At 35.4% G+C, this 138,865-nt stretch overlaps 18 protein-coding genes and 1 pseudogene across 21 annotated transcripts; 5 read left to right on the top strand and 14 right to left on the bottom strand.

The window, feature by feature from the left end:
- Positions 1-9,529: 9,529 nt before the first annotated feature.
- UPP (uracil phosphoribosyltransferase) lies at positions 9,530-14,612 on the bottom strand. The gene is made up of 12 exons (XM_059606333.2): positions 14,409-14,612; positions 14,217-14,309; positions 13,906-13,984; positions 12,898-12,956; positions 12,174-12,251; positions 11,776-11,857; positions 11,473-11,521; positions 11,131-11,192; positions 10,665-10,732; positions 10,201-10,256; positions 10,070-10,117; positions 9,530-9,960 (listed from the first exon to the last, which is right to left on the bottom strand). Exons 1-12 carry the CDS (start codon positions 14,550-14,552, stop codon positions 9,909-9,911), a joined length of 870 nt encoding a protein of 289 aa, XP_059462316.2. The 5' UTR covers positions 14,553-14,612; the 3' UTR covers positions 9,530-9,908.
- Positions 14,613-22,431: 7,819 nt separating this feature from the next.
- On the top strand, positions 22,432-28,139 carry LOC132191363 (delta-1-pyrroline-5-carboxylate synthase-like). The gene is made up of 17 exons (XM_059606330.2): positions 22,432-22,508; positions 22,674-22,835; positions 23,071-23,348; positions 23,989-24,139; positions 24,637-24,801; positions 24,949-25,026; positions 25,126-25,215; positions 25,985-26,071; positions 26,175-26,261; positions 26,335-26,431; positions 26,505-26,608; positions 26,769-26,844; positions 27,057-27,207; positions 27,329-27,397; positions 27,519-27,585; positions 27,680-27,750; positions 28,049-28,139. The coding sequence occupies exons 1-17, from the start codon at positions 22,479-22,481 to the stop codon at positions 28,122-28,124; spliced, it is 1,839 nt and encodes a 612-aa protein (XP_059462313.2). The 5' UTR covers positions 22,432-22,478; the 3' UTR covers positions 28,125-28,139.
- Positions 28,140-28,490: 351 nt separating this feature from the next.
- LOC132191364 (NADPH-dependent aldo-keto reductase, chloroplastic) lies at positions 28,491-30,580 on the bottom strand. The gene is made up of 8 exons (XM_059606331.2): positions 30,502-30,580; positions 30,158-30,308; positions 29,987-30,037; positions 29,808-29,884; positions 29,613-29,700; positions 29,255-29,530; positions 28,678-28,923; positions 28,491-28,577 (listed from the first exon to the last, which is right to left on the bottom strand). The coding sequence occupies exons 2-8, from the start codon at positions 30,287-30,289 to the stop codon at positions 28,491-28,493; spliced, it is 957 nt and encodes a 318-aa protein (XP_059462314.2). The 5' UTR covers positions 30,290-30,308; positions 30,502-30,580.
- A 4,774-nt stretch (positions 30,581-35,354) lies between these two features.
- Positions 35,355-37,774, bottom strand: LOC132192333 (uncharacterized protein At2g39795, mitochondrial). Its single transcript, XM_059607634.2, has 3 exons — positions 37,472-37,774; positions 36,013-36,350; positions 35,355-35,920 (listed from the first exon to the last, which is right to left on the bottom strand). Exons 1-3 carry the CDS (start codon positions 37,748-37,750, stop codon positions 35,761-35,763), a joined length of 777 nt encoding a protein of 258 aa, XP_059463617.2. The 5' UTR covers positions 37,751-37,774; the 3' UTR covers positions 35,355-35,760.
- A 3,756-nt stretch (positions 37,775-41,530) lies between these two features.
- On the bottom strand, positions 41,531-43,838 carry LOC132192350 (uncharacterized protein At2g39795, mitochondrial). Its single transcript, XM_059607662.2, has 3 exons — positions 43,524-43,838; positions 42,144-42,481; positions 41,531-42,053 (listed from the first exon to the last, which is right to left on the bottom strand). Exons 1-3 carry the CDS (start codon positions 43,779-43,781, stop codon positions 41,894-41,896), a joined length of 756 nt encoding a protein of 251 aa, XP_059463645.2. The 5' UTR covers positions 43,782-43,838; the 3' UTR covers positions 41,531-41,893.
- Positions 43,839-46,422: 2,584 nt separating this feature from the next.
- LOC132161838 (NADPH-dependent aldo-keto reductase, chloroplastic) lies at positions 46,423-49,245 on the bottom strand. Its single transcript, XM_059572037.2, has 7 exons — positions 49,009-49,245; positions 48,834-48,884; positions 48,404-48,480; positions 48,179-48,266; positions 47,538-47,813; positions 47,126-47,404; positions 46,423-46,708 (listed from the first exon to the last, which is right to left on the bottom strand). Exons 1-7 carry the CDS (start codon positions 49,126-49,128, stop codon positions 46,622-46,624), a joined length of 978 nt encoding a protein of 325 aa, XP_059428020.2. The 5' UTR covers positions 49,129-49,245; the 3' UTR covers positions 46,423-46,621.
- A 1,885-nt stretch (positions 49,246-51,130) lies between these two features.
- LOC148583479 (uncharacterized) lies at positions 51,131-51,835 on the top strand. The gene has a single exon (XM_088511432.1). It carries the CDS (start codon positions 51,131-51,133, stop codon positions 51,833-51,835), a length of 705 nt encoding a protein of 234 aa, XP_088367558.1.
- A 959-nt stretch (positions 51,836-52,794) lies between these two features.
- LOC132161836 (NADPH-dependent aldo-keto reductase, chloroplastic) lies at positions 52,795-56,544 on the bottom strand. Its single transcript, XM_059572036.2, has 7 exons — positions 56,252-56,544; positions 55,073-55,123; positions 54,137-54,213; positions 53,927-54,014; positions 53,484-53,759; positions 53,039-53,284; positions 52,795-52,959 (listed from the first exon to the last, which is right to left on the bottom strand). Exons 1-7 carry the CDS (start codon positions 56,369-56,371, stop codon positions 52,873-52,875), a joined length of 945 nt encoding a protein of 314 aa, XP_059428019.2. The 5' UTR covers positions 56,372-56,544; the 3' UTR covers positions 52,795-52,872.
- Positions 56,545-59,620: 3,076 nt separating this feature from the next.
- Positions 59,621-63,622, bottom strand: LOC132161835 (NADPH-dependent aldo-keto reductase, chloroplastic). Its single transcript, XM_059572034.2, has 7 exons — positions 63,273-63,622; positions 62,308-62,358; positions 61,295-61,371; positions 61,083-61,170; positions 60,601-60,876; positions 60,166-60,414; positions 59,621-59,911 (listed from the first exon to the last, which is right to left on the bottom strand). Exons 1-7 carry the CDS (start codon positions 63,390-63,392, stop codon positions 59,822-59,824), a joined length of 951 nt encoding a protein of 316 aa, XP_059428017.2. The 5' UTR covers positions 63,393-63,622; the 3' UTR covers positions 59,621-59,821.
- Positions 63,623-64,121: 499 nt separating this feature from the next.
- On the bottom strand, positions 64,122-69,885 carry LOC132161680 (NADPH-dependent aldo-keto reductase, chloroplastic-like). The gene is made up of 7 exons (XM_059571852.2): positions 69,732-69,885; positions 67,883-67,933; positions 65,708-65,784; positions 65,496-65,583; positions 64,966-65,241; positions 64,530-64,778; positions 64,122-64,237 (listed from the first exon to the last, which is right to left on the bottom strand). Exons 1-7 carry the CDS (start codon positions 69,849-69,851, stop codon positions 64,148-64,150), a joined length of 951 nt encoding a protein of 316 aa, XP_059427835.2. The 5' UTR covers positions 69,852-69,885; the 3' UTR covers positions 64,122-64,147.
- Positions 69,886-71,420: 1,535 nt separating this feature from the next.
- Positions 71,421-74,210, bottom strand: LOC148583478 (NADPH-dependent aldo-keto reductase, chloroplastic-like). Of its 2 annotated transcripts, none has more exons than XM_088510902.1 (7): positions 74,024-74,210; positions 73,862-73,912; positions 72,541-72,613; positions 72,335-72,423; positions 71,985-72,260; positions 71,622-71,880; positions 71,421-71,557 (listed from the first exon to the last, which is right to left on the bottom strand). In XM_088510902.1, exons 1-7 carry the CDS (start codon positions 74,144-74,146, stop codon positions 71,445-71,447), a joined length of 984 nt encoding a protein of 327 aa, XP_088367028.1. In that variant the 5' UTR covers positions 74,147-74,210; the 3' UTR covers positions 71,421-71,444. The 2 variants fall into 2 exon arrangements, with proteins under 2 accessions (XP_088367028.1, XP_088367029.1); XM_088510903.1 differs by having other exon boundaries at positions 71,625-71,880; positions 72,335-72,419; positions 72,570-72,613.
- A 1,690-nt stretch (positions 74,211-75,900) lies between these two features.
- On the top strand, positions 75,901-76,889 carry LOC132162440 (amino acid transporter AVT3B pseudogene; annotated as a pseudogene).
- A 2,061-nt stretch (positions 76,890-78,950) lies between these two features.
- LOC132192000 (NADPH-dependent aldo-keto reductase, chloroplastic) lies at positions 78,951-81,523 on the bottom strand. The gene is made up of 7 exons (XM_059607170.2): positions 81,315-81,523; positions 81,153-81,203; positions 80,252-80,328; positions 80,036-80,123; positions 79,686-79,961; positions 79,327-79,578; positions 78,951-79,229 (listed from the first exon to the last, which is right to left on the bottom strand). Exons 1-7 carry the CDS (start codon positions 81,435-81,437, stop codon positions 79,143-79,145), a joined length of 954 nt encoding a protein of 317 aa, XP_059463153.2. The 5' UTR covers positions 81,438-81,523; the 3' UTR covers positions 78,951-79,142.
- Positions 81,524-84,326: 2,803 nt separating this feature from the next.
- LOC132191782 (CASP-like protein 5B1) lies at positions 84,327-87,912 on the top strand. Its single transcript, XM_059606879.2, has 3 exons — positions 84,327-84,855; positions 86,527-86,659; positions 87,515-87,912. Exons 1-3 carry the CDS (start codon positions 84,725-84,727, stop codon positions 87,719-87,721), a joined length of 471 nt encoding a protein of 156 aa, XP_059462862.2. The 5' UTR covers positions 84,327-84,724; the 3' UTR covers positions 87,722-87,912.
- A 1,596-nt stretch (positions 87,913-89,508) lies between these two features.
- On the bottom strand, positions 89,509-92,825 carry LOC132191783 (mannose-1-phosphate guanylyltransferase 1). Its single transcript, XM_059606880.2, has 5 exons — positions 92,647-92,825; positions 91,459-91,593; positions 90,842-90,904; positions 90,487-90,726; positions 89,509-90,403 (listed from the first exon to the last, which is right to left on the bottom strand). Exons 2-5 carry the CDS (start codon positions 91,567-91,569, stop codon positions 89,732-89,734), a joined length of 1,086 nt encoding a protein of 361 aa, XP_059462863.1. The 5' UTR covers positions 91,570-91,593; positions 92,647-92,825; the 3' UTR covers positions 89,509-89,731.
- A 1,446-nt stretch (positions 92,826-94,271) lies between these two features.
- LOC148583477 (uncharacterized) lies at positions 94,272-95,060 on the bottom strand. The gene has a single exon (XM_088511304.1). It carries the CDS (start codon positions 95,009-95,011, stop codon positions 94,709-94,711), a length of 303 nt encoding a protein of 100 aa, XP_088367430.1. The 5' UTR covers positions 95,012-95,060; the 3' UTR covers positions 94,272-94,708.
- A 22,010-nt stretch (positions 95,061-117,070) lies between these two features.
- On the top strand, positions 117,071-125,755 carry LOC132162101 (transcription factor EMB1444). Of its 3 annotated transcripts, XM_059572351.2 has the most exons (11): positions 117,074-117,247; positions 117,446-118,263; positions 119,396-119,602; positions 120,034-120,127; positions 120,229-120,270; positions 120,438-120,497; positions 120,996-122,228; positions 122,345-122,446; positions 125,053-125,211; positions 125,322-125,447; positions 125,534-125,755. In XM_059572351.2, exons 2-11 carry the CDS (start codon positions 118,166-118,168, stop codon positions 125,621-125,623), a joined length of 2,211 nt encoding a protein of 736 aa, XP_059428334.2. In that variant the 5' UTR covers positions 117,074-117,247; positions 117,446-118,165; the 3' UTR covers positions 125,624-125,755. The 3 variants fall into 3 exon arrangements, with proteins under 3 accessions (XP_059428336.2, XP_059428334.2, XP_059428335.2); XM_059572352.2 differs by lacking the exon at positions 117,074-117,247 and having other exon boundaries at positions 117,270-118,263; XM_059572353.2 differs by lacking the exons at positions 125,053-125,211; positions 125,322-125,447; positions 125,534-125,755 and adding an exon at positions 124,566-124,738 and having other exon boundaries at positions 117,071-117,247.
- On the bottom strand, positions 125,632-130,975 carry LOC132162102 (ultraviolet-B receptor UVR8). Its single transcript, XM_059572355.2, has 11 exons — positions 130,663-130,975; positions 129,423-129,496; positions 129,244-129,328; positions 128,618-128,749; positions 128,281-128,517; positions 127,887-128,102; positions 127,489-127,532; positions 126,948-127,130; positions 126,665-126,755; positions 126,523-126,566; positions 125,632-126,379 (listed from the first exon to the last, which is right to left on the bottom strand). The coding sequence occupies exons 1-11, from the start codon at positions 130,871-130,873 to the stop codon at positions 126,257-126,259; spliced, it is 1,440 nt and encodes a 479-aa protein (XP_059428338.2). The 5' UTR covers positions 130,874-130,975; the 3' UTR covers positions 125,632-126,256.
- Positions 130,976-136,776: 5,801 nt separating this feature from the next.
- LOC132161791 (tropinone reductase homolog) lies at positions 136,777-138,665 on the bottom strand. The gene is made up of 5 exons (XM_059571982.2): positions 138,577-138,665; positions 138,262-138,469; positions 137,374-137,590; positions 137,156-137,262; positions 136,777-136,950 (listed from the first exon to the last, which is right to left on the bottom strand). Exons 1-5 carry the CDS (start codon positions 138,663-138,665, stop codon positions 136,777-136,779), a joined length of 795 nt encoding a protein of 264 aa, XP_059427965.2.
- Positions 138,666-138,865: the final 200 nt, after the last annotated feature.

Genomic DNA, 138,865 nt, shown 5'->3' with positions numbered 1-138,865 from the left:
AAAACTGCTTGAAATTATTTTAAGTTAATGAGACAATTATATCTAACACCACAAAAAATTACGAATTTAATTACAACCGAGCAAAGGAAGTCAATTTTCCAAACAAGAATACACGCAATTCAAAGCTCCATTGGTGGGTACACGCAACCAGAGACAACGACATCTCCCACCAGCCTCTGTCCCTAGTTTAAAGCACACAGCAGTGAACCCAGTGAACCCTCACGCACATGTCTTTCTTTCCATTTTAAGAAAGTTCTTCAAGCCAAATGTCTTTTCACGTATTAAAAACTGAGAAATGAGTTGGTAGGCGAAAAAGAAAACAAACAGCAACAACAAAGGTCTGTTTCATGTATTTTGAAACCAATTTCATATCAAATAAGCCGGTGAAACACATGCGCTTCAACTTCATCTCAAATAATTTAACGTGTGGTTTTATAAATTAGGTAAGAAAGTGTGAAAAAAATAAACATGTTTCCAAAATATAGGCTATGGGCTGATGACCAAGGAGGATGATCGCCTGATTAGATACCCCAGGCTCAACCCAATAGCGATCAAAGGGCTGAATGGATTAGGTAATATTATATATACATTTTAACGTCTTGTTTCTTTGCCCGAAATTATGATTTTTGTTCAAAAATATCCACTTATTCTTATTTTTATTATTTTATTATTTCAAAGGAATCTTATTTATGTTTTTTTTTTTTTTTTTAATGAAAATTGTCACAAAAATTAAATTTATTTTCGGAAAATTTTTAATTCTTTTGGGTCTGTCTAGAAATGCCAAATTGGACCAATATAATCCCTACTAATCTCCTATGACTTGGCCCCAAAAATAATACTAGACTGGCTATTTGACTATTCTCTTCTTAATTTAAAAAGCTCATTAACTTTAGCGTTAATTTGGACCATTTGACTAATGAGAATTGGATCAAAATACATTTTTGAAATGTTCTTAACATGTTCTTACAACCATATTTCCAGAAACTAATTTTTTTTTTCTCTAATTTACTAAATTTTGAACTATTTTCATAGAAATTAAGAAATAACCTAACTAATAACGTGCTATTAATCGGTTAATTAGGTTTCTGTGTGATATAGGGGGCCCAATTTGACCATTTGAAGTACCGTCCTAGCTAATTACTTAATGTCTAAGGATATACAATATAATTAGTTTTTAAGTACTCTTTGTATGGCTTTAAAAAGATGAACATCACCACGTACAGTTGGACACTTACGAGTAGTAGTGTAAGATCTGGTAAATTCCCAGGCTGGCCCCATGTTGTTTTGGCCTCTTTCAAGCTCATCCCATGTGCACCATCAGGTCCAGCACAGCTTTATTTCTCTCAAAGCTCTCTCCAGCCAGCTGATGCCATGATCAATATTCTCTTTCTCTCTAAAGAAAAGATACCATTTGTTCCTTGGTCTCTTAGCCTTGTGATCATGACCATAAATAAACTTGTTTCCGAATTAATTAATTAAGACGAAAAAGGGTTCACAAGTGGGAAGATATGGAGCATTACTTGAAGTGGGCACAAGCCTTAGCCTCAGCATGGGGCTTCATGTTGTTTCTGGGTCTCATTTGCTGCTGCCTCAGCACCAAACCTCGCCACCAACAAGGCAGTATAGGTAGCGCCACCGCCAGTTGCCGCTGTGATGTTGACCTTCCTGGAGTTTGATGATCTCAATGCTTCGACACAAATTTTTGATTCATATATTCTTTTCTTCCTTTATTTGGCTTAATTCTTGCATGCATGATGTTTATATATATACACACTTATCCATCATCTGCTGTTGATAGCGATATATATATAGGCATGCTTTAGTATCAATAATGATACATTATACTCTTAGTTTCAATTTTATTCTATCTGTATGAAAAATATATGTGATAGAGCATTAATTAGAGAGTTCTTTAATTTTTCTAATCAATTCCTCCTTGAGAAAAAGGATTTTCAACTCCTATAAAATCATGCTCCTTAATTGGATATAGTGTTTTTTTTTTATTTTCATGAAAAGCTATTCTACTAAAAGTAAAAGAAAACAAAAATGGCGAAGAAAAAATGTTATCAAAACAAAGTTGAAGGTGGCTAATATTGGGGAGTCATGAATAAAAAGCATGTATTTGGGCTTTAATCCAATTGGAATATCGCATGGGCCTTCGTTACATGAGATGAACCGTTCTTGTATTTATTTTATTTTTTTCAATTGCCAAATATAATATTGCAACCGGAAAAGCTAAGAAAGATTTAAGAAAGCCAACGAACTACATAATTGCAAGACAGGCATATATTATTTCCGGATTATTAATATGGTGTCGGTAGGTCTGATCTTATTTATTTGGACAGGTTCAATAGTCGTATTGCACGTATCATACATATCGTGTTGACCAAAGAAACATAAATTCGGAAATCTGAAAAGTCAATTGATATGATCAATCACTGTTCTTACGTGTCAAGCATACTCTAGTTTGACCAAATAAGAAGAATAAATACTCAAGGCATTTTATCGGTTTATCCAGTAAGAACCTCGTAGGATTCATTATTTAAAATTAATTCCCCCGGATATTGATGCATCTTTTCATGTGGATCTTACCTTGTATCACGGAAATTACACGAATTTGAAGCACAAACAGTATTATATAAGGAGAGGCATAGAGAGAATTGTGCCTGTTTGGTCGATCTACTCTTTCAAGTAATGGGCTGTCTTTGCAACCGAGGGCGTAAGAAGAAAGGAAAACCTCCAATGGCTGCTATCCATAGAAGAGGTAATCGTTCAAGCACCCAAGCATCTCAAGGTGGGGCTGCTGATGGTATGGCAGCCGGCTCAAGAGACGGTGACATGGTTGTTATGACCAATTATGGTGCTGCTGTGCTAGCAGCTTCAGCTATTTCAGCCACAGCTGATTCGGCAACATTTGTTAGTGACGGTGGTGGTGGTGGTGGTGGTGGAGGTTGTGGTGGTGCTGGGGGAGGGGGAGGAGGAGGTTGTGGCGGCGGCGGTGGCGGAGGTTGAGGTGGTGGTGACTCTGGTGGTTGCAGACAAGCATCAAGCATATCAATTCATGTTACACCAATTACTTTGTAAAGCAGAAACTTACAACAACTTATGCATTCCATGGATTTTTTTGTTTTTTTTTAGTCATGACTCATGATGTATATATCTGCGTTAATCTTCAATCAAATGATAGTCTTATTACGTTCTCAATTTGAATTTTATTTGATTTCAATGACCATTTATGTGAGAGATCGAGAAATAGAGGTGCATGCTTCATAAATTAATAAGGGGCACGCAGAATTAATTTGGATGATGATCAATTGATCATATAGGGTTTTAACTATATATATGGATGAATCAATCTATATTTTATTGTTAAGATATTAGTACTGTTAGAACAAACACTACACTTTCAATTGATAAGTATCGTGTAGAGAGTAAGAAGCAAAATGTGACAATTTCAATTGTTGTTCATTGTTTCGTTTGTAAGCGGATGCGGTTTTGACATCATCCATATGTTTATGTGTGGAGTCCGTAAGATTAATTATTTTTCCCTCTTTTCTTTTATTTTTTTGTTGAATAAGCAAAACTCAAACCGATAAATATATATATATATTAAAAAAAAAAAACCAATTAATATTATTGCCTGATCGATTCTAAATAATACTCTACCACTGGCACCGCATAACTCTTTATTTTTTGTTTTAAATACTATTTTATTATATTACGTTACTGTCTATAACAAGGGGGAGGGAACGTACGTACAAGCAAGAAATTTTTTCTGTTCCCAACCATGTTAATTAGGCTTAAGTTTCTGTAGAAATATATGGTGGAATAATATGAAAGAGAGAAGAGAAAATGGACGCGAAAAGAAAATGATGGGCTAGCTACATGAGGTGGCCTTGACTTTGGTGGTTGACTGGTTGTAGACAAGAAATAAGAATGGCTTCATATTACACCGAGTACTTCTGATATTTTTTTTAAAGCATTAATGATGAGCATTCTGTTAAGGAAGAGCAGCAGCATATCGCGCGTATTTGTAATTTCGTCCGGATGGGAATTGCATACCCTCAATTTTTTTTATTAATATTAATGGTGAGTATTTCCAAAACAGACCGTGTACGACTTCAACCCTCAATTTTTATATTTTCTCACATGTCAACAAAGAAAAACCTGTTGGCCTCTTGAAATGAACTCTGAAAAATTCGACGGAAACAAGGTTTTTCCATGCTTCAAGCAACCCTAAGCTTCTGAGCAGCATCCTGATCTGTTGCATGCACCGTTGGTCAAATATTTCAACGCGGAGAATGTTTGAAGTTTTCAATAAAATTTCGTTTAAAAGTCAGACAATTCCTTACTATAAAAGGAAAGCTGTGAAGAACTTATTTCATTGTCTTGTATAAAACATACGGAGAGGAAGATGAATAACACCATTATAATTGTTCCCTTTGTTGTTTTTGCATCAATAGTCGTTGTAATTGTTCTTTTGAATCTCTTCTGTGGAGGACGTAGCAGGGTCGGAGTTGCTGGTGGAAAGAATGGTGCTGGCGGTTTCGGAGGAGGCGGAGAAGGCATAGGCGGTGGTGATGATGGTGGAGAAGGCATAGGCGGTGGTGATGATGGTTGTGGGGGCGATATTGAAACTGGAGGAGATTTTGGAGGAGGTGGAGGTTGGGATGGTGGTGGAGGAGGAGGTATTAGTGGTGGTGGCGGAGGAGATTTTGGTGGTGGTGGTGGTGGTGGAGGTTGGGACGGTGGTGGAGGAGGAGGTATTAGTGGTGGTGGCGGAGGAGATTTTGGTGGTGGTGGTGGTGGCGGCGGCGGCGGCTGCGGTTGAGGTGGTGGAGGGGGAGGAGGGGGAGGAGACTAGGTGGTGGCTGTCGACATGAAGATGTTTTGGGTATAGGTAGCTTTTCCTCTGTTTGTTTTGGGCTTGAGTGAGATAATTAAGTAATTAACCACCATTACGGGCAGATTATAAAAATATATGTACTGTGAGTCTTTCCTATTGTTGTATTTACTGTTTAGAAAGGACTAAATAGTACCCTTTTTTCCCTGTAAAATTCTCTTGATTCTTTTATTGTATAATTGTATTTACCATTACTTTATAAATGAATTGATTATAAAACTACTTTCGTTTAATTTAAAGGTGCTGTTATTTCACGATTTATGCTGAAGCTTTCGCCTTAATTACTTCCTGTCAACTGGATATGGATGATTTTTTTTTTTTTTCTTTTTCTGAGCAGTTTAAAAAAAAAAAGAAAGAAAGATAATCGATGCAGCATAAATTAACTTCCATTCACAATAGTAAAATTAAAATAATAATAATAATAATAATAATAATAATAAATGGATACAAGATAGAGAAGAAAATTCTTGTAGAGATCAAGTTTTTTTCTTTTTGCTAGTGAAAGGATATTTGGATTAAAATCTTCTCTAATTTCGTTATTTGAATTTCACAAAAAATTTGGTAGCTTAGTAGAGAGGAGTTATGAGACCCACCAGCAAGTACTGAACCACATAGCTTTTTCTCTTGAATTATCCAAATTAATTCTTATGAAATTGGTACCGTTTAATTGTAGTGGATCTTGATCGGAAAGGATTCCCTTTTTTTATTTTTTTTTTCTTTCATGAACCTTCTCATAAAATTTGTTAGAAATACATTTTCACCACCACAGCTATCTAAATGTTTTCTTATCTCTTGATTGGTCTTGCTTTTTTGTTTTCCTTCGTACACCTCCCAATCCATTTTTAATTCTCATAAGCTAGCGGACATATTCTTTCAATTGCGAGTAGAACTTCCCCATACAAGCCTGAGATCGGTGACCAATCTTGGAACACTAGTTTTTTTTTTTTTTTTTTAATGGTAAATTTGTTAATTTTTAATAATTATGTCCTGAGTTTGGTCCATAGATAATACTTAACTTTTCCCATTGATTAAGAAATTTACCCAAAGATCTCAAATAACATGTAGAGGTAGAATTGTACAAACGAGTGGTTATTAACCATTACTAGCTGTTAACCTCTAACCGCGTTATCTATGTAACCGATTTCGTTTTAGTATAGGGTTTCATCTTTAATTTAGGGTTTTTTTTTTTTTTTCTTTCTTTCTCTTCTCAAACGAGTAATTTTTTTCATATGCATATTGATTTCACCTAAAACACTAAACCTTGAAAAAAGAATTAAAGCAGACTAAAAACAGTTTTAAAATCATTTAAAATAGGCCTAAAAAGAAGCTTAAAGAAGGTTCAAAACACTAAAATAAGTCCAAAAGGCCCCATTGGTTGATATGTAGTTATTAGTGTGATTTTGCCTTCGATCAATAACGGTAATAAAGGCCCCGTTAGCATTTTAGTAACTACCTGGTGGATACAGTTACTTAAAAGTAATAACTAGCTAATGAGATTGCGGATGCAGTTATAACCTATAACCGCATCCACCACCGTTTGTATAGTCCTACCTAGAGGGAGTGAACTGGACCCAAGGGGCCTTCTTTCAGTAATTGGGTATTATGCATATTCTAATTAATTTTACCTTCTTAATATTTATTATCTTTAGAAAATCTTAATTTTTCTTTCTTAATTTATAGAATCTCATAAAGATAAATATCAAGATAATAAAATATAAACCACTAATTTTAAAATAATAGTAATTTTTTTTTTTTTTAAAAAAAAGGATAAATTAACTTTAAAAGTTCTAACAATCTTGATCCATCGTGTGATCATATAGTATTTCTTTGTCTGTTTTACGTGGAGGCTGTGGTGGTACCGGTACGTAGCTTGTTGGGACAACCAAAAACCATAAAAACAAAAAACAACGTTTTGTTTCAAATCAACTGGCTATATATATAGAAGAAAAAAAAAGGATAAAATCATACTGTGACAACTAAAGATGAAGATAAAATCAAATCAAAAGATGCGGCAGTTACGGATAAAACAAATTAAAAGGATAATATATAACCATGTTGACCAAGTATTCATATGTCGTTAGGGATGTTGTTAATCTTTCGCTAGAATTTAAACTTCTCTTATTTACTTTCAAATCAAATGTAAAGCTTAGATCCTTTAAAATCACAATCGAGAACCTAAGAAATTACTTGTCTTGACAACCAAGTCATTAGCTCCATCGCAAGGTCACATTGCTAGACGCTCTCCCCTGCTGGACAATAAAATGTTGTTGAGCTTCAACTTGTCTGAAATCTCGTTTAAAAAGAAGATGATTTCAATTTTCGTTTAATCTATACTATAAAAGGAAAGCGAGGGACACCTATATATATATATAGAAAGATGACAGAACCGGCCTGGACGTTAGCTGCCATAGCGTTTCCTGCGATGTTTGCTTTAGTTTTTTTGGGTTTGCTCTGTGCAGGACATATACAACTCGACTGTAACTTTAACGTTGACCGCGATGGCGATGGCCGATACATAGATATGGAACATGGTAGCGGTTGTGGGGTAATTGACGGTGGAGCTGGTGGAAGAGGAGGACGGGAGGATGTGGCGGTGGTGGTGAAGTTTGACAATAAGATATAGTTATCTCTAGTGCTTTTGTGCTTTTTTTTTTTCTTTTTTTTTGGAGCTATTGAGGCCTCTATTTGGCTTGTTTTAAAGTTATTCAATGCCAAAAAACTTTATTAGTGGTATAATCACTAATATTGCGGCATGTTACAAGTTCCTCTTACTTTTTATACAAAAAATTAAATTGGAATGTCCACAAAAGATGGTTGCGCTACGCGTGAAGGCTGAGTCATAAGGTTTATAGTCTCCGGTGATGCGGTATAAGACATATACACCCTCCAGTACTAATGACTCCTAGAGGTGCATTGATTATTGTTTGGTCCTTCTTTGAAAGTTAGACGAGCCAGGAAATGATTTAGATTTTATTTTACAAATGAATATGACATTATTTAAAAATTTTAAAAGATGTGTAGCATCTTGTAACAAAATAAAATTGTTGAAATAAAATATTTGATACTTGCCTTGACATAATCAGATGAAATTGTTATGCAATGCCTTCATTTTTAGTCTCCAAAATTTTCCTTTTTCCATGGTGAGATACACTACTAAAATAATATCTACAAAATCTAGAATCTAAATTTGGTTCTTTGAGGCCACGTTAGGACAAGTTGAGTGGCCTATATCTACGGCGTAAGGGAGTGAGAGTTAGATGTACTGGTGGGCATGGCACAAATGGTGCCAATATTGACACCGTGAATGAGTTATTATTTTGTAGTGTTTAATTAAACTCATTTAAAGTCAACACGTTTTAATTATATTCGATCGATCCAACAGAGAAAAGTTTTAATCATATTCAATTGATCCAACATAACTTTGGTGTTAACGTCGGCGGAGGCAACGACGGCAGCGGTGACGGCACTAGTGATGGTGGCGGCTTAGATGCGGAACATGGCAGTGGTTGTAGGATTGATGGTGGAGCTGGCTGTGGTGATAGTGGTGGAGGAGGAGGGTAGCGGCGGTGGAGGAGGAGGGGGATGTGGTGGCGGTGGAGGAGGAGGGGGATGTGGTGGTGGTGGTGGTGGAGGTGGTGGTGCATTTTGACGTTATGATGAAGTTATCTCGGGTGTTTCTGCCTTTTTTTTTTTTTATATTAATATTATTATTATTTATTGGAGCTTTTGTGCTCTCAATTAAAATTATTATTATTATTATTATTTTCTAATTAAAGTCATTCAATGACAGGAAACTTGGTGCCCCCTTATTTTTCATTTTTATCAAGGTAAACACGAAATATAATCTAATGAAATTGTTCCAAGTACCTTAATTTTTTAGTCTCCAACATTTTCCTTTTTTCTGGCGGTGGAGCACACAACAAAAAAGATATCTACAAAATCTACGTATAAATTTGGTTCTTCGCAAGCAGGGCTGCCACATACTTCGGTAGAAATGGTGTCCATAGCGTTTCAGATCCAGCGTTCGTTTGGAGATGCGAATTATGTGGATGAGATCCTCACCATTTGATTTTAGTATTTATTTTATGACACAAATTAAATTTTACTGATTTTTTAAATGTATACTCTACGTAGTATATAATTTTTAATGACATGACACCACGAAACCTGCAACTTAAACAAAAATTTTACAAATCCTCTGAAATGAAGGATATCCTATCCCGCAAAATCAACTAATTAGGTAAGCTGTTAGGATATTTGCTTAAAACCTCTTAGTAAATAAGATTTTAATCCAACAATTAAGATATTTTTCTAAGATGTCTTATCTCATCTCTTAATAAATAGGATTTTAATTCGACTCCCCGAAGACAAATTTATAGCTCCATTGTTGAGGCCGAAGAACCAATTATAAGACCATGCATCACTGCCACTGGCCATTTGGGCCAAACGGAATTAAGATCGTCTTCATTTCAAGTGGAATTGAGAGAATTGTTTTTTGATGGCTGAGAATTGAGAGAAATTAGTCATGGGTATAAATTAAATTTCACAGAATTAATGTTTTATATATTGTCAAACAGTAAAATATGTTACTACCAAATACAACAAAACAAGATTTAAACCATGAAATGGTAAATCAGGTGATGCTTTTAATTTCTTGCCTTTTATTGCAATAGTCGGAAACCCAGAATAAATGAGTACCGAGAAACGACCAGCTAGGGTCAGTTCTGAAATAAATTGGCATATACAAAGCATTTTTCCCAAACACACATGCTTGTAGCATTAGAACCCCAAAGCTAATAATAATATTCTTATTCTTATACAGTCTTCTTATACAAAATGAAGAGAGATTACCATATTTTTTTCTTCTTAGGGGTTCAGTAATTTGCATAAGAATTAAGTTTGTAATACAAAAACTCGGCACGCTTTAGTGATTGATGAAAAACCTGAATATGTCAAAATTGCAGGAGGTGACAACTGAGAATTGGGTGGATGAACTTTGGTGACTTCATGTACCAAAGCTGCGGTCTCCAGCATCTCCAAGTCCAGGAATTATGAACCTGGAAAAACTCAATCGAATACAAGAGCAAAACAAATATATTACTCAAAAATCTATATCCATATGCCTAAGCTAACTACTGAGAGTTAATAAAAAAGGAAGGTTCGTACCCTTTTTCATTTACTGTGGGATCAATTATTCCAGTGTAGACATGAAGCCTGGAAAACCACAAAGCCAGAAAACTTAAAAAGGGATGTTGATTTCATTTCTAGTTTGAAATCTGATTTGATCATATTATTACCCAGGGAACTTCTCACTGAGCTTTTGAAGAGCTGGAGGGGCGGCCACAGCAGATATCTGCAATGCATCGGTATCTTTAGTAATGTACTAACCAATGAGGGCAACAAAAACAACCGTGTGTGGATGGATGGGTGGGTAAGTGGCTGTATTTTGAGCCTTTTCTATTATGAAAATTCATACAAAGCAAATAACAAGTCCATAAGAAAGGAGGCAAGACCGCCAGCACAGCTCTGTCTACAAGATTCTTTTTTCCTTTTCCAAAAACATTGGAATAAGCTACTGCCTGTACTACATAATTGCGTCATTAATGAATTCACCCCATTTAGAACAGAGATCTTTGCTAATTAGATATGCATAAACTTCAACAGTAACATGTGAGGAAACTCAACTAAGCTTTAATCTCAATTAGATTGGGTTGACTTTATGGCAACATAAACATGGAGAATGTCTAACTAAATTAGTTACCACTAAAATTTGATTGTTATCAATTCCACGCTCCTTTATGAGGTTGACAGCTGCCACAATTGTGCCACCTGATATTGATTATTGAGAAAACAAAGAAAAGAAAAATCAAGCTCACTTTCAGCCCAAATAGAATTTTAAGTAGTATAAAGAACAAAATGCCGCACAAATGTAACAATTTGAGTCAGTGATGCCATAGGCCCATAACCATGAGAGCAAGAGTCGGTAGTAACAAACATCGTAGAGAATTCGAAAAGGTTAATCAATAAAGTTTGATTGGAAACAACACAAGCCAGAACCTATGTTTAAGCCTCCAACAGATTGCAAAATAATGGAAGAACTAGATAATACCATTGGATCAAACAACATCGAGAATCATTTTATGAGATGAGGGAAAAATAAACTCCAAAATGTTCAAAATAAAATATGCTGAACATGATACCAGTAGCTCCAGACATTACTACTATACCTGTTGCCAGCATTGGATCAACAACAAATACTCGAGACCCTTCAGGAAATTTGTCCGGTAACCTAGATTACAAGAAGTGTAAGAAAAGTTGCTTCAACACCAGCATAGATTCTAATATAACTCGAATATGAAATGAGGTGGAAAAGTATGCCAAAGCGGAAATGACTAAGAAAGAAATAAAGAAAAATATGAAACAAATGCAAACTAATAAACAAGAATGGAAATTCAAAAGAGTGATTCATAGCACTCAAATAGAAGCAAATGAAAAGTTCCTCTTGACTCTTGTTTCAGCATTCAAAGGCATAAAACAAAAAATATATTTCCATGACAGGGAATTCTTACTTGTTCAGATATATTGTTGGCTGAAGTGTCTCTTCGTCTCTACTTATCCCTTTATTTGCAAAACAGAAAGAAAACCACCAAAGTAGTCAATCACATTGAAAACCTAGAGAGACATGAACTCTAGTCTTAAAGAACACTTGATAGATAAAAGTTAACATCAGGTAGTTAAACCAAGCGAGTAAAAGAGCCAGCTATCATCGGTATAAGGGGACAACTTGAAAAGCAGTAAGCTTAACAAAATTTCTAAACACCCTCATCCCCAAATTCCCACTACTTTGACACCATGCATGAACCTTTACTGACCCAGATGGTATGTTTTTGTTGCTGGCAAGATTGAGGATGCGTGTTCTGCAAGAGCTAGACCAGCTCTTAGGATTGGAACTACCTGCAGTAAGTAAAGGAATAATATATAAGTTAATGCTCAGCATAAATCTCAGCTTAGTTCAGACCGTCACTTGACCATAAAAAGACCTCCATAAGCTTGTACAACAGTAAACAGCGACAATTTTATAAAAATATTTACAGCCAAGTTTGAAGCCACTCCTAGGAACCATGTCTTTGAAAAAATTTGTGAACAAATATAATAACTGTCAGACCTAGAATCGATTCCATTGTACAACTTACAATCACTCCAAGAGAGTAACAATATCAGGGTAATACACAGAACAAATACATATGTGAAATTTCTATCATAAACTCACCGACATAGGCTCCCTTGGATCTATGAACTCAACTGAGGCGACACCCATTGGTGACTGAATCTCCCCCGTAACAGTAGGCTGATAACGACAAAACCATAGAAATGTAAAATAAAAATATCAGGGCAAACACTCAAACGAAAAACAAAAATACAAACATAAAGAATTTCACTAGTGCTAAACAAATATTGCTATATGTTTCATATTCAACTCTTAAAAGCAAATAACGGGAAACTCAAACAAACAATGGTTTTAGCTAAAAACGAATAAAGAATCCAAGTTGACATCTAGTAATAATCCAGGTGCAAGAGTAGAGGCATATGAATTTGCATGAGCTAGTATAGAAAAGCATCATAGTTTTATCCCCCCCCAAAAAAAAATCAACTTTCAAGTTGTTCCTGCACTGCAGATAGCTTAGTCTAATTGACTACTCGGTGACGAAATCTAAAATGAGAGAGAGAGAGAGAGAGCGATGCTAAACTGAAAAAGCATAGTGGACAACCCTGTTAGCAGGAAAGCATTGTGTTATATTTTCCTGGGGTTTCATCATTCACCAAAAAAATAGCCATCACTTAAATTTGTTTACATTACAAAACGGAGCCAAAATAGCAGCATTGCATATTACAATTTAAATTGGTATCACAAAAACATTTAGAAATGAAAAGGAAAAGATAAAACATTCGAATTATCATTATTGACAATTTGGATGTGCAATCCAACTACTAACCAACCAATCCCTCGAAGCTTCATATATAAGTAGCCTCCCCAACTCAGCCATTGCATTCCCTACAATATTTGAAGTTTAAATGCCAAAACTCAGAATTATATGCAGAGAAAAGAGGACAAAAAATTATGATAATAAAAAAAAATATTGAAAATATAGGAATGTTATTTTATGTGCTGTTCAGGGTAATAATATCTATGACCAACAATTAGACTTCGTCCTAATGATGAAACTCCAAGTCCTTGGTCTCGTGCCAATTATATTAGCGTCTATCATTAGCTGCTAGGTGGCCTATAGGTATAATTGGACAAGGATTCCTATTAGATTCATCGTGCAAGACCGGAACCTTTGTGCGTATCAATGGCTAAATGATTAAAACAGTTTGGCAGTTCCGAAGGCACTAATGGACATTAAAAACAATGTAACTTTTAAATACAACCTATACGTATCAGTAATTTTGCAGTAAAGGGTTATACAATTGGGCCTAAGCATGTGAAGAATGTAAAACCTTGGACTTTTTAGGATCTACAAAGTAAATAGCCGTTAACTAAAGATCCTTCACTCCCTAATTGGGTGTCCCTCTTGTATTCTCCATGCATATTTGGGTTGTGCCCTTTTGCGCTTTCTAAAAGGACCGAATAATTTATATATATAAATCCTTCACTAATTTATTGAATTGCAGCCGTCATACTACTAGGATCTACAAAATGGTAAATTTATACATAAGGTCCTATATTATTTAAGAAAACAAAAGGCATGATTACAACGAATCTGAACTACATTCGCAACAACTACTTCATAGTCAGATAAAAATCACTTTGGTTCAACTGAAGAATTAATTATTATGTGCAACCACAATCAAATAAAGCAATATAATACATACATAGCCTCCCAAAAGTAGCTGTAAAAACGTAAACTTACTATGGACGTCAAAATCAACATCCTAATTTTGCAGCAGAAAAATCATCAATCAGTCTTAACAAACACAAACACACAAAAATTTGAACTTACTGAATATGGGAGAAGGCGTTTGTTCATTCCTTAGAACTGAAACCCAATGCTTGATCAATGGATGCGGAGGCACAAAGACCTGAAAATCCATACAAAAATTGGTTTGCTTATTAGCTACTAATACTAATTCAACCGAAGTCAAATAATGTTGCGTCATTTTCCAAATAAATAATAACTAATTTTGGAAGCTAGCACATTGTCCGGCAGCATTTATCCAAAGATACCATTCAGTACTTCCAAATTTATCCTTTCTAATTCTAACATATTTTCCAAGCAACCAAACAGAACAAGTAAGTAACGCGCGAACTGACCAGCATTCTGTCCTGTGAGGTCGATTTCTTCTCGGTGGCCATATGAGCCCTCACAGCAACAGAGCTACGGCGCGGAGCACTGGAGCACGAGATCTGCGACAACAAGAAGCGTGTGTTTTGTTACGGCTAGTAACGACTAGGGGTTCGAGAGTATATTACCCTTTCGAGATTGGGAGAATGAGAATATATTACCCTTTCGAGGTTGGGCGGCGAAGTGGACAGAGTCGTGTTAATAAATAGGAGAGGAGCACGCAGGTTGTGAGGGCGACATGTGGACGAGAAACGCGGCGCACCGGACGGGCACCGGAGCGTAGAGTTAATACGGCACGAGGCCATGGATAATTGGATTCGATCGAAAGCAAAGGATTTTGGCGTCAGATCTGATTGGGAAGTGTCGATAATTCGGTAGGATGGAACCGGTGTGGGCTTGGACTATGGGCTTTTCATCATTGGGCGATTTGGGCCAAACTGATCGCAGGAGATGGAGCAGTCTGGGCCTTCATGGCAGTGGACCTAAAAATGAAAATGATGTCTGTGATGATAATCAGTGTAAAATATAATATTTTTACACCAAAACTCTGATCTATTTTTCACTATTCACATTTATAAATAAAAATAAAGGATTAATATATTTTTTTAATAATTTATAAGATTTCTTAAAAATTAAGAATTATTTTTAATTAAATAGTTTGTATTTGTATTTCAATGTATAATTTAATTACATACAATGAATTAAATAAAAAATATTTAACATTCTCTGGAGATGGTAGATATTGAGATTAAATTAAAACTAGGGTTTAATATTTTAAGAACTATATCACAAAATTATCAAGAATCTTTGGGTAATATAATTTTTATTATATTCTTCTTACAAAATGACTTAACAATTCATAACTAATAAAATGATTATGGGTTTGTTCGGTTTAGTAGTTTCAAAACATTTTCTTTAACGATTTCAAAATATGCGATTTGAAAAAATAGTGATTTCAAAGTACCGTGATTTTTTTAAAAAAATGCAGTTAGCATTTGATAAAAGCCTTTAAAATTGCAATATGACCTTTAAAATCGTGAGTTTTCAATTCAATCGCACTCTCAAAAGATATTTTCTACAATTTTGCTTTAAAATGCGCTTTTGGCTTGTGTGATCGCAAGGTCAAAAGGACTCTAGGAGTGTACAACAGACATATTTGTCACTAACTAATTCAATTGACAAGTCAAAATATTTACTTAATTATTTTGCTAATTATACATAAATTGTCACATTAGTTTGTAATAAAAGTAGTACTAGTCTTATAGCATTTTAAGATTATACTAAAAAAAATGTAGAAGATTTTGAACCAAATAGTTATATATAATTCACCCTTCAACACATTCTATGTACAGAAATTTAATCTCAAATTTAATGATAATTTTAAAAATTATATTATATTTGAGAGATAAAAAGATAATATGAGTCTTGCATATCATTACTTCTTTCTTAATTTTTTTTTTTTTCCATATTAGTTATGAGCAATAAATTGTGAAAATTAAGAAACCAAGAATCTTTCGCAAGTCACAACAGTGAAGCCAAAGGTAGTTCCAAATCTCTCGTGAGAAGACACTGCTGGCACCGCTAGTGAGAAGACACGTAGCATATTGTTGCGGTCGACTCGTCTGTGCGCACTTTTTTAGCTTGAGGATCATGTGCTTCATTGCTTGTGAACTTCAAGTTGTCATTTTTTTTTTTTTTTTAATAAACAGAAATGAAATTGTGCATTCAAGCATACACATTAAAATCAATCTTAATTAAAAATAAGGGAAAACTTCAGTTTGTCTCCCTGAACTTTTATCCGATTTTATAAATTTTCCTTCAACTTTTAAATCTCTCACTTTTTACCCACAAACTTTGGATTACTCTCACGTATGACCCTTATGTTAGTTTTCAACGTTAAATTCCAACGGTTTGACTTTTTATGCCCATTATACCCTCACCTAGTCCACTTGAAATTCTGAAAATATTCAAAACTACAGCACCCACCCCAGCCCAAAACAACATCGTTTTGGGCATCTATTTTTCAAAAAAAAGAAAAGAAAAGACAAAATATGAAATTAAAAAATTAATTAAAAAAAAATCGGATCGGGCCACCCCCTTGCCCAAAAGGGGGTGGCCGGGCGACCCCCTTTTGGCCAAGGGGGTGGTTGGAGCCACCCCTATGGCCGGTCTGGGGGTGGTCGAACCACCCCCATGGCCAAGGGGGTAGTTCGGCCACCCCCAAAAGCCCAAGCCCCCCCCCCAAAAAAAAAAAAAAGGGAATGGCTTTTAGGCTTTTGGGGGTGGCCGGACCACCCCATGTGTTTTTGGAGCTTGACTGTCAAGGTTCACATTTGTTAACGGTTGGTAGCTACTAGGAACAAGATTGTTTGTTATTGGAATCTCATTGAGTAGCTCAGGCCAATTGAGCTTAGTAATCATCTCCAACATGTTTGAGGTCTTCTACTTTGTTTAGTCTATATGCTTCTATTGGTTTCAACATTCTGATTTAGAATTTATGTAAATAGTGCTTGTGGTGGAAAAAGAGGGTGATTGGGTATGACCTCATTGATTGATTAATTAGTTAGAAAGTTTCTAAATTTATTAGTAAAATATAACACCATATGTGAGTGTACTCCACTAAATGAAGCCTTGTATTCCAATCACTTAGAGTTGCCTACATCAATACATATCTACAGTTAGCCAATCAGTTTTTTCTAGGCATATGGACTCTGGATTATTGGCCATTGTATACTTTCTTACCCACTAGACTCATGTTGCTTTTCATCTTCCTCTTGTCCTTGTGGCCTCAAATTTTGAATTAAGAAAGCATCATTAGTTTTGCATTTTGGTTTTTTTTTTTTCTTTGAAATGCATACTAATGTATTCTAGTTTGACCCCACTTTGGCCACTGGACAAATAGTTGGCCTTGACCATACTTTCACTCCTTTTTCTTCGTTAATTCTCCAATGTTAGCTCAAATTAGATTGACATGACATGCATGCAGGTTTGATGAGGGTCCAATTAGATAGCACCTTCATAAATTTCAAGCACAATATTTGAGATAATGCTATCGTGTTCGTAGTAAGACCCATTAGAGAACAAACTTGTACTCCGAGTAAGCAAATTGACTTCCTCTAAAGCAACCTGCAGTAATATTGAGACGGTGTACATATGTACTGAACTCAGAGGAAAAGAGAGGATGTTAGAGTTGCGACTGTTTTGGTCCTTGGCATTTTTGAAACTGAACCAATCATCAGTTTTAAGAACCAAATTCAGAACCAAACTGACTTTTTATCAGATAAACTCAACCAACCTAAATCAAATTCGGTTGGTTTAGGTTTTGGGTTATGGCCAATGAAATTCTAGATTTTGATTTTGGTTTACTAATTTTTTATCTTTCTAACCAACTAAATGAGGTGTACTCTGGAAAAAAAAAAAAAATCTGTTCAATTATTAAATATTTACAATGATTAGATAAATTATCACTAATAAGAACGCAAAAAATGTTGAGGGGCCGGTAGATGAAGTATATTTTATAAGGTTATAGGCTTCGAGATTGAGTGAAAAATTAGAAGAAACTGAACCAAACTAAAATGAAGTGGTTGAGTTGGTTTGGTTCTTTGGTTAACATAGTTGCAAGTATTTCTGCAATGACTTTGAAATTGAAACGCATTGAAGATGGGATGTATGCTTTGTGTGACAGGAGATTGGATCTAGCCAATTGGATCTAGCCATAAGAAGAATGCTTGGCTGATAAACAACTTGACAACAAAAGTAAAAATTATTTCTATTATAGTGGAGAACAGTGATGCACCTTCTCTATTGTTATGCACCATGTCTGTATAGGCGTCTGCGCGCACACACAGATACATATATATATATAGAGAGAGAGTTTGACAGAGAGAGAGAGTTTGACCTAATGAAGAATTTCTGGAGGGAAATGTACAATGGCTCAATTGATTACAATATATGGTTGCATGATTAACTTTAAAGAAGAAAGAAGTGACTCAGCTTGATTCTTAGATAGTTTGCACTTAATATATTGAATACTGCTCATGGTGAAAACATGGAAAAGATCAGTGCTTGATTCGGAATGGTTGCTTTTGTGTATTGACTGCTTGTTGTGATAAGCATATTCAATTGGGGATAAGTAGGAAATGAATAATCGGCATGTTGACTGCGCGCTCCTAGATTGTCTAGATGGTTTGCACTTCTTATTTTGCTGGACTGAACCTTCTGAGTTGTCCCTAGATCCTTCTCATAATCCACATGTTTTGTTTTAACTCCTGGATGCAAAATTGTTCATAAGGTTGGCATTAAGAATCAGTAGAGAAAGGATTGCATGAGAAAATTAATTATGGTTTTCAACATGACCCTACCCCTTGGTGGACAGGAACAAGCTAGAGAGTCCAGTATGAGAGAAGATTTTGAACTGCAGTAGTCTAAGCATGCTTCGACTTTTAAAAACTTAAATTTAATTTCTTTCTGTTTTGAGCGTTTGAAATACGTGGCATGTAACTTTCAACAGAAGAGGAAACTAGAGCTTTGCTTTACTGCTGGCACAGTCTGATGGCATTGATGCTCGAACCTCATTCAAGTAACCGGGTTTGGTTTTACCTTGACCCGTTCAACCAGATGACAATAAAAAAAAAAAAACACCTGACTGATGTGCTAGAAAAAAGTGTTGCACTCTTTGTCAACTATTTGATTAAATGTTTTGTCAAATTTCCTGGGTTTGATTAGCACTTCTTGAAATTTTGTTCACTCTAAGCATGGTTATTTATTTGACTTAAACTTAGAATGTTAATATCCAAATTGTATTTTTTTTCTTTGGGAGGTGTGCCAATATTGTCTCATCTGTGCAGGAAGTGAGATATCTTTCTTCAAAAACGGGGTTTGCCAAGGGGTTGCTTTCAAGGATCTATATGGTGGTCGCTACTACCCGGCTGCTTCAAATCAGCCAAATTGTGTTGTCAAGTTCAACTTTGGCCCTGATTTTGAATTCTTTCCCTTGCCTAAGCCCATGGTTGAAGTTCCTTATCACGGGTTTGATAACCGAGTTGAAAATGGAGTGTCAAATGAGAAGAAACATTAGCAAGCAAATGGTACCTTTCAACGTTAACACTCACGAAGCTGGGAGATGGATCTGAGTTTAACATTCTGGTGTAATTTTAGTTGTTACTGACAAATTATTTGGTGACATTGTAAACTTGACTTTTTCTATGGAAGAGAAAAAATCTGCATGTTGAATATAGCAATGTTGCTTGAGCCCAATGATATGTTGATAGTTCTCTTCTAGGCTTTGATGTGATATTCTTGTTTTCATTATTGTGAGGTCTATCTCATAGAAGTTTGTTATAATTACTGTTATCTCTAGACCCTGTTCGGATTTTTACTAAATTCCCTTTCTAGAAAATTGTTAAGATATTTCATAATAAGATTCTTATTTGATTATAACTATAGTTATTTGATTGCATACTACAACATTTTTTTTTGCAATTTTATTTGATAATTATGTGTAGAGTAGTTTCTAGTTCATGAAAAACAACCAAAATAATTAATTTAGTTGCATTTGGTTTGTTAAAATATTATTTTCGATCTATATATGTATGTTTTCTCATCTTTATAAAGATTTATGAAACTTAAATAATCGCAAGTTAATTTCCTCCATCGATCACTAGCTCTCAAGCCGGTAGCACTCTATCCCCATGCAATCTAGTATAATCTAGCAAAAATAGGAATAATTAGTTACAAAGATATATAATAGAAACAAAGAATATAATTTGTTGTGATTTTTTATTAATCTTTTTTTTAAAAAAAAAAAAAAAATTATGGTAATGAGCTTCTTGTAATTATTTACCATTCACAAATTTTAGTAGTCATTCAAAATGTGTATGAGATGATCTAAAAAAAACAATAAACGCATTCGCTTAGAAAAATAATAAATGTGTTCTCCTTGATCACAATAAAATGATTGCTACACAAATCATTGCTAATAATAGTTGGTTCATTTATGTATAAATATATTGTAGTTTTATAGATATGTATTGCGAAAGTTTTACAATGCAATTTATTTACTTTTACATGTTTTTACAATGCAAAATTTTTACTTACAAATTTGATTTATTGGAGGAAATCAAATGTTTGAACCATTCCTATAAAAGTTGGCTACGTTTTTTGGTTATATATAATATATCACATTTTATTGTCGTAAACAAATAATAATAATAATAATAATTAAGATGTAAAATATATAACGTGAAAGCTGTGAAAACCTTGTAATATCGTCAAAAAATCAAAAAGAGATCCTATTCACTTTTTAAATATTTTGTATTTGTTAGCAATTTAAAAAAACAAATCATGTCAAAAAAAAAATTAATAATAATAATTGAATTTTATATTTATTTTATTAAGATAATTAGAAATTGACGAAACCATCTAATTAATATTCGAATAAAGTTTAATTTTAACAAATTTTGGATAATTAAAGATATAAAATTTAAGTTATTATCTTCTATTTAAATTTAAATTTTAAAATAAAAGATTTAAACAACTTTTAGATATTGTAATCTAGATGGTATCTGCTATGATCACGTAGAAGTTCGGCTCAAGCGAACTTCTTCTCTATGCATAATATCACTATCATCGTTTCCCAGAAAAAGAAGCCAAACCCGTTATGGTAGTCTCTTCCTCGCCTCCATCGCATTCTCCATCTCCGAAGTACTCCATGGATCCTACTCGAGCTTTTATCAAGGATGCGAAGCGTTTGATCGTTAAGGTTTCGTATAACAATCTTCATTTGTCAGCTATTTCTGTTTCTCAATATATTTTGTGATCATGATGTTTTTTTAGTGCTGTTATTTTATTTAAATATGATCTTTGTATTGGCATGGCCCAGAGAATGACAACTTGCGTTCAGTTTTTTAATGTTTTTTTTTTTTGTTGTTATTGACGTTAGAAATTTAGTCAAACAAACAAAATAGAAAAACAAACAAAAGATTACATCGGAGGATCCTTTACCCTTACTTTGTCAAGAACAACATCGGAAAATACAAGCCTTGAACAGTACAAAAAGGGTTAAGAAGGAAAAAAACATTAAGTGAGAAGCAAATATTGCTGAAATTGGCTTATGCTGAAAAAGAAAAAAGAAAAAAAAAAAAAAAAAAACTCAACAGTACAAATTTAATTCATGAAAGAGTAAAATCAAATCTGGACAATGTGTAGTTTTTTTAATAGTCTAGATTTAATTCTAAGGTTGCTTTTTGTAACATAGCTTTGTGTTTGTGGTACCGTATATGGTAAGGATCTAACACTTACACATTTTTTTATTTTCAATAAAAATTATTTATTTTCTTAATTGAATAGTAATTCAATGTATGTAACGTAAGTTTTTTATGAAAAAAAAAATGTTGTTGTGATAATTAATTTGGACCGTAACTCTAGAGTTTTATGTTGTGATAATTAATTATGGTTTAAGATTTCATTATGTTTGCTAATTGTTGTTGTTGTATTGGTCTGTATCATTGAAGGTTGGAACAGCTGTGGTTACTCGAGGTGATGGAAGATTGGCACTTGGCAGACTAGGAGCTCTCTGTGAGCAGGTATGTTTGGCTTGGCACAAGTGCTTTTTTAGATTTTGAGAACAGATTTTTCAAACTCTTGGGTATTTTTTGAAACTAATTTTATACAATGATGATTGACAAAGGATAAAACAGAGTTGAAAGGAAAAAAGAAAAACGACAAAACATCATAGGAAGCTGTTCTAGGACCTCTGTAAAGCAAAATTATTCTAGAACAACCCCTTTGTGGTTAATGATGTTTTCCACTCCCTTTCTAATGAAATGAAATCCCTGCAGCTTAAAGAATTGAACTCCGGAGGCTATGAGGTTATTTTGGTGACTTCAGGTGCAGTTGGTCTTGGACGCCAAAGGCTTAGATACAGAAGAGTGGCCAACAGCAGGTCCTTACTTTTTTCCTAAAGTATTAGCTTTTTCTACGGTAAATCAAGTTTTGATGCATGGCGACAGAGTTATACTTGAATGAGATGTGACCAGAAATTTGAGCGCAGCATGCATGCAAGCATTGATCTTGATGCCCTTTTTATAGGGACATTTATTCAGATGATATGGATCATTAATTAATTCTGCTATTTTCTTAGATCTAAAATTGTTTGCAGCTTTGCTGATCTCCAAAATCCACAATATGAATTTGATGGAAAGGCTTGTGCAGCTGTTGGGCAGAGCAGTCTCATGGCTATTTATGATACCATGTTCAGCCAGGTATCTATTTTACATTAGAAATGTGTTTTGTTTTGTGCTTTACTTAACACATGCATTAGCAGATTACAAAATATATTGCATTGCCTGCACTTTCTTTTTCCTCCTCTCCCTATGTTTCAGCCACGCACTTCTTGTAAGTGCTAATATGGGATCTTCCATATGCAGCTTGATGTGACCTCTTCTCAACTTCTCGTGACTGATAATGTTTTTAAGAATGAAGCTTTCAGAAAGCAACTTTCTGATACAGTGAACTCATTATTGAATTTGAGGGTTATTCCTGTTTTCAACGAGAATGATGCAGTTAGCACTAGGAAAGCACCATACCAGGTATGCAACTCCTTTGCATTTGCCTCTATTTTTGCATTTGAAATTTCACCGGTATTACTAGGGAATATCTGGTTGGTAGTAAAATTCATCATCTTATTTTTTGATTGCTTCTACTGATTCATAACATAATTTGCTTCTGTTAAATTTTTGCCATTTTTTTTAGGGTTACATAACATCAATCATGTATATTCCCTGCATAACATGTCTTTTATTCTGATTATAAGTATCATTGCAGGATTCTTCTGGTATATTTTGGGACAATGACAGTTTGGCAGGTATATTGGCTTCAGAACTGAAAGCTGACCTTCTTGTTATGTTGAGTGATGTCGAGGGCCTTTATAGTGGTCCCCCGAGTGACCCAAAATCAAAGCTAATCCATACATATATAAAGAAGAAACATCAAGGGGAGATAACATTTGGAGACAAGTCCAGGTTGGGAAGAGGAGGTATGACTGCTAAAGTTGAAGCTGCTGTCTGTGCAGCTGAGGCTGGCATCCCTGTTGTTATTACAAGGTATTATTCTATCATTTGCTTATATACTTAAAAAGTGTGGGCTAAAAATGGTTTTCCTGAAAAATAAAAATCTTCAACATTTATTGTTTTTAGAGCTGAAATGTTATCCAAAAAGCTTAAGTTCATAGGAATAGCTGAATTTAATAATTTAATTTTTATTCTAACACTCTCCCTCACGTGTGACCTCAAATTCCTCCTTAATTAGTGAGGCTCAATACGTGATATATTTAACTGAAATGAAAGATGAATGACAGAGCGAGGATTCGAACTCAGGACGTTTGCTCTAATAGCAAGTTAAATCACCACTTATTTCAAAAGTTTAAACTCATAGGAACGGTTGAAGTAAATCATTTAATTTATATTCTAACAACCGGCAATGAATTATTGGTCCGGTTGTTTATTGTAGGGATCACTAACTGCAACTATTTGTCATGGGGAAATATTTTATTTTCTTCGCTCAGTTACCTACGTACAGGACTTGGCACACTAATAATAGAAGCAGAAAGATAGCATCAATTAATTGAACTGCAGCTAATGTGCAAGAATATATATATACCATCAACTAATCAAGCTTCTGGTTTCTTCAAGATGTTATGTGCTGTTCTTGGTTAATCTAAATGGATATCAAACTTTTTTGAAGTGGTTATGCCACAGACAACATCATAAAAGTACTTCAAGGAGAGCATCTTGGTACTCTTTTTCATAAAGATGCACATTTATGGACTCAAGTTAGAGAGATTGGCGCGCGTGAGATGGCGGTTGCATCACGGGAAAGTTCTAGACGGCTTCAGGTAAGTAACATCTTGTTTACCTCAATGTCGCAAAGCCTGGATAATTTCCACCCCCTTATGAACTGTCTGGATAATTCAATCTGTAGTATATCATGAAAGTAATGCCCGCCTACTTGTTGGGAAGATGTGGTTTCTTTTGGGTTGGAGAAGTGGAGGGGCAAAACTATGAAGGCTTATTTGTGTCGGCTAGTTTTTGCTTCTACAATATATAATATTTGGAAGAATCGTAATGCTTTGAGACATAACAATAAAGAATATCAAGGAAATGATATTCTTTGCAGTGCTGGGGGTATAGATGGGATATTGGTTTAATCTTGTGGGGGCTTTTGTTTTTTGCTTGTATAAGTGTTTTCAGCTTTAGCTAAGTGCTTTAGCTTTTCTTTGTAAAGTGTTTAGTTGTTGGTAAATGAAAGTTACTCATTCATCAAAAAAAATATCATGAAAGTAATTATGTTGACAGCTGAAGTATATTATATTGTATGATTCCTTCACTGCAGGCCTTACAAACTCAAGAAAGGAAGAAAATATTGCTGGACATAGCTGATGCATTGGAGGCAAATGAAAGTTTGATTATGGTTGAGAATGAAGCTGATGTTGCAGCTGCACAGGAGGGAGGATATGAGAAGTCACTAATATCTCGTTTAGCGCTGAAACCTGGGAAGGCAAGCACATATTGCGCTTCAGAGTTTTATTTTGATAATGAACTTGAGTATCAATTTATAATTTTCTTTTATATAATTGTCCACTTGAGTGATGTTCCCTTTTTTTTTTTTAATGTTATCTAATTGTTGAGTCCTTTTATTGTTCAGGTCTCTAGTCTTGCAAAATCAGTTCGCAAAATCGCAGAGATGGAAGAACCCATTGCGCGTGTTTTAAGTAGAGTAGAGGTCAGCTTGCTAGAAATGAGAATCATGCTTTATCTTTTTACCAATATAAGAGCTGGACTCACATTAATTAGCATTTCTGATGCCTGCTTTTGCATACAGATTTCAGACGGGCTTGTCTTAGAGAAAACATCTAGTCCTATGGGTGTTCTCCTGGTTGTTTTTGAGTCTCGACCTGATGCTCTAGTACAGGTGAATATCAAAATCCCTTCATATAAAACTCTGTGGCATCTATTTATTGATAAAGATGTTGAAGATGACCTATATATAAAACACAATATTTTTTATCTGAATGGTTCATTTTGTTTTAAGATGTTTATGGGCCAGAACTTTCACATCGCTTCCCTGAACCTTGAATGATTGGCATGGATGTTCTTGGTAAGGAAGGAATTGCCCTGGATAGGGCGTTTTAGGGTGTGGTGTGTGCCGAGCAAAATTTCTTGTGTCACCCCTTCACTTGGGTAGTTGAATGAATAAAAATGATTTCTCATTTATAAAAGAGGACAAGGGGAAGAGTATTAGAAGAAGAGAGAAGACATGATTGTGCAATAACACTCACCTAAAAAAAGTTTCAAGCTAAAACCTAAAGAGCATGAATTGTTTCCAATACACCAGGAGGAGGAGGATACGGGGTTGTATCCATTCCCTACAATAGTCTTAAAGGGAGGAAATTAATAAAGGTCATTGCTGGGCTTCTATATACCATATGCAGAATTCTCATGTAAGCATGGACTTATAGCAACCCTCTAGAAAATTTTTAAAATTTTTATTCATTATCATCATCACTGTTCATTGTATTATTATTATTATTATTCGTTTGAGCCGGTAAGTGGGGAAGACAAATCTAACACGTGTTATATAGACAAGCTTCAAACTTATCTTATGGCTATAAAGGTTTAATTGTGTGTTTGTGGCATTTCCTTGATGAGTTGACCATTTTCTTTTCTCTAATTATTAATAGATAGCTTCATTAGCCATTAAAAGTGGGAATGGTCTACTGCTTAAAGGAGGAAAAGAAGCCAAGCTCTCAAATGTGACACTGCACAAGGTTTGATTCTTGATTATTTAGGACCTTGGTATTATCCTATTCTCTGTTTCTTTATTTTAGTTATAATTTCACTATTCATTTTCCCTATTCTTCACTTTTATAGGTCATTACTTCAGCAATTCCGGATAGTGTTGGTGAGAAACTTATTGGGCTTGTGACATCAAGAGAGGAGATTCCTGATCTTCTCAAGGTGGATAGTACATTGAATAATGTTGATGGCTCTTTAAAATATATAGGTTTTTACTTATCTTATTTTGTCACAGCTGGACGATGTGATAGATCTTGTAATCCCAAGAGGCAGCAATAAGCTTGTTTCTGAAATTAAGAGTTTGACAAAAATTCCTGTTCTTGGTCATGCTGGTAAGAGGAATAAAATGACTAATTTATTTAAAAGAAGAGAGCTTCGAGTAAAGTTGCTATTTTTACTATGCAGATGGCGTTTGTCATATTTATGTTGACAAGTTGGCTAATATGGATATGGCAAAACGCATTATTCATGATGCAAAGATAGATTATCCCGCAGCCTGTAATGCAATGGTATTTTCAAATTTTCAATTTACTTTCCATGTGATTCAATGTCTTTGTTTGTTGATCTGTTTCTAAATGTTTGTAATGGTTCCGGTTCTTATTATAGAATAATCTTCGGTAAAATTTTGATCTATCAGTCTCTTGGATTTGTGTGCTGTTCTATTCTCAGGAAACACTTCTTGTACACAAAGATGTAGTACAGAACGGTGGGCTCAATGAACTTATTATGGAACTCCAATCTGAAGGTATGGCCTTGTCTCTTTGAAAACTGCGTTTAAGTTAGACACAATATCTCTTTGATAGCTTCTCATGGTGGTTGAACAATTTCCATAGAATGGTTTCATTAATTAAATTTATTGAATCAATGGATATTTTCGTTTGCATAAGGAAGTTGGATGTAAAAGTTCCAAAAGATATTGCAGGGGGACCTCTACTAATGTAAGTTCATCTGTTGCAGATGTTAGTCTAATTGGTGGACCAAGAGCTAGCACTTTCTTAAATATTTCTGAGGCAAGTTCGTTGCATCATGAGTACAGCTCAATGGCTTGCACAATTGAAATAGTAGATGATGTGTATGCTGCCATTGAACACATACATCAACACGGAAGGCATGCTACAATCACTTGGATTTTTTTCATTTTCTTTTGTTTCTGTTTGTTCATATTTTTTAGGTGAAAGTTTTACTGAGTGATTCTCTAATTATCTTCTCTACCCTTCCATATGTTGTAGTGCTCATACTGAGTGCATCGTCACAGAAGATACTGAAGCTGCTGAAACTTTCCTAAATCAAGTTGACAGGTAGTCTTGCTTCTTGCCAGCATATCAGCTTATGGTATAAAGAGAAATTTTCTGGTGGATGATATGATAACCATACAATAATTTTGACTTTAATTGTTGCACTCACTGTCTGTGTTAACAGCGCTGCAGTATTCCATAATGCAAGTACACGATTCTGTGATGGAGCACGCTTTGGACTTGGCGCAGAGGTATGGGATATTCCAACTGTCATGTTGTCAGTACCAATGTTCTTGATATTGTTCCCTTTTAATCTGTTTTTGGTTCTGTTTCATTGCTGAGCAGGTTGGTGTAAGTACGAGCAGGATTCATGCTCGAGGTCCCGTGGGGCTAGAAGGACTGTTAACGACACGATGGTATGCGAATTCTGCCTGAATTTTCTTACTACTTCAATTGACTGACATGAGTTACTATTTTCATGATATGATCGGACATCAAAGAGTAATTCTAGAAGTCGCTTTTGTATTCTTCTTGTGTCGCTCCAAAAATGTAGTGGCTTTTAAAATCACAGTTTGATGAAAATTCAATAATGATCTATCAAAAACTCAATAATAATTTGTTTAAAGCCACGTCATTTCGGGAGAGACACAAGAGACACTCATTTGTCACACCCATGTCACACCAATGATTAATCCTTTTTTACTATAAATCCAGGCTTTTGAGAGGACATGGGCAGGTGGTTGACGGCGATAAAGGGGTTAATTACACACACAAGATTCTCCCTCTATAATTCTGTTTTGCAGTAACAGATCAATCAGAGACTAATTTGTTGCTGTTTACCTTCTCATGCCTAGTATTAGCCTCCTGAGATCCTACGTATTATACTATGATGCAAGATTTTGTTTTCCCCATGTCTAGATTCTATTCACGTTGATTACTTTTGGCACAAACCTCTTATAACTCTCCCTTTTTAGTTGAATGATTCTTCATAGTGGTTGAAATTTTGCTTGAAGCCATTTGAATAAATGGGATTTAAATTGAAGTTCTGATACATGATAAATAAACCGGCCTTGTAGCCTTGTTTTGCCTGGACTTGCAGCAACAAGACTGCCACATTTTGATTGCCCAAGTGAAAATGAGAGATGGTTTTATCATCTCATATTTCACCATCCCACAGTTCTTGGAGGCTTTTGTAAGGACTGAGGGTCTCGTGGATTGCCATATCCCCTCGGAGGAGCCTTTGCTGCATCACAAACCAGTAAGATATGCCTTAATATATTGTATATATGATTGTAAGCACGAATGCCCGCGAACACATGCACTGCTTTTTGAAGCAAATATACCTGGAAGATTGCTGATAATTTTGAGAAGAGCTCTGGAGGAATGAGCCAGTCGAATAACATCAAATTGTCCTTGATCCTAGATTCATTTACACTCTTTGGTAGGACACTGTGACCGCTCTGGATGCCCCAGCGCAGGGCCACTTGTGCTGGTGACTTGTTAAGCTTTTCACCAATTTCAATCAGTGTTGGTTCCTTCAAGACTTCCCCTTTTATCCATGACCCTGGAGATCCCAGTGGAGAATAGGCCTGAAAAAGAGCAATTGGTTTAACATGAGTCTCAGCCTGCACATTTTGTTGAAACAATTTTCAAAACTAGCATATATATATATATATATATATATATATATATATATATATATATATATATATTTATATATATAGTTTGTGGTTTGAAAATGTCTTAAATGGAAGGTTTTTTAAGAGCCTCGACAAAAGAGAGCGGCCTATTTCCTTTTTTTCCCATGTGGGACTTCTTCCAAGGCTCTTCACATTCACAAACCACAAATTTTGAAAACTATTTGAATACATTTTGCTAAAATACCAAAGTGGGTGGTGAATATGGTTATGGAAAGTATACTGAGAGATGAACGCCGGTTGATTTGCACAAATTGTGAAGTGCAGGCTGCTGCCAGACAGGGTGGCATTCCACCTGATTAACTGCAGGTGGAACTTTTGCATATTTGAGCAAGTCCTGCAGCTTCTTCGTTGAGAAGTTGCTGACTCCAATGGCACGTGCCAGGCCGGAAGCGTAAAGACCCTCCATTGCATTCCATGTCTCTGGAAGACACAGGGGAGCCATGATTTCAGGAGAGATCCCACGTGAGCCTGGCTTTGTCCTAATTGGCCAATGCATCTGTTGCAAAACATCATACATTCCAAAATCATTTCAGATGCTCTTATTTTTGCACTTCTAGCTTTCAATTTAGGAAACATACAAGATACAGATCAATGTATTCAAGTTGTAGATCTTCCAAACTCTTGCTCAAAGCCTTCGAGACGTCTTCTGGAGAATGATTACTACACCTGCATGTGTTAAAGTAATTTAGACTCAGCAGAGCCGAGGCAATAGTCTTTTGACAGACCAATCAAAATTCACCCCAGCTGAACTAATCATGAGATGAAATGGATACCAAAGCTTAGATGTGATAAATATCTCACTACGCTGCACTACCCCGGAGGAAAATAGTTCCTTCAGTGCCACGCCTACCTGCATCACACCATTGATGCGTTAAAACCCCATGGCAATCAAAGAAAGCTGATGAAATTGACAGCCAAAACGATCTATTCAAAATTAGAAAGGAAAGAGTACCTCTTTCTCATTGTCGTAGACACTAGCACAGTCGATATGCCTGTAACCAGCCTACACAAAATTGGAGCATATTCTCTGAGCAAATAAATTTAGAAAAAAAAAAAAAATATATATATATATATATATATATATATATATATATATATGAAATTGTGTAATTGCAATGACAACCTTGACTGCGGCAACGACAGCTTCACCGACAACACCTGAAGGAGCTTTCCATGTTCCGAGACCAACAGATGGAATCTTGGCTCCGTTATTGAGTTCAAAATACAAAGGCCCATGTCTAGCTTTTAGGTCCATATTCTTCTACAGAAATAGCCTAGTAAACCATGATAAACAGCAATGCTAACTTCAAAAAGAAACAAGAAAAAAAAAACAAAAACAAACAAACAAATTTCTCACAACAATACGGGTAACCTGTACTTGCAAATGCAGTTAATTCAAGAATAAGAGGCGCATGATGAATTGAATAAAGAAATAATGGCTAAAGAAAAGAATGATATCGACCATACCTCTTGCAAACAGAGGATTGAGAGAGACAGACAGATTTTAGATGGTGAATAAGTAGGATGTTTTTGTGGCCAACTCACGCCCCACGTTATTCTTGGAAATGCTTGAGTAACGTTTAATCTAGAGGTTTCACGGCAAAAGAATAGGATCCATCTACGAGGAAACGTTTTCTTTTATTGGAAACTTACCAAAATGCGTTGAATTTGTCATAATTAATGTTTACTTTTCGTGAAAAAAGTAGTTGATAAGTTCGAAAATGGAAAAAAAATCTTCCTCAGCTTTTAAAAAGTTCACGTGATTAAATACATATAAATTTAATAAACTGTCTTGAAAATCCCTTTACGGTGGATAGACCACCTTAACATCAGCTCCATCTTCACGCAGGATGTCTTGGCATTACTAGATTCCCAAGCACGCTTTTATTTTGTAAAAGACAGTTTATCAACTGGTGAGAAGTTGCTGAAATGGGGCTTCAAGAGAGATGTGTGTGTTCCACATAAGCACCATTGTGTAGACCGAGTTGGGGCGCGGCAGTATATGCAGAGGAATGACATCAAACATAGTAATTCAATTACATTAGAAGAAAAAGTCTTGCAGAGTATTTTATGGAAGAGAAATGCAATATGCACTCCAAATTCCACACTTTCAAGTGTACACTTCATGACATAATTGTGAAAATCACCATTGGATCTAAATTCCAATAATAATTCATCCAAAATTCAATAATAATTCACTGTCACATTAAAGAGCGTGCACTAACATTTTTCTTGTATGGAAAGTTACAACTCAGGTTATGACAAAAAGGGGTTTAAGAAGACAAAGGAAAATTTGGAGTTATGCTGCAGTTGAGGGATTCTTGACTTAGTGGAAGACTGAGGTAACTAATCAAAGAACAGCGTCTTTGATTTTGCAAGCATAAGCGTTTTTGGCTTCTACCCAAAAAATAAAACAAGTCCGCAGGCTAAAAGAAAGATAAAACTCCGCAAAATATTTGAGAGAAACTTCTCTGATTTGATAATAATTCAATTGATTGAGTTTTACATAATAAGCTAGCCTATTTATAAAAGATAAATACTTGTGGAAAAAGTAAACTTAATCTTAGTAATAATAGTAAACGTAATCCTAGTAACAATAGTAAACCTAATCTTATAAGGAAAAGAAAATAATTAAAGCAAACCTAACCCTATTAAAGAAAGGAAGTAAAGTCCTAATAAAATAAAATAAAATTGACAATCAGCGGGAATCGTGATAATCTTTCCTTTTGTACTTCCATTGTCTGAAAGCGGGTAAAATTCTGATCAAGCGGCACTCCTCCAATATTATTTTTGATATTTTCTTTATTTTCATTTTACTGAAAATAATATCGTCCTACATTAGACACCTCCACTTGAAAAAAACTCGTCATCGAGTTTTCTTTGGGACATGGCACGTGCAGCTCGTCCGAAAAAAGGTATTTGGAGAAATCTACATAGATAGCACCAAGACACGATTTTTCCTTTTCGTTTACTTCCAGAAAAACTCCTTCAACGATTTATTCATGAATGTCATCTTCAACTTCACCGTTTTCTTCAAAAGAATCGTGGTGATCATGATGAATTGTACCTGTGGTGGAGGAGGCAATAGCTGTTCTTCCATTGATGTAGTCATTGGAACCAATGATTGTGGATGCAAATATTTTTTCTCTGATAGCAACTCCACTTTTTTAACCAAATTAACAGCTTCCACATCTCTTTCACCATAATTAATATTCTCTTCACAGGCGGAGTGAATATTTGAAGATTTATGAATATGGTTACGGACAGTTTGAATGTGAATTACATCATCGTCAAAGAACCTATCAACATATGAAAACTAAACAGGTTTCACTCAAATCCCATAGTCATCTTTGGCATCATTGTCCCTGTGATTCCAATGGGAACCCATATGCATGCATTCCAACGTCTCCCGCATCTCCTGTTACCTAGCGTGCATAGTCTGCTTGAACTCTTGGAATTCAGTTCTCTGATCGCTTGATGTATTGTTGGTAGTTGGATCTCGAAACAACATCTCTCTCACGACTCGAGTTATGACAAAAAAGGGGGTTTAAGAAGACAAAGGAAAACTTGGAGTTGTGCTGCATTTGGGGGATTCTAGATTCTAGGGGTGCAAAGGCGGGCGGTTAAAAACCGCCCGCTAACCGTTAACCGCTATAACCGCCAACCGCCTAACCGTCTAACCGCATTAACCGCTAACCGCCTAACCGCCATAACCGCCTAGCGGTTAACGGTTAGCGGTTATTGGGTCTACTAACCGTAACCGCTAACCGCTAACCGCCTTTTTATATAATATATTTTTATAATTATAATTATAAAAATATTTATACATATAACATAATCACTTGATCATTAAATCACAATTTTTTTAAAAAATAATTAAATCACAATTTGAGTATTAATATATTATCACTATAATTTATATAATTATATCATATAATCACTTGATCATTAAATCACAATTTTTTTAAAAAAATAATTAAATCACAATTTGAGTATTAATATATTATCACTATAATTTATATGATTATATCACATGAGATTGATTATTAAATCATTTGATTATATAATAACAAATTATACATATATAATATGACTTAACTCATAAATATACTAATTCATACTAATACAACAATTAAATATCTAGAGACTTATTTCCAATGTATGTTATAAACCTATAAGTTTATATAAGTCTACATATGTATATGAATAATATAAATGTATAATATCAATAGTTAATCATATGATTCAATGACAATTTAAATACTTTATTCAAGACTTCAAGTGAATCATATTATTAATGTACAATGATGATATGATTCGTATAATATCAAATTAAGTAATTGACATTGGATTAAACAATGACCAATGTGTTACTTATAAACATAATTTAAGTATTAATGTATTATCATTATAATTTTAGTAATTTATATATTATCACTATAATTGATATGATTATATCACATGATGACTTGATCATTAAATCATATGATTATATAATAATAAATAATACATATATAATATGACATAACTCATAAGTCATAAGTCTACAAGTTAATCATATGATTCATGTACAATGATAATCACAATTGATTCAATTGAATTAAACAATATGTTACTTATAACTACAAGTCTACAATTTAATTAAAGCATTATTAGATACTTTAGGAATTTAGGATTTAGGAGTTTGAACATTACCATTTATCATTAGATATTAAGTTCAATTCAAAGAAAAAAGATTATAAGTAAATATGATTAGAATTTAAATAATTAATCATATGAATCATATGATATAATTTAATGAGACTATATGATTATATAATATCAAATTAAGTAATTAACACTAGATTCAAGAATGTGTTACTTATAATCACAATTGAAGTATTAATGTATTTTTTGAACATTTTTTAGAAAAAGAAATTTAACCATTTTTTGAAAGAAAAAAAAAAAAGAAAATTAACAATTTTGAACAATTTTGAATCATATATATATATATATATAATTGCTTATAGTTATATTATATGCATATTGAATAATATAAATGTATAAGATAAATATTTAACTATATGATCCAATTACAATTCCAATACTTAATCAATTATTCATGTACAATGACAATGACAATGTGATTCATATAATATCAAATTAAGTAATTGACATTGGATTAAACAATGTGTTACTTATAACTACAATTGAAGTATTTTTGTTTGTTTGTAAGTTTATAAGATTAACACTTAATCATATGATCCAATGACAATTCAAATATTTATAGCAATTGGGCCCAAGAAGATATTAAAAATACAAGAAAAAAAATGAGGGTAAAAAAAAGCCCAAAAAGCCCAAAAAAAAAGCCCAATTTTAAAAAAGCGGTTAGCGGGCGGTTATCTATTTCACTAACCGCTAACCGGCCACTAACCGCTAACCGCTAACCGCTAGGCGGTTAGCGGTTGCGGTTAGTGAAATTTACTAACCGCTAGGGCGGTTACGGTTAGCGGTTATTGCCACTAACCGCTAACCGTAACCGCCTTTGCACCCCTACTAGATTCTTTCAAAATAGGCAAAGGCTTTTTTTTTTGTATTAAAAATAGGCAGAGTTGAGTTGGAGTTTTTGTTGCATGTGTTCTTAGATGATTTGTGCAGGAGGTTTTTAGTGGGAATTAACACCATTGAAAAAAATATTTTTCCAGCTTTGCCTTTCTTTTGCTTGTATTCTGTTTGCTAGTTTGGCTATTTGTTGGGTACTGTTTGAGCATTTATAATTGGCTCTTTATATTTAGTTTTTGTCTAAAAATCTAATAAAACTCATAAAAACACCCATTTAACAGCTCCTTCTTTACTTTATATTTAACTCTTGTCATAGTCTCATAGATACTCCCTACATTCCAAGAGTCAAAAAGCTAGCATTACATGATTTTTTAAGCTTATTTTTACCCTCTCCTCTCTTGATTGGTTTAAAACTAATAAAATAATAATAATGAACTAAAATATGGAGTTTAGTACTTTAGTTCAATATTGATTGGTATAGAGAGTTTAATGTTTTGCTCATTTTAAAAGTGGCTCTCTAAATTTAATAAAGTGAATTTTTCTTTTCAAATTTAATTTTTATTTGAAGAGTCCATTATGAATGCTCTTATGTAGCTAGTGTTCGAGTGGGAGCTGGAGAGATTTGTAAAGTGTTTTTTCATTAGTAAAAAGCTTATCGTTCATCCAAAAAAACAAATTAAAAAGAAAACCCCTTTAAAGGCAAGAAAAGCCCACTACCGTAAATATACACAAATAAAGAGTGGGCAGCGGGAATAGCAAATTTCGCACCAAAAAGTGAATGGCCTGCCAATATAAAGAGTACATACCATTAATTTTCACGATACATTTGGATTTATCTAAAACAATTGCTGTCTTTCAAATCCCAAAACAGGAAGAATGCTGCAACAGCCGATCTTTTAGTCACTAGAACAGCTGCTTCATGCAGCCATGAACATTTCACTACGAAATAAACTTTAGGTCACTGTGTTTTGGCCTGTTATTGTCCCACAGGGACTCAAAATTATCAAGAAAGCCATGTTTTGGAGGGTTCAATTCACTCGACCTAGCATCGTTTCTCATAATTTATAGGTATAATCCTCCTCCCTTAACATGATACAAGTACAGCAGTCAGCAGATGAAATCTCAAAGAAGCAAAAGCCTTCAGCCCTCCCAAGACCATAAGATTGAAAGGAATTGTAAATGAAGTCACTTCTCAACGAAACTCTTGATGTTCTTCAACCACAAAAGATACTCCTTACTGTCCTTTTTGCGCATGTACTCACCCAAGAAACTGGCCGTTCTGGAATTGATTCCTCGATATTCAAGATATTTGTGGAAAGCCTTCTGCAAGTTTTCATCCAAATCACTGGCGCCAAAAAAAAGTTCAGATAACGAATAAAAATGATTACCAAGAAGTTGACGAGAGATCAAAAATGTGATAGGTTAGGACAAGCTTACTTAAATTCAGGACCTTCATATGCAAGCTGATCTTCAGAAACTTCTGGCTGCTTAATTGCCAAGCTATCAATGCAAATCTCACATTTCGAAGCTGTGACACCGAACTGCAAAGACATTCCACTTTCTTTGGTGATAGTCACCAACAAAGGAGTCGTCTCAATATCACCTTTTTCATCATCCTCATCACCATCCTCTTCCTCTTCCTCATCCTCAGTTCCAATTTGAGGGATGTCAGCTTCAACCTTGATGATTTCGTCTTCGAAACTTCTAGTAAGTAATACAGTTCTTTCTCCAGGTCTGTCTTCAATTTGAAAAGGGAATCCTACGGGCTGTCCATCCTGAAAATAAAAAGGCATGGACATCAACAGATCATCAATACAAGAACATATATTCAACCTGAACAACCCCAACCCCACAGGGGCGGAAAAACCAAACTTTTTTCTCTGCTTCTTGCGTGCAACTTTTAAAGCTAGATAATAGGCATAAGAATATAAGAGAATGAGACTACAAAATTTGAAAACTTGATTTGATTGACTTAAATCAAAGAACAAAAAGGAAAAATTTATCCTTCATGTGATTTTGGAGTGGCATGTCAAACATGATTAACAAAAAGGTGCCCGATACATGCATTACTAATAGATAATTGGCACTAAAGTCAACAAGTAAATCAAGCAAAAACTGCAGCCGTGCTATATCCCAAAACCAATTCAAAATGGTAAACTTAAAGAGCAAAAGGAATGACATAAACAGAATTAGCAGAACTACAGAGTACAAAACTCTCAAGTATGCTGGGTAGGCCAAATAGCAGAAAAGCATGCAATAGGATAGGTAGAATTTGACAAATCCAAAAAATAAACAGGGTTTCATTTTGGGCCTAGTTCATACACCAAGAAGAAAAAAACACAATTCCAAAGTAATTCTTGATTCAAGATAGAACCGAAAACTCACAGAATTAAACATTTCCTGTTGGCTTAGAATAAAAATACTAATTTACAGTCAAAATTCCTCCAGCATGGGTCCTAATGGCCTCCGTTTGATCGGTCGCAATTTGAAAATAAAGTAATAGAAATCCAGTTTTTTTCATTACCTTGGCAACTATATAGCATACAAAAAAGTAACCTGCATACCCAACTGAACTGCGAAAATGAGCAAATTTTTGCTCAGGCCCTAAAATATCTAGTGCCTGTTTTGTTCCTAAAACAAGTTACTGCGTTCGCAAATGGAAGTTTGGAGCTTTAAATAGGCAAAAAAAAAAAAAAAGATCTTTGAAGCTTTTAAAATAAACAATCTTCAGAGAAATATTAACCACAGCCAAACACGCCCTTCAACTTTTATGAAATACCAGCAATAAACAATAAGTGACTAGTATATTTACCCAATGCTCAGATGATTAAAGAGAGAAAGGAATGACATAAACAGAATTAGCGAAAAGCAGAGAAGAAACGCAAAGAAAACTCACGGCTGACCAAATGAAACCCAAGGTTGATTCTGTCATTTTATTAGGAGTATCCTCGGCGCATTTGATCTCGGACTCAAGGACCCGAATAAGGCTCTTATCGGTGCTCGCCGAGCAGAAGCGCAGAGTCGGGACGAAGCTTCTCCGGCTCAGCGCGCGGGCCTTCTCGGCGGTGTGAACGCCAGTGACCACGCAGCGGAAGGCTCTCGGAGACCCGACGGCTCGGGTCGCGAGAGGAAGTACAGATGAGGAGACCCTGCGGAGCATGGAATACGACGCCATTTGCGCTTCGGCTTCTCGTCAGGGTTTTGGAAGAGGGTTTTGGTGCTGTAGCGTAATACAATTGTTACTTATATTCGTTTTAGTGCTATTGGGCCTTTATGCGGGCCTCGTGGAGTCACAATTAATTATCTTTCTTATTATAAGCGACTCAGGAAAACCCCCCCTTTAATCTGACTAAGAAGTAAGGCCCATTGTATAAAAAGAGAAAAAAAGGCCCAGAAACGGCTCCAATTAGGCATTCCGCATTCATCAATCAAATAGGTAAAAATTGATTACAATGTCAAAGATATAATTTGAAATCTTAACAACTCAAAATATTATCTATGAGATATACAATAACCTCTCGAGCTATTATAAGATAATAAATATGAAATGTCACAATCTCAAATAATTTCAAATCGACGCTATTTTACCTGATCATCAAGCAATACTAGCTCAGCTGGAAATGAAATTTTCTCGGAAAATGCTAATGTTCTGTTTGGCTGCAGAGAAAATGAAAGAAAAGAAACTGCAAACACATCACATTGTTAACAATCAATTATTTTCTTCTTAATTAAAAGCTCCAGGTTTAGTTTATTCTAATTTTAGTAGGAATTAAAATCTAATCATAAAAGGTAATAAGCAATCAAATGTTCACAAAAGTGTCGGTAAAATTAATCTCTTTGGGTCTATTTGGCTTCTGAGCAAATGATGGAAAGCAAAGAATTGAAATTTTGAAATATCGGCTCCGGTAAGGTGAAGTTCCATATTTCAGAAAGCACCGCGACATAAATGATAAAACATACAATTCAAAAATCCACCTTCTCTCACTTTTCCTTCGTTTCCTCACCAACCAAACAGATTTCATTCTAAAGAATCGGGTTGGGGGCATTTGGGAGAAGGAATCACCATAAGTGATCACGTGCAGGTCACGTGATCCCAATTCCGTCAAATAAGACGGCATTGACTAACGGAGAGGCGGAATTGAAAAAATTTTAAACTTTTAGGAGTGCATTGCAAACATTGAAACATTGGGAATCAAATTGAAAATCAGCTCAAACTTTGGGGGAGTAAAGTGTACTTTTCCCAACAATCAAATTGAGCAAAATGCTCCGTACAATGCCAAAGATATAATTTAAAATCTTCACTACTAAAACATTATCTATGACATACACAATAGCCTCTCGAGCTATTATAAGACAATATATATATATAAAAAGTCACAATCTCAAACAATTTTCAAATCTACAGCAAATTCCGACGAATCAAGTCTTTATCCGTTACTAGGTCTTTGATCCTCTGACTTTTAAAAAAAAAAACAAAAAAAAAAATCTCCGCTACTAGTGCTTTATCAATCGCAATTCTCTTCGCTGCCTTTACCATAGTAACATTTCTTTTTTATGCTTGGATAACTCCTTTGTCATTGGTCTATGGTTTGCTCTCAGAAAATGAACCACAAAAAAATAAAAGACCGACCAAAAACCAATTCCATTATTCTTAAGAATTCATGAAAACAAAACTTAAGAAAACGAATAAAACTCCACCCTATAGATCGCTACTAAAAGCAGATCTAGTGCGAATATATTCTTATTTAAAAACAATGAAAATAGAATAACAAAACCCAATACACCCTCACACGTTCCACACGCCGCCGACCAGTCACGTGCCGCTAGAAAGCACCCCGAGAACCATTGACACATGCGCCCTAGTCGATCTATGGTGGAGGCGGGAAAAATGAGGGGCAAGGGAGAAGGAGAAAAGGGGCAGGGAGAAGGGAGTCGTAACTCTCTCCCCCCACTCTGCTATTATCTCTCTATGTGGTTTTCTTTATAGGGTTTGACGATAGTTTTAAAAAAGTGATATGTGTTTTTGAAGCAAGTATATGAGAAACACATACTATAAATAACATAAATTTTCTCCAAACCAGTTAAAAGAAATATCCTCCACCCATTTAAAATAGTGTCAACTGGAGTAATTCTAGAAGGCCTATTTGTGTCCTACTTGTGTCTTACTAAGAATGATGTGGCTATTAAAATCACTCTTTGATCAAAATTCAATAATGATCAATCACAAGTCCAATAGTGATTTTAATAGCCACATCATTCTTAGTAGGACACAAGTAGGCCATATAGAATTACTCGTGTCAACTGCCAAGTGTCTATAAAAATTTAAAAGGCATATTAAATTTGGAAAATGATAAATGAAATTGAGAATATTCGTTAAGTGCATTTAGGAGTACAAACTTGTCCAACAAATTTACCCCCCAAAAGAAAAGGACAATATTACCCTCCTAAATGCACTAAATAGATACTCTCCATTTCATTTGAAATAGAGATGATCCATTTCCATTAAATTTAGTTTAAGTTAGTAAACTGCTATTAATGAAGTTAATAATTTAATGTGCAATTTTTATGGTACTATATGATACAAATTTTCTTCTTCAAATCAAAGCTTTTAAAAAAGAAAGATTCCATTTGTTAATATGTTTTGGGTAATATTTTTAATTTTTTTTTATTTTAAAAAAAATGTTTTGATGTGGCAAAATTAAAAGGGAAAATGGTAGTCGATAATCCCAACTAAATGGTCAATGAGTCCAACCAAAGCCCAATGAAAGAAAGTGCTACTATTCGGGCACATGGCTCAAAATAAGGAGCACCTCAATGTCCTCTCCAGTCCAAATGAACCGGAGGGGAATTGGTTCTCTTTAGCATTTTTTGGACAATTTTGCCCATACTTTAACAAGAACTAACTCCCTTTCAGTCCATTTGAACCGTTGAAGATCTAAATGCCCCAATTTTCTTACTACAATTGACTGACATGAGTTATCAAAGAGTAATTCACGCCGCTCCATCTTCACGCAGGATGTCTTGGCATTACTAGATTCCCAAGCATGCTTTTATTTTGTAAAATAAAGTTCATCAATACGTGAGAAGTTGCTGAAATAGGGATTCAAGGGAGATGTGTGTGTTCCACATAAGCACCATTGTATAGACTGAGTTGGGGTGCTGCAGTAATGACATCAAACATAGTAATTCAATTAGATCAGAAGAAAAAGTCTTGCAGAGTATTTTATGGAAGAGAAATGCAACATGCACTCCAAATTCCACACTTTTAAGTGTACACTCCATGACATAATTGTGAAAATCACTATTGGATCTAAATTTCAATAATAATTCATCCAAAATTCAATAATAACTCACTGCCGCATTACAAGAGTGTGCATTAACATTTTTCTTCTATGGAAAGTTACAACTCGGGTTATGACAAAAGGGGGGTTTAAGAAGACAAAGGAAAATTTGGAGTTATGTGCAGTTGGGGGATTCTAGATCAGATTCTTTCAAAATAGGCTAAAGTTTTTTTTTTGGGTATTAAAAATAGGCAAAGTTGAGTTGGTGTTTTTTTTTTTTGGGTGGCATGTGTTATTATATGTTTTGTGCAGGAGGTTTTTAGTGGGAATTTGCACCACTGAAAAAAATATTTTTCCAGCTTTGGCTTTCTTTTGTACTCTATTTGTTGGTTTGGGGTATTTGTTAGGTACTAATAGAACATTTACAATTGACTCTTTATAATTAGCTTTTATCTAAAAATCTAACAAAATTCATGTAAACATCATTTAACAACCTCTCTTCTCTACTTTATATTTAACTCTTGTCATACATACTCTCTACATTCCAAGAGCTAAAAAACTAAAGTTACATAATTTTTTAAGCTTATTTTTTATCCACATACGGTAAGTAATCAAATAAAGAGTAATTTCGAACCAAAAAGTGAATTGCCTGCCAATATGAAGAGTACATACCATTAATTTTCACAATACATCTGGATTTATCTAAAATAATTACTTTCTTTCAAATCCCGAAAAAGGAAGAATGCTGCAACAGCCGATCTTTTAGTCACTAGAACAGCTGCTTCATGCAGCCATGAACATTCTACTACGAAATAAACTTTAGGTCACTGTTTTTGGCCTGTTAATGTCTAACAGGGACTCAAAATTATCAAGAGAGCCATGTTTTGGAGGGTTCAATTCACTTGACCTATTTCTCATGATTTATAGGTATAATCCTCCTCCCTTAACGTGATACAAGTACAGCAGATGAAATCTCGAATAAACAAAGGTCTACAACCCTCCCAAGACCATAAGATTGCAAGGAATTGTAAATGAAGTCACTTCTCAACGAAACTCTTGATGTTGTTCAACCACAAAAGATACTCCTTACTGTCCTTGTTGCGCATGTACTCACCCAAGAACTTGGCCGTACCGAGATTGATTCCTCGATATTCAAGATATTTGTGGAAAGCCTTCTTCAAGTTTTTATCCAAATCACTGGCACCAAAAAAAGTTCAGATAACGAATAAAAATGATTACCAAGAAGTTAACGAGAGATCAAAAATGTGATAGGTTAGGACAACTTACTTAAATTCAGGACCTTCATATGCAAGCTGATCTTCAGAATCGTCTGGCTGCTTAATTGCCAAGCTATCAATGCAAATCTCACCGTACGAAGCTGTGACACCGAACTGCAAAGACATTCCACTTTCTTTCGTGATAGTCACAAACAAAGGAATCGTCTCAATATCACCTTTTTCATCATCCTCATCACCATCCTCTTCCTCTTCCTCATCCTCAGTTCCAATTTGAGGGATGTCAGCTTCAACCTTGATGATTTCGTCTTCGAAGCTTCTAGTAAGTAATACAGTTCTTTCTCCAGGTCTGTCTTCAATTTGAAAAGGGAATCCTACGGGCTGCCCATCCTGAAAATAAAAAGGCATGGACATCAACAGATCATCAATACAAGAACATATATTCAACCTGAACAACCCCAACCCCAACCCCACAGGGGCGGAAAAACCAAACTTTTTTCTCTGCTTCTTGCGTGCAACTTTTAAAGCTAGAAAATAGGCATAAGAATATAAGAGAATGAGACTAAAAAATTTGAAAACTTGATTGACTTAAATCAAAGAACAAAAAGGACAAATTTATCCTTCATATGATTTGGGAGGGGCACGTCAAGCATGATTAACAAAGAGGTGCCCGATACATGCATTACTAATAGATAATTGGCACTAAAGTCAACAAGTAAATCAAGCAAAAACTGAAGCCGTGCTATATCCCAAAACCAATTCAAAATGGTAAACTTAAAGAGCAAAAGGAATGACATAAACAGAATTAGCAGAACCACAGAGTACAAAACTCTCAAGTATGCTGCTGGGTAGGCCAAATGGCAGAAAAGCATGCAATAGGATAGGTAGAATTTGACAAATCCAAAAAATAAACAGAGTTTCATTTTGGGCCTAGTTCATACACTAAGAAGAAAAAAACACAATTCCAAAGTAATTCTTGATTCAAGATAGAACCGAAAACTCACAGAATTAAACATTTCCTGTCGGCTTAGAATAAAAATACTAATTTACAGTCAAAATTCCTCCAGCATGGGTCCTAATGGGCTCTGTTTGATCGGTCGCTATTTGAAAATAAAGTAATAGAAATCCAGTTTTTTCCATTACCATACATTGGTAACTATATAGCATACAAAAAAGTAACCTGAATACAGAACTGAACTGCGAAAATGAGCAAATTTTTGCTCAGGCCCTAAAATCTCTAGTGCCTGTTTTGTTCACAAGTTACTGCTTTCGCAAATGGAAGTTTGGAGCTTTGAATAGGAAAAATAAAAAATAAAAGATCTTTGAAGCTTTTAAAATAAACAATCTTCAGAGAAATATTAACCACAGCCAAACACGCCCTTCAACTTTTATGAAATACCAGCAATAAACCATAAGTGACTCGTATATTTACCGAATATTCTGTCGTTTTCTTAGGAGTAGTCTCGGCGCATTGGATCTCGGACTCGAGTACCCGAATAAGGCTCTTATCGATGCTCGCCGAGAAGAAGCGCAGTGTCGGGACGAAGCTTCTCCGGCTCAGCGCGTGGGCCCTCTCGGCGGTGGGAGCACCAGAGACCACGCCGCGGAAGGCTCTCGGAGACCCGACGGCTCGGGTCGCGAGAGGAAGTACAGACGAAGAGACCCTGCGGAGCATGGAATACGACAACATTTGGTTGAGCTTTGGCTTCTCGTCAGGGTTTTGGAAGAGGGTTTTGCCGTTTTGGTGCTATTAGCGTAATGCAATTGTTACTTATATTTGTTTGACAATGCCCTTCTAGGGTTTTAGTTCTATTGGGCCTTTATGCGGGCCTTGTGGAGTCACAATTAATTATCTTTCTTATTATAAGCGACTCAGGAAAACCCCACTTTTAATCTGACTAAGAAATAAGGCCCATTGTTCAAATAAAAAAAAGGCCCAGAAACGGCTCCAATAGGGCATTCCGCATTCGTCAATCAAATAGCCGAAAAAGGAATAGAATATAAACTTCATACAAATTGTGTAGTAGGACTTTTTAATTAATTATCTCTTCATTGATCTAACAATTAAATTAGGCAAAATACTCGGTACAATGCCAAAGATATAATTTAAAATCTTCACAAGTCAAACATTATTTATAACATACACAATAGCCTCTCGAGCTATTATAAGACAATATATATGAAAAGTCACAATCCAAACAATTTCAAAGCTACAGGAAATTCTCTATCCACTGCCAATTCCTTGATCCTCTGACTTTTTTTTTTTTAATCTTCACTAATGCTTTATCAATCGCAATCCTCTTCGCTGGCTTTACAATAGTGACAATTCTTCTTTATGCTTGGATAATTCCTTCGTCATCGGTCTATGGTTTGCTCTCAAAAAATGAACCACAAGAAAAATAAAAGATTAACCAAAAATCAATTCCTTTATTCTTAAGGATTCGTGAGAACAAAACCTAAGAAAACAAATAAAACTTCACCCCATAAATCACTACTAAAAGCATATCTAATGTGAGTATATTTTTATTTAAAAACAATGAAAATACAATAACAACACCCTCACGCATTCCACACGCCACCACTGACCAGCCACGTGCCGCTAAAAAGCACCCTGAGGACCATTAACATACATACCCTGTTCGATTTACGATGAAGGCGGGAAAAAGGAGGTGCAAGGGAAAGGAGAACGGGGGCGGGAAGGAGGGAGACGTAACTCCCTCCCCCCACTCTGCTATGATCTCTCTGTGCGGCTATCTTTTTAGGGTTTGACAGCAGTTTTAAAAAGTTTTAAAAAAAGTGATATGCATTTTTTAAGAATTTGAAAAGCACATGCTTATTAATCGCAATTTTCTTTGCTGCCTTTACCATAGTGATAATTATTCTATATGTTTGAATAACTCCTTCGCCATCGGCCTATAGTTTGCTCTCAGAAAATGAACTATAAGAAAATAAAAGACTGAACAAAAACTCTGTCTATTAGATTTAAAATGGAGGGTTTAGAGCTAAAAAGTTATGTAATTTTTATATAGTTAAAAGCAATAAATAATTGGTTGAACAGTGTTCATAATTTATTTTATGTTTTGACTATACATAATTGTTTCCTTTAATGTGTAATGTTATAATATAATTACGTTAACATCATAATGGAACTATTATATTTTCATTAATGACTTGATTTTTTTTTTTTTTTTGTCCTTGGATAATAGAAATTGTATCAGGACAAGTATCCATTGAGGTCGTTACGAAGACTTGCTTTGATGTTCCTCAATGTGACCTTAAGAGTTAAGAGTTGCCTCGATCTGAATAAATTGAGATGAATAAAACAATGCTTTGGTAGTATCAATAACCCATAAGCAGATTGTTCACATATAATGCAGAATAATATATCAAATTGGCACCAAAAGGCTCGAATCCCTCTTTCTTTCTTTTCTTTTTTTTCCGGAAAAGAAAAAAAATGCATTCAAAAGGTGCTTTAATAAACGTTCTTAGCAAAAAGAAAAAGTTTGCTTGTCCAATGACAAATGGACATGCAAACAAAGTTCGTATTTAGTTTAGGTTATATTGTAACCTCTCAACTACAAGTCATGAAATCAATAAACAAGAATTGTTCAAATCATACACTATGATAAAATTCAAATCACTAAATTAAAATAATAATTATAATTATAATAATAATTTTAAAGTTTATATAAAACACGATTCTTCAAATTCGGTGGCGCAAATCAACCTTAAGAGCATGACCCAACCGGAATCTATAGTGCTCTGGAGGTAGATCAGAACCGTCATATGTTGGATAAAAACAAGAAAAGATAAGAGTGGACTAGTCGTCCAAACTCACAATGGACTTCACACTCTCTGTGGATCTAACTTGACTAACAATGTCACCCTAGACTGGGCATACATACATATATATATATATATATATATATATATATATATATATATGAAAACTAAAAACTTACGTCCTTTTGTATTTGTTATAAATTTGACGTGAATAAGTTATTCACAAAATTCAATCAAAATTTTTCATTTTATGTACGATGATAATCAGTGTTGTTTTTATTAGTTTTTTTTTTTTTTTTTTTTTTTTTTTAAAAAAAAAAAAAAGAAAAAATTCAGAAAAAATCAAAACCACGTTGTACCTTAAACGGTTAGCAGTTAAAGAGCGGTTTTTATCTACCTTAATATAAAGCATGGTTCATAGGCTCGTTGAGAAATTAAGCATAATTAAAGACTACAAATATACTACAACTTTTTCTTGTGCAAAATATATTACTATTTGGAGGCCTTATTTTTATCGGGAACTCAGGCACCCGCTTAAAGAACCGCCGTGAACACAACCATGATCACATTTCAAAAACTTAAAATTCACTGAACTGTCAAGCAGAAACGAAGCCAATCTAGCGGCGTCTATGGTCACTGAAAGATGCAACTAAAAACTTACATGGCCATGGCCCCTCCACAAAACAGAAAATGATAGAACATAACTTTGCCGCCCTATCTCCAATAAACCAGTACTTGCTTCACTGGTCAGATTTCACCATCCCAGAATTCCTCAATAGTCCTGTATGCGCCAAAAGTTTCATGGACAAATGAGGTCCCCTTCACCAGTCTTCCCTGCACAATTTAAGGAGAAGAGTTTTATGATAATTATGAGTCCCCATCATGAACATTTCATTATAATATGGCATTTTGACCTTATCACAATCCTCCAATGAAACCCGTTGAAATCATGGTAAAGGGAATTAGCAAATGATAAGCTATAGCAACAAAATTTCAAGGGCTATTTCATCTATAACATATTTGTAGGACGTGTTTACTGTGTTTGAGCTGGCAATATATATATATATATATATATATTAATTACCCATGGAAAAAATGGTCCATTAGTTAAAACAAGAAGACATTTTTGTCCAAAACTTGTCCAAAATATTTATTTTGGACAAAAATGCCCTCTTGTTTTAACTAAATGGATTTGAAATGGAGAGGATCCAGGTCCGGAAAAAATAGTGTATTAATTCGAGAAGTATAAACCATAATGATGGCATTCAACCGAGTACTTGCCTGCTCAATTTCAGAGAACTTGGCAAACAAGTCTTCAGGTATTGACCAGTCGAAGACATCAAAGTTCTCCTTGATCCTTGGCTCATTTGTACTCTTTGGAAGCACACTATGACCCATTTGCAGGCCCCAACGAATGGCAACTTGTGCAGGAGTCTTGCCTAGTTTCTCCGCAACCTTAACTAGGATTGGATTCTTGAGGACATCACTCTTCAGCCAAGTGGTGCCAGGAGAACCTAAAGGTGAATATCCCTGTATAAAAAGTATCAAAGTTTTAACAGAACTTCTGCATAACACAAGATTACAAGGGAAACAAAGATTTGCCTAATCAAAGATAGATGAACTATCTTCAAACCTAAAAGCAATTCAAAATTTGCATACTCACAGATAGGTGAACTCCCTTGGATTTACAAAATTCACGTAGCTTGGTCTGCCGCCAGGAAGGATGGCATTCAACCTGGCAAACAGAGGGAGGAATACGAGCTACCTCGAGTAAATCAGCCAATTTCTTTGAAGAGAAATTGCTTACTCCAAGAGCTCGAGCCTTGCCAGAATCATAGAGTGCTTCCATTGCCTTCCATGTGCTAGGTATATCTGGTTGAACAAGGTTTTCAGGCTTAAAGCCTATTGAACCCTTCTTCATCGCAACTGGCCAATGCATCTTAAAAAACCAACCAGCCTTATTTAGTTACAGTTGAATAATGTCCTCAATAAAATATTCTCAAGTTGAAAAATAATGATGTGCAAAACTATTATCCCAAAACTGTAATTTTCCAGGAAAATTAGAAGCACGGAAACTAGAGTCGGGGGATTTCATGATTTGGGCATAATTTGTTTTGTATACCATATGCGAAGGCATCCACAAAACCCTCTTCCATTTCACCTTCAATTAGGTAGGTCTAGGCAATTTTTCCATCAATTACACCCCAAAGAATACAGGGTGCATTAATGCAAAAACTCTTATATCAAGTTTCAACAGACGTTACAGACCCAAAATTGAACAAAGCTTTGACCAGTAATACATACAAGGTACAAGTCAATATAATCAAGCTGCAAGTCTCGCAAAGTTCTATCCAATGCCTGCGGAACATCTTCGGGTGCATGATCAGTACACCTGTTGGATCACCTCAATTTTAGAATGCACAAAATCAAACTAGATAAGATCAAAGACTCGCTCATTAAGGCAACAAACACGCAGCAGTATCAGTTTAGCATTAACGGAATACTAGAAATTGAAGAAAAAAAAAACACCAGAGTTTGGAGGTAATCCACAAATCCTCACGCTTCACCACCTCATCTTCAAACAACTTCTTCAGGACCAAACCAATCTACAACAAATGAGGAGTAGGCAATGGGTTACCAATTATTTCATATGCATCAGAAAACAATTAATTTCACATCAATTCTTTTCTAATCAACAAGCTTAGATCAACCACAGAGAGAAACTAGTCATAGTTATGTGGTACTGCGAACTGGAGAACCATGGATATGATTAATATGTTTTTTGAATTGTTAAAATATAATATAAATGATTAGGTTTACTAATTTTAATTGCACTTCTGAAATAAATAATAATTTAATATGAATCAGAACAGACGTCTATTTAGAAGACGTTCGAACGCGTGAATGGGAATTATAGAACATAATTGAAATGATTAAGTTGTGATAATTTAACATTTACCTCCTTCTCATTGCCGTAGATCTGAGCACAATCGATATGGCGGTACCCAACCTGCAGCACAAGTAAACATGTTTGGATGAGAGAGAAATCAAATGATTCATCATCATGACCATGATCGTCATCGTCATCGCCATCATCAAACGGTGAGAAATAAGAAGGTGAACAAGAAGAAGACCTTGATGGCGGTGGCGACGGCTTCGCCGACGAGGCCAGGGTCGGACTGCCACGTGCCGAGCCCTACCGAGGGGATCTTAGCTCCGGTGTTCAGTTCAAAGAATCGAATTCCGTCCGCCATTTTAACGCTTTCCTCCAAAGGCGAGTGCTACGCTGCTGATATGGACACGCAACTAACGCAAGGACGAACAGAGAGAGACAGAGAGTGGGGCAATGAGAGTGTGAAGGAAGACGAATAGGCATCTCCGTCTTTTATAAACGGCCTGCGCGGGCGAGAGGCCCCAGTCATCTTCTTTTTCTATACCGCCACGTGTAGGTAAGATTCGGCGTTGAGATTGAATCGTCGCTGTTTGTCTGAAGGAGCGGTCAGATTTATGTTATAACGTAAATATTTTTCCGAATTTTAATTATTAAAACAAGTAATTTAAGTTATTTAACAATTAATTGTCAGTATTTATTATATTTAGCTATATTTTAAAAATAACAATGATTGATAAGGCAAATTTTAATAATAATTAAGATTTAAGAAAACAACGAACCATAGGAGAACTTGTTCCTGCTGATTTGCTTAATTAACTTAATTCGATAACCTGGGTGGGGTCCATGAAAATGTTTATGCCTTTTTTGTATAAAAAATGCAAATTAAAGTGAGAGTTTTTGTCTGTTTTTGGGTGGAATTGGCTGAATGGATCTTGTGGAGTGTAAGGTGGGATGACGTGTCACGTGTGTTCTTGGCCACATTCGAAATGCCTGGTTCTGGTTGAAACCATTGGCCCTGTTTGCCATTGGCCCTGGAAGGTACTGTTTTAGGGCCGGTACTGTAGTATTTTTTAAAGAATATATATTTGATTGGTTTTAGTGAAAAAGTTTTTGAGGAAAAATGAAAAAATATATTTTATATAAAAAAATGTAAAAAATTTGTTTTGTAGTGATTTTTTTATTTGAATAATAAAAAAAAAATGATTGATGTGATATAAAAAGTAGAAATGTTTGAGATTAATTTTGAGGTAAAAAGAATTTTTTTTGGGGATTGAGGGGCAAACAGGGCCATTCATTCCCAAGCAATGATCATTCTCTCACCTCCGCCCACACGAGAAACCTCGACCGTCTTTTCTTTACGCGCGTCTCATGCACGCACCGTACATGTTGGACAGACACGTGGCTCTCAAGCCCAATCTGGTGCTCTTCGTCAACTTTCTCCATCCACGGAGACGGAGCTCCTTCCCGCTCTCTCCAGCGGCCAGCATCCTCTTCGTCCCCACCCAAACCCCTTCTCCACCACACGCGCACATGTTCCACGCCATGTGCCAATAATACCCTTTAGTCTTTACGCAAAACCCACCGGTGACCGGAGGTGACACAGTACCAAATATGTCAACCTTTGGACTGTTTTAAAAATTGTCGTTTCTTATGGCAATTAATTAACTAATTTTTATGTTAATTTATATATATATATATATATATATATATATATATATAATTTAAAATCGTGATTCAAAATTACTAGTTAATTTTTTATATTTAAGTTTTTCTAACATCACTTTTTTCATTGATAATATGGTCAATTCACTCGTGACATTGTTAAGGTTTTATCAATTTTAATTTTAAAAAACTTATTTATATGAAATTGCTAAATCAAGGACCTGAACTATATTCAAGGCAAAAGAAAATCATATCATGAAGCTGGAAATTCATTCAATTTTTGAATGAGACTTCAGAGGGAGAAATAGAAAAGAAAGTGGAAAGTTACAAAGACATTTTTAATTGAATAAGATACTGCCCTCTTTAACACTTTTCAGACTTTCCATCTTCACTCAGCATTTAATTCGTTCCATCACTGCCTTTGGGGCTTGAAATACTGCCTTTGGGGCTTGAAATTACAGCATCGATTAAAACATCTTCTTTGGAAGATTACTTGGGATATGCTCCCTGTTAGAGCTAAAATATGCAGAATTATTCCCTCTCAGGATCCTGATGCTTGGATTTGTCCTTTTTGCAATGGTCCTGAGGAGACTTTGCAACATATTTTCCTTGGTTGTTCTTTTGCTAGGATTCTTTGGAGGAACATATAATGGCCTATTGATAATTCTTCTTTCAGCACCTTGCCTATTTCTCACTGGATTATGGCTGTTGTCAAGCCTCATCAATTTCTATTCATTCCTAAGGAAGATGTTTGGAGATTTCAAATCTGTGCAGCAGTGGTTTTGGACCACATTTGGTTTTCTAGGAATCAAATCATTCATAAAGCTCAACATCCGGAGATCAAAACTTCAATCAAGCAGATTTTCACCTCGTTCAGAACTCACCTCTCAGCTTGGCATTCATCTGTATCCAACTCTGTTTGGTCTCCTCCGCCTGCTGGGATTTTCAAGGCCAACTTTGATGTGGCTATTAGAAATGATTTTTCTGTGGCAGCAGCTGTGCTTTCAGATTCTTATGGCTGTATTCTTGCTGCTGCTTCAAAACGTTTATCTTCTGTTGATGTTACCTTAGGGGAATCTCATGTTGCCTTGTTAGCCTCTCAACTTGCTGCTTCTCATGGTTGTTCAGACTTACTTCTTGAAGGGGACGCTCTCACGGTGATAACTGCCATTAATAACCCCTTGGTGTTTAGAGATTGGAACTTTTCTAGTGTAGTGAAGGATATCTCTCTTATTTTTTCTTCTTTTCAAAGTTGTAAGGCTTTGAAAGTGTCACGTTGTGCTAATTTTAGGGCACATTGGTTTGCTAAGTGGGCCGCTTCTAACCTTGTGTTTGGAAGCATTCCTATAGTATCTCCCATTCTCTCTTCTATTAGGATCAAGAGTGGGAATGATCCTCCCTTGTAACCTTTTCCCGCATTTGATTAAAAAAAAAAAAAAAAATTCGTTCCATCTTTCAACCTTAATTAGAAAGCATTAAATCACTTTGTTAGCAATGCATCCATTCAAAAAGTAAGGCTAGAAACTAGATTTTATCTCATAATATTAATATGACAGTTTTAGAAAAAGAATCATTTCTATTTCAATTATTCTCAATTTCTTCAATAATTTAGTGAATTTTGAAGGGTAGTGCATTTAATGTACTACCATCATTAAAACTTTTAAACAACACTACCCTTAGTGCATTGTGAAGGGTAGTGTTGTCCAAAAGTTTTAATAAGGGTAGTGCATTAAATGCAATACCCTTCAAAATGCACTAAATGGAGGAAATGGAGGGATTTTGAAATGGAGAGGATCCTATTCCTCAAAATGCACTAAATAAAAGAAATAGAGAGGATCATTTTCTGCAGTTTCCAACCAACTCTTGAATTATATATATATATTTTCTGCAGTTTCCAACCAACTCTTGAATTATATATATATATATATATATATATATATATATATATATATATAAGGATTCGTTAAAACTACCACATCAATATTATGAGATAATTAGAGAATAAAAATGTTATATATAACATTTATCATTTAGTAATTAGTATATACGTTGTACATTAAATGTTAATGTAGAGAGAGATTTTTAATTTTATGAGACATCCCCACGGAAAAGGATCTTCTATATATATTTATTTTTGGTAAATAAATTGGCATTTCATTGATTTAAATGACTTTTTCACCAGTACATTTGCTATATTACCGGGCAGTGGGCACGTACAAATCTCTCATAAACCTAACGTGCTATAACAAGCAAGCGCTCCTTTATTTACTTCAATTTTCTAAAGGAGAAAAAATGCATGCAATCCCTGACAACTACGGGTAAATGCAAACAGCACGCGGCGTGCAAGGCACGCCCGTACAAAGTGAAAAAGCATAGAAAATCAAGTAATTTGTTATCAAACAGGACAAGAAATACCACAATGTTTCAAATATCTGATGTCTGCTCACAGTTCACCATCCCAGAGTTCTTCAATGGTCTTGTAGGCACCCAACGTCTCATGAACAAAAGCTGTGCCCTTACCCAGCCTCTCCTGCGTGAATATATATATACCAAAATTTTACTAATGTATATTGTAGTGCACTTTATAAGAATAGGACTAGGCTACTTGCCTGCTCAATTTCAGATAACCTGGCAAACAAATCTTCAGGTATAGACCAGTCAAAAACATCAAAATTTTCCTTGATCCTTGCTTCATTTGTGCTTTTAGGCAGTACACTGTGACCCATTTGTAGCCCCCAACGAAGAGCTGCTTGTGCAGGAGTCTTCCCCAATTTCTCTGCAACCATTTTGAGAATTGGATTCTTAAGTACCTCCATCTCATACCCCGTGCTAGGTGCACCCAATGGTCTATACCCCTGAAATAAGAAAAAGTTCTTCATTGAGTCACTGGAAAATGGAGGGTTGTTCAAAAATCACAAATAAATGAAAGCAGATCCATTTTGTTTCTCAAGCTCTTCCCATTAGTCTGTTCTGCAAGATTTACTTGCATAAATTCTGTTTCTTTCACTCTTTAGAACATAGAAATTATAGACCACTTTATATCTGCATACTCACAGATAAGTGAACACCTTTCGATTTACAAAATGCATGTAATCCTGGCTGCTGCCATGAAGGGTGAGACTCCACTTGGTTAACAGCAGGAGGCACTCGTGCTACCTCCAACAGGTCCCCAAGCTTCTTTGAAGAGAAATTGCTTACTCCAATAGCTCGAGCTTTTCCAGAATCATAGAGCGCTTCCATTGCTTTCCATGTACTTAGTATGTCAGGTTGGGTAAGATTTTCAGGCTTAAAACCAACTGACCCCTTCTTCATGCTAACTGGCCAGTGGATCTACAAAATAAATTAGCCCACTCAGTAATTGAGTGATGGATGGATACTAAGTCAGAACAAAAGGACATGCTGGTGATATAACTTTATCCTATTTTGACTGGGAAGGAAATTCATGTATATATCAAAAAACTAGCGACATTCAAGGAAAGTTCAAGCTTAGTACATACTAGATACAGATCCAGATAGTCAAGTAGCAAGTCCTGCAATGTTTTGTCTAATGCCTCTGGTACATCTTCTGGCGCGTGATCAGTACACCTGCAAATAAATCTAGTTCAAGTTAGACAGTGAAAAATGGTCCCGAACACATGCTATGCAACTATAATTGATTTTATATTAGAGAAAGCTTGGTAGCATTTCAAGTCAAAAAGGGAACAAACCAGAGTTTGGAGGTGATCCATAAGTCCTCACGCTTCACTACACTATCATTAAAAAGCTTCCTCAAAGCAGACCCAATCTACACAAAGTCAAACCAGAAATTAGGTCACGACATGACTACACTCTTAACTGTCATAGCAAATGAGGGTGAAGCCACTTAGCAACTTAACATAACAAATGTCTATGGTATATGCTACCGTTTTAACAATAGTATAATATGAAACTACAGCTTCCTATCAAAGAAAAAAAGAAAGAAAAATAATAAAGAAAAAAAAAAAAAAAGTTGTTTCATTACTTGAGAAAGTATCTTGTGCACAAATAAACATGGGTCAACCACAGTAAATGAATTTTAATATTCACCAGAAGCGCATAGAGAAGATAAATAAAAGAGAGGAAAAACAAATCAGCTTTTCTGAAAAGAAATAAAAAGAAAAAGAAAAAAAGAAGCAGCTAAGGAGGCAAGTGTCTTGTACAAAGTAACACTCTTGCACATAGTAAGATGTATTCAGATATCTTCAGGAAATTTTTAGAGCAACTTCCTGGATCATCTTGTCTCTTATTCTTCATCTCATTAGGAAACTTACGAGAAAAAGACTAGAGTTTTCGGCGCCTATCTAAGAGCTCCAGCAGTTCAAGAAAACTCCGCAGACAGTCTTAAGTCAAAGAAACATATTAAACGTGACTATTAACTGGGTCAACTAAATCTCTTACATTGCCCTGTTTCAGGGGATGACTAGGAGGAACATTTAAAGAGTGATCTACGCCAAAAAGGTGAAAGAGAATTCTAATAACAATTCCAAATTACACAAAGGAAATTGCTGGTCAAAGGAATTGCTAGTCTTCAGCAATGACTGAGCAAATCAAGCGTTAACTTTCACATACCATACAGTAACATTAAAGACAAAAAGATGATATACAATGTTTGATGCTAGAATTACCTCCTTCTCATTGCCATAAAGTTTAGCACAATCAATATGCCGATATCCAACCTGCCACAGACACAAAAGAAAAAAGAGGTTCATGCTGTGCAGTGCTTCGACAGATGTTATAAACAGAAATACAAAAGAAAATATATCATAATTGATTATTAAGAAAAGACACTAACCACCTAACCGAACCCTGCTGAATCCTATTTCCTAAATCTATACAATCATATAACTTTCTAACATTACCAACATTTTTGTTACGAAAGAAAACCATCCAAAAGTGCATTACCCTTCTAAACAATCATGCTCCATTATTTATCTTGTAGTTAAGCATTATAGGAAAAATATGCAACAACCCCCATGTGCTTTAGTGAATTTTAACTTTAAGACCCTAATTTCCTTTTATACTTGTGCTTCAAACATTTGTAAATTGAGACCTTTGTTATGTTCTTCTTCAGCGAACATTTAGAAGCATCTCAAAGCTTTAATTGTAAGATGTATCTAACCATTAGGAGCATCTCCAAGTTTCAATTGTAAGGCTGCTACATACACTTACTTAATTTAGTTTGAGATTATGTTAAGAGAGGATTGGCTAATATGAAAAGACCATTTTCCTCCTTTCTGGCTTTGTTGATCTTTCAACCAACATGGGTTCAATACGATCAGAGAGTCATTAATTCATAGCCATTTCTTTCTTTTTCCTTGGTATCCATTCGAGTGTTGAAATTGTCATATGTCCTCCGTGATGTAGCGAGTTTGGAGTTAAAGCAACTTAATTCAATGTGAAGATCAGATGAAATATTGATAGTCAAAGCCGTAGCTGAAACTGCCTCACCATTTATGATTTATTCGAAAGCAACCCATTGGATTCACATTTTATGTGATTTTTAGTTTATAATCCGAAGCTAATAATAGAAAGAACCCTTATACCATAAATTTTTTTTATTTTTTATTTTTAATTGAATGGTATATTATCTCGACAAGAAACAATAAAAGAAAAAAGAATGATGGACTCGAACTTAATAACTCAAAGGGAAAAGGGGAGAAAACAGAGAATTTGAGATGTTGCATAAGCAAATATACGATCACCCTAGTTCTTAAGGCACTAAATTAATCAACCGGAAACTCTTTCATTTCTTGTAAATTATATAACAAGGGATCAATTACTCTAAAGAAGGTGAAGAAGAATACCTTGATCGCGAAGGCGACAGCTTCACCGGCGATGCCAGGGTCAGCCTGATACGTGCCGAGCCCTACCGAAGGGATCTTAGCTCCTGTGTTCAACTGGAAGAATCGAATTCCATCCGCCATTTTCTCACTTTCCTCGAAGCGCGTTTACTGCACACTGGTTACTGGTATAGCGGGATGAACTGGTATGGACGCAGAGACGAACAGAGATGGCGGGCGTTTTGAATGTATCATCACCGTTATCTGAAGGACCAATCAGATCAGATGGGGGCCACGAAATTGATGGACCTTTTGGTTCTCGCGCTTGGCCGTTGATCAAAATTATGATTCCGTAACAGCTAACGGCCATGTTTTTCCTTTTTGGAAAATTAAAATGCATACCTTATAAAATGGAAATCATTTCACCTCTCCTTCCAACTTTGATTTTTTTTTTATTATTATTCTTTTGTATTTGGGATAGGTGTTGTAAAAAAGAATTAGTATAGTTTTTTCAATGGTACAGAATTAATTTTAAGTTTTATAGGAGAAATAGAAAAAGTGAAATTAAATCTGAATAGTTGAAAAAATTATAAGAAAACTCCTCTATTTTTCTTTTTTTTTTTATATAACACCTGAGCCAAATCTTTTTTTTTTTTTTTTTATGCGATGAATTGATTTGAAGTATTACTTCTTGACGGACAATGATCTTAAGTGAAATAAAGATCAGTCATTTCACAGTTAAGATTTAATGTTGTCATATCTAACAATGTAAATGATGTCAATATATTTTAAATTTTTTGAATGGCATGTTAATATATTTATTACTTGACATCATTTATACCGTCAGATATAATAACAATAAATTCTAACAATGAAGTGACTCATGCATTTCACTTTTTTTTTTCCTATTCATTTCATTTGAAATTGAGAGAATCATATTCTCTCATGGGTATAGTTTCACATTTATTAATCACAACAATCATACAATTGCCCATCCAGCATTACTTAATTAATTGGCGGGTCAAATACTTCAGGCAAAATATTTTCTTAAGGAGTTCCTACTGTCGGTAAAATTGGGAAGTCGACCCTCTTTTGCATGGCAAAACTTAATTTCAGCCTGAGAGCTCTTTATGGATGGCTTGTGTTGTTACCGTGCACAATAATTGATGAACAATATAGAATGGAAAAGAGAGAAATTAAGAGAGAGAGAGTCGACACACAGATATATGTGATTCGACAATTTGTCTACGTCCACAGAGAGGCGGCAAGGGGGCAATATTTTTACTCTTAATGATTCAGGGTTACATCATACATATATATAGAAAAGAAATCATAAACTCTACTTGTACGGACTTATTAAGGAAATCCTCAAAATAATCAGTACTGTGCCATGGGGGTGTTGCCCCCACACCCCCAAAACCTAATCGTTCCCCCCCCCCCCCCCCCCAAACTTAATTACGCCCATAAGCCAATAGACTTCTGCTCCGTGAACGTCGCTATCACGACGTTCACTCCGCTCCCTTGCCCAACGTCCTATGCAGTCCAGTCATTGTGCTCTAACCTCTAGGTTACCAAGGGATGCAAAGGTGGAGGCACTCATTGATCGGCATATGGGGGGCTGGAATACAAAATCGATTCAGGAAATATTCACGAACGATGAAGCCACACTGATTTGCAGCTTACTGATGAGTAGATATCGAAGAGCTGACACATTGATTTGGAGACCTACTACCATGGGTAAGTTCACGGTTCGAAGTACATACCATCTTGAGAAGGATAGGCAAGTAGCAAGAATGGGGGAAGGCTCTCGCCGGTCGGGGTACAATCACCTTTGGAAGATAGTTTGGAACCTTTAGGTGCCAAATGCTTCAAAGGTTTTTATGTGGAGGGGCATGTTCAAACATACTTCCCACCAAAGACAACCTTCTCAAGAAGGGTGTCGTCAAAGAAGATTTATGTATTTTTTGCACCAGAGAGAAAGAGACTGTGATGCATATCTTATGGGAGTGTCCATCTTCGGTGGACGTGTGGGGGGCCTGTGCCAGAAGCATCCAAAAGAGTGTTGGCTCTTATAAGTCTTTTCTGGAGGTTGTCAGGTTGTGGACGCTATGATCACAAGATGCAGCAAAGAGGAGTTGAACATATTTTCCCTAACAACTAAAAAGATTTGGGCAAAGAGAAATGATGTAATTCATGGAGGTGATTTCCAGCACCCAAACCAGATTGTAATAGAGGCACGGGAGTTGTTCCAACAGTTTTCTGGGGGGGCTAGGAGGGAACTCGGCAATTGTGGCGCCTCAAATGGCAGTAAACCCATTGTTGAGATGGCACCCTCCCCCCTTTGGGAGGTATAAACTTAATTGGGACGTGGCTTAGACTCAAGGAAAAAACAAATGGGCATTGGGATTGTTGTGAGAGGCTACAGTGGCTTTGTGATTGCAGCCCAGTGGAAGAGAACAACGGGGCTTCCAGAACCAGTGCATGCAGAGGCTATGGGAGCCTTGGTTGCGGCGGAACTGAGTTGGGATTTGGGGTTGCCGGATGTCATCATGGAAGGGGACTCACTCCAAGTGGTCCAATCCTTGCGGAATATGGGAATATGAGCCCAAATTGGAGTCTCTATGGGAAATTTATCGAGGATGCGAGAGGCATTTTGTACATGAGGCAGAGTTGGATGGTTAATCATGTTAAGAGAGAAGCTAATTCGGTGGCCCATCACTTAGTGAACAATGCATTCACATTGTCTCTAGATAGGGTATGGATGGAGGAATGCCCTCAATGTATTGTTTCCATTGTTTCTTTAGAGCATATTGCTCTTGATGTGTAGAGTTTCTCAAACTCTGTTTTAATGAAACGAGATGATTTTCTACCCAAAAAAAAACTTTTTGATTTACATAAGTGATGTTCTAAACATCACTTGAATGATGAGTGTTATATATATAATATTATTTTGTAAATTTTCAACTAATCTAATTCATTCAAATATGATACATAAGGTTAAATTTAAACAAAACACCATAATGTAAAACATTTTAAGACAAATATTCTGATTTAAATTCACATTTTAAGAGTAGCGACAAGGGTGTTTAAGGAACCATACTATCTGGTATTACAAATTTAACAGACTCGAGTTATGGGACAAGAAACGAACAAAAGTCTTCATTCTAACATTATTCTTTGTTGCTAGTGAGTTCACATTAAGTTTTGTTTACAGCACTTAAGCCAAATCCAAAAGGGGATCAAACTATGGACTACAACATCTTTTTTTATAGATGTTGTGGTGCCCTTTCCCAACATATACAATCTTTGAAAAGATTGTCTATCTATTATTAAAAGACACTTTCCATAAAAACCTATTACCATGGGAGATTATAGTGTGATTACCCCCAAACTTTCACAACAAAGGTACAACTTGTTAGTTCACTCCTCTGCAGTATGGCCAGGCACATATCATTTATTTACTATAAATTTCAAAGGCAGAAACAACTCAATCCATGACTACTGTCACTACAAGGTGAGAAGCATTGAATATAAAGTAATTTGTGATCAAACAGGACAAGAGAAACCACAATGTTTCATAAATCCGATGTCTGCTCACAGCTCTCCATCCCACAGTTCTTCAATGGTTTTGTAGGCACCAAAGGTCTCATGAAGAAAAAGTCCAGTACCCTTAATTAGCCTCTCCTGCATGTACAAATACCAAAACTAACTCCAATCATTTAAATTGTAGTGAAGCCCTCTTTAGTCGTAGGAAACTATTGAATGGTAGTCAATGACCCAGAAATCCATTTTAAAACGTCATATTTTAAAAATAGCATATTTAACAAGAAGATTGCAATATCAATGGCAGGATGTTGTGGCCGTTCTTGAAACAAGATTCAAAGAATACAATGTTCCGAGCAGTGCATAAATAAAAGAAAAAGGGCTAAGCTACTTGCCTGCTCAATTTCAGAGAACTTGGCAAACAAATCTTCAGGAATAGACCAGTCAAAAACATCAAAATTTTCCTTGATTCTTGCCTCCTTGGAGCTCTTAGGCAGTGCACTGTGACCCATTTGCAGCCCCCAACGAAGAGCCACTTGTGCAGGAGTCTTCCCCAATTGCTCTGCAACCATATTGACAATTGGATTCTTAAGGACCTCGCACTTGATCTCCCATGTACCCGGGGAACCAAATGGTGAATGCCCCTGAAATAAGAAAAATTATATTAACCAAAAAAGAGGGTTGCTCAGAAATCACAGATAAATAGAAACATCCATTTCGTTTCTGAAGCTCATCCCATTATTCTATTCTGTAGGATTTATTTCCATAGATTCTCTTTCTTTTCCTATTCAGCAAACGGAAATTATAAACCACTTTATATGCACACTTACAGATAAGTGGACCCCTTTAGATTTACAAAATGCATGTAATTTCGGCTGCTGCCAGGAAGGGTGGCACTCCACTTGGTTAACAGCAGGAGGCACACGTGCTACCTCCAGCAGATCCCCAAGCTTCTTTGAAGAGAAATTGCTTACTCCAATAGCTCGAGCCTTTCCAGAATCGTAGAGTGCCTCCATTGCTTTCCATGTGCCTGGTATGTCAGGTTGGGTAAGATTTTCAGGCTTAACGCCAACTGATCCCTTCTTCATGCTAACTGGCCAGTGGATCTACAAAAGAAATCAGCATACTTGGTAAGTTGGTAACCAAGTGATGTTTAACAAATCAAAACAAAAGAAAAATTCTGGTGAAACTTCCAAAGTTGCTGTCTTTGAATTTATCTTGATCTATGTCATGGCATCATTGGCATGAAGCATGTCATGATATAACTTCATCCCAGCTAGCAAAGCCAAGAGCTTAATTGTGATATACATACTAGATACAGATCCAAATAGTCAAGTTGCAAGTCCTGCAATGTTTTGTCTAATGCCTTTGGTACATCTTCTGGCTCGTAATCAGCACACCTACAAGTAAATATGGTTCCAGTTGGACAGTAAAAAACAGTCATGAAACCATTCTAGGTAACTATATCTGCATTTACATTAGAGAATGTTTAGTACAATTTCAAGTCAAATATAAGCATTAAACCAGAGTTTGGAGGTGATCCATAAGTCTTCACGCTTCACTACACCATCACTAAACAGCTTCTTCAAAGTGGATCCAATCTAAACAACCCAAAAATTAGGTCACAACATGGCATAATATAAAACATTGACACAACTAATGCCTACAGTAGTGCGATTCCCCTTTAGCATAGCATGATATAAAATCTAAAGCTTCCTATAAAATGCAAAAAATGGAATGTTTAACTGATTGAGAAAGTATCTTAATAAGACCTCACGGTATATGAACATTAATATTCACCGGAAGCATGTAAATTAGAAGAAAATAAAAGAGAGGATAAAAATATTTTTTTCTGCAAAAACCATGCTTAAGAGGCAGGAGTCTTGTACAGTAATACGTTTTCTGATCATATTTTAAGCCTGTTTTTATACCGAAAACTGTGACATATTCAATATGACAAATGAATTGAGAACTTTTTTTGGAGTGAGCTATGCCAAAAAGGTGAAAGAGATGCCTAATAACAATTCTAAGTCTAAGGAATTGCTAGTCTTTGGCAATGGCTTAGCAAATCAAGCGGTAAGCTTCACATGCCATACAGTAACATGAAAGGTCAAAATGCAATTTATAGTAACCAGAAACTTGTGATAACTGGTAAGGTAGAATAACTATTGCCACAATTATATTATTATACTGAAACCTTAACCTATTGCCACAATTAAAAAGGACCAAGTAAGGTAGAACTCAAGAGTTGGATGACTTAACAAAATGGCAACTAAGATGATCTATATACACCACAGCAAACCAAAAAATAATAATAATAAAAATAAAGATAATATATGGGCTTGTTTGGTAATGCTTTTTAGGGTAGTCTTTTGTTTTTTAACAAAAAAAACAAAAGCATTAACAAACAACTCAAAACACAAAATGTTCAAAACTACTTTTATCTTTATATTATATCACAACCAAAAAGCAAAAAATACCCTCTATAATGTTTTGTCAAACGACCCAATAAAATGTTTGGTACTATGCAAAATTACCTCCTTTTCATTGTCATAAAGTTTAGCACAGTCAATATGCCGATATCCAACCTGGGATTGACACATAAAGAACAGTAAGCTATCTGCTGCTTAATTATAACATCATTAACAGGAAAGCTACAAAAGTATATATTTTTCTTCTTGTAGAAATATGATAGAGAAAAGGAGGTTCGTGTTATAAACTGCTTCAACAAAGTAAAGAAAAGATATAGATTAAGAAAAGAAACTAACCACCTAAATCAACCTTGTCATTTCCGATTTCCTAAGTCTTAGTTAATCAGGTAATATTCTTCTAATGATCACCAACATTTTGTTACGCATTATAAGAAAACTATCCCTATGCATATACTACCAATCATCAATAGAATCCAGTTTTATTTATTTATCTTACAAACTCAACATTACAACACAACAATATTGCTAGAATATGTCCTTAATTGGGTTTCAATTGATCATAGGTTTTAGTTTGTTTAAATGGGTTGGACTTGTGACTTATAATGATTATTGTACATGAAAGAGTGAGAGTGATAATCAAGTCCATTCAGTTTTGTATACCTTCCCCCTCTGAAGATGGGTTTTGTACACCTTTGTCGTATAGGACTACAAGTCCTATTTGATGTGGTATTTTTGTGTAGGCCAATAATCCTAATCAGATCAGGAGCTTGTAATACTATTACATTTTTCTATATAAATTTTAAGAAATACTATATACCACATTAATATCTCACAAATATTCCATTACTGTGTCAGATTTAGCAGCCCTTTACATTAATATATATATATCAAATACCTACTGGACATTGCCGCATAGTAAAATATTTGTAGAATAGAGTAATACTATTCGTATCTCATGTTCAGTAACGATTTTAAAAGTTACAGAATTAAAAAAATAATAATAATAATTAAATTAAATTAAAATTTTTTTTAAAAAAAAAAATGTGAAGAAAGTCTAGCAGATGCCATACCTTGATGGCGCGGGAGACAGCGTTGCCAACGACACCAGGGTCCGACTGCCACGTCCCCAGCCCAACCGAAGGCATCTTGGCTCCGGTGTTCAACTTGAAAAAGTGAATTGCCTTCGCCATTTATCAACAAAACACTCTGAGCTTGCACGCTGTTTTTCAGTGATGAGCTGCCAACCAAATCCAAACAATAACGATCATTTTTATAGCATTTGAACGAGAAAATGATTAATGATAAAAGAATATATAAAACAAAATGTAGTCAAACGAGGAACATAACCGTCTGAAAATTTGACCAAGTCGGGGTTACTGGTCCGGTTCACCTTCAACGCTGACGGAGACGCATACGTATCCGCCCGCCCACCTCCCCAGACCAATTCTCTCACAAAATATTTTTTTAGAAAAATATAGATAACGAATTGCGAGAGATATTCCAAATTCGTCCTCGCACGTGCTTCACTAATCCTGATAATAATCAACTTATAAAAGGGCGGCCACCAATAAACTAAGATCAACAAAGTCGGAAATGGGTTTGTCGTAGCCAAATCTTAAACTAAACGAATGTTGTGTTTGCTGACGTAGTTCGTTTTGGAGTATAATTAGTCATAATTTTTCCACGGTACTGTTTAATCAACAACTCAAACTATTGACATGGATTGCAAATTGGCAAAGTTAATCTTAAGCCATATTCGATATTGGGTAAGTTATCTCAATTTTGTATTGGGATGGGGTAAAAAAAAAAAAAAAAAAATCTAAGAAATGATATAATTCATTCATTTTTTTTTAAAAGAGAAATGATATTATTCATTCATTTTTAAAGTAATTTGTGATCAAACAGGACAAGAGAAACCACAATGTTTCATAAATTCGATGTCGGCTCATAGATCGTCATCCCAGAGTTCTTCTAAGGTTTTGTAGGCACCAAGGGTCTCATGAACAAAATATCCAGTACCCTTAATTAGCCTCTCCTGCATGAACAAATACAAAAACTCCAATCATTTAAATTGTAGTGAGGCCCTCTTTAATCGTTGGAAACTATTGAGTACCTGATATTCTTAAACAAATTGAATTAGCAATAAGTGATTATAATTTGAATGGCAGTCAATGACCCAAAAATCCATCTTAAACCATCATATTTTATTTAACAACAAGATTGCAATATCAATGGCAGGATGTTGTGGCCGTTCTTGAAACAAGATTCAAAAGAATACAATGTACCCAGCAATGCACAAATAAAAGAAATAGGGCTAAGCTACTTGCCTGCTCAATTTCAGAGAACTTGGCAAACAAATCTTCAGGTATAGACCAGTCAAAAATATGAAAATTTTCCTTGATTCTTGCCTCATTTGTGCTCTTAGGCAGGACACTGTGACCCATTTGCAGCCCCCAACGAAGAGCCACTTGTGCAGGAGTCTTTCCCAATTGCTCTGCAACCATATTGATAATTGGATTCTTAAGGACCTCGCACTTGATCTCCCATGTACCCGGGGAACCAAATGGTGAATGCCCCTGAAATAAGAAAAATTATATTAACCAAAAAATAGGGTTGCTCAGAAATCACAGATAAATGGAAACATCAATTTCGTTTATGAAGCTCTCCCCATTATTCTATTCTGCATGATTTACTTCCAAACATTCTCTCTCTTTTCCTATTCAGCAAATGGAAATTATAAAACCACTTTATATGCATACTTACAGATAGGTGGACCCCTTTAGATTTACAAAATGCGTGTAGTTTCGTCTGCTGCCAAGAAGGGTGGCACTCCACTTGGTTAACAGCAGGAGGCACACGTGCTATCTCCAACAGATCCCCAAGCTTCTTTGAAGAGAAATTGCTTACTCCAATAGCTCGGGCCTTTCCAGAATCATAGAATGCCTCCATTGCTTTCCATGTACTTGGTATGTCAGGTTGGGTAAAATTTTCAGGCTTAAACCCAACTGATCCCTTCTTCATGCTAACGGGCCAGTGGATCTACAAAAGAAATTAGCATACATGGTAACCGAGTGATGTTTAATAAATCCAAAAAAAAAAAAAAAATGCTGGTAAGACTCCCAAAGTTGTAGTCTTCCAATTTATCTTGATCTATGTCATGGCTTGAAACATGTCATAAAATAACTTTATCCCAGTTTGGCTCCCGGCAGCTCATGTATATGAAGGAACTAGTGACAGAGTCATAGAAATCATTGTAATCCATGGAAAGCTAAAAACTTTTGTGATATACATACTAGATACAGATCCAAATAGTCAAGTTGCAAGTCCTGCAAAGTTTTGTCTAATGCCTTTGCTACATCTTCTGGTTCGTAATCAGTACACCTGCAAGTAAATATGGTTGCAGTTGGACAGTAAAACACAGTCATGAAACCATGCTAGGTACCTATATCTGCATTTACATTAGAGAATGTTCAGTACAATTTCAAGTCAAATATAAGTATTAAACCAGAGTTTGGAGGTGATCCATAAGTCCTCACGCTTCACTACACCATCAGTAAGCAGTTTCTTCAAAGCGGACCCAATCTACACAACCCAGAAATTAGGTCACAACATGGCATAATATAAAACATTGACACAACTAATGCCTACAGTATGTGATTCCCTTTTAGCATAGTATGATATAAAATCTACAGCTTCCTATAAAATGCAAAGATGTAACGTTTAATGGATTGAGAAAGTATCTTAAAAACACACCTCACTATATCTTGTGCACAAGCAAAGAAAGGTAAACCGCAATAGATGAACATTAATATTCAATGGAAGCACATAAATTAGAAGAAAATAAAAGAGAGGATAAAAATTAACTTTTCTGCTACAATCATGCCAAAGAGATGAAGTCTTGTACAGTAATATGTGCTCTGATATTTTAAGCCAATTTTTATAATAACTACCACATTACCTTTCATCAACTCATCTAGCTTATATGGTGCGTATTTCCTGGGATCATGTTGTCTCTTGTTGTCCATCTCGTCAGTAAACTAATGACAATGAGTGAAGGAACCGGAATCCAACCCCACAACACACAAGCACAACAATGCAGCACAATATAAAATAAACTACTGCAATAAATAAATTAAAAATAAACCACAAAGTACAAACAACGAACAATCAACACAATGATTTTGGTCACAAAGTGCAAACCCTGTGAGCACCTCAAAGGTCGAACCACTCCAGTGCAACCAATCCCAGTAAGTCAATCACTAAAAAAGATTCAAAGTACGGACATATAAAAACCCTATGTAAAATATTAAGACTTTGTACACAGACAAACTCCTCACTTGCCTCCCTGCCTCTCTAACACGCTTGAACTCCTCAGTGGCCAATCTCCTTTACATGACTTCCTTACTGACCTATCGGTAGACTTCAAGCGGCCGAAAGTTTAATGAAGGTGTGTAGTTTGAACAACAAAACTCCAAGAGAGGGAAATCATTAAAGGCTCTCAACAATGGCTCTCTTGGCTCACAAAGGTGCAGCTGGGCAATCACTCAAAAGGTTTTAGGGCTTAGGCTTTGCACCCTACACATAGAACATCCTATTCTATTTATAGGATGGGGAAATTCCTAGCTGCAACGTGTAAAAATGTTTCATTTTTACTGCATAATTTCATGCGACATGAGGATGGTCACTAGGGTTTCATCGCTAACTTTAATGACAACTCAACAACATCAGAACAGTCTTGCTAAGGGAGCTCTCTAGAAGTCATCCTCCACAGGCAGCGTCACAACGGTCTGCGGTCGGTACAGGTGATGGACCTCTCTGAAGTCCCCTATTTCATTCAGCATCAAGACGTGATATTGACGATCTTGGTGACAAAGCTCTCGGATGGACTCTGGAAGTCACCTTCCACGAGTGACGTTAGGACGTCTTACTGGCAACCCTGGTGATGGAGCTCTAGAGTAGGCTCTAGAAGTCTTTCATCATAAATCGTGTCAAGACGGTTGGTGACTATCTTGCTGGCGGTAATACAAAAATTTCATTTCTAAAGCCTAACTTTTTACACCAAACCACTTGGGCGATAAAAAAGTTCACAACCCTAGTTTTGATCACCAAATTGAGCCAATATCTAAAACCTAACAATGAGAATAGATATACATCACAGTTTTTGGTGCTATATCAGCTACCCAAATTTACACTTTCACAGTCACTTGGATGCCAAACGTGTACAAGCACTCTATATCTGTATATACTATCAATGAGCTCCCTAAAAGTATTGAATAGCATAACAAGAAAAGGGTGTATTCTCCGTGACAAATGAATTGGAAACTTTAAGGAGTGAGCTATGCCAAGAAGGTGAAAGAGATTCCTAATAAAAATTTTAAGCCATACCAAGGAATTGCTAGTCTTTGGCAGTGGCTTAGCAAATCAAGCAGTAAGTTTCAGCCTTCACATACTATACAGTAACATGAATGATGAAAATACAATTTATAGAAACCTGCAACTTGGGATAACTGGTTTTGCTTTTATACGTATAAATTTTCCATTATGATGAAACCTTAACCATTGCCATAGTTAAGAAGGACCAAGTTAGAATTGACAAGAGTTGGATGACTAAACAAACCCAAAAAAAAGAAAGAAAGAAGAACTAAGATGATATAAAATGTTTGGTACTATGCAAAATTACCTCCTTTTCATGGCCATAAAGTTTAGCACTGTCAATATGCCGATATCCGACCTGCCATTGACACATAAAGAACAGTAAGCTAACTGGTTAATTATACATCATCAGCATGAAAGCTACAAAAGTATATCTTTTTCTTCTTGTAGACAAGATGATAGAGAAAAGGAGGAATTCATGTTATGAAGTGCTTTAACAAAGTAAAGAAAATATATCATAATGCTTTATTGAGAAAAGAAACTAACCACCTAATTCAACCTTGATTTCCGATTTCCTAAATCTTAGTAATCACTTAATGTTCTTCTAATGCTAACCAACATTTTTGTTACCCATTATAAGAAAACTATCCCAATGCATATACTGCCAATCATCAAAAGAATACTGTTTTATTTATTTATCTTAGAATAACGCTACTCTTCACACTCATGTCACATCAGCTGACATAGCGTGTTTTTAGTAGCTTCTCATATTAATCACTTAAAAAAAAAAAAAAAAAAAAAAAAAACTAACTGATGCAGGAAAAGAAATAACGTATTAGGTGTTTTCAAATTCCCCTTCCTCTTGGTTGTGTGACTCAATTCCTTACTATTTTCCCTTCTTTTGTTCTTTTTACCAAATTCCTTTTGTCCTACATCAAAATCTACTTTAAACACATCACATCAGCCGGGATAATATCGGCTTAAAAGTAGCAGTACTCTTTATCTTATAACTCAAGATTATGTTCATGCAACACCACAATGTTAGAATATGTCCTTAATTGGGTTTCAATTGATCGTAGGTTTTAGTTTGTTAAAATGGGTTGGACATGCGACTAATAATGATTATTATACAGGAAATCCCAATATTAATGAGTGATCATCAAGTCCATTGGGTTTTGTATACCTTTATCATATAGCACTACAAGCCCTACTTGATGTGGTATATTTATGTAGGCCAATAATCCTAATCAGATCAAGAGTCTGTAATAGGAAGGCTCTATTAGATTTTTCTATATAAAGTTGAGGTCTTTTCTTCTCCGTAACACACAAAAATTTTGTGCTCCTATTGCTTAAAAAATACCTTAGCACCTGCCTGGCTGCCTATTTATGGCCCGTTAGAGAGAGGAGTAAGAAAAGGAAGAGTGGAATGGAATTATTGGATAAGACCACTTTACATATGGTAGTCTAGAGAGCACCTGAACGCAGTGAAATGATATTTTATAGCGGCTGCAAGCCTGCAACAGATGCATTTGTGGCGGTCAACGCCTGATTGCCGTTAGAATTTTAGGGTTTTCCGACGATTAGTATTTGTGCGAGTACCAACCTACTAAGGCGGCCATGACCATCACTGATCAGCTGCTGTTAAAACTTTTACTACGGTTTTTTCAGGTCTCATCGACGGATTTGACCGCCGGTAAATTCTGATAAGATTTCATTTGATTTTGCGCATTTAATCAAAATGTAGAGAAATATGATAACCTTCCTTGTAAATTATTCCAAAGGAACCCGTCGGGTTCAAAATTTTTTTCAGTTTCTAATCCCAAGCTAACAATAGATAGAACATTACACTTGAAATGTTTTATTGAATGACATATAACATCGACAAGCAACAATTAAAAAAAAAATCATCCTAATAATAGAATCGAACTTAATAATTCATTGGTAAAAGGGAAAAAGTCAGAGAATTCGAGATGTTCCAAAAGCAAATATACCAGTTACTCTTCTTCGGAAAGCACTAAATTAATCAAAACCGGCGAATCTTTCATTTCTTATAGATTATATAACAATCTATCCAATACTCTAACAGGCAACAGCACAAAAAAAAAATTCACCATCATCATCATACGACGAGAAATAAAGAAGGTGAAGAAGAACACCTTGATAGCGGTGGTGACGATTTCTCCGACGATGCCAGGGTCAGCCTGCCACGTGCCGAATCCCATCGAGGGGATCTTAGCTCCGGTGTTCAACTCGAAGAATCGAATTCCGTCCGCCATTTTCAAAATTCCCTCGAAGCGCGTGTACTGCACGCGGCTGATATGAGCGAGACAGAAAGAGTATCATTGGAAGACGAAGAGGCCTCTCCGGCCTTTTTATAAAAGAAAAAGCCCGCGCAGGCGCGGGAGTTGAGATTGTATCGTTACCGTTGATTTTAATGACCTGGCAGATTGTTTAGAGTAGATTCTCTAAAGGCTCCGCATGGCCGTTGATCAAGATTTTGACTTATTTTTTTTAGAACGTTCGTCTTTTTGTCTTAGGGCCAGGCCATGATACTAAAACGCCGGGCGTGCATGCCAATTTGAAATGTTTTTGAGTATTGTTTAATTTGTTTTGTGTACCACTTTGGAAAACTCGCTTGAATGACTGCTTCGTAAATGTTACGACATTTTTTCCAAAACATAGGAGAAAATAGAAAGGAAAATTACATTTTACACCCTCATAATTTCACCGCTTTTTATTTTGCTTTTGATATTTAAAAATTGGCAAATGTCTTGTCTACGTAACCCTTTTGTTAACAATTTTTGTTTAATTTGATGGAAGAAAGCCTAAATGTGCCACACCTCGGTCTTTTAGGACAAATGTCCTCAAATTACCCTCTAGTTGATGTGAGCTTTTTCCAAAAATGCCCCCATTTTAAAATTTAAAAAAAATAACAAAAAATAACAAAACAAAAAAATTGGGGTGGCTTGGCCACTCTTTTTGCCAAATGGGGGTGGTTTCGACTAAGCCACCCCCATTCTGCTTAGGTGGGGGTTGGTGCTTTTTTTTTATTTTTTTGTTAGAAAGCCTATATACCATTTCAAACTACCACTCAATTGACAATATTTCTCAATATATATATATATATATACATATTAATTTTATGTTTTTTCCAAAAGTTATAGTATTTTTTGTTTTTATTTTATTAAGGATAGTTTCATCATTGGGGAAACACTGACAATGTTTTGGTAGTTTGGGAGATATTGTCATAATTGAAAGTTTTGAAGAGACATTGTCAATTGAGTGGTAGTTTGAGGAGATATATGGGCTTTTCCCCTTCTTTCAAAAAAGAAAAAAAAAAGTAAAATATGGGCATTCTAGACTTTTCATCCCTAAAAAATCTACGTTCAATTACTTACCCATTTTGCTTGCAATTTTGGCAAACTATTGTGAGAGGACTCTTGTAAATCAAATGTGTTCGGATAATTATTTGGGCAATTCTAGACTTGCTCAAATAAGTAAGACCCATAAAGGGCTCTCGCACACTAGCTTGAGGTGTATGAGAGAGTGATGAAAAATGGTTTAAAAACATAAAAAGCGTATGCCAAGGATATTATCATTGGACAATTAAAAACATTTTCACGTTGGCCAAGCCAATATTATATATAACGCCAAAAACACTTAAATTTAGAGAAGCACTTCTTCAAAAAAATATTTTAGGCCAAAACTAACGGTGAAGAGATTAACATCTTTGTAGCACAAGTATGCGACACAAGTAACACAATTGCTCTTTTATTTACTTTAAATTTCTGAAAAGCAGTGAAAACAAGAGTAGTTTACGATCAAATAAGACAAGAGAAACCGCAGGGCTTCAAAAATCCGATGTTTGCTCACAGCTCGCCATCCCAGAGTTCTTCAATGTTTTTGTAGGCACCGAAGTTCTCATGAACAAATACATTACCCTTAAGTAGCCTTTCCTGCATTGCATGAATAAAGACAAAAACTTCCATCAATTAAACTTTGGTATAATGTACTGGGAATTGCACAAACGAAAGAATAGGCTAAGCTACTTGCCTGCTCAATTTCAGAGAACTTGGCCAACAAATCTTCAGGTATAGACCAGTCAAAAACATCAAAATTTTCCTTGATTCTTGCCTCATTTGTGCTCTTAGGCAGTATACTATGACCCATTTGCAGTCCCCAACGAAGAGCCACTTGTGCAGGACTCTTCCCCAATTTCTCTGCAACTGTATTCAGAATTGGATTCTTAAGGACGACGTCTCTGTTGATACCCTCCGGACCAGGGGAACCCGATGGTGAATACGCCTGAATTAAGAAAAATAGAGTTGTTCAACAGACCCATTTCATTTCTGCATGATTCACAACCAAAACTTCTCTTTCTTTTCCACTTTATGTGCATATATACTTACAGAAAAGTGGACTCCTTTAGATTCACAAAATGCATGTAGTTTCGGCTGCTGCCAAGAAGGGTGAGACGCCACTTGGTTAACAGCAGGAGGCACTCTTGCTACCTCCAACAGATCCCCAAGCTTCTTCGAAGAGAAATTGCTTACTCCAATAGCTCGAGCCTTTCCAGAATCATAGAGCGCCTCCATTGCTTTCCATGTACTTGGTATGTCAGGATGGGTACGATTTTCAGGCTTAAGGCCAACTGAACCCTTCTTCATGCTAACAGGCCCGTGGATCTACAAAAGAAATTAGCATACTTTATCATTCACCATAGTTCATGGAAATCAAAGCTTAATTGTGATGAACATACCAGGTACAGATCCAGATAATCAAGTTGCAATTCCTGCAAAGTTTTGTCCAATGCATTTGGTACATCTTCTGGCAAGTGATCAGCACTCCTGCAAGTAAATATCTTTCCAGTTTGTAAAAAACGGACATGAAACTGTGCTAGCTAACTATATTTGAATTTACATTATAGAATGCTTAGGACAGTTTCAAGTCAAACATAAGTATTAGACAAACTGGAGTTTAACTCATTAAACAACTTCACTACACCATCATTAAACAACTTCTTCAGTGCATGCCCAATCTACATATATAACCCAAAAATTAGGTCACTGTTAGAATAAACCGTGATTTACCATAGTATTATACTAGAAGTCCTGAGTTCGAATTTTAACTCAACAATTTACTCTAATTTTAATTAAATATCCCACATGTAGGCAAAGTATTAGAATATAAATTAAATGATTAAATTAATCATATCGACTTAAACTTTTTGGATAAATGATAATTTAACGACCACAACATGACACGTAAATAAGAAGAAAATAAAAGAGAGTAAAAATCAGCTTTTCTGCAAACATTTTGCTAGGGAGACAGTTTGTACAGTAAGGACAAGAATCATGTTATTAGGCTGCCCAAATTTTTCGGGTAACGAGTAGGGATTGTAATGCTCGCCTACCGATCAATTAGAGTATATTTAGGTTTACATTGAAAAATAAAACTTTTAAAGCAAATGCTTTTTAGAAGAAAAAAAAACGTCATTTTGACCATTTTACCATAGTATTATACTAGAAGTCCTGAGTTCGAATTTTAACTCAACAATTTACTCTAATTTTAATTAAATATCCCACATGTAGGCAAAGTATTAGAATATAAATTAAATGATTAAATTAATCATATCGACTTAAACTTTTTGGATAAATAATAATTTAACGACCACAACATGACACGTAAATAAGAAGAAAATAAAAGAGAGTAAAAATCAGCTTTTCTGCAAACATTTTGCTAGGGAGACAGTTTGTACAGTAAGGACAAGAATCATGTTATTAGGCTGCCCAAATTTTTCGGGTAACGAGTAGGGATTGTAATGCTCGCCTACCGATCAATTAGAGTATATTTAGGTTTACATTGAAAAATAAAACTTTTAAAGCAAATGCTTTTTAGAAGAAAAAAAAAACGTCATTTTGACCATTTTAGAGTAAAAGCCAGTTTCTTTTAGCAGCTTCTTATTTAACACAGCTTTTTAAGCACTAAAACTATCTCTAACGCAATCTCAATCATGCTCTTAAATGTGAAAACAGTTAGGCAAACAGGTCACTTGCCGAATTTCACAGCAGCTAAGAACAGGGGATGGATCGGGATCCCAATCCGATATACTATATATGAGTTCCCTTAAGTACAGAGTAGCAGCACAAGAAAACTCTGATATATTCAACTGGCAAATGAATTGTTCAAGTAAATTTCTCAGACTGCTCTGTTTTTAAGGAGTGAGGTATGCCAAAAGGGTGAAAGAGACGCCTAATAAAAATTCCAAATTATAACGCAAAATTACCTCATCCTCATTGCCATAAGCTGGAGCACAATCAATATGCCGATATCCGGCCTGCCATTGACACATGAAGAATAGTAAGCAAACAGATGATTAACACTAAATCAACTGCAGGGAAGCGACACGGGAAGTTTTACGTGGTTGGAGTCGTTTTAGAAGCAATACCTTGATGGCAGCGGTGACGGCGTCGCCGACGACACCGGGTTCGGACTGCCACGTCCCCAGCCCAACCGAAGGCATCTTGGCCCCGGTGTTCAGCTCAAAGAATAGAATTTCCTTGGGCGCCATTTCTCAGCAAAACTACTCAGACCTCGCACGCTGTTTTTTCAGTTCGGAGCTGCCACGATTTATAGCAAAGCCGAATCTGTGTGGGATAAGAATCTCAAAGCTTTGACTATAAAGCTGACGGATAACTTACAAATAACCAAAAAAACAAAAGCTGACGGATTCGCTCACGTCACTTCACCTAAATATAAAAGGTTCTAATTAAAAAGGAAAAACTAAAAACTTTTTTCAAAATATATATATATATATTAAACGAACGATTCATTTCTCAAAGCACACATAAAACAATTGTTTTTAAATAAGATCTAATACAGTTTTCATAAAATAGTTTTAAAAAATAAAATAATACTTATTAAATTTTTTACATCTTAGAAGAATATTTTAAGAAAATAAATACTTAATTTTTTAGATGTTAAGAGTCTCAAAGAAAGAGATGGGTGGTCACCAATATCACTTGATAAGAATTTGATATTCTTCATTTTCCTTGAAATAAAGAAAAAATATTTCATGAATAAAATTTTATTTTATTGTATATAACGGTATACATATCAGAGATTCAGAATTGAAGAGGGGAAAAAGGAAAGAATAAGCTCTTTGGAGTACACCCATTTTTACATTATCACTCTTTTATAGTGGGTTGAAATCCGTGTGATAATTCGAGAGTGGTTTCAAATATTATTTGCATCGTTTCAAGGACAATTTTATCTTGCAAGATAGAGTTAGTGGTCAAGTTGTTTTTGGTAATTGCCACCCGTCACATTAGGTTTTAATTCATACGTTACCGAGAATGGTGAAGTAGCCATCTTTTTGATGTTTGAATGCCTTATCCTATCTATCAAAATTATTCTTTGTCGGTGGCTTGGGTTAGCCCTCTAAAGTTTGCTTTGATTTTCTCGAGTTGTACCGGTCCGCATCAAGGACTCTCGTGCGAGTCATGCAAGTTGTGCATGCAAGTTGTACATGCAAATAGTTCAGCTTGCATGGTATGCATGCAACTTGCATGTACGCAAGTTGTACATGCAAGTTATGCACAACTTTCATGCGAGTTGTGCCGGTTCTCAGACAGAAACTCATCTTTTAAGTGAAAATAAGGATGAATCATTTTATGGTCCATATTAAATTTCATATATTTAATGGTGTATGTTGTTACATGGTGTTTATATACATCATTTAACTGAGGTGATATCATGAACTTCGTTAAATGCAACAAAATAATTCAGTTGGTGCACAATAATTTGGATATCAAGCAATTTATTGTCTAACTTGTTAATGATTCGGGCATCACATTCTATATGGGACATTTCTGTCCAACTAAGTGGATGTGATACTCAAAATTTGTTTAGACACTAAACTTTATATAAATTCTCCTATATTTCCTAATTAATATTTGTTAGTCCGCATTTAACTTTTTTTTTAAAAAAATAAATAAATATGAATTGCTAGTAAATATGTTGACTAGTCGTCTCAAGTGCTTCAACCTTTCCGGGTTTCTTGGTAATTTTTGGGGATTGGGATCCCCGACAATGGCCTCAAAATTGTCCATCCCAAATTTTATAAATCTGAACCGTTCAATGTCATCTAAGGGCCACCATCAAGCCACCTGTCCCACTGTAAGTAAATTAATAAAATACTATTTACATTTTAAAAAAATAAATGTAAAATAAAATAATAAACAAATAAAATATTATTTACACCCTCCTCCCTCCCAAAACACAGTCTCCGGCGAACGCATCTTCAGCGCCGACCTCGTAAACTCAATGCCAGCCACAACCGTCGACGCCCAGTCCGACACCGACGGTTATATCGCCCAGGCAGGATTCTCCGTAAGCTACTTGATTTTCATATCAAACACTCTCTTATTTTTCGGATTCCTCGTCCACACTCGTATTCTGGGTTTGACCTCAAAGTCGTGGCATCTGTGAGGTTGTTTTCCGTTCCAGTTGGGTTTGAAATCGATTCCCACGCTGACCCATTTGGCTCCCTTGAGCATTTTCGCTGATGTGGTCGATTTGGGAGCCATGGTAGTGGTGATGGTGGAGGACGCCTCGCTTTTTCTTCAGCGCAGACCTGCTTTGCAGGCCTTTGGGGGTTTATCTGTTTTCCTTTACGGTCTGGGTGTGGCTGTCTATGCATTTGAAGGGATCAGAATGATTTTGCCTTTGGAATCAGAAGCCAAAGACAAGGACAAGTTTGGAAAGGTCTTGGGATTGCGTATGGCGCGCTTTCATTTCTCTGCTATACGGATCATTTGGAGTTCTCGGTTACTTTGCTTTTGGTGAAGAAACCAAAGACATAATCACCACCAATCTTGGCCAAGCATGGATTAGCACTTTAGTCCAGTTGGGGCTGTGTGTGAACCTGTTATTCACCTTGCCACTGATGATGAACTCGGTCTATGAGGTGATTGAGCGGCAGTTCTGTGGCTCTAGGTACTGCATGTGGCAGAGGTGGGTGGTAATTTTGGGAGTGAGCTTGATAGCTTTGTTGGTGCCTAACTTTGCAGATTTCTTGTCCCTGGTTGGGAGCAGCGTGTGTATTGTTCTGCGCTTTGTGTTGCCAGCTCTGTTTCATTTGCTGGTGTTTAAGGAAGAGATGTGTTGGATTCTGATGGTTTTGGATGGGGCTATTGCAGGCCGTCGGTGTCGAACTCGGCGTCGACGGTTATGGCCGGCATGAGTTTACAGGGCCAGCGTTGAAGATGGGTTTGCCAGAGACTGGGTTTTGGGAGGGAGGAGGGTGTAAATAATATTTTATTTTACATTTATTTTTTAAAATGTAAATAATATTTTATTAATTTACTTATAATGGGACAGGTGGCTTGATGGTGGCCCTTAGATGACATTGAATGGTTCAGATTTATAAAATTTGGGATGAGCAATTTTTGGAGTACACTCATTTTTACATTATCACTCTTTTATAGTGGGTTAAAATCCATGTGATAATTCGAAAGTGGTTTCAAATATTCTTTGCATCCCTTCAGGCTTCAAGGGCAACTTTATCTTGCTAGATAGAGTTAGTGGTCAAGTTGTTTTTGGTAATTGCCACCCGTCACATTAGATTTTAATTCATACGTTACCAAGAATGGTGAAGTAAGCCTCTTTTTGATGATTGAGTGACTTAGCCTATCTATCAAAATCATTCTTTGTCTGTGGCTTGGGTTAGCCCTCCAAAGTGTGCTTTGATTTTCTCAAGTTGTGCCGGTCCGCATCAAGGACTCTCATACGAGTCATGCAATGTTTTTAGACAAAAACTCATCTTTTAAGTGAAAATAAAGATGAGCCATTTCATGGTCCATATTAAATTTCATATATCTAGTGGTGCATGTTGTTACATAGTATTTATGTACATCATTTAACTGACGTGATATCATAAACTTCATTAAATGCAACAAAATAATTCGGGCAGTGCACAATAATTTGGATATCAAGCAATTTATTGTCTAAATTCCCTCTAAGCACGTGTACTGCACGCGGCTGATATGAGCGAGACAAAGAATATCATTGGAAGACGAAGAGGCCTCTCCTGCCTTTCTATAAAAGAAAAAGCCCGTGCAAGCGCGGGAGTTGAGATTGTATCGTTGCCGTTGAATTTAATGACATCGCAGATTGTTTAGAGTAGATTCTTTAAAGGCTCCGCATGGCCGTTGATCAAGATTTTGACTTTTTTTTTTTTGAAACGGTCGTCCTTTTTGTTTTATATTTTGAAATGTTTTTGAGTATTGTTTAATTTGTTTTGTGTACCACTTTGGAAAACTCGCTTGAATGACTGCTTCGTAAATGTTACAACATTTTTTCCAAAACATAGGAGAAAATGAAAAGAAAAATTACATTTTACACCTTTCATAATTTCACTGCTATTTTTATTTTGCTTCCGATATTTAAAAATTGGCAAATGTCTTGTCAACGTAACCCATTTGTTAACAATTTTTGTCTAATTTGATGGTAGAAAAATGTGCTACACCTCGGTTTTTTAGGACAAATGTCTTCAAATCACCCTCAACTTGATGTGTGCTTTTTTCAAAAATGCCCCCATTTAAAAAATTAAAAATAAAAAATAAAAAATAAAATTGGGGTAATTTGGCCACTCTTTTTATCAAATGGGGGTGGTTTAGACTAAGCCACCCCCATTCCGACTTGGTAGGGGTGGCCCCCTTTTTTTCTCTTTTTTTTTTTTTGTGTGTATTTTATTTTATTTTTTTAAACAAAGTCAATATACCCCTTCAAATTACTACTCAATTGACAATATTTCTCGATGGATGTAAATTTTTTTAAAATTTTTTTTAGTTTTATGTATTTTCTAGAAGTTCTAGTATTTTTTGTTTTTATTTTACTAAAGATAATTTCATTATTGGGGGAACATTGACAATGTTTTGATAGTTTGAGTAAGACATTGTCACACTTGAAAATTTGGAGAGGACATTGTCAATTGGGTGATGGTAGTTTGAGGAGACTTTCCCTTTTTTTTTTAAAAAAAAAAAAGGAAAATATGGGCATTTTAGACTTTTCATCCCCTAAAAATTTACTTGCAATTACTTACCCATTTTGCTTGCAATTTTGGCAAAATATTGTAAGAGGACTCTTGTGAATCGAATGTGCTCGGACAAGTATTTGGGCAATTCTAGTCTTGCTCAAATAAGTAAGCCCCATAAAGGGCCCTCGCACGTACAATAGCCCACTTAGAGGTATGATAGAATGAGAAAAATGGTTTAAGAAATGAAAAGCGTATACCAAGGATATTATCATTGGGCAATTAAAAACATTTTCACGTTGGCCAATAGCGCCAAAAACACTAAAATTTTGAGAAGCACTTCTTAAAAAAAATATATTTAGGCCAAAACTAACGGTGAAGAGATTAACATCCCTGTACCACAAGTATGCGACAAGTAACACAATTGCTCTTTTATTTACTTTAAATTTCTGAAAAGCAGTGATTTCACAAGAGTAGTTTACGATCAAATAAGACGAGAGAAACCGCAGGGCTTCAAAAATCCGATGTTTGCTCACAGCTCGCCATCCCAGAGTTCTTCAATGTTTTTGTAGGCACCGAAGTTCTCATGAACAAATGAATTACCCTTAAGTAGTCTTTCCTGCATTGCATGAATAAAGACAAAAACTTCCATCAATTAAACTTTGGTATAATTTAATGAGCATTGCACAAACGAAAGAATAGGCTAAGCTACTTGCCTGCTCAATTTCAGAGAACTTGGCCAACAAATCTTCAGGTATAGACCAGTCAAAAACATCAAAATTTTCCTTGATTCTTGCCTCATTTGTGCTCTTAGGCAGTATACTGTGACCCATTTGCAGTCCCCAACGAAGAGCCACTTGTGCAGGACTCTTCCCCAATTTCTCTGCAACTGTATTCAGAATTGGATTCTTAAGGACGACGTCTCTGTTGATACCCCCCGTACCAGGGGAACCCAATGGTGAATAAGCCTGAATTAAGAAAAATAGAGTTGTTCAACAGACCCATTTTTCATTTCTGCAAGATTCACTAGCAAAAACTTCTCTTTCTTTTCCACTTCATGTGCATATATACTTACAGATAAGTGGACTCCTTTAGATTCACAAAATGCATGTAGTTTCGGCTGCTGCCAAGAAGGGTGAGACTCCACTTGGTTAACAGCAGGAGGCACTCTTGCAACCTCCAACAGATCCCCAAGCTTCTTTGAAGAGAAATTGCTTACTCCAATAGCTCGAGCCTTTCCAGAATCATAGAGCGCCTCCATTGCTTTCCATGTACTTGGTATGTCAGGATGGGTAAGATTTTCAGGCTTAAGGCCAACTGAATCCTTCTTCATGCTAACAGGCCAGTGGATCTACAAAAGAAATTAGCATACTTTATCATTCACCATAGTGCATGGAAATCAAAGCTTAATTGTGATGAACATACCAGGTACAGATCCAGATAATCAAGTTGCAATTCCTGCAAAGTTTTGTCCAATGCATTTGGTACATCTTCTGGCAAGTGATCAGTACTCCTGCAAGTAAATATCTTTCCATTTTGTAAAAAACGGCCATGAAACTGTGCTAGCTAGGTTACTATATTTGAATTTACATTGCATAATGCTTAGGACAGTTTCAAGTCAAATATAAGTGTTAGACAAACCGGAGTTTGGAGGTGATCCATAAGTCCTCACGCTTCACTACACCATCATTAAACAACTTCTTCAGCGCATGCCCAATCTACATATATAACCAAGAAAAAAGTCACTGTTAGAATAAACCGTGATTTACCATAGTATTAAAGCAGAAGTTCTGAGTTCAAACCTTAACTCAATAATTCACCATAATTTCAATTAAATATTTTACATATAGGCGAAGTATTAAGTTAATCATATCGACTTAAATTTTTGGGATAAATGATAATTTAATGACCACAACATGACATTGTAAATAAGAAGAAAATAAAAGAGACAGTAAAAATCAACTTTTCTGCAAACAATATGGTAGGGAGACATTTTGTACAGTAAGGAGAAAAATCATGTTATTAGGCTGCCCAAATTTTTCTGGCATCGAGTAGGAATTGTAATGCTTGCCTACCAATTAATTAGAGCATGTTTGGGATTATATTGAAAAATAGAACTTTTTAAGCAAGAGCCTTTTAGAAGAAAAAAGAAATAACTTCATTTTTTTTTTAACTTTTCAAAAGTGCATTTTGAATAAGAGTAAAAGTCAGTGGCTAACTTCTTATTTGACACGGCCTTTTAAGCACTAAAACTATTTCTCAATCATGCTCTTTAGATGTGAGACCAATTAAGCAAACCGGTCGCACAAAGCTGCCCAAATTTCACAGCAGCTAAGAACAGGGGATCGGCATCCCAATCCAACATTCTATCTATGAGTTCCCTAAAGTAAAGAATGGCAGCACAAGAAAACTCTGATATATTCAACTGGCAAATGAATTGTTCAAGTAAATTTCGCAGACTGCATTGTTTTTAAGGAGTGAAGTATGCCAAAAGGGTGAAAGAGACGCCTAATAAAAATTCCAAATTATAACGCAAAATTACCTCATCCTCATTGCCATAAGCTCGAGCACAATCAATATGCCGATATCCGGCCTGCCATTGACACATGAAGAATAGTAAGCAAACAGATGATTAACACTATATCAACTGCAGGGAAGCGACACGGGAAGTTATACGTGGTTGGAGTCGCTTTAGAAGCAATACCTTGATGGCGGCGGTGACGGCGTCGCCAACGACACCAGGTTCGGACTGCCACGTCCCCAGCCCAACCGAAGGCATCTTGGCCCCGGTGTTCAGCTCAAAGAATAGAATTTCCTTGGGCGCCATTTCTCAGCAAAACCACTCAGACCTCGCACGCTGTTTTTTCAGTTCGGAGCTGCCACGATTTATAGCAAAGCCGAATCTGTGTGGGATAAGAGTCTCAAGGCTTTGACTATAAAGCTGACGGATAACTTACAAATAACAAAAAAACAAAAGCTGACGGATTCGCTCACGTCACTTCACCTAAATATAAAAGGTTCTAATTAAAAAGGAAAAACTAAAAACTTTTTTCAATATATATATATATATATATATATATATATATATATTTTCTTTAAAATATTAAACGAACGATTCATTTCTCAAAGCACACATAAAACATTTGTTTTTAAATAAGACCTAATACAGTTTTCATAAAATAGTTTTAAAAAATAAAGTAATACTTATAAATTTTTTTACATCTTAGAAGAATATTTTAAGAAAATAAATACTTAATTTTTTAGACGTTAAGAGTCTCAAAGAAAGCGATGGGTGGTCACCAAAATCACTTGATAAGAATTTGATATTCTTCATTTTCCTTGAAATAAAGAAAAAATATTTCATGAATAAAATTTTATTTTATTGTATATAACGGTATAGGGATCAGAATTGAAGAGGGAGAAAAGGAAAGAGCTTTTACATTATCGCTATTTTATAGTGAATTGAAATCCGTGTAATGATTTGCGAGTGGTTTCAAATATTCTTCGCATCACTTTTAGGACAATTTTATCTTGCAAGATAGAGTTAGTGGCCAAGTTGGTTTTGGTAACTGCCACCCGTCACATTAGGTTTTAACTCATACGTTACCAAGAATGGTGAAGTAGCCTTCTTTTTGATGTTTGAGTGCCTTATCCTATCTATCAAAATCATTCTTTGTCTGTGGCTTGGGTCAGCCCTCCAAAGTTTGCTTTGATTTTCTTAAGTTGTGCTGGTCCGCATCAAGGACTCTCGTGCAAGTCATGCAATGTTCTTAGACAAAAACTCATCTTTTAAGTGAAAATAAAGATAAGTCATTTCATGATTCATATTAAATTTCATATATCTAATGTTGTATATTGTTACATGATATTTATGTAAATCATTTAACTGACGTGATATCATGTACCTCTTTAAATGCAACAAAATAATTTGGGTGGTGCACAATAATTTGGATATCAAGCAATTTATTGTCTAAATTGTTAATGATTTGGGCATCAAATGTGAAATTCTATATAAGACATTTATGTCCAACTAAGTGGATGTGATACTCAAAATTTGTTTAGACACTAAACTTTATATAAATTCTCCTATATTTCCTAATTAATATTTGTTAGTCCGCATTTAACCTTTTTTTTAAAAAAAATAAATAAATATGAATTGCTAGTAAATATGTTGACTAGTGGTCTCAAGTGCTTCAACCTTTCCGGGTTTCTTGGTAATTTTCAATTTTTTGGTATGGTATGCACATGACGTGGCAAGTTCGCAAATAACGTCCAGATTTGCGGTGGATGATACAACTTACGCCGGCGTGCTTTAACAGTAAAGCACGCCAGGCTAAATTTTTTTTTTTTTTTTTTTTAAAAAAAAAATAATTAAAATAAAAAAATAATAATAATAAAAAAAAATCATGGCCGACGTGCTTCACTGTTAAAGCACGCCGGGCGTGCTCTATATCTTTACCCTTTGCTGTGGGTATAATTTTTGTATACGTGGGAAGTTCTGGAAGCGAGTCACCAGCATTGATGCACCAACTTTACCAATATAAAATTGTTGAAAATGGGAACAATAATTATGGGAATTTGGGGCCGACCACAACTTTTGGTTATGTGCTTTTGTGTTTGTCGATCATGCTTCATTGGTGGTCCCCCTTTTTTTATTCTGCTTTCAAGAGGAATATTTTTGTGTGCTTCGTTTTGGAGTATAATTTATTCATATTTTGTTACACGATACTGATTAATCAACAACAACAGACACTAGATTTTTGTTTCTCACGACAAGTCACCTTACAGATTTTCTTACGTTATTTATTTTTTTATTTTTATAATGTTATAAATATTCTTAGAATCATCACAAATATAATGTGACTTTTAAAATTATCGTGATTTATTAAATTTTGATCTATTAATGATTTTAAAAGTCACATTACATTTAGAATAGAATGACTCTAAAAAGACTTATAGCATTATTCTTTTTTTTAAGAAAATATATGCTTATGCCGAAGATATACTCATAAAAAATATTTTATAGGATTTTTTTCTTTTTTAATCAATGGGCCTTAAAACAAAAAGTTAAAAGATTAATTTTGTAATTTTTAAAACTCAACTAGTATTTTTGATAAAGACAAAACTTCACATTAGTTTTATCACACTCATCTTACACCAATTAATTTTTTTTTTTTTTTTTTTTTTACATGTCCACACAAGCGCAGTGATGGAGAATTCGAACTAGTGACATTCGCTTCATAAGATATGGTTTTCAGCTGATTGAGATATTCTTTGAGGACTACACTAACTAACTTTTTTTGACATGTCCACACAAGGAAAGGAAAAAAAGATTCAAACTAGTGATCTCCACTTCATTAGACGTGGTCCACAGTCGATTAAGTTGAATGAACACAATATATATATATATATATATATATATATATATATATATATATTACTTAATTCAATTCATGTCACATTAACCATATAAAATAAATGTAATAAAATAAGCATTTATCTTGATCTCCAACAAAGAACTTTCGGTTGCCAAGTGCAAAACAAAAAAGAAGTCCACGTCGGAGTGTCGGTGAATCGGACAAGCCAAGTCGACAGTACAGTCATACTGGCCCTTCATTTCATTACATAGTTAAAAAAGTATTCTTTGAAAAAAAAAAAAAAAAAAGAGCATCCTTCATGTCTCTTACAAATATCATACGTTTACCTGCTACGCGCTTAGCTTAGAAACAGAATAAACAACCAAATACGCCATTTATTACAAGCTTAACAGAAAAAAGTGAAGGACTATTTATTTAAATTTAATTTAGCATGTGATTAAACAACTGAGTTTAGGGCTTTTAGTTTGCCAGAGGTTCGGTGGATTCATTGGCTTCATAGGTGAATGCGATAAACCTCTCCCATCTTCCACTCATTAGTGGTTCCGAATCCAAACCCTAGAGATCTCCCATATTATCTACAAAGAAATCCAAAGCTTCTTTGCAACATACGTACAGGTTTTTGTGCGATTGAATTTGTGAGAATGGAGGTACCTGGAGAGCTTTGAGTTAGTGCGAGAGGATTGTAGGGCCGGTTGCTGGGAAAAGAAGGCCCCGGATTTTGCAATTCGGAGAGGAGATGAAGGCGTTGATAGGGAGGCCAGGGTCGGTGAGTGGATTGGTGTTGAGGTTAGGGCAATGTGCATTTGCTGCTACGGCGATTGGGGTTATGGTTAGCGCCTATGGATTTTCTTCCTTCACAGCTTTTTGGTATTTCCCTCTTCTCTTTTTGCCTCTGATTTTTATTTTTTATTTTTACTTTTTTTGGGCCTTTCATTCTATTAGGTGATCAAGAACTGGGTGGTGTGTTCTGTTCCCTTAAATCCCAGTTGCTTTTTCACATGATGGTAATTGATTATTTCAATAGTTCCATTTGAATGTGTTTGTTAATTCCACTTGATGTGTAACATTTATTGTTCACGGTTCAAACTCTAGGAAGAACGCATTAATCGGTTCTGTGTGGCTCAGAATATTATTGATCTTTGAATGTGAATAGCTTATCTGCCCCTCGAAATAATTTGTAGATAAAAGCTTAACATTATTTGTTATCTAGAAGCTTATTCGACAAGTAAAAATCAAGACGTGGAGGATTTGGCATTGTTTTATTGATATACTAAACGAAAATATTTGGTCCCTAAAAATTGGGGCTACTGTAACTATTGATGGGCGACATGGTTGAGGGGACACTTGACTTTGTGTTCTCACACATGTTTTTTGTTACTTCAAAGGCTGTGGACTCCATTAATTCTGGTATAGCTAGTGGGCCTGTTCAGGGAAAGAAGGGCAAGACTATTGGGATGTAGTCTGTTTGGGTCTTTTGTGGGTGCTCCCTGTGAGCTTGGGTCTCTTGTGGGTGCTCCTAGGCGCTCTCCTTTTATACTTCTTGTGCATTAGGGTTGCGCCCCTTTGGGGGGGTTTTCGGGTGTTTTTTAGGGTTCCTTTTGTGGGCTTTTGTGGGTGTGCTTGGGGTTTCTTCTTGTAGAGCTTTTTCTTCTCTTTTTCTTTTTCAATAAAACTCCTTATTACCTTTCAAAAAAAAAAAAAAAAAAAAGGCCGTGGAGTCATGTGCATAGTAAAGTTGGAAGATAACTTCAAATGTGTATGTTCAGTTTTGATAGCTTATTTGTATGTTTTACTGATTAGGGTTCACCGAAATTAGGAGAATGGCTTATTGATATGTAAATTCAGTGCCCTTGCTCCCTAATAAGTTTGGCAGTTTTAGGAATGTAATACCACTGGACACCTAATTTGGATAATTAAGTACCCATACCTTCAAAAGGCATAAACTCATAAGCATAGTCAGGCTAAAATCCATAGTGAGGCTCATAGTAGTTAGTAGAATGGTTTATTTTATTTTATTTATTTTATTTATATTTTTTTTCTGACAAGTGAACTTAGTTGATTTACTTATGTTAGCCAAAGATATTTTTTAATCTTGTCATGTTGTTTTGTTATGAGCTAGTTATGACAATTATGTGTCAGATGCAAAATTCTCTGAATGCTATGATGATAACACCCCCTTCCCACATAGAGAGTAGGGATATATTGAGGTGTCTTCTTAACACGTTGTCTGGAGATTACATGTTGGATGAAAAATACTCATTTATGACTAATGGGACTAGACCTATAATACTTTCTTATTGAGAGAGATCCAGTTTCTAGTTTCACAAGCATGTGTCGAGATGAAGTGAGAGTGTGCTGTGCATGCCAAATCCTGTGAGTTCTATGGTATTTTCTGCTGGGGTTTTTATTTTAATACTCGTTGATGTTTCTCAAGTAGATTAATAGATTTTGTTTAATGTGGCATAAGTAAACTACTAGGACACTTAAGCAACCATTCTTTTGCTTACTTTTGACTGTGATATATGTGCTTTAATCCAGCTATTTGATCGCATCAATGGGACTTCAAGTCTTGTGGAGCTTTGGACTTGCATGTCTTGATATTTATGGTTTGACAAGAAGGAGAGATCTTCAAAATCCAATCCTAGTGAGCCTGTTTGTTGTAGGGGATTGGGTATTCAACTTGGCTCATATACTCTCACATGTTTCTTTTTCTTGCTAGAAAACTTGTATGAGCATTATAAATCAAATGCTTCACATGCATGTTTTTGCTAGTTTCGGCAAGTCATCATATGTCGTATGTTGCTAATTGTTATACTCATCCATATCTTTCATATTAATATTGGTCGTGACTGTGGTCATTGCTGCCCAATGGATGGTTAACCATTTCTAAGGGCCACAATAGCTCTGCTTGAGGAACTGTGTATACTAAGTAGTGCAAATTTTGTTGTCCCTCTCAGTTTAGACCAACAAAATAATGAGCATTGGTCAATCAATCAATCTTCATGTGATTGCCATGTTTGACTGTCCATCCCTACAAGGCTACAGGGATGGGGTTACACAGGATGGTATGGTCTGCTTTCAACTTATTAGTAAGTCAAATGCTTTTAGGGAGTCATGTGCCTTGATATGCAGTGGATCTTATTAAATGTTGGTACATGAGATATAGTTGAGTCTGAACAGACTTTATTATCCTCATCTGCACGTGCGCTCTGTCTCTACAAGTTTTATTTCTTGAACTTTCCAAGAATGGGATTTATTAAGTCCTATGCGTACGAGAAAGCAAAAAGCTTTAGAGATCCCTGCATATGTGTGGATTTTCTCACACATATACATTGCTGTTGAAATATTTTATATGCATCTCTGATCTCTCTCCTTTTGAAATTTGTTTCCGAATTGGATATTATTTCTGCATGGTTTTGGTGCTGAGCCCATTGTCATTGGAAATCAAGACAGCTATTTTCATTTTTCATGCTTTGTCATGTCAATATATGTAATGGTCAGAATAACCATAGTTCAAATTTTGCAGGTGACTGCCGCTTTATCTCTTGCAGCTGCATGCTCATCGGCAGGGATTGTAGTTCTTTATTCAAAAGACTTGCATTTCTGCAAGGATCCTCGTCTTCATCTTCATTGCGACAAGTTCCAAATCTCTGTAATTTTTGCTTTCCTCACCTGGGCTCTTGTTGCCGTGTCATACCATGTAATGTTTTGGATTTTATTATCCTCGGTTTAGATGACTCAGGCTCTCCAGCCTTACAGATGACACTTCCACTATACAAGTTTTTCTTTATCAACTTCTGAATGCTGATGGTTCTCCAACATGTCTTGTTTTTTGGGCAATTTTCAGGATCCATCCTCTTCAGTTGCATCGAGTGTTTGTTATACACTTTTTATTCCAGTATTGGATTCCATTCCAGCTTAACATGTTCTTGTTCTTACACCCTAATGGCCCAACATTCAAATAAAACTTTGGACTTTATTTGCGTTTGCAAACTACACAACGAGAGAAATCTGGAAAACATTTGGACTTGCATTCCTCCGTTGCTCTAAACATGCATCTATTCGGACGACTAGTCTCACACTCGTTCACACTGAGTTTGGCTTGTGTTGAGTATTGAATGTTTGAGCTCAATTCGTTAATTTTTATTTTCAAACATGAGTTGAACTTGAGTTTATCACTGAGTTAAATAATATATTCAAATTCTGTTCATTTATTTTTCGGACGAGTTTGAACATGTTTATGAGCTACTCAATTAACTCATTCATTCATTCCATATACAAGTTAATGTCATGATTGTTTATTTTATTTTTTGTAAATTCATACTAATTATTTATTATTTGATAATTGTGAATATTTGAGTAATTAAATAAATTAACTTGAATTTTAAACAATCTACTTTTGAGTTTATATTTTTTTCTTATAGTATGTATGTACATTCATTACACACACATAATCCCACTCATATATACACAAATGCACATATTTATATGACACATACAATTACAATACTTCATCTTCAAGCTATATCTATTACATTACAAAAAGAATTTATTTTTATCTTTTTAAATATTTAACATGTTTTCATTACAAAATTAAAAATAATATTATAAAAATAATGTTATATGAGCTTATATGAGCCAAATTGAGTTTATACAAGTTCGGCTCGTTTAGTCAATGAGTATAAATTTTTATTCAAACTCTGTTCGTTTAATAAATGAACCGATTCTAAGCCAAACTTATCCAAGCTGAACCCATCCTATTCGTGAGAGATTAATATATTCATTTACAACCTTAGATTCAACCAAATATGTACAAGGTATCAATTCATTATCTACCTTTTTAAAGAGTTGAACTTCAGGAATCGGAGGCATTAAAAATCGGCCATAGTCACAAGTCTTGTCCTACTTCACACATTTCAATGAACCTGCACCAATCCTACAAAAATTTGACCTATTTAAAAACTTTAGCCACCCTAAAGACCATTTAAAATGTTAAATTGAATTATTGAGGAGGTAATAATATTATTTTTAGTGTATTATTTAACAATTTTTTTCCTTAATGCTGATGCTTATTGTTGTCATTGAAATATTTGAGCTTAATAAAGTTCCTCTATTTTCCAGCTTAATTATTCTGTTTCCAATTCTCACGTTTCTTTTAAATAACTACATTATAATTCAATTTCAAATACCTTTTTGCGAAACATTTAAAAAAAAAAAAAACTAGAAACAGTAAAAAAAATAATAAAAAAGAAATAAACGAAAGGTTATAAGAAAATTAATTAAATTCAAACAATTATTGACTTCTGCCCTATAATAACGATTGGATGGATCAAACTAAACCAACATTAACCAACAAAAACGACCGTTAAATGATATTGCTAAGTGGGCTGCTCACAATTTCTTTGGGGTTATCCCCTGTAATACCCATTTTCTGTATTGTTTTGCCCCTTCCCCTTTCCTTGTATTGCTTAGATTATATATATATATAATGATATTCTGCTAATTGCTCTGCTAATTGCTTTCATCTCTATGTCATGAAGGCCTTGCCATTAAAGTCTCTTATATTCCCGGACAACGTATACAGCAAGTACAAACACATAATGGTCTTTGTGCTGTTCAAAATAGGAGTTTGCAATTACAGCTAAAGATTTTTTTTTTTTACGAAAAAAAACTTTATAACACTTTCAGATCAAATTAATGTACTGAACACACAAGATACCTGAACCGTATCTGACCATAAGAGTCACATGACAATCTCTGGTTTCAAAATGCTAGATTTTATCTCTTTGTGAGGCAGGACAACACCCCCGTTGCTGTAAACTTCATCGCCAACATGAACATCTTCTCCTAAGATTGTCATGTTCTCTACTCGAGCCCACCTCCCAATGGTGGAATGCCATCCAATGATACTACTGGAGATGCAAGCGTGCTTCTTGATTCGAACTCCGCGCATTACCGTACAGCGTGAGAGCCGAACCCCCGACTCGATTACACAGTCTGGACCAATGGCTACATCAGGTCCAATTAGACATCCATCTCCAATTACAGCAGTCTCATCAACAAGAACATTTCCCACGATGTGAGATCCACTGGCCAGTTTTGCTGAGGATTTTTTCCTTAAGGAATCCAGGTACAGTCTTAGGCCTGTAATATAATCCTTTGGCTGTCCAATGTCCATCCAAAACCCAGGTAAGACCATGGCATACAGCTTTTGCTCTCCTGCAATCTTAGGAAATATCTCTTTTTCAATTGAGGTGGGCCGCAATTCAATCCGATCAAGAACAGATGGATTCAACAAGTAGATACCAGCATTGATCTTGTTGCCCACAAATATTTTTGGTTTCTCTACAAATTTTTCCACTTTCCCAGTTGTTTCTTCCATAACCACCACACCATATTTTGATGGCTCATCCACCTTAAACAAACAGGAGATTTATCTTTTTAGTGAGGAAAAGGGGTTCATTATCCTGGTATAAAGTATGAATCAGATATAATTACCTTGGTCACCATAATGGAAGCTTCCCCTCCATGACTTTTGTGGAATTCAATCATTTCTTTTAGTGGGTATTCATTTATAACATCACTGTTAAGGACAAAGAAAGGCTCATCAGAGCCATCTATCAATTTATCCCTTGCCAGAGCCAGAGGACCTGCTGTACCAAGAGGCTCAGTCTCCTGTGAGCAGGTGATCTTGATTTCAAGCTTTTTCTCAAATTCTTTTAAGAAATTCAGCATAAGCTGCAGAAGGAGAAAAGTGCATTAGATCAATAACGGCATTCAAAATTTGGCTGCAAAAATGGCAAAATAAAATACAAATGAAGATTGCAGTAAACAAAGATCGGAGTAATTTTACCTCTGGTTGGTAATTGATGGCCAAAACCACTTCAGTTACTCCAATAGCCTTGAGAGCTTCAATCTGATAACAAATAAGATAATATGCAGCCCATGGTTAAAATAGGGAAAGTGAGAGATTATACTGATCAGCCAAACTTGTCCCTTTCTGAGATTTGGATCTTAATACGTTGAAATGATTCATTCAACTGTTAACTGGCCTCTTTTTGGAGCATGTAAATAAGTTATGCTAAAAAGCCGCTTGGTCTGATTTTCATATAACTTAGATTGATGAACGAATAATTAGAGCTAAATCCAAATTATAATCTGAAATTAAAGCAAGTCAGGGATAAAATAAATACACCTCTAAATTTCTAGATACCAGGACATAAAAAGAAAGCGAAAAAAAATAGTCTCATGCTGGATCTAGAACAAGATGCATAATGTCAGGTTGAAAAGAAACTATATATAACATGTTAGAAGAGAAGAAAAGAAAAGAAAAGGATAGGATGGGGAAGGAGGAAAGAAACTTGTGTGAGCTGGAGAACCAAATATAATAGCACTGGAAAACCGTTTTAAGTCTTCAAAGCCAACCACACAAACTATTTGAAGAAAGGAGGACTTGCTCCAAAGACAGACCTGATGCAGTATCATGGGTTTGTTGGCAAATTCAACCAGTGGCTTTGGAACACTGAGGGTCAAAGGCCTCAACCGTGTTCCAAAACCTCCAACGAGAATAAGCGCTTTCATATTGGCAGCCTAAATCCTTATATCCTGTATTGTAAATCATCAGAGTCAGCAAGTAGCTTATTCTAGATTAAAATGGTAAATTAGGAAAAGAAGCACCAAAAATGGTGTCAATATTGAATGGATCCTAGTTCTTATTATCTGATAAACTTAAAACTGGCATTCCCTCATTTAAAAATCGTGAACAAATAAACAGGTCTTGAATTAAACTTGCCAAAATCAACAAATGCAAGGTAAGTCAGAGTTTGGCATAGTAGGGATCCCCAAATTATAAACCAGCGTGATAAAATGGCAAACTTGATAAAAACCTTTATGTATGTTTCAGCTGAATGAAGATACAAATTTCAAGCTTTTGCTGATCCCCTGAAATGGGATAAACATCAGTGTTTGACGGAGACACCCACAGATCACACCTTCTGCTTGGGTGATTGAGGACTGAATTATTATGGGCTTCCTATTAGTTTGCATTTTATTTGTTCTATTGCTTATTTTTCAAACCGGTTGTAGTTTTATTTTATTTTATTTTATTTTTTTCTGGGTTTACAATTAGGGTTAGGTTTAGGGTTTAATCCCTAGTCTATTTAAACCATATTTTCTATTGTATTAGCAGCTTATGATGAATTAAGAATTGAACAACTGCTGTCATCTCCCTCCTTTTTTCCTCACCACCCCCCCCCCCCCCCCCCCCCCCCCTCACCTCTATTCTTCTCTTTGGTGCTTCTTCTCCTTCCTTCTTAATACCCCTCTCTGTCTCTTTCCCTATTTTCAACTTTTCTTCTCTGTTTCTTTTCTCTCTTCCACTCTTCTTCTCAATCTCGTGATTGTCCCATATCAGTTTTACAGTTTAAAACTTTTACTATTACATGTTTGTACAGGAGACAACATGCGATAGAATAGCAACAATAATAGGCAGAGAGAGCAAAATTGAATCAAATTCAATCCCAAGACACAAAATTTATATAACCGGAACGGCATATTATCAACAAAGATTCTCAGAAACTTTTGGATGAACAAAGATTCCCAATGTATGCTCAAAGGAAGATCAGAAACGAGGTAAAGGCATAAAATACAGAAACTTACACAAACAGAGAGAGAAGAGAGAAAGAGAGAGAGTTCTGCCGGGACTGAGAAGAGGGCTCTCCGTGAGAGTGAGGAATATGACAAAACCTAAGCTTCTGAGTTGTGAGGTTTAAGAGTTTCTCGCTGACTAAGAAATGTGGTGGAGTCCGAGTCCAACAAGGCTAACCAGAGCTGGCTTCCTTCGTGGACATGGGTGGCCCTTTGATGCACGAATTGCTATACTTTTTACACGTAATCTAAGGCTCAAACTGCCACGTCACCTTAGGCATCGATTGAAAAAAGAAAACTGGATTTCAAATGTTCTGATTGAAAAAACACACATACAAAACACAGGAAAAAAAAAAAAAAAAAAAACCACCATGGGCTGTTTATTCTTGGATAATCTAAGTTATCTCACCTTAAATATGATTACAACATATTGAAAAATCCATAAAAAAAAAAAAAGGAAGCAAAAAAGCAAAAGTAATTTTAAGGTAGGGTTAAATACATAATTTCCCTTAATTAGGGTTTCAGCACTTTATTTTTTATCTCATAGGATTTCATTTAGATTACAAGAGGTACTTATAGTTTTGATAAAGACGGAGATGATGGTTAAGGGTTTAGCATATCATCTCCGTCTTTATTAAAACTACAAAGACCTTCTATGATCCAAATGAAACTTTAGGAGACAAAAAATAAAGTGTTGAAACCCTATAGGGAAATTAGGTATTTAACTCTTTAAGGTATTACAAATTAAATAAGATGTCTAAGTAGATAACTCACATAAAATGCAATCACAACACAACATTTTATAATTACTATTTTTAAATCTCACGTTTACAAATTGCAAACCAGAACAAATCTCGTAATTAATTGAGTTATGTTACACGTTATTCTATCTATCAACCATCTTCCAACTATCTTTCTGGCAAATTTACCATTAAATTTGTGAGACTCATAATTAACTTAATCATGTTACATATCATTCTATCAACCATATTTTAACTGTCATTTTTGCAAATTTGCCATTAACTTCGTGAAACACATAGCGATTCACTCGTTCATTGTACGAAAATAAGCAAAAGATGAGAAGAAAAATGATTTTTTTATTTCTCTAATTATGTATAGACGAGAGTTAGAAGGTTGGCGGCGGGTGAGATTTCAAAATCAAAACATAAAAGGAAACTGATCATTAAGTTTGGGTTGGAGATGATTTCTTGTTTCCTAATTCGTTGGGTGCATTTGATTTTGCATTTTCTTATACGTACGGTTGATTCTTCGATCTGTTGATTAACTAACGGGGATATACATTATGATGTCAGGCTATAAAATAAAGATGACCAGCACCATAATAATTAATGGGGACATTTTGTATAATAAAACATGGTCACATTTTGGGTGACAATTAATAAGATCAAACGGTCATCCTACGGGACCTAATTTAAAATTTTAAAAATAAAAGTAGGATAAACCAGTTTATTTATTGTGGTTTTAAGTATATGTTGTTGACGCCATCATCCACACCGGCCATCTTTCTCCACCAAAAACTTGACAATTAAGAAAAAAACAGAAGCTAAGAAGGAAACGTCAACCATATACCCCAAAGAGAGAAAAAAAAAAAGAAGCAAGAAAGGGAAAGAAGAACGAACAGCAGAAAATCAACTGCTTCATTGAAATTACAGTTAATTTATAAGGATATGGCCTTCTGGGCCCTTTGGCCATGGCACATCGTTTTTGTTCAGACATCACAATCCATATTTACAACTTGCATATTTGTAAGGTAATTTCCTTTTTACCTTTACATTTCACACTTTTACTACAACAGATTAAGACGCAGGGGTCCCTTTTGGGTTTTTTTTCCTTACGCTTATCATCACTTGACCAAACCAAACTAAAAGCCAATAAAAGCAAATAAAAAAAATAAAGAAAAAGATTAAACTTAATATCTTCGTGGTACACAACTTCTGTAGATGCAATTATTAACAGCTAGCCCATAAAAAAGTAGTTCCATGCCTTCAGCTTTCCTTAGACATGGTCTTCCCCATTCATTGCACGATGATGATGATGATGGTGGTGGTGGTTATCATGTACTTGCCACTCGACGGGGAGTCAAACGGGAAAGGGGAGACTGGACTCCGGACGACACTATTATCTGGGTCGTCGTCGTAGAAGGAGCCCTGGAAGATGGTGAAGATGAGGTTGTGGAGAAGCGGCAATCTGAACGGAAAAGTTGTATATCCGACGTCTGGAAACGACCCGAGTCGCCGGGAAGTCGCATGTAGGAAGCTGAAGGTGACTCGTTGAACCACGAGGACCCTAGTGCCCCTTCGTTTCCATTCTTGTATTGCATTATCGCCTTGTACACAAAAGGAATCAGACCCTCCATTTTTGTCTTCTGCCTGTGAGAGAGAGAGAGAGAGAGAGAGAGAGAGAGATTTTAGCCGGTTCGAAGAATTGAAGGAGAAGTGGGGGTGGAGGATGGGTTTAAAAGAGGGGGGAGGCCGGGAGGGGTGATGACGTGGAGTAATGGATTGGAGTCCAGCTCTTCACGCCAAGCCGTGGGAGACTTCAGCGCAAAACCGCACGAAGGCCTTGAAAGCTCTGTCCGAACTACACCTAACTTTATTCCATTTCACCAAATCTCACTCCAATCCTTTCGTTTATCCACTCGGTTATGTCATTATTTATTGATTTATTTTTGATTTCCTGTGTTTTGGTTTTGGACTAATTATATTTGCTAATTCTTATACGACTCATATTGAATTAATTAAAAATGACGACGTATGAGTAAAAGTAAGCATTTGAATCAACAAGAATTTGTAAAAGTAAAAAGAAAAATAGTGATCAATACCTACTACAATATTTTTCTCCTACTTTCATTTAAAACGCTCAAAAAAAAAAAATCAATAATTAATTTTACTAGCACGTCAGCATAATCATATAACCGTCCACACGTATTTCTCTTGATTTTGAGGTCATTTAGATTATTTTTAACAAGATTGGTCAGCCGTATTTTTATTTATTTCTCATTCTTAAACAAATGGCCACGGCTTCATACTTTCATCATCAAATTTTATAAATTAAGCTTGTTTGTCTAGATATTTATTATATATATAAGCAAGCAAGGACGAAACCAAGTGTTGGCCAAGAAGGCCATATACCCTCCCTCATTTTCAATTTTGTTTTTCCTTAAGATCTTTTTATTAAGTTATATATATATATATATATATATATATATATATATATATATATATATATACAAACGTATCTATCTATATATATATATATATTGCTTAAGAATTAAGATTGGCCTCCGAATGAGAAAATCTTTATTCCATTCTGGCAAACAAGGCATATGATAAATTAATAACACATCTATATAATATAACACGAGGGAAACGAAATCTAATCATGGTTGCCCAATTGTCTACGCAATATAATAGCATGATTGTGATCAGATGTGGGTGATTAATCAAAAGAATTTTTTTTTTATTTGTTTCTTCCTGCAACAAACGCTATGGAACCAAGCGGGAAACATCCATGAATTGGTTACGATTTCTATGTCAGATAACCTCTTCAAAATCCGACTAAAAACAACTATAAAATATTAAAATCTCTTGCAAAACATGTGTACATATCTGTCTTCCGATCCTTTGCCTTTTTTTCCTACGTTGGCCAAACTTTTGTGACCGATTGATATTGATCATATCAAAAACCGGCAGCTGGCTAGCTACTATTCTGTATTTGAATGTGTGAATAATGTTGTTAATTAACTTCCCACAGGACTTGACTCGGACAATCTCACGACTTCCAAAGAAACTTCACCAATTATCAAATTTTGTACTTTCTTTATTACAAAACCAACAAACCAATGAAAAATGTACACAGATTAAGAATGCATGAGAGACCACCTAATTAATTTCCTTTTTCTTTTTCTTTTTTTTTTCTTCAAAAAGAATGACAACGAAGGAAGGAATTAAGAATTTGGAAATTGATAACCCACCACAGTCAACCACATCTCATAGATCGATATGACTATATATCCATTTATTTATTTTTTATTTTAAAAAGAAAAAAAAACATAAAGAACGTGCATAATCAGTCACAACTGCGTACCGAATGTTTGAAATTACAGGCAATTAGTAGCTGGGAGAATTTATATTTTATCTGAGAATATATATTTTTTTATTTTTAAAAAATACCGTTGACATGTAATAAAGATGTGGCATGCAGCTTTGCTTAATCGCTACACCCACTCCACAGTCTCAATCCTTGATGAAGTCATGGTTTGCATCATCGATCGGATAATCATGTGGTTAAAAATTGATCGTCTTGTAGTTTTCTTTCTCCACTTGCAAATTTTAGCTTCAAAGCAGGAATCAAGAAAAGGCAAAACTGGGTGCTAGCTAGGTTTTATGTGGGGGGTGTTAGGTGACGAAAGAACATGGTCCAACTTTGTATTATTTTCCATTTGATTAAGATAAAAACCAAACATTTTAAACAAGACATTTACTTGACTAGTTGAATACAAAAACCATTTATGGCACTATCATGGCCAAGTGTTATGCATATTCTAGGCCTAGCCAGCCATTTTCAATCTATTTACATCTTGGTGGTGAGGGGTCAAATTCATGTTATTTTCTGTTTGCATCACCCTGTCTGCATTATCTTCTAACTTATATGATTATCCAATAAATTAGTTGGTATATATTCGTGGATAGTAATCATTTGCATTTAACTCGTGACTGGTGTAGAAAACAAAAAATTTATTATAAGAAATGGTGTTTTTAGTAATTTAATCAAGTGTTTTGACACTCCCTTAAGTATGGGAGTGAAAAAGTAAAAGTAATTACGTAGCATTTAACTTTTATATAAGAAGTAAACAAAAATATGATTCAAATTTATGACCACATAGGCACATATGTAGTGAGTAAGAGTAGCGTTACATATATCACACTACACCTTTATTTTATTAGGCTGATCAGTTCTTGTTAAAAAAATAAAAATAAAAATTGATGAGCTCTATCACATTAGTTCAGTAATCTAATATATAACATTTATCGATGAGTAATTATGATATATACTACACCTTCATCCTATTTTCATTGCACTGAATTGATGTAATAATGCCCATCCACCTTTTTTTTTTTTTAAAAAAAAAAAAAAAAAAAAAAAAATCTAAAAATTGTTTAGTACTATTACATCAACATCATAAAATAAAAATGTAATAAGGTATGGCTTCGAATAATTTTAGAAGTTATTTTTAAAAAATAAAATAATTTTTAAAATTATTATTTAATCAAAATTTAATATTTACACGCCCAATAATAATTTAAAGAGACTTTTATGATAACTCTCTTAGCTTGTAGCATTTAATTATTTATTTTTTTAATACAATTATAAGCAGCACTCATGATATGAGCCGGGTTGGCGTTGGGTATTATACACGTTGCACTTGCACCGACAAAAAGAAGTATAATAATAATTTAAAAAGTTGGGAGTTTGTCTAGGCATTCTATAATTCTAATATTCTATTGGCCCTAGTCTTTGACAGCTTCCAATAAAAAACCCTTATACTTTTCAAAGTGCGTGCGTTGTTTTTGAAGCGTTGTGGCAAAAAGCAATTTAGTAAGAAACAATGGGCTTATTAGTTAAGGTTGTGTGAAAATCTACGACTGCCGACAAATTACGGTGGTGATTATAAGGAATCATTACGCAAGTCTTTTTGTTGATTTATATACGGAATTTTCTTCAGGTTATGTCTTCTCTATACTTTGTTGCTACGTCACGGACGAATCATGCTTTTCCATTTGACTAGTGTGGCAATTAATTAAGTAAAAAGAGGCAAGGAGAGAATATTTTTTATTTTGTTTTTGGAAGGAGACACCTTATAAGCTGTTACGGCTGTCAAGGAGGAGAGTAAAAATTGGAGCAAAATTGAACAGAATTAAAGATGGTATTCGACGTTTTTGCTCTTAAAAAATTGATCATGTAAAACGGGACGTCAATTTATTAACCGCTCATTCATTGGCTTGTGAAGCCATTAAGTATGCTATAGATCGAATTTGAATTAAAGAAATTTCAATGTGTATCTATGATATTATAAGTGGCGGGAAAGCTATCCTAAGTGGTTGTTTTGTTTATTAATAAAGTGTGAAATCTTGTTTGTTTTTTTTTTTTTGTTAAAAAAAAAAGAAGTTAAAAGAGGCCAATCAAGTGCTTTAATTTGAACTTATGATAGACTCGCTTACGCCGGCTAGGCGGCCATCCTTCTCGAGAAGGGGAAAAGGATCCTCTCCATTTCAAAATCCCTCCATTTCTTCCATTTAGTGTATTTTGAAGGGTAGTGTTGTCCAAAAGTTTTAATGATGGTAGTACAATAAATGCAATACCCTTCAAAATGCACTAAATGGAGGAAATGGAGGGATTTTGAAATGGAGAGGATCCTATTCCGAAGCGAAGGAGCTAGGAGAGTGAGTACATATACATCACAATTACATTGACAAAATTATTCTTTTATGAGTAATAAATATTTTTCTTTATTGGACCAAGACTATATATATATATAAGTTTTGACAGTATTGGGTGGTGAAACCAAGTTCAAAAAAGTTTTAGAAGTGGTTTGGTTACTCTCAAATTCGATCTTTAAGGGTAGTCGAATCATCTTATCTAACCCTCAAGTAATGATATAAAGAGGATTAGAGTCTTTTTAAATGTGATGTGGTTTTTAAAATCATCATTAAATTTGAGGTGGTCATTATTAAATTTCGATCTATTAATGATTTTAAAAGTCACATCACATTTGAGAGGACTATAATCCTCCTTATATCATTACTTCTAACCCTCGCATAGCTTCCATGCACATCGATCTTTGAAAGGCCCTCCCAATGGTCTGCAATGAAGAGGTGACACATATCTTTCTGTGCCCGTAACAGAGGCTCGCATAGGCCTCCATGTCTCGGTTGCTCGCTGTTGCTTATGATCAGCTAACTACTTTGGCTCCGACTTGCCTCCTTGTGAATCTTGTCCCCAAGTTTCATATCGGGTATGATTGGTGAAAAAATTACTAGAATTTGTACAAAGAGACTTATTTGTTTCATATGCATATCACAAAAAGTATTTTTCTTTTAATATATGACCAACCAAGAATAGAGAGAGGACGTAAAAAATTTGAACTACTATTTTCCGCTTTATTTGAGACGGCCTTCAACCAATTAAATTACCCCTTAAGGTCTATCTGTGTTATTTGTTGGTTTTAAAATTTCAAAAATTTATTTGTCACAATGTCAAACCTAAACCTAAAGACTAATTTAACGATTTTCTTACAAAAGAAAAAGCGATAATGACTTTTTTTATTTAATATTAGAAAGTAACTGCTAACTTTTGATTGACCCACTTGTACCAGCTGTGAGAAAATCATGATCAAGACGTTATATCAATCCTAAGGTTTTTTTTTTTTTTTTTGGGTAGGCTATATCAATCCTAATTAAGTTGAGTTGAGTTTGGGCAGGCTATTTATTTTTGGCTAATACAGGTACAATTTTTCCATCTGTCGTTATTATCATTAATTATGATGTCTCATTGACTCACTACTACCTGCTTATATACATTTTTTAATGTTAAAATATATAATTCATAACTCATAATAAGAATACTGCATACAGAGAATAGTGCTTGAAGGTGATGCGCTGGAGACACTTAATATACTCAAGCATGAAGAACAATGGCTGGGTAGCTATGGTAATGTTTTGCTGGATGCCAAACAGAAACTGAGTTATTGCATGGATTGGAAAGTCCAACACGTCCATCGTAAAGGCAATGGGGTTACTCATATGCTTGCACAGATGGCTCTACAACTTAATCAGGAGATATTATGGATAAATAATTTCCCACTTTGCATTAGGGATTTTGTAAACACTGAGCAAGGCTCTTCTTAAGCAATGAAACCAATATTTCTTCAAAAAAAAAAAAAAAAACTGCATACAAAAGGATGTCAAGTTGGATACAAATGTCTATAAAATTAATAATCTTAAGTCCATTTGTTTCCAGCCTTTAGTTATATTGAAAATCAACAAATATTTATTATATTTTCATTCAATCATATTAACTTATATATATATACACTTTTATTCACTACATAAAAATATTAATATAAAACAACTAAAAAATAAATTTAAAAATTATGTTTAATTAAAATATACACATATTAACTAACAATAATAAAGTATTTTCATCTAATCCGAAGAGCTGCAAGTGAAAGAGAGAGACGACGAAGAGGCGCTATGGAGGAAAATAGTGTATGAGAATAGAAGGTCTTTGAGGGTTAGATTGAGATTCAATGCAATTGATTGCTCATATTGTTTGCAATTTGGGTAGGTAATTATGAGAGTGTTCCTTGGGGAGTGATTCAATTGAGTAGGTGTTTAGGCAATCCTAGGGTTGAAAATGCGGTTTTTATTAACTGCCTTCTAAACCGCCTAGTGGGTTAGCGGTTAGTGGTTAGTGGATTTTTTTAAACCGCTAACAACTTTATATATATATATATATATATATATATATATATATATATATATATATATATATTACTTAAGGTAAAACGACGTAGTTTTACACTTCTATATATTGATCTCTTTTTCTAACCCTAAACCTATCTTCTAAATCACTCAACACTCAGCCTCTGCCTCTCACGCTCACGTTGTCACTCGTCGCTCGCCGTCTCTCGTCCCCGACTCACCTCGCCGTCATTTGTCGCTCTCTCGGACCGGAACCGTCCTTGCCTCGTCGTCTTTGATCTTGACTATACTCTTTAGCCCTTGTACCGAAATTGATCTTCTCTCCCCGTTCCCACCTTATGCTCACTGGTCTGAGAACGGAGACTAACATGGTGTGCACCGGTTTTTCCCTTCGACAATCTATTGGTGCTCAACAAGGCGATCTACAATTTTGTGTATTTTGGTGAAAGAAAGGGGAGTGTTTGGTTGCATGCTCAATTTTGTGTATTTTTGTGAAAAAAAAAAAAGTGGTTAACGGTTTCTGGATGCGAGGCGGTTAGTAAAATTTACTAACCGCCTAGGCGGTTGCGGTTAGCGGTTTTAGCCACTAACCACAACCGCCTTTTCACCCCTAGGCAATCTGAAACCTGCTCCAATAGGTAAGCTCCATAAGGAGCCCTCTCACAATTGCTTACTCGGAGGTATGGGAGAGCAGCGAAAAATTATTTACACAAAAAAAAAAAAAAAACCATAAATCATTTGACACCTTGTCAATGTTATTTTTTTTTATCAACTGAAAACATTTTTGGGTTGATTAATATGTTATGCTGTGTCAAAACACTAAAAAATAAAAACTTTTCTAAAAAATATTTTACTCTTAATCAAACGGAACCTTGGAAGAGAATTTAACATCTTCATGACTCTATTGCATAACAAAAATGGACTAGTTTGACAGAGACATGTACACAAAGGAATCCAAGAAATGCCGATCAAAACATCATAGAAACTAGATAATAAAAAGAACATAAGAATTTTTTTAAAAGTATTAATTTTATGGTTTTTATAAAGTTTACTTAATCTGCTTGTAGCTTTAACTATTCCCTGTAAGATGCTATTACTTTTTTGAAACTTTTTTTAAATCTCTTAAAGAGCTAGTTCATTCTTTTCTTTTGGAGACAAGGAAGGACATTCTTTTTAGGTACCAAGTCTTTTGGAACATGATGCAGTTTAAATAAACTGGATAACATCTAATTAGTTATAGTAGATGCGTATTTTTGTCTTTTTACTTTTTGAAGGGACAAAAATACCCTTTTACTATAACTAACTGGATATTATCTCGTTTAAATGAAATGGAAACGATATTAATTTAACTATTCTTTTTGAAACCTTTTTCAAATTTGTTAAAGAGCTATTTCATATTCTTTTCGTTTGGAGCAAGGGAGCTCATTTTAATGTTTATAGAGAATATGAAAAGGGTTTAAGGGAATTATTATTTTCTTGTGGATTATTATTTCATATTTTTTTCCTCGTAAATTTTTTTTAAAATGAAAGAAAATGTTGCCTTTAACCGAGCTCAAAGGAGGGATTTTTTTTAGTGAAAAACTGTCACCGGCCTTATTGTGGCAAAAACTAGAAGTAAGAAACGAAACGACGACGGTTCCATGACTTCCATCGTTAATTGTGAATTAATATTATTATATTTGCTGGGGTCTATTCAAGATTGAATCTTGCTATTGGGCCTCTGCCCGCTATGGCCATACTCTAGAGCAGCCGCCCAGTGAGCCCAAATGCCAGTCCTTTCATTCTTTGGGTTAAGAGTCCGATCCTCTTCCGCGGGATTAATTGTGATTATCTGGAATTCCCAGACCTAATTATGCTTTTAACTTTGTACATTTTCTGATTTTTCCTCCTTGATCATTAATATTTTTTTATAAAAAAAATCATTAACATCTTTTCATACTTTTTTTTCTGCGATCAAACAAAACATTAGGGATTTAATAGTCTTATCTGAGATTTCATTAGAATATAATAGATTTAAATGAAGGTAGTAGGCAAGGACGGAGCAGGAGCTTGGGGTGGGTAGGGGCCGAAGGGCCAAAAATTTTAGTGGGTAGAGGCTACTAGACCCAAAAAAAAAACGAAGAAAAATTTACCTTAAAAATTTTCCTTGGATTTTTTTGGTGGGGGGGGGGGGAGGCTACACCGGCCACCCCCAGTTCCGTCCCTAGTAGGGTTTTCCTCAGTTCCGTCCCTAGTAGGGTTTTCCTTATATGCAAGTGTCAAGATCCTCTCTATTTCAATCCTAACGCGAGACTATTGAAAATGTATGTTTTTCTCCTTCTTTTTCTTTTTTTTTTTTTTTAAAAAAAAAAAAAGAAAAAGAAAAAGAAAAAAAGATACCTGTCTCCACCCATTGGGATCAAATACTAATCGAATATATGATGACATTTAATACCATAGAGCATCCTAGTAGAGATGCATGTGTTGTATCCCTCAAGCGATTAGAAATAATAACCTTTTGCCAACATCGATCTATAGATGGCAATGTCTGATCTTGATCTGAGTGCTGTATATCGCCACTGCATGTTATTATCATTACGAACGTTAAAATAGAACAAAAAATTGTAAAAATAGAAGAACGAAAATTGTATAAGAAAGTTTTATTATAGTTGATGATTTTTTTTATACAGCTAGCGACAAACCCTACCTCGATCGGATGAGTTCCTCCTTTTGCTCCTAAATCTTTTACTTATTTTTTGGCGTTATCCTTGAATGGATCAAAGTCACATACTCACTAACTCTAAGAGAAAATAAAGTAAATCAAGATCTTTTCATGCATTGTCACCCTGTTCCTTACATGCACTGGCCTGTGATTGACGTTTCATGTGTTCATCACCCTCGGAAATTCCTATACAAAACAGGATAAGTTGAAAGGTTCTGACCATATATCCATTGTTTGGATGAGCTTTCGCCATGAACTATATCATGATAAATTTATTCATCCCACAAGTTCTTGTGCGTAACTTTATTGATGAACAAGCTTTTTGGGCCCTCTTTCCAAACACGTTGGATGGATGAGTTGATCGATGAAGGATCATCAGGCTGCACAATTGATGAGATTTTAAAAATGGAGACTTTTACCAGTGGGATGCACGCGTGCTAAGTGCCCGCTCTATCAAGGAAGCATTTTTGTCTCATTTAGTATAGTATATCTCACTGTCACGTAGAGGCTCCTATTTCTTTTCTTCTTTTTTCCTTTATGGTCCCAAAAGTATATGCATGTGTAAAAGAATAAAGAATGTTTTTTTTTTTTTTTTAATTTTGTTTCTGCAAAAGCTGACTAAAATACAAAGGTTGGCAACTATTAATGAAGGGAACGAACGAATGCAGGATATATTTGCTGTTTGCAGAGGTATATAGATATAGAAGACGACTTCTCCACAGTCGTTCATGCATTTGGGGTTGCATGGCCCGCACGGCTAATTGTAGGCCCATTCGTGAGATTGGATGGTTCGGCCTTCGGGCCCATCTGCAGCCAGCGCGTGTGTGGGCAAGGAAAGTGCGCGTGCATCTTTGTAAAGGAGATTTCTGAAGGATCTGCAAAAACTGGTGTGGTTCTGGAACAGTGACGTAGGGGCACTGAGTGGCTTTCTCTGTCGAATTCTCTTTTGGTCTGTGCCTTGAGTTGCACTCAACCTTTTGTACCAATCCTCCCACATTCACTTTCTCCCAGTAATCCTCTTGCAAGACCCTATGGGCCTATGGGGATGAAAGGTCACCGTCCGTACACGACACAAATATTACTGTCCCCTTCCTTTTGCTGTGTTCCATCTTTCCATCTTTACCCTGGCCCTTCGCTTTATTTCCTTTCAATATTACTAGGCTTGCCCTTCCCTTCCCTACTAATTAATTAAGCTCGGCTCCCATTTACGCCACGAGTCCAGGTTGTATAAAAAAAATGTCCTAGTACTCGATGAGCTTTACCTATTGGGACTTGTTCTCAACTACTTAAAGAAAAAATGAAATAAATTTTGTGTCTGTTTCTGCATTTTGCAATAAGGGCACTCACGAGATATTTAAACAGCTAGCTAGGGAGTGAATATATGAGTTAAAGTGACATTGTTTCAAAGGGCTTTTTGAAGCTAAGGATGAAGTCTCATCAGATAAGGAAACTACCCGAAAATAACAAGCAAAAGAATATGAATAAACAGAAGAGACCTGACCAACCCATAGATCGATAACAAGAGTAGAACGCTGGAATTATAAAATACAAAACAGCCTTTCATGCATCAATACACTGGTTGACGCATTTTATCATACATGTGGTGTGTGTTTATTTCTCTTTGATTGATTATGCTGTGGCTTTGTGGCACATCATCAGTTAACAGCAAACATGTTTTGAAGCTATACGTACGTACACCAATTGATTGCATTGGTCCTGAGTTGAGCTCAAGGAGTGGAGACGGTCGGGCAAGCCCATTCACCTCACCTCGTGATTCCGAAACAAGAATGTTGTACCGTAAAAGGTTAAGAAAAAAGAAAAGAGTAATGCACTCACGTGTATGTACGTACTTGGCGTTCTGTTGCCACTAGACCAACATCCACCGTCCGTCTGTGTCGGCCGTAAACCAGCTATTGCCTAGGGTTTTGACTTCCGTCATGTCTATCTTGCAACTTGCAAGTTTGCAACGTGTACCGGTGTACTTGTATGTAAATAAACACCGTGCTGGTGGCTGGTGCAAAAGGCGGAATGAGAAAAGAAAAACTTCTATTAAATTATTTTTAATTTAGTTTATTAAATTAAAACGTGTCTAAAATATTTATGCTTTTTACATTTTTTTTTTACTTAGCATTTGCATTTTTAATAAAATATATAAGTCTAATATATTTATTTTAAAAATAAAATAAAATAAAAAACTAAATAAACACGGTCAAATCAATAATTAGAAAACACCGATTCTCATTAGAGCATCGCCCAACTAAAATTGTCACCTTCAACAAATGGATTTTTTACAAAATTAAGAAAAATGTTAGACTTATTAACACATGTTAACATCTAATTCGTATGACGTTTAAATTATTATTATTTTTTTATATGATTCCAATTATATACTAAGAGCCCGTTTGAAACTGCGTTTGAGAAATATGGCTGTTAAGTTAAAAAACAATTTTAGCCAAAAACTTCATTTTTAAGCTTTTGTCAAAAGTGCGTTTTGGCCATTTTTAGGCTTTTTGGACCCTTAAAAACACTTTCTAATTTTTTTTACTAAAAGAGTATTTTTTCTTATTTTTCAAACGGATTTTTTTAGTATTAAAAACATTTTTAAGCCATTTAAACGCAATCCAAAACAGGCCTTAAACCATGTTTGAGACTGTGTTTGAGAAATAGAGTTTTTAAGTTAAAAAATGATTTTTGGTAAAACTTTTGCTAAAAGTGTGTTTTGGTCATTTTCGGGCTTTTTGGATCCATAAAAAGGGCTTCCAATTTTTTTTACAAAACCAGTTATTTTTTTTTCAAATCGATTTTTTGAGTGTTAAACCCCTCAAACGTACACCCAAATAAATCCTAACTGGGGTAAACAAATTGTAAAAGAGTTATAAATATAGTATTAATTCATATATATAATTGATGAAGCACCGGGCCAATGAGGTGCAAATGATATTTTGTGATGTAAAACCATAGAGATCGACAAAGGCAGTTCTGATATATATTCTATCATAAGATGCATTGAACCTAGCTATATATATCGTTTTCTTTTCTCAATAATAGAGCAGGGCAGGCTGGCTACTAAAACGATCGATGCTTATGGTACACAAAATCTGAATGCCTTGCACACTCAGAAAGCAAGATATAGAGAGAGATTTCTTCGGATATTTTCACTCACTATGCTGCAAGTGATTTTCACACTTTCCATGCAAACTTTCGAAAGCTTTTTGAAGCTTCTTTTGTACGCAGAGTGACCAATTATTATGTGTTTTGACCACATCAACTGCATCATTATGCAATTCCTAGTCATGCAAAAACGTTACTATATAATATATATCAAATGGTTGGGCGGCTGTCAACTTATGGGCACCGCCTGGCCTCCATTTATTGCTATATATTTTTTTTATATATATCTATATGTCGGCAATATCAAACGTTATTTAATTAAAAGATGTCAACGTAAGCCTGCCAATATATATAAAAATATGTTACCTATCAATCTGGCTTAGAGCATTTTCAATGGAAGAGCCAAATGTTACTTTTATCTAAAATAGCTCTTTAAATGTTTAAAAAACCCTCTACATTCGATTAGCAAAAAAAAAAAAAAATGTAAAATAGATATTTGATTGGAAGAGCTAAAAAAAAAGCTAAATGTAGCAGCACTTTTCAATGGAGCTATTTTATTTTTTATTGTTTATCTTACATGTTTTCTCTTTTTCCCAAATCTTTTCCTACTTTTTCTCTGCATGTTCTTTTTTTTTCCAAAATTTTTTCAATTTTTCCTCTCACATGTTATCTTTTTCCCAAAATTTTTCTTACTTTTAATAATATTTTAATATAATAGATAGAAATATAGCTAATCAGATGTAGATATATTTAAAAATAGTTTAGTTAAACTAGATAAAAGTGAGTTTTGAGAAGCTATTTTACATAAAAATATCGCTACTCCATTGGGAATGCTGTTAGAAATTTAAAAATATCATAATTAGCCACATTGTCAAATCAACGTCACAATTGTTTTTATTTAGGTTTGGTGCCCTTTTAATCTGGTTTTAATGGAGGGTTTATACAAGGCCAATGGTAATTAACCATTTCTAGCTAATAGCTGTTATTGGTGTTTCGCTTTGAGAATCTTCTGGTTATATATATATATATATATATATATATATATATATATATATACTTCTGCTAATGAAGTTTAATCAATCTTAATTTAGTAGGATGAGGAGAAAGGTTTCTTTTTGTTTTTCCTTTTTATGGAAAGATTTTGACATTTCTCTCTCAATTATCTAATCCAAACTCCAGCTTCCATCCCAATTTTTGGTAATGGCATGGGATTAGTCCATCAAATGGTTCTGACCCCCTTTTTTTTGGTCAATAATGCTCAATGTTTTATTGTAATCAAGGGATTTTTTGTTTTGACAAATTAAATCAAACCTATGAATTAAAAAGTATGATAGTTGAAGTCAACTATTAAAATAATAGTTGAAGTCAGCGGTTATATACAAAATCTATTTCTTCATTTTCATACTTCTAAAAGAGGAACGATGGAGATACAACTTTTTTGCACAACTTTGGTCCAACTTTTCTCTTATGTGGTAATTATTATTATTTTTTTATTTTTTTTAAAAAATCTCAAACAATAATATCCGATGTGGTTGGTATTTAAAAAAAAGAAATGGAAATTTTCTTCATAAAAATGGTCCTTTTTATTTTTTATTTTTAAAAAAGGTCATTATTATGAAGAAAAATACCATTTTTTTTAAATACCAAATAAAAAAAGGACCGGCCACATAGGATGTTATTACTTAAGAAATTTTTTTTATTTTGTCTTTTTTAAATGACTACATAAGAGAAAAGTTGGGCCAAAAAGTTTTCTATCATTTCTCCTAAAAATGTGGAGTTTCAATCCATCACACAAACTAAGGATGTCAACTTGGCCTTTGGAAATTGGAATACAACAATCCATCAAGTTTTTTTTTTTTTTTTTTTTTTTTAAGAAAGGAAAGTGCTTTAGGATACTTTAACTTTTACTACGAAACCATTTACAAACTAATATGACAATTTATAATTGGTGACATAATTAAGAGTGTGATTGATAAGTCGGTCACAAACTAATTAAATTGATAAGCCCAATTTTTTGCTTAATTATTTTATCAATTATAAACTGAGGCATGTTTTTATTTTTCAAACCAAGAGATCTATGAATCAGGATCCTAATAAATATAGATACAAATGGTTAGTTTGTAAATGACATTGTAATAAATGTTGTAGTGCTCTTAGCACCACTCTTTTAGAAATCTTGAGGTATCCTAGCTATCAATTATTATTTCAAATTAAAATATTAGAATTTTGCATATGAGTGTCTTCAATTTTAAAAAGATAGTAAATTATGGCAAATATTGAAGGGTGGTAAATGCTGATATGGTAAAGTTGATAAATATTTATATGATAAAATCTCTACAATTTAATTTAAAAATAATGGTTGGGATATGAAAAAACTCTAGCTACATTGTAGAATGTCGTATGAATTTTAGAGAATCCTGATATGTTATCTCTTACACTATAGAAAATGTTTGACATTGCTCCCTCAATTATCTAATAGAAACTCCAGCTTCCATCCTATACATTTGAATGTACTGAAAATAGTAATTGTTACAACCCACCCTTATTTGATGCCCTGTTACAAAATTTTTTAATGTTTGACATCAAGGCTTAAAAACCCTATAGCTAGCTAGGTATATGCAATTGCTGCATGCCCATCACATAACAATTAAACATGGAATCTAATATTAAAAAAAAGGGTTTGACCATCTCAAAAAAGATACAAACTTTTTCTATCTGCCGGAAAATTCTCTTTCTTTCTCCTTTGTATTGTTTTCTCTGAGAATATTTTACTAATTTAGACATCGGAGGCTCCCTCGCTGGACCCAAACCGGCATTACTCCAGTGATTCTTTTATTGTCTGATCGTGCCAAAATTTGCTTCTACAAGTAGGATTCTTTTTTGCTTATCAAAGGTTCAAAATTTCGTGGAAATCAATGATATATAATTAGTATTGAGCAATCATATATAATGTTGGGAAAATTGATAATTAATTTGTTACCAATTTCCCACCAGCCCTTTATGCGAAAGACAAGTTTGGAAAGAAAACACACGAGAACACACACCAATCACACACGTACACAAAGACTTTACGTGATTCGGCAATATGCCTACGTCCACGGGGCGTGATCCGATCTCCTTCTTTACTATTGAGAAATATTGAGTACAATGGTACAAGCCTGAACCGCTCAAGTTTAATATCCCAAACCCAAGCCTTTAACCCCTTGTACACCCCACTTAACTGTCCCTCTCAAATACTCAGTAAAGAAAAGTCACAAAGTGTTCTCACCAATTTGGATTTTCCGGATCCCCTTTAACCAAGGACTACATGTCCTTTTATAGTGGCTAATCACGAAAAATAGGAGAACAATTTTAATCCAATTGCTACTGGGAAAACGAAACCATCATGAATACAAAGTCTTTTCCATGATGAAGATAAGCATTGCAACCCACATGTTTATCCACACACGTTTTCTCCAAAAAATCAAATTCCAAGTTGTTCTTGGACTATTTTTAAAACGAACATTATTCTCTTATAGATAAATATGACTTGAGCCCACCAACTTGAATATTGATATTTTTCAGCAATTATCTTCACACTTGTTGACAATTTGAGCCATTATCAACAATCTCCACCTTAGCGAAAATTTGGCAACCTCCACCTGAGACCTCAGGTCCGCATCTTGACCGATGCCCATCCACACGCCCTAGGATGTGGTACAAAACACTGTCTACACCAACAGTAATAATTCTACAAGAATTATCATGCTCCACCATAAAGAGTACATGCACTTAGAATTAAACCATTCCAAGAATTTTCATCTTTTGGCACATGTCGAAAAAATCCTGCTGAAAAATATGGTGCAACTTCCATGTTTGGTTCCCTCGGAAGTTCATCAGCCATCGATACCCTTTTCCACCACATACCTGACATCAAAAAACCAAACCAATGTCTCGTATGCAAATGTGGACCCGCTAATAGAACACATCCATTATCCTGACATTTTTAGCGGTCATGCCAGAGGATGTACATGCCCTTCTCAAAGAACATCATCATCTCTCGTTACGAGAGAAACAATATTAGCGTTTTTGGAGCAATCTGCCGAACCTGCTCCTCTCAACGTTTTGTGTAGCCCAGATTGGATGTTATTGACTTGTATTTGCCACAAGCCAAAGTTCATTCTCCCATTGAACCTTTAAATCTCGAACTTCAAGGACTGCATTTCTTCTTAACGAGTAGAAATCCGCAACCAAGCTCTGACACCAATTGTTGGGAAAATTGATAATTAATTGATTACCAATTTCCTACCAGCCCTTTATGCGAAAGACAAGTTTGGAAAGAAAACACATGAGAACGCACACCAATCACACACGTACACAAAGACTTTACGTGATTCGGCAATATGCCTACGTCCACGGGGCGTGATCCGATCTCCTTCTTTACTATTGAGAAATACTGAGTACAATGGTACAAGCTTGAACTGCTCAAGTTTAATATCCCAAACCCAAGCCTTTAACCCCTTGTACACCCCATTCAACTGTCCCTCTCAAATACCAGTAAAGAAAAGTCACAAAGTGTTCTCACCAATTTGGATTTTCCGGATCCCCCTTAACCAAGGACTACATGTCCTTTTATAGTGGCTAATCACGAAAAATAGGAGAACAATTTTAATCCAATTGCTACTGGGAAAAGGAAACCATCATGAATACAAAATCTTTTCCATGATGAAGATAAGCATTGCAACTCACATGTTTATCCACACACGTTTTCTCCAAAAAATCAAATTCCAAGTTGTTCTTGAACTCTTTTTAAAACTAACATTATTCTCTTATAGATAAATATGACTTGAGCTCACCAACTTGAATATTGATATTTTTCAGCAATTATCTTCATACTTGTTGACAATTTGAGCCATTATCAACACATAAGAGGAAAAAGAGTGTTGTATTATTTAAATGGTAAGAGTAACATGCAAAAATTCATTAGAGGATGATTGTGAAGGGAAGTCAAGGGAGAGAGAATCAACCGATAAATTAGAAAGTATTGTACTTGAAAGTCAACCATGCATTAAAACTATTTCTTCCATTTTCGCAAGCATTTCTAGCACTACTCTTGCTCAAATAGATTAGTACAGGCTACAGCGGATTGTTTCTTGCCACCTTTGGGAAACAACAATTTAAATTGGTATATTTTAAAATATTTTAATCGATTTGTCCGTTGATGGATAAAGATGATAGTCATATATTAATCGATTTGATGTGAGCAATTGCGTACATCGATCCAACTTCATCTTTTTCAACGTCTCGTATCAAATCCTCAATCAAAGCTTCATTTCAGGAATAAAGAATGATTAAAGAAAGACTCCGGGGGAAAAAGTCTTCAAAAAAAAAAAAAAAAAAATTTCATTGGACCGAATTGAATGATTAAAGAATGAGATTTATGTGCAGTTTCTTTGAAATTGTGTTTAAGAAATTGAGCTTTTAAGTTAAAAATTTTTTTTTGATAAAAGTTTCATTTTTAAGTTTTTGTCAAAAGTGTGTTTTAGTCATTTTTAAATATTTAAAAGCGCTTTCAATTTTTTTAACCAAACATGTACTTTTTTCTTCGAACAAACTTTTTGAGTGTTATCGCATTTTTAGGACTCTCAAACGCACACTCAAACAGACTCGTAGTTCTTTTTGAGTAAAAGAGACCACAATAACTCATTTTGGGTAGAAGAAACTACAATACCCTACTTAGGCCGGATACAAGCCACCATGCACAACTTTTACAACTTGTCATTAAATAGATACAATAAGATGATCGACTCCTAACTTGACAAGACTCCTAATTAATCATAATGGTAATTTTAAATAACATAATCCTAATTTGAAATGATCTAATCCTAATGAATTGGTGATATAGATCGGATGAGCTATGTTATTTGGTTATTTTAGGTTTTATGTGGGAAGCCGGCCGGACGGGCTTAATCTCCGTCCGGACGAGCTCCTCTTGTTTTTAGGCTTAAAGTGGGTAGTTGTCTGGACGGCCTTATGTCTCGTCCAAACGGGCACCGTAGAAGATCAATTCTGATTCTAATTCGTAGTTTTCTTAGGTTTAGAAGTTTTGAGCTATAAATACATGTTTATAGCATCTAGAAACATAGACTTTGATTATTATTGAGTTTGTTTAATAAGAATTATTTAGAGTTGAGTTTTTTCTTCAAAACTTAAAGAGTATCTAGCTTTTTAAAAAGATTTCTTAGATCATTGATAGAATCTAAATCTAGAAATACATATCTGCTGCTAAATGTTGTTATTCGCTACAGCCCACTAAGACATGTTGCATCAATTGTCAATGCATTATTCCAATTCAACTTCTAAACCTATCTAATCATAATCTTATCCCTATCAATTTTAGTTCGTTAGCTAGTCGCAGTTTCTACTTTCCTTCCCAATTTAGTGCTTCAATTCCTCATGTTGCCATTTCCTACATTCTATGAGCAGAAGCCCTAGTGGTACAACTGTTGGATTGATTAATTTGATATGATTACTTAATCTTCCAAACAGGACATTGGCCTAACTTTCTCTTTCACTTTGTCAAAAGCTGTCTATTATATTCATAAATTGACGCCGGCCAAGGGCCAACATCAGCCAGATTAAGTAAATTTGTTTCCAAAATTCTTTCAGGTCGGCAATTAAGTAAATGCATGTCATAATCACATTACGTTGACATTTTAGTATTTATATATGGTGGCCAATATTCATGCCAGTCATCATATATATATAGCTGCATTTATATACACTGAATCTGTAAAACCTAATGAATTTCTATTTCTGCCTCTCTCTTTTTTGGGTACTTAATTACCTAAAAAAAAAAAAAAGAGATATTATATTAAGAATTTTGGTGATAGACAAAAGTATAAGGTGGGATGTAATCATATGCATCACTGCTTCTGCATAATTCATTTCTCTTTTCAGCCATGTGAGGTGGTACAGCAACAGCAGCACTAATAATAGGAAGAAAGCGAAGGAAAATCATTTTCATGTTGGGAGGAGATGCACTTCAGATAGTGATAGCCTTGAAAATTAAGTCAATTAATTGAAGATGCAAACAAATGTGTTGAATAGTATGCAGTCATATATAGGATATTGGGCACATTAAAAGATAAGCAAGTGGTACACCAATCTTTGAATCAAGTTTGGATAGAAGATTTTCTTAGTTTTATTCGAGATATTGTATTTGCATATCAATATGTCACTTCCTAAGTTATTAATGAAAGTATATACTAGCTTTATTTTTTTAAAAAAAGTAATGAAAAGCAGATGAAACTATCTGAAGTACCAGATTTTAGAAATTAATCCATTTCCCCCTTTCGATCTGTCAGCATAATACCAGCTACTTCATTGACTAAAAGTAGCAAATCATCTATAAATTAAGACTTCGTCAGCTGCGCGCATTATCATAAGGAAGACTGATTACATTTAATAAAACAGTTTGCTTAACAATTATAGCGTTTAAATATATTAGGCAGGTAACTTGACCTATTCAGGACACATGAGATCATTTCCCTTCTATAATAAATTGTGCTACTACCTAACTTCATCAAGTTTCGCTGACACGTGATTTAAAAAACTTTAAATGATCATGTACATCTTTAGATGTTAATAACATAAAATTTTGATCATAAAGTGAAATGAAAATGATCCTGGTCCAGAATTGTTGCAACCCAAATCTCCACTACTACTTCAGGCTGCAGCCATTCAAGCTGCTAAAGATTCGGTCACTGTCGGTCCGAAATATCGGCTTTTGTCTTGAGGAAGTTTTGTGAAATTCTTGTAACGAGTCTACTGTATACTATCCTCGATACTTTTGCTTCATCTACTTATCATCACTATACGTCGAAAGTTTGTCCTGGTTATGCGTATATATGCTTATGTTATCAAGCTGAAATAGTCTTAAAAGGAATATTATATGGTAATTAAATGTACAATCAGCCTAATTTAATTATAATAATATTAAGGAAAAAGAAATGGCGGTGAGGTGCTGCCGAAAGTTACCGTAATTTGTTTATTATATTGTAGATCATTCCATATAAAAGTTACTATTAGTTGAAAAACAGGCCAGTAACATACTTTTGCTTCAATTGTCTTTGCTGCCAAAAGTTATCGACTTCTCGTAAGCAATTTTATGCCAATCTTTTGTCCGTCTATGTCAAAGCTGCTATGGCTTATCTCACCTACTCTACCAATATGACATCTTGTAATATTAAAGTCAATAAGATTTTCCTTTTCCCCTTTCTAATGTATTAATGCTTAGGGACAAAAAAATAAAAAAAAAGGTTAATAAAATCAAAATGTAGTCTTAGTGAACATTAGAACAATAAGAGTAGTCCAGACCTTTGGGTTGTAGATATGAACGTTATTCTTGCTTTCAGGTCGAGGAAGAAGAGTTTCAATTGGGGGTTTGTCTACTCTCAGTTTTGAGGAGTAAGCACTACCTATGCATTAGTTTGAGTTTATTTGACACAAATCTGTTTTTTAATATGTAAATTAGTCATGAGTTAGTGGATTGGTTTTGAGTATGGAATGTAATACGTCATCTGTGACGCTTCTAACCTCGTAGTTTTGACTATGGTTGCTTATAAGAGCTTTATGTTTATAATTTCTATGAATGAGACTGATATGAATTCATTTAAAAACAAAAAAAACAAAAAAAAGTAAGAGTAGGCCTCTAATTAAGGTTGAATTAATTACCTTTAATCCCATTTCTCTCTCGCTAATTCTGCTCCTCTTGCAGTTTTTTCATTTATATTATATATTTTTAACATGGTATTATAGTTACTTTTTTATCGCTTTGTCATGCATGATGAGTGTTAGAGGTTGCCACTAAACATTCCCCCACCAACTTGCGCAAAAGGAACTGGTAGATCAACGTACACAAAAGAAATATCGAGGTGAGACAATAGTGAGATTAACGCAAAGGGATTGTCAAATTGCTGGATGGCGGGAGTAACAAAAATGAAAGAGTGAGTCTAAATTAAGCTCTATTTGTTTAAACGTAAAATGAAAGAGTGAGTCTAAACTAAGAAATGGTCGTTGGCCATTTCTTGCCATTGCCAGACATCACCGGCAATCATGACCCATGCATCATCGTCATTGTTGCCGGCCACAATTGGCGCCGTTACTGTCATTGATGTCCTGTATAAGCTAAACGCCGAAAATTTTATTCAAATAAAATCATTTTCTTGAAAAATTATTTCACTTAAAGTATTTTATTAAAAAAAAAAAAAAACATTTTACGTCGAAACAAACGAAATTTAAGAGAAGGTTTACCTAGGGTTTCCGAAAAAAATTTATGCATATCATAATTTTTTTATATTTGTGATAATATCACAATTTTTTTTTTTTTTTGATATTTTGTTAGATTATCACTTCAGGATTATGTGTTTTTGTTAAATGAATTCCATATTTTGACATGACCCGATCGATATTCTAAAAACCATTATTGACCACGAACCTAAGCTTGTCAAGAGCCAAGGAGGAAGCCCGGGTTGGCTCAGGGCAGATTCAGGCGGATTTTGCCTAACCCTAGAGAGAATGGATGAAAAAATAAAAGAAATGATTGAATTTATTTATTTTTCAATATTCTTTTAACTATATTTATTTGTGTGTAGTTTACATGAGTCTATAAATTTAATGGTTAAAAAATAATAGAGAAAATAATGTATCGCATGTCTCATTGAATTTGTAAAATGAAATAAAAAAAATAAATAAATAAATAAATTTCCGTGATTCATTTCTCAAAAAATAATCAACAACTCGGTAAATGATATTAAATTTTAAAATTTTGAGATCAAAATTTTTTATTTATGAGAGAAAATAGGAGTACGTGGAGCCACGTAATTTAATATGTGGATGGGAGAACAATGGCGTACAGATTGGCCCCCACGCGCTACATCTTCGTGTCTATTCGACAAGCCCATACCAGTCGCTCCAGCTTTGAACCAGTTAGTGGGCCCGGAATCCCACTACACCCGAGCGATTTATAAAATCGGACTTTGAACCATTTTGAAATCCGCAGACAGACGGAGGGGTTAGGATTTGACCGGTTACCGGTGGCGGGATAATATATAAAGCCAGCCGGGTAAAGTTGGTTAAAGCTTTGTTTGGAGTGGGAAACGCCAATTTGCCACTCTGAAAAAAAAACGCACTTAATAGTTTTCCTTTCCTCGGATCACATCCGTTTCTACAGAGGAAAGAAAGAGACATGGAATCCGACGAAATTGAACATCGTCAATATCTCTGATTTGACATTCAGTTTATGTACTAGTACAAGGTAAGAAACAATTGAAGTCATCTATTTTCGTTAACCTTTTGTTTGGTTGCCGAGAAAACAAGTGCAAAACACTCGAGTGTTACCAAGCCGCGACGTTGTTGTACTAGGTTTGGTAGAGCGAAGTTATTCTCAGCCTTTTGTTTCTTAAATTATGTTTTAGGAGCTGATTTTGGTTGTTTCTTTTGGCTTCGTGAGCAGCGAAAGCGGATTGCAAAACGTACGTACTTCAGCTCTGGTTGTGCCATTTACTTCGTGCTATAGTGGAATCGAAGGTTTAGCTTGTTTAAGGTTGTAATTTCCTAATAATCAGACTCTGTTACTTCTTCTACACCTTGTCTTCTTCGTCCAAAATCCTTACGAGTTTCATGGCGTACTTCGTGCTATAGTGGAATCGAAGGTTTAGCTTGTTTAAGGTTGTAATTTCCTAATAATCAGATTCTGTTACTTCTTCTACACCTTGTCTTCTTCGTCCAAAATCCTTACGAGTTTCATGGCGTACTTCGTACTATAGTGGAATCGAAGGTTTAGCATGTTTTAGGTTGTAATTTCCTAATAATCAGACTCTGTTACTTCTTCTACACCTTGTCTTCTTCGTCCAAAATCCTTACGAGTTTCATGGCGTACTCGTGCCAAAAGGTCCAGGAAATTGTTGTTACCCTTTTCCAATTGTTGTAAAAGCACCAATCCCTTCGATTTCTGGTGCTTCATCTCTGAGAGTGAGTGGGGGAGTTCTTCGCGATGGGCTTTTTGCTTATAAGGTCAACAGGGCCTCCGATCAAACGAAGAGCGGGTTTGCGGATAAAACAAGCGGGACGAGGATCATACCGGGGGAGTTAGGGAGGTTTTCTTTCGGGATAATTTGGCTGAGTGTTCTTTTTGGTATTACTAGAACTTTGTGATTTTCTTGAGAGTCAAGTAATGGGGACTACTGCTTTGAGGCAGTTGTTGAAGAGCCTTTGCAGCAATTCGCTTTGGAAATATGCGGTTTTTTGGAAGCTTAAGCACCAGAGCTCGATGTAAGTTGTTGTTCTTCTGCTACTTATCTCTAAGGGTGGGTTTTTGAAAGTAATCAGAATTATGTGTTTTCCTCTTAATGTTAATTTTCTTTTTCCTTTTCTCTATCCACATGTTTGTGTGTTTAATTTAAAGTCAAGCGTGTGTACATACTTCATGGAAATTGAGTGGTTTTCTTGCCTTTCATGCAGCATTTTAAGGTAATTATCCGTCATCATGTATGGAATTTTCAAATTACATTCAACATTGAATGCAATGGCTATGAGTAAGGAGCATGGATTGGGGGGGGGGGGGGGGGGGGTGGAATGCCATGGGTGGAATTAAGGGGCATACGGAAGGGTTTTAAGTTTTCGCCATTTGAGAAGGATGGAGCTAGTTGTGACTAGTCCAGTGGACTTTCATTAAAAGTCCGATTGGCCCTTCAATTTTGCAGGCCAAAAGTGAGTTTTTAAACAAAATCACAAAAAAAGTGTTATTTTTAGGAGAGTGTTTGAAAAAAAAAAAAATAACGGTTTTTCAAATCGCAATTAAGGAGTAGGGTTTTTTAAAAACAAACTATTTTAAAATGTCAAACTGCAATTATAAAGGCTGAATTGCAATTTTACCTAACACTAACTGGGTTTTTAAAAATCACATTTTCATTAACTATGTTATAAAGTCGCTATTTTTTCAAATTGTGTGTTTTGAAATTGCTAAACCAAATGGACACTAATTCGTGGTTATTTCTCCAACTGCCTCAGTCATCTGAACACGTGGTTCTTGTGGACCCATTCCTCAGTATACAGAATTCGTTTTGGTTGGCTTCACATTGTAGAATTAAATCTTTAAGCATCATCATGTTGGATAAGCGTCTGAAATGGATCAAATTATTTAGTCATTTGTTTGAGTGACATATGGTCTGTAAGACGTTATATGACTGATATCTTGAAGATGAGAAAATTACATGAGTCAGTTTCTGGTTTTTGACAAGTACTATGAATCAAATACCAGTTTGTTGCTTATCTATTACTTCTACTTTGTATTCTTCCTAAAGTAATAAGTTGTTTACAAATGTATGTTTTGGGTATGTTATTGAAGGTAGCAATGTAGTTGATGTACGTCTCCAGTATGATGTTACTTTCCTTCATATTTCAGGATTTTGACCTGGGAAGATGGGTATTGTGATTATCCAAAACCAAGAGAACATCTGGACAATATATCAGATGACAATTACTTTGATGATGTGAATGAGATATATTCTTCATGCTGTGAAACAAATGAACGTGATGGTGGTGGACGGGAATATCCAATCGGACTAGCGGTAGCTGATATGTCATGTCGTCAGTATGCCTTGGGAGAGGGGTACTATCTTGTGCTTTACCCTTATCATTACAGAACTGTGTACTACTTTCTTTTGCTCTCCAATGGAATTTCATGCATATATCTTTACAAAATTTGTCTTCAGAAACATGAGATTAAGTATCCACATAATTTTTTATTGATTAATTCGTCTTGAGACTTGGTTTTCGGATGAAGTCTTATTAATTTGATTTTGAAGGCAATTTCCTTTGGTTTTTCTCCTTCACTCCTGCCACCATGCCTTAAATTTTGTGGTTATGCACGGCATACTAGTCCTAAGCTTATGGTCTTGCAAATCTCTCTCTCTCTCTCATTGTGCAACATGTTATAAAGTGACACCCCTAAACAGTATGCTCACAAGTGAGGTTCTTTTACATGAGGCTTTGAGTTTGGTAAGTAATGGGGACTGATCCTGGATTTCTGAAATTTATCAGGGTTGTTGGTGAAGTTGCATATACAGGAAGCCATTGCTGGGTTCTCTCTGAAAATAATTTTACTATCGAATTCAACTCCAAGGTAGTTCCTGAGGTGAGATTGTTATCTTAATAGTTAATTTAAGAAAGAAGTTATTGATAGTTCTGCAAGTACCTGACAGAAGACCTCACAATTGCAAATTTTTTTGTTAACAGTGTCCAGATGAATGGGCACTTCAATTTGCAGCAGGTATCAAGGTAACTTCATTCTGAATTATTCCATTCAAACACATCAAATTTCATTTCATCTGCACTGATTTGAGTGTTGCAAACATTAGGCAAAGTTGCAATATTGGCTGGCTCCAACTTCACTAATTATTTTTTTTCTTCAAACGATTGATCAGTTGATTATTTGCATTGTGCAGACTATTTTGCTGGTACCTGTTCTTCCACATGGAGTTCTACAGCTAGGCTCATTGGAATGGGTGCGCAATTTCTCACCTTCATGTGTTGGCTGTAATGATAGTTCTCTGATTTTAGAAGGCACTCTAGCACCAACTTTTCTGCTGTTTTATTTTTTAATAAGTAATTGGTCTCAAGGAGAGATTTCAACTAGTGACCTTCGTTTCATGAGGCGTAGCCTCAGGCAATTGAGCTACCCTTTGGGGTTGTACCAACTTTTCTACTGTTGTCATAGGTTACTTTTATTTGTGACCTTCCATATAGAATAGTGATGTAAATACTCTACAAATTAAGTCTTAAAGAATTATGAATCACATTGTTAGGATCATTGTGACTCATGGTGCATTGTATTTGACAAATTCCTCCCTCCAACATCTCCCACTCCCCCGGCGAAAAGATTATTGCGCATGCTTCAGTAATCTTTTCCCTCTATCCTCTATGTGTATGTGTATCATATGCATTCTTCTTGTTTTTCTAATAGTCATCTTATGTGTGGCTTTCTTCTCCTATCAAGATTTCAGGTTGCTGAAGATCTGGCCATGGTTGCATATGTTAGAGATAGATTCAACACCCTTCACAATGTTGCAGGGATTAATGTACCTTTTACCTCAAAAGGGGACATTTTAGCTCAAACATCATCACTGCAGTCCCTTATCCTAGAGAACTTAGATGAGCCCTCAGCTATAGCCTTAAGCCAGCTGAAAGCTGATTTGATGGCATTTGACTGCATTAGACCTGATAAAAACAAATTGTCGACATTAAATGAAGTTGTGCCAGCATCAACAGTTCAAAATGCAATTCAGGTATCTGGAACAGATCTTCCAGGAATTCTTGGTGGTGAAAGCAAAAATCTGACTCGTGTTCCACCAAATTACCCCATTGGTGGACCAACTTCTCTGCACCAATCTATAAATGGCATCCAGCTGGATATGTTAGAGACTAAGCTTTTTGGATTGTCCTGTCTGGATAAATCACAGGCTTATCCTCAATTGAACAACTACAAGATGGTGGAATTTGAAGAACGCTCCTATGGAGTCAATCCTTACTCTACAGGATTCACAACAGAACAACCGTTTGGGGACACAAGTGCTAATGATACATGTCATAAAAGTGTAGGCAGTTTCACTAGCTTTCCCATAGATTCTGAGCTACATGAAGTACTTGGACCAGCTTTTCAGAGACACGCCAATGAATACCTTTGTGACTCATCTTTCTTAGTTGAGGATTCATGTCGCAGCTCAAGTTTAATCTGCAATTTAGATCTCTTTGATGGCACTCAGTCATCATGGTTTTCCAAAGGCGATGATGAGGATTATCTCTTGCAATCTATAGTTACCAGTGTATCTGGCTGTTTAGATGATAGTTTAACTAATAGATATAATAGTGTTAGATCAGCTACAACCTTGTCAGGACAATGTGTGGATTCCTTCCGGTCACCAAGTCAATCTGAAGCAAGTGCCTTAATGAATGATGATTCAGCTCCATGGAGCCATTTCAGGTCCCCATTTGTTTCCGGGGACAGAAGTGCCTTGACTAGCTCAGTTTCTCTCAATAATACGAGGAGTACATCGGTTGATAAAAAGCAGCAAGAAAAACTCAACGGCTCTGTGCAGCCTAGGAAGGGAACCAAGTGGTCCAATGTTAGCAAAAGACGAGCCAGAGTTGATGAAAACCGAAGGACAAGACCGAGGGATAGACAAATGATCCAAGATCGGCTCAAGGAGCTCCGACAACTAGTCCCAGATGGTGCAAAGGTGAGTGCATTCTTGGGGTAGGATTTGTGGTCCTTCACATTGGTAATTACTTGTATCTTTTCCCAACCTGTTTTAAGCGTCAACTGTTTTTTTTTTTTTTTTTAATGTAAATTCAGTGTAGCATTGATGGTCTCTTAGAGCGAGCCGTAAAGCATATGCTGCATTTAAGAAGCGTTACTGAGCAGGCTGAAAAACTGAGGAAATTGGCGAATCGAACGGTATGTGAAGTCTGCTCATTTGTTGATTTTTTTTTTTTTCTTTCATATCAACTGCCTCTATAAACATAGAACTTTCTCAGATTTACAAATATTATATTCAGAATAGAAATATTCTTAAATAGATTTAGTTTTTTTTTGATAAGTAATTCTTAAATAGATTTAGTTTATAACAAATATCTAAGAATTGGAGTATTTTGGGAGGATAACTGCTGTGGTATGAGTCTAACGATTCATTTTGGGTGGATCTGTTGAGGTGTTTCTTATGTTTGACAATTTTCGTGTAATTCATGATGAGAGGCTTGTAGATTAGAACAAAATCCACATAATATAGGCTCTATTAATACAGTTTATCATAGAATAGGAGAGAGAGTCCAGTCCTATTGAATTGAGAATGACTGCATTTTACAATGAATGATTTGATTTAACTCATAGAATCATCAAGTATAATAGTCACAGAGGAAACATGGTAGTTGTAATGAGCTAAAACATATATGTTTGATAAATAAGGTGGTCGTTATCCCAGCTGAGACACAGCCTGGTTGAATTGAGTTATGCCTTCCATGTAATATAGGATAGCCTTGAATTTGTTTAGGTGTAAGATGGCTGCTTGATAAACAGTGATTGCCCAGAAACCAGTTGAAAACAATAAACTACTCTTGTAACTATCAATGATCAATCACAGAACCTCTGTTCCAGAACATTAGGGATTACCATGCTGGGCAAGGCTGTGAGACAATGGATTGTCCAATAATTTGCCCCAGATAGACCAGAAGTCGGAAAAGGATAGTGATGGGGACATTAGGTGACCTAGTTTGCGTATTGCAAATTACAAATTATAGGGGTTGTTTTCATGTAGCATCCTCACCTTAGGGTGTGGGCTTAATATGTGAGTTGGCCCAAAGCGTTGGGCTTAGATGTGCAAGCCATAGACTTTGGGCCCAGTTAGCTTTGTAAAAACTGGATCAAAGCCTTTTAAAGGAGACCGCAAAAACTAATGAATTTCATAATTACATGGTCTAAATTCATGACATATATAATTTAAAACCCTAATGATATGCATAATTTAATGGTTTAATTCATGACACATGACATAGGTCAATATGATTTCAAATCTTTTGATTCCAACTTTTCCTAATTTTTGTAGTAATGAAATGATTTACATACCCTTAATCCTAATTAACTAAGTCAAACCTTGCTAATTATCATGCCTTGGAATCACTTTTTCATGCTATGGGCCACCTGGAAGACAAATTGCTTTTCGTGAAAGAAGCTAGGCAATAGGAGGTGACCTTCCACTTTTGGGGGGACAACCATGCTTTTTAGGACTTCAAAACTTACTTTTGGTGCCTTACACTCAACTACAACAGGCACCCCCTTTAGAGACACGGCATGTATGTCTTCGGTGGTATGCGTTTAGGACCATTTAGTGAAGCCTAAAATGGTGAACTTACTTAGGAGGAGGTCCAAATAGGCCATTTTTGTGACCCAAGTCCCCATAAAAATGTTTTTGAGATTTTTTAAAAGAAAAACTATAAATCATTTTCTAAGTAATATTCCAAAACTAACCTTACTTCAGTACCTTTGTTACTAGGGTTTCATTTTCCTTATAATTTAAATTCCTTTTTTAAAGAAAGGAATTTCTTTAAGAAACGGGGAAATGTCATGAAGGTCAAAGTAAGTTATGACTGACTTCTAATTAGGGTTTATGCGCTTAGACCGACATAGTTGAACTTTATTGTTAAGGTTTTAGCAATTCCCACCTAATTTCTTAAGTTGGTCTCATGGTAAATAGTATTCCTTACCCCTTCCAAATGAAGTTTTAAATTCTCTGAGTATTGCTTCCCAATAATGCATTTGTGATAAAGTACTTGGAATGTTTAATGATGTTGCGGCTTATTGTTTTATGATAAAGTAATATTACCTACCCCTTTCAAATGTTACTTTAAAAAATAATATTATTTAGTAAATTACTATACGATTGTTATACAACTGGAATGATAAATGTTATTTAAGTTCTCAACTCTTTACTTAAAGGATTTTTAAACCAACCGTTTTTAATTCATTGGGAAAGTTACTTCCTGAGCCTATTGCTCACTTTTTGTTTTTTCCATTTTCCCAGGAATTAAGGTGACCAAGATAGGAGGCCATGATGTTTCGTCTCTTTATAAAGGAGAAAGTTGCATTCACATACTCCTTTGTTATGCTATATTTTAATTTTAGTTAGTGCCTTAGAGCGCATATGGAAAATCACTATGACTATCTAAATTATGTTATGAAAGTTTTAACGTACTACTCTGACCTTACGCTTCCGTAAAATATTTTTCTCAAAGCATGCACGTTAATGGTTTACAAGTGCTTTGGGGTTCCTAATAGTTAACCTTAGCGCCACTAAGTTTTTAGGGTTAACAAACTAGGCCCTCCCTGAGTGTTCCATTTCGAGTCTCGCTCTCTCTTATCTCATTAGACAATTATTAGTATCCTTTGTGAAACACCTACTAATATCCAAACAATTTATTTGCAAATCGTCAAGAAATTAGAAAATCAAGCTAGTAATCAAATCAGTTATGACTGCTGGAAGTAACAAGCAGAACTGAAATGCCATGCAGGTGGCTAACCACGAGAACTGTGGATCATTTGAAACCAAAAATGGTGGTCAAAATGGGGGTCAAAATGGGACTAGCATGGCTTTTGAGTTTGGCAGCGAACATCAGTTATGCCCCATACTCGTGGAAGATCTTGAATGCCCAGGCCACATGCTGATAGAGGTTTTTATCATCTATAACCCTCAAATAAAATTTATCCGAACCCATATATTTAATACCATTTTTTTTTTTTTTTTTTTGCCAATTGCTAAGTCAATTCATATCAATTGCAGATGTTATGCAACGAGCATGGGCTCTTCTTGGAGATTGCCCAGGTGATTCGAAATCTGGAACTCTCCATCTTGCAGGGTACAATCGAATGTCATTCAAACAATGCGTGGGCGCATTTCATTGTTGAGGTATTGATTTGTTCAAATCATCTTTTAACAACATGCAAAAGCACCGCAAGCATTATTCTCAAACACTTAATCTGCAATGTGAGCAGGTTCCCAAGGGCTTCCATAGGATGGATGTTTTCTTGCGTCTGATGCTTCTTTGGCAGCGTAAAACAAAACCCATCACAAGCAAGTGTTGAACTATTCATGGCGTTAGAAGGCACAGATCTATTGTACCACTACAAGGATTTATTGTTTGTGTACAACTCATGCACTTCTTTGTGTTCTGTAAACGATGGACTACCTCCTAAAAGAATGAAAACGTTCACATATGCATGCATGCATGCACACAAGGCATCTTTGGGAGTGCGATTTTCATAAGTGCAATTTTAAAAATTGCGTTTTAAAAATTATCGTTTTTAAAATCGCTACTTTTTAAAATCGCATAGGCGTTTAGTAAAATATGTTAAGAAGTACTTTTTTTTTTTATCAATTGAGTATTTGAATAATATTAGCATATAATTGTGGTTTCATAGCCAAATAGGTAAATATTGCGCCAAATATTGATTCAAGTGAAATCGTGATTTTGGTTTAAATTTGCACTTTTTCAAATAAGCTTCTCCTAGTCAGCTTATAAAAATCGTAAATTTTTCCATGATTTTAACATTTGCGTTTTTAAAATTATAATCCCAAACACTTTAAAATTGAGATTTTGTTTAAAAACGCAGATTATTTTTTAAAAAATGCACTCCCAAACGGACCTTTTATGTACATTATACATGAAAAGAACTAATTAAGAACACTAACTACCGTCCTCTAACAAAACTTTCAGCTCAAATGGGTCTTTCTGCCAGTAGTAGCGTGTGCCACCAGCCACAGGCAACATTTTTTGGCCGACAACCATCAATTGACACTTGAGAGGGTTCGTTTCGGTCTGTAGAATCCCCTAGGCCAAGCTGCAAGCAAGCAAGCTCCAGTAAAGGGCTTGTTTAACTTAAAAAATTATTAACAAACAACTCAAAACAATCAAATACTTTTATAGTTAGTTTTACCAAAAGGATGTCATGGTTTTTTATTCACTATTTAATCAAAAAGTTACCTGGCCGTACTTGTTCCATCCCCAGCTGAATAGTTGGCCGTCCTCTTCAAGAAACACAAGCATATGCCGAAGTAAGAACCCCTATATTTCAATCCCGGGATACAGGTAGTATATTGCACTCTTAAGTGGCGAAAAATCATACCTGTTAGTACGGCACTGTGACGAGCCCCACAAGAAACTAATTTGGCATGCTTGCTCTTGAGACTCGGAGCATCCAAAAGCCTTGGTAGATCCTGAAGCAGATTAAGTATGACTTCACTAAATATGCCTCTAAATATCTTAGACATGTACATTGGTGCATTTTGAGGATAGGATTTGGCTTTAAGTGCTGGAAAAAAAAACACTACAGAAGATCTCTTGTAGTTTTTTCAAGAATCCAAATTTAATTTTAAGTTTTTCATGAAAAAGAAAGACAACGGATGTACCTCAGCCTGGTCGGCACCAGTTCCCAACTGTCCAAATTGGTTCCCACCAAAGGCGTACACACAACCTTCAATAGTGATGCATAAGGTATGCCAAAGTCCAGCAGCAACTCTTTCCACTTGCGTACCCAATAAAGAAGACACACAAGTTGGCCTCAGTTGGTCATTTGTGCTCCCTTGCCCACACTGAATAAAAAAAAAATGTCATAAAGAAAAACAACAGCACTATCTCAGATATTCACATGAAGCAACAATGAAACATGCTTTGTTGAGAATGTTGAGAATAATAACAAATGGAAATTAAGATGAAGGTGAATGTGAATGTGAATGTGCGGTCAGGAAACACAAAAACTAGGATGGTTGGTGCAGCTAAAGTGCAAAGCAAGAATTCTTCCAGTAATACACAATTTCTTAACGTCCAAACAACTCTATTGCCGAGCCTAATCAAGATGAGGCTGGCCTTCAAGAAATACTACTTCCTAGCTAGATATATTGATGTAGACATTCTACATGGTAGGCAAAAAAATGGCATCAGAAAGCTCACCTGTCCGTAAAGTCCCCAGCCAAATGTAAGCAGTGCTCCAGCATCTATGATTGAAAACGAGCGTACGAGAAGAAATCGAGTCAGAAAATGCCAATCAAATAATAAGTTAACATGTGTACCATCGAATCAATAGAACCAAGAATACAGATGATACACTGTTAATAACTACGTCAAGAGACTAATGGGTTCACAAAAGTCAAACCAAAAATGCAACTAACTTGCACCATGTATTAAACCCACTGAATTCATGTAGAATATTAGAGAGTATCTGGTGATAGTACTAATAGGCCATGGCCTGAGAGGAGAAGCTAAACCAGTGATTTCTTCATCATCTTCGGAGAGAACTAGAAAAGTTGTCCAGCTATACGACCACTATAAAACTAACCACCTATGCTGACCTGTTATTACTGCACTGTGCCGGCCTCCACAAGCAATTGCTTTCACGTAACTTCCAAGAACTTTAGAAACTTGTGTTGATGAACTCACGTCTCTTTTCCCTGAAGCAGATGGCTCAATGCAAGGTATGACGTGAGGAGAAGCCACTGTCTTTACCCGATTACCCAAACCTAGCTGCCCTTCGCCTCCATAGCCCCAACCCCACACCTGTCCCATATCTGAAAAACTTTGGTAAAAATATGATGCATCATGTGTCTTGCTTTACATCAAAAATCTTCCATAGCTTCGTACTTCATACAACCTACAAAACTATATTGTGTGACCACAAGGAACCGACAACTACACCTGAAACCATGAGCGAACGGGTTCTGGTGATTCAAGACACAATGGATTTACCTGACAGTACTAATGTATGGCGCCCACCAGCAGCGACAGCGGTGATCCTCACTCCAGCACCCAAATTTACCAGACAAGGTGAAATTGTGAAGTAATCATCCCCAGTTGTTGAGCTCTCAGATTCTTGCTTAGCTGGTGATAATTTCCTTCGCTTCCCATTTTCATCTCCCATACTTTTGTTATCAACCTGAGATATTGGCCCACCACTCAAATTGGAGCCTTGATCCTTCGCGCTCACTGTAAAATATGGCAATCTTCATTACTTAATTCTTGAATTGATTGAAAGGGGCTACCATTTGCTTTATCCAATAGAAATGAATTTTTAAAAAAAAATCACCTTGGTCATTTGCTAATGAATTTTGTTTCCCAGTAGTATCCTTTTGGAAATTTCCCCTGATAAGCAAGTCACACAAAATCTTTTCAGAGGGAATGCACTCCTTCCATCCCCATGTGTATACTTCACCTGTCTCTGTATATCGAGAAACAATTTGACTTTAGTAACACTATGTGTGTCTGAACTGAAAATGAGATTGAGGAGACAATCTGTTCAGCATTGATCCCATAAAATTCCAAGCCATTATCAAAGAATGTAAACACCAACTACTTGAAGCTGGTATATCTATAACACTTTCCCCGGAAAATGTCATCCAAAAATTAAAAGGGTAGCCGTTTACTATCAGTTTAACTTTTAAAACACAATTGTTTCTAAAGTATAACCCATAATCAACAGTAACAGCATTTCCCATATATGATTGCCAGGTTCTATTTTCTCAATCACCATACAGAGCCTGTCTTCTCTTGAGAAATTTCGGCCACAAATTTATAGAAAACTCCATCAGTGCTGATTGGCAACCAAGCTGTAAGTCACTATCTAGCTGTTTCCCTTGTCTTTCAAAATGAATTCTTAAGATAAATTTCTTCTTTCTATTTCCGCATTCCAAAGTAGTATGAGTAGGAGAGTACCTGTGACTGAAACACAATGGGCCCATCCAGCAGCTGCCTTTAGCACTGAAGCCTCAGTTGGAAGAGGAAAAGGCTCTGGAGTTTCCTAAACAATATGTTCAGTAGAAAGAAGATGCAAAATAAATTCCAGAGAGTAAAATCAGGAAAGAAGTTCACTAATTAGAAGATCATCGCATTACCCCGTGCTTCCCCGAAGTCAAATAGCTTTGACCCTCATCATCTGCCGAGCCCCACGTTATAAGCTTCCCGGACTCTGATTCCACAATAAACAGACCCACATACCCAGAACAGAATGATAAACAGACCATTTCAAAGAAAAACGCGAAATATAAGCTACAGAAAAATCATTAAATCTCCAATGAAACCCAAATATGTCTCAAAACCATCTAAACTCCGTTACAGTTACAAAGTTTCAATTAGAATTTTTTATTTATTTATTTATTTATTTATAAATAAGTGATTCATTAAAAAGAGCTGAGCAATACAACCCTACTACACAGTTTCAATTAGAAATTTCTTGCGCCAGTTTATGAGATATGACACTTAACAGTTACAATTTAATGAATTTATGCTGTACATTTAAAATACACAAGCATACATACGCACACAAATTATTTTCTTCGATCTTACAAAGTACTACACCCATTAGAACGAAAGAGCAAAAGGAAAGTACAAGAATAAACAAAAACAAATTGAACGATCCTTCAAGTGAATTTGAATGTTTGATATAGCCCACTTTGTTAGGTAGAATATTTTCTATCGAAAAATGGTTTTAGTCGAAAACTGTTTTTTTGAAAAGAAATGGCTAGTTTTTGTTGTTTGTTTGCAAATCTGAAAATCATTTTTCTTAAAAAAAAAAAAAACATTTTTCTACGTTTGACTCGAAAAGCCACAGTTACTTCTTATATTTTTCATATAATTTGAGGAGCGAGAAAGAGAGAAACTATTAAAAAGGGTTAACAGTTCCACTCATACGTACACAAATTAGAAAACAAAAGGAGAAATTAAATTCCAATATGTTGTTTAAACGTTATCCAGATTGGTTTATTCATATTGTAACGAGCTTGTTATCTATTTTCTCTCCATGCTTGATTTTAATATGCAAATTTTAACAATTTCATCGAAACATGAAATATGGATCAAGATGCTCTAAAACTCTTAGGGTACTGTTCTACCTCCTTCAATCCCAACCATTGATTTCTCACCAAAATTATTAAAATTTTGTCAAGTCAGTATTTATATTTCACCAACCCAGCGTTTGAAATCAATGGTTATAATTTAAGAAATTCTACGTACAATATCCTATTGAGTCTAGAGAATCTTAATGTTTGAACACAACTGGAATCAAAGCAAAGTGTAATTAAATCAAAATAAAACAAAACAAAGATATATGAAACGTAACGGAGCTGGAGATTCAACCTGAGATGGCCATGGCGAAACCACAACCACCACCGCAAACATCCTTCCACGAATCTCCAACGCCAGACGGATCCGGAAGCCGTACTGTAGACGGAGAAAGAATCGGAGATTTCTCCGGCGAAGCCCCTGGAATATACCCCCACATATACACCACTGCTGCTTCTTTGCATTGCTCCGTTTTCACACACTCTTCTCCTTCTCTTCCATTCATCGCAACTTTTTTTCTGTGGAAAAGAAAAAACCAAAACGACGACGAATCAATCTCTCTCTCTCTCTCTCTAATAGATTTGCAGAGGCCCGATAAACGCTTGAGAATAATTCCGTGACTTTCTAAAAAGGATTTCGTATCATTTACAAGGATATAGCGTGTGCCACGTCGGAAGCCCACGTGCTTTCTACGACACGTGGAGAGATCAGGGCCGCAGAGGGGATTAGTTTTTTCGAAGCCACGTTGTGGTGAAAGCTTCTGGAAGTTGAGAAGTTTCCTCGTGTTCGGAGTTTTGCAAAGTGGTCGACACATGGTGGGCCTAACACTCAATATTATATTTTATTCCCTGTTGCGGGGTTTATATTATATTATTGTTTTGTTTAATCTGTTGTAGAGTTGTACGTGGCATCACGCTGGATTAGGAATCTACTAGATGTTACCTACTACTTGCTTTGGTGCGAGTAGGTCCGTTGAAATTTACTACTTTTCATCGACGGTTGGAAAGTGACACAAGCCTACAAGTAAAATTTAAGAAAAAGATGTTACGCACGCCTTTAGTTTCAAAATTCATTTCTAATTCATTTGGAGTAGATTGTTCAACAATTACAATATCTCAAATAAATATAAGATAATTTTTAATACAAATTTGTTCTAGAATTGACTAATGGTTGTGATGCAACGTAACTTAGTGGGCTGCAGCGAAGAACATCAATAAGTAGCGGATAAATAATTTTAGATCTTGAATCTATTAATGACCTAAGAATTTTTCTCAAAATATAGAGTCTATCTATGATTTCAAGGAAAAATAGAAAGAAAAATCACCTATGAGTCATTCTTATTAGCAAAATCAATAATAAACAACAATTATTTTCTCCAGATGCTATAAACATATATTTATAGCCGAAAACCCTAAACCTAATAAAATATGACATAAATACCCACAAAACCCTAAACCTAATAAAATAACAAAATAAATACTCCTAAAACCTTAACCCTAATAAAATAACAACATAAAGTCAGTTTAAAAAATAAAACAAACTAATGGTTACGCAATCTGCATCATTCTCCCCTAGTAGAAGAGAATTAGTCATCGAATTTGGCCAGTTCTTTCCACGGTCCTTCAGATGTCCAGTCAACTCATTTCATTCGTCATTCCTCAAGATCAAGACAAGGTAACATCCCACAATAAGCATGACGCTTCTTATCATCGAAGTACCTCGATGTTTGTCGTGAAATCCCCACACACCCCTTTGCTGTGTAGACTTGCCATGATTCTTTATTATTTTGCTTTACCCACAAGCCATGAGAATCCCCAAAAAACTCATAAAGACCCTTTTAATCTTTGACAGAAAAGTCTTCTCCACCATATAGATCTCATCACAATTTTGGTTAGAATAATTTGATAATATAACATCTATTCCAATGAAATCAACATAGTCAATTAGTTCAACACTAAAATCGAAGACTTTATCTTCGAGGCTCTTATCAAGCACATGATATGTAGAATTGTCGTCAAAAAGTGCAAAACTATCCGAAAGATTTACCTCTTCCAAGGGTTCCTCTTCTTCATGAAAAATTGCGATAACTCTTTGAAAGGTTTACCTCTTCCACTTGTTCCCTCAATTCTTCAAGCTTTTTAGTTCTCTTGATTTCGTGCGGATGATTAGGAACATTTGACCCCGGCACCAAATCAAGTTGAGGTTGAATGTCTCGCAATGACGGTACCACTTTCGGTAATTCTGCTCGGACCACGTCGACAAATCTTCCCAATATCTCCTTTATCGGCCCCGATACCACTCCCTTGATGCCGCTTTTCGTGTCCGTCAACTCCTGCTTGACTACAAACGATTGACCATCCCCTTGTAAAGGTTTTGGCTCCGCCCATGGGCTATGCAGCAACGTCAATTTGGTTTTACCCAACATGAAGCTATACCTGTTTTTTGTTTCATCATGGATAGTAGCTTTATCATCTTGCCACGGCTTGCCTAATAATAGGTGACACGTCTCCATGTCAACCACATCACACCATATAGTATCTCTATATTTAGCTCCAATGGAAAAGGACACTAGAAAACGTTTAGAAACCGTTATCTCGTTTCCTTTTGTGAGCCACTCCAATTGATAGGGAGTAGGATGTCTCTTGGTCTCAAGCCCCAACTTGCGAACTGCTTCCTCCGAAACTATATTCTCATGACTCCTTGGATCAATGATAAGCTTGGCCCCATTGCCTCCAGTGGTGCATATAGTTTGAAATGGTTGGCACGTACGTTTAGTGTATCGGGACACTGAACGACACTTGATCTTCGCCCCCTCCTTAAGCACCAACTCCACCATCTTCCTAGGTACTTCTTTTTGTGAAATTTTTCTATTTTTTTTTGCCACCATGAACTCTTTGGGTTGCAAGCAACTTTGAAATTCCGGTGTATTGAGTTTGAATCTACTTACCCGCTGATTGGCATGAGCTTGCGCAAGGTGTTGACGTCCCTGCGTTTAGTGCTCCGTAAATGGGTTTCTAGATCCATTCCCATTGTGATGACACCCGTCGGATACTTGGGTAGTGAGGTCTTCAATTTGATCTCTCATAGCCTTAAGTCGATCTTCCTTGTATTGCCACCACTCAGCGTTAGATTTGCCTTCCGCCTCCATGAATCGCAGTCTTGGTTGGCGACGACAACCGTTCGGCCGAACGATTGCCGTTTGCTCTCTACGTGTTGTCTCCGTGCGCACGTACATTTCGTTCATGTCTGCAAAGCGGTTACTCATCCCCATTCATAGAAAGTAACTGAGCTCTGATATCAACTGATATAGTGTGACTTGGTGGGTTGCAGTGAAGAACAACAATAAAGTAGTGGATAACTAATTCTAGATCTTGAGTCTATCAATGATCTGAGAATTCTTTTTAAAATGTAGAGTCTATCTATGATTTCAAAGAAAAATAAGAAGAAAACTCACCTATGAGTAATTTTTATTCAGCAAAATCAATAATAAACAATAATTGTTTTCTCTTGTGGCTATAAGCATATATTTATAGCGTAAAACCCTAAACCTAATAAAATATGACATAAATACTCCCTAAAACCCTAAACCTAATAAAATAACGAAATAAAGACTCCCAAAACCTTAACCCTAATAAAATAACAACATAAAGTCGGTTTAGAAAATAAAACAAACTGATGTTGTGCAATTTGCATCAGGTTGTCTCTTGCTTGCCCATAGATTCAGTAGCAGTTTGAAAGGTTGACCTATTCAAAAATCTCCAGATCTATGCTTATTTTCAACTCCCCGAAGCATTTCTTCGTTTACTACGCCCTTCCTCCTCTCTGGGTGCCTAGGTATCCACCGTAAGCCTTTTCTCATTTGAACATCGCCCTTAACTTTAAGGCTATGTCATCCTAAGGTGCTGCTAAATGGAAGAATCCTATCAATGCCCATGAATGATAAATCATAGATCGAACTGCCGAATCAAAAAAGAAAAATTGGGTGCTATCGTATAACTTTGTATCGGCTAAGTTCACGAGTTAGAGATAAGAGATGTGCCCAATAAATCATGAACTGAGATTATTTAGCATAATTTTCACATTATCAATAAGTTGCTCGAACCGATTTCAACACCGTCCTTCCTTTCACAAAGCTTGTACTATTTTTAATGCATCTTCTTCTATAGTAACATTTTGAAGCCTCAAGTCTTTGTTAAACTCTTTAACTTTCCAAGCTGCAAAAGCTTCAACTACATTAGGATCAAATATGAGAGGCTCTAGGAATACGCCTTTATAATCTTGGGCAATTGCGCCCACACTCGTCCAAGGTCGCATCTCAATTTATCTTAATCACGTTGGCATGCAGTTCTTTCCATTTTGGGGTCTCTCTTGTTTGGTTTTGCTCGTTATAATTCCTCATGCTAAGTAGACTTTGTGACATTCTTCTATTGACTGATTTGCACTTCTAACTAATAAGGAAGGATGGGAAAGCTCACTTCAGAAAACAACTATATTTCTTCGAAGCCAAATTCTTCTTGCCATGGCACCCATCATTTCAAAATCCTCCTAGTCTAATATCTTCTAAAGTCCTTCTAAAATGCATAAAATAATCTTCTTATTCACAGAAGCTTTTTTGAATGGCCTAATAAAATTTTTAAAGTGGTTAATTAAGTATACATTAGGGCATGATTTTGAATCTTGTAATGGAAATCTTCACCTGATTAGTGTAAAGCACCTTAATTAATTCCTATTGATGTCTTGGTGGGACTAAATTAAGTTATGACTCAGTTAGACTTGAAAAAATTTATACCCATCATGTGTAGCACCTAACAGGCAAATTTTACTATGATCATGTCTAAGTAGAATAGTCACAATTAGTTTCATCTATATGTCATTTTAATTAAAAAAAAAAATAATACATTGCTACCTTCTAAATCCCATAATGATATTGTCAAAATCGTTTCAGAGCCAGGGGGACAACAATCCCAAAACCTTCTTTATCACTCTATAAAATAGTTGTTATATGTATCTGCATATCAATGATATCGTTAACTGTTCCCCTATATATAATATTTCAATTTCAACATTCACCGATTTAAACCATAATGATTTATTTCAAATAACAACTATCATTCTTACCGTACACTCGTGATTATGATTAAATATATGCACTTTTTTATATTTACAACTATACAATATACTCACAAATAACAACCATTATCAAAGAACTTTTTTTTTATTATTTATTTATTTTACGCTTGATATATCACTTTATTTACTGTATTGTTATATATATAGTCCACTGTATTCTAAGTAAAATGATGTTTTATATATATATATATATATATATATATATATATATATATAGAGAGAGAGAGAGAGAGAGAGAGAGAGAGAGAGAGAACAGGGGGAGGGGGTGGGGGTTGCTTTCAGTTCGTTAAATTTGGGTGGGCCAAATTCATTTCACAAATGGGCCATTGATGATTGTAAGGTTGTCTACGATGATAATTGAGACACTTCCCCGCAGAGTCTTACAAATTTACAATATTGAGACAAAAAAAAAAAAAAAAAAAAGGGTGCCCTGCTTCTAATTCAGATTGCCAGTTGGTAATGGTCCCACGTGGCCGTCCCCCTCATTTGATGGCACAGACAGTATAATTGTCGAAGAGGGATTGATTGACATCTCATGTAATATACCTAGCATTCTATGAGACCCAACACTGTTTTTTTGGACGGTTCATGATATCATGCAATACCTAATACCATTTTTTTGAATTTTATTTAAAATCAACTGTTCAAAGCATAAAAAAAAAATTTTAAAAAAAAAGGAAAAAAAAAAAAAGGCCTTTTGGTGTTTATTTTTTTCACGTTCAAAACTTTTTTTTTTTTTTTTTTTAACATGTTTACACAAGGGATGAAGTACATACAAATGAATGCTAGGGTTTGGAGCGAGGAGCTCAAACCCTTATCATATAGCCCATCATTAATTCATTATAAAATAGAATTAAAAGAGCTTTTAAATTAGTCTCTACATATAAGATCTAACTCGTACCACTTGCCATTAACAAAAAAAAAAAAAAAAAAAAACCATGCTCTTAGAAACATGTCAATAACCTGATTATTACTACAATGATCACACTTAATGAGTCATACATCACCCATATATACCTTATGCGAAATATAAAATTATAATTATAGAAAAATATTAAGGGTTAATATTTTTTTCATATTTGGCCTATGCCATTTTACAAATTAACCATTAGATTTGTAGATTTTTGTGGACCTCACATAAGTCAATGGTGGACACCACAAATCTATGATCTATTAAATTTGTAAGAGAATATGAGTCAAATATAAAAAACGTATTAACCCCTAGCATTTCTTATAATTATATGATCTTGGTGCCTGATAACTCATATATTGAGTTGGCTAGAAACCAGTCACTGTGTATCCCCCATCAACACATATTATTTGTCCTGTGATGTATGAAGCCGCAGGAAGGCAAAGGAATGCCACCACTGATGAAATCTCATTAGGCTCTCCAAGACGACGTATAGGAGTTCGAGAGATGAGTGGCTCTAAATCTTCAGCATGAGGAGTATCCTAAGGCAAAATGAAGTTTGACATGTTAATTATTCTGCTTAATCTTAGCATATGTTTCAAAAAAATTGCAAACTCTTTAAGAAACCATAATCATTTTAACTGGGAGGGAATCCTAGTGTACGATATGGTGCACATGTGAGTGTTGTATATTAATGTAGTCTTGGTGGAATCCCTAGGTGATTGCGGGGAGGATGAGAGATATTACAAGTGGCATAATTGTTGTTTTGACACCCCCCGGTGCAACGGTGTTCGTGCGAATATTGTCTTTTGCCCATTCACATGCAAAATTCTTCGTTATTTGGTTGATTGCTCCTGAAATTAGAAAGTGTAAAAAAATTAGTAGTTATAAGAAGAACATGTTTTTTTTCTTTTTCTTTTTCCTTTCCCTTTCATTTCCTCCCATATCATCTAGCAAAAACGTGCCTTTGGATGCTGCATAGCCAGACAAATAAGGTAGAGCTATCACACCAGCGATTGAGGATATGAATACAATGCTTGCAAGTCCTGATGCCTTCAAAAGTGGGTGTGCAAGCTGACAAAGATGGTAGGGAGACTCAATGTTGGTGCTCATTATAGTCGAGTAATCTTCAAAAGTATGCTCTGTAGTTTCTTTGAGCCTCACTGTTCCAGCATTGTTTACCTAAGACAGCAAATTAAATCAGGCTCACAAGAGCAAGTACACCACAAAGCAATATGATATTTAATAAAAAGACATGATAAGAAGAAAGAATGACTGGTAATCTAGGGTGATCCATTCCCTAACCCGACCCCCTACCGTTGCCCTATCGGGAGTGTAACACATCGGTTTCGAAAAATTGAAAATAATAACAAAGTAATAAGATTCTATCTCCTCTCAATTACAAAAGTATGCCTCGTAGAACGGGCGAGACTCTTTCTAAGGGAGCTCTCTATCTTCTCCCTTCATAAGCTAAGAAAATTAATTTGGGCATCAAGTGCTTCCAGTCAAAAGACCGGCGGAATGATCACTTTTCTCTTTTACAGGCGCAAAAGTAAGCTCAATCGATACGTATGAAATGTGAAAGTTGAATCTTCTAGGACTCAACAATCATGACTTGTACTTTACGCAAAACCGTATCGATCCTTTCTTCCTACTATTTGGTAGAGGATTAATAAGAACACAAATGATAACAACCAATGAAGTTACTCGTATAGCCTTTCTTGGTGCTAATGAAGTCATGTAACATCTAATACTTGTCCAAACAAAAAACAAAAGATTAAAAAAACAAAAAAACATAAGATAAGATAAGATAAGGAAAGGAAAAGAGAGGAGCTTTTGGGAGCTAAACATACGAGGATGTTGAGCTTGCCATCAAAAACAGAGGATACAGTCTGAATCAGCTTCTCCCGCTCGGCTCTGGAAGTAAGGTCACAAACTGAGCCGCTTACTTTGAACCCTTTTATTTCCCATTCTTGAATCCTCTCATTGATCTCTGTCTGGTTACGGGAACAAATGTGCACTGCCGCCCCAAATCCAGCTAGCTCTTCTACTATGGCATATCTGATTATAGCAGTACTCCAACAAAATAAATATAATTGGTTCACAAAATAATGAAAAAACAAGTTACAGAGAGATATGTGCATGGATGGATGGATGGCTAAGCTAACCCAATGCCTCTGGTTCCGCCAGTGACGAGGGCGGTCTTGCCCTTAAGGGACCATCTTTGGGCGTTGAAACTCTGCTCTGCGTCCGCCATGGTTGTTTTCTGCTGCTCCTCTTCTTCCTTAATTTCAAGTAGTTGATAGGCAAATGCTTATAGATTTATAAGCCGGGGCGATTCTTACAATGTATAGAAAAAACTAAATATAATTGTATATTTTTCTAGTGAAAAAGACATTTTACTTGTTAGATTTAAGTAATGATTTTAGCGTAATTAGTCACAAGTATTGAAAACCG

This window comes from Corylus avellana, chromosome 10, assembly GCF_965113065.1.
Source record: "Corylus avellana chromosome 10, dhCorAvel1.hap1.2, whole genome shotgun sequence".
Taxonomy (NCBI): Eukaryota; Viridiplantae; Streptophyta; class Magnoliopsida; order Fagales; family Betulaceae; genus Corylus; species Corylus avellana.
The sequence above is the reverse complement of the archived record's forward strand: the minus strand, read 5'-3'. Positions and strand labels throughout refer to the sequence as shown.

Excerpts from the sequence above, each read along its gene's own strand:
- UPP (XM_059606333.2), bottom strand. The coding sequence starts at position 14,552 with ATGGCCTCGTGCCGTATTAACTCTACGCTCCGGTGCCCGTCCGGTGCG. Across the intron at positions 14,310-14,408 it reads CGCCGCCCAACCTCGAAAGG|ATCTCGTGCTCCAGTGCTCC; the intron begins GTAATATATTCT and ends TTGTTGTCGCAG. Across the intron at positions 9,961-10,069 it reads CCCACAGTAAATGAAAAAGG|GTTCATAATTCCTGGACTTG; the intron begins GTACGAACCTTC and ends GAGTTTTTCCAG.
- LOC132191363 (XM_059606330.2), top strand. The coding sequence starts at position 22,479 with ATGGCTATTTATGATACCATGTTCAGCCAG. Across the intron at positions 24,802-24,948 it reads TAGCGCTGAAACCTGGGAAG|GTCTCTAGTCTTGCAAAATC; the intron begins GCAAGCACATAT and ends TTTATTGTTCAG. Across the intron at positions 26,609-26,768 it reads CCGCAGCCTGTAATGCAATG|GAAACACTTCTTGTACACAA; the intron begins GTATTTTCAAAT and ends TTCTATTCTCAG.
- LOC132191364 (XM_059606331.2), bottom strand. The coding sequence starts at position 30,289 with ATGGACCTAAAAGCTAGACATGGGCCTTTGTATTTTGAACTCAATAAC. Across the intron at positions 29,701-29,807 it reads TTTATCACATCTAAGCTTTG|GTGTAGTAATCATTCTCCAG; the intron begins GTATCCATTTCA and ends TAACACATGCAG. Across the intron at positions 28,924-29,254 it reads CAACCGGCGTTCATCTCTCA|GCCTATTCTCCACTGGGATC; the intron begins GTATACTTTCCA and ends GCTCTTTTTCAG.
- LOC132192333 (XM_059607634.2), bottom strand. The coding sequence starts at position 37,750 with ATGGCGTCGTATTCCATGCTCCGCAGGGTCTCCTCATCTGTACTTCCT. Across the intron at positions 36,351-37,471 it reads TGGGTTTCATTTGGTCAGCC|GATGGACAGCCCGTAGGATT; the intron begins GTGAGTTTTCTT and ends TTTTATTTTCAG. Across the intron at positions 35,921-36,012 it reads TATGAAGGTCCTGAATTTAA|TGATTTGGATGAAAACTTGC; the intron begins GTAAGCTTGTCC and ends TTTTGGCGCCAG.
- LOC132192350 (XM_059607662.2), bottom strand. The coding sequence starts at position 43,781 with ATGTTGTCGTATTCCATGCTCCGCAGGGTCTCTTCGTCTGTACTTCCT. Across the intron at positions 42,482-43,523 it reads AGAAAACGACAGAATATTCG|GATGGGCAGCCCGTAGGATT; the intron begins GTAAATATACGA and ends TTTTATTTTCAG. Across the intron at positions 42,054-42,143 it reads TATGAAGGTCCTGAATTTAA|TGATTTGGATAAAAACTTGA; the intron begins GTAAGTTGTCCT and ends TTTTGGTGCCAG.
- LOC132161838 (XM_059572037.2), bottom strand. The coding sequence starts at position 49,128 with ATGGCGGACGGAATTCGATTCTTTGAACTGAACACCGGAGCTAAGATC. Across the intron at positions 47,814-48,178 it reads ATTATATTGACTTGTACCTT|ATGCATTGGCCAGTTGCGAT; the intron begins GTATGTATTACT and ends TGGTTTTTTAAG. Across the intron at positions 47,405-47,537 it reads CCAAGGGAGTTCACCTATCT|GGATATTCACCTTTAGGTTC; the intron begins GTGAGTATGCAA and ends CTTTTTATACAG.
- LOC148583479 (XM_088511432.1), top strand. The coding sequence starts at position 51,131 with ATGGCTGTTGTCAAGCCTCATCAATTTCTATTCATTCCTAAGGAAGAT.
- LOC132161836 (XM_059572036.2), bottom strand. The coding sequence starts at position 56,371 with ATGGCGGATGGAATTCGATTCTTCCAGTTGAACACAGGAGCTAAGATC. Across the intron at positions 55,124-56,251 it reads CTGTCGCCTTCGCGATCAAG|GTTGGATATCGGCATATTGA; the intron begins GTATTCTTCTTC and ends TGTCTGTGGCAG. Across the intron at positions 53,760-53,926 it reads ACTATCTGGATCTGTATCTA|ATCCACTGGCCAGTTAGCAT; the intron begins GTATGTACTAAG and ends TTTATTTTGTAG.
- LOC132161835 (XM_059572034.2), bottom strand. The coding sequence starts at position 63,392 with ATGGCGAAGGCAATTCACTTTTTCAAGTTGAACACCGGAGCCAAGATG. Across the intron at positions 61,372-62,307 it reads TTTATGACAATGAAAAGGAG|ATTGGATCCACTTTGAAGAA; the intron begins GTAATTTTGCAT and ends TGGGTTGTTTAG. Across the intron at positions 60,877-61,082 it reads ACTATTTGGATCTGTATCTA|ATCCACTGGCCAGTTAGCAT; the intron begins GTATGTATATCA and ends TTTCTTTTGTAG.
- LOC132161680 (XM_059571852.2), bottom strand. The coding sequence starts at position 69,851 with ATGGCGGACGGAATTCGATTCTTCGAGTTGAACACCGGAGCTAAGATC. Across the intron at positions 67,934-69,731 it reads TCGTCACCACCGCTATCAAG|GTCGGATATCGGCATATTGA; the intron begins GTGTTCTTCTTC and ends TGTCAATGGCAG. Across the intron at positions 65,242-65,495 it reads ACTATTTGGATCTGTATCTA|ATCCACTGGCCCGTTAGCAT; the intron begins GTATGTATATCA and ends TTTCTTTTGTAG.
- LOC148583478 (XM_088510902.1), bottom strand. The coding sequence starts at position 74,146 with ATGGCGCCCAAGGAAATTCTATTCTTTGAGCTGAACACCGGGGCCAAG. Across the intron at positions 72,424-72,540 it reads TGAGTTAAACTCCAGTTTGT|GGAGTGCTGATCACTTGCCA; the intron begins CTAATACTTATG and ends TATTTACTTGCA. Across the intron at positions 71,881-71,984 it reads CTAAAGGAGTCCACTTTTCT|GCGTATTCACCATCGGGTTC; the intron begins GTAAGTATATAT and ends TTCTTAATTCAG.
- LOC132192000 (XM_059607170.2), bottom strand. The coding sequence starts at position 81,437 with ATGGCGCCCAAGGAAATTCTATTCTTTGAGCTGAACACCGGGGCCAAG. Across the intron at positions 80,329-81,152 it reads CTTATGGCAATGAGGATGAG|ATTGGGCATGCGCTGAAGAA; the intron begins GTAATTTTGCGT and ends TTATATATGTAG. Across the intron at positions 79,230-79,326 it reads AGTTCTCTGAAATTGAGCAG|GAAAGACTACTTAAGGGTAA; the intron begins GCAAGTAGCTTA and ends CATGCAATGCAG.
- LOC132191782 (XM_059606879.2), top strand. The coding sequence starts at position 84,725 with ATGAAGGCGTTGATAGGGAGGCCAGGGTCGGTGAGTGGATTGGTGTTG. Across the intron at positions 84,856-86,526 it reads TCTTCCTTCACAGCTTTTTG|CTATTTGATCGCATCAATGG; the intron begins GTATTTCCCTCT and ends GCTTTAATCCAG. Across the intron at positions 86,660-87,514 it reads TGTTTGTTGTAGGGGATTGG|GTGACTGCCGCTTTATCTCT; the intron begins GTATTCAACTTG and ends CAAATTTTGCAG.
- LOC132191783 (XM_059606880.2), bottom strand. The coding sequence starts at position 91,569 with ATGAAAGCGCTTATTCTCGTTGGAGGTTTTGGAACACGGTTGAGGCCT. Across the intron at positions 90,905-91,458 it reads AACCCATGATACTGCATCAG|ATTGAAGCTCTCAAGGCTAT; the intron begins GTCTGTCTTTGG and ends ATTTGTTATCAG. Across the intron at positions 90,404-90,486 it reads CTTCCATTATGGTGACCAAG|GTGGATGAGCCATCAAAATA; the intron begins GTAATTATATCT and ends TGTTTGTTTAAG.
- LOC148583477 (XM_088511304.1), bottom strand. The coding sequence starts at position 95,011 with ATGGAGGGTCTGATTCCTTTTGTGTACAAGGCGATAATGCAATACAAG.
- LOC132162101 (XM_059572351.2), top strand. The coding sequence starts at position 118,166 with ATGGGGACTACTGCTTTGAGGCAGTTGTTGAAGAGCCTTTGCAGCAAT. Across the intron at positions 119,603-120,033 it reads CAGTATGCCTTGGGAGAGGG|GGTTGTTGGTGAAGTTGCAT; the intron begins GTACTATCTTGT and ends GAAATTTATCAG. Across the intron at positions 120,498-120,995 it reads AGCTAGGCTCATTGGAATGG|GTTGCTGAAGATCTGGCCAT; the intron begins GTGCGCAATTTC and ends TCAAGATTTCAG.
- LOC132162102 (XM_059572355.2), bottom strand. The coding sequence starts at position 130,873 with ATGAATGGAAGAGAAGGAGAAGAGTGTGTGAAAACGGAGCAATGCAAA. Across the intron at positions 129,497-130,662 it reads TTTCGCCATGGCCATCTCAG|AGTCCGGGAAGCTTATAACG; the intron begins GTTGAATCTCCA and ends TTGTGGAATCAG. Across the intron at positions 126,756-126,947 it reads CTGGTGCCGACCAGGCTGAG|GATCTACCAAGGCTTTTGGA; the intron begins GTACATCCGTTG and ends AATCTGCTTCAG.
- LOC132161791 (XM_059571982.2), bottom strand. The coding sequence starts at position 138,665 with ATGGCGGACGCAGAGCAGAGTTTCAACGCCCAAAGATGGTCCCTTAAG. Across the intron at positions 138,470-138,576 it reads GGCGGAACCAGAGGCATTGG|ATATGCCATAGTAGAAGAGC; the intron begins GTTAGCTTAGCC and ends TGCTATAATCAG. Across the intron at positions 137,263-137,373 it reads TGGCTATGCAGCATCCAAAG|GAGCAATCAACCAAATAACG; the intron begins GCACGTTTTTGC and ends TTCTAATTTCAG.